Genomic DNA, 141,963 nt, shown 5'->3' on the forward strand with positions numbered 1-141,963 from the left:
CCAAACCCGTACCAGGAGAGGAACTCTACCTTTATCTTTCCGTGACGGAACATGCTGTCAGCAGTGTACTTGTGAAGCAAGTCGACAACACACAGTTTCCAGTATACTACGTCAGCAAGAGCCTGATCGACACGGAAACGAGGTACACGCCCCTGGAGAAGCTAGTCTTGGCCCTCGCCATGACATCGACAAAGCTAAGACACTACTTTGAGACACACAAAATCCGAGTGATGACTAACTTCCCCTTGAGGATGGTGTTGAGCAAACCGGACATGACGGGACGTATGGCAAAGTGGTCAATCCGCCTGAGCACTTACGATATCGTCTATGAACCCCGAACCGCTATAAAATCTCAAGCACTGGCCGATTTTGTGGCTGATTTCAGTCCGAGTCTCATGACACAAGCAGAGGTGGAGTGTCAACAGTTGACGACAACACAGGATCAGGGGCCTTGGATCTTGCACACAGACGGGGCGTCCAACGTGAATGGCACCGGGTTAGGACTCGTCCTCAAATCGCCACAGGGGGACACCATGCCATATGTAATATGCTGTGACTTCAAAGCAACAAACAACGAGGCTGAGTACGAGGCACTAATTATGGGACTGATCATCGCAAAAGACTTAAAGGTTAAACACATCAATATCAACTGTGATTCTCTTCTAATTGTTAATCACGTCAATGGCTCTTACGAAGCTAAAGACACCAAAATGTCATTATACCTTAACACTGTGAAACAACTACAACACTCGTTTGACACGTTCAACATTCAACAGGTGCCTAGAGAACTCAACACGCAAGCTGACGCCTTGGCAGGACTAGGTGCCGTCATGAAAGACAACAACATTCTCAACGTCCCAATTATTCACGTCCTGAAACCAGCCAATGTAAGGACAGAGGACCAGATGGCAGCCCACATAATGGACATAGAAGAAGCATGCTGTGACAAAGACAAATGGATCTAGACATATAAGGACTACCTCCAGCTAGGAGACCAACCCACTGATCGTAATGAAGCCAGAATGCTACGCATGAAGGTCTCAAGGTTCGTCATGATCGATGAAGTCCTATTCAAGAAGTCAGCAACTGGGCTCCTGCAGAGATGTCTTACCAGCAGTGAAGCAGATGTAGTATTACGAGATCTTCACGAAGGAGAATGCGGGAATCACACAGGGGGAAGAAACTTGTCACTCAAAGTGCTAAGAATGGGATACTATTGGCCAACTGTGAGACAAGACGCCATAGACTTTGTCAACAAATGCGATGCCTGTCAACGACATGCACCTGTCATCCACCAGCCGTCAGAGCACCTACACACCTCTGTACCGTCGTGGCCGTTCATGAAATGGGGAATGGACATTGTCGGGAAACTTCCCACTGCACCAGGCCAGAAAGTGTTCATGCTCGCCATGACGGATTACTTCTCCAAATGGATTGAGGCAGAAGCCTACCGACAGGTAACTTCAAAAGAGGTCATCTCCTTCATCAAGAAGAACATATTGTGCAAGTTTGGGGTACCATCTGAAATCATATGTGACAATGGGTCTCAGTTTATAAGCAACAAGACGGAAGCATTTTGCAAGAAATACAACATCACCCTAATCAAGTCAACACCACGTTACCCGCAAGCAAACGGACAAGCTGAGTCGAGCAACAAAATTATCATTAACAATTTGAAGAAAAGGCTGACATCCCACAAAGGACGATGGGCTGAAGAACTACCCTGGGTTCTGTGGTCTGACAGGACAACACCTAAAGCCTCCACTGGACAGACACCCTTCAGCTTGGTATACGGAGCTGAAGCCGTCCTGCCGACAGAAGTCGCATTGCCAACAGCAAGGTATGGATTATCAACTCAAGACACGAACTCCACAGAGCTGGCACATGACTTGGACACCATAGATGAAGTCAGAGAGATGGCCAAGATACGACTGGCCACCTACCAACAACAAGTCGCCCGAAGCTACAACAAACACGTCCACATTCGAGCATTCAAGGTAGGCGACATGGTCCTAAGGAAGACGTTCCAGAACATGACGGATCCAACTGCGGGAAAGTTTGCCGACACCTGGGAAGGCCCATACCTCATTGATGCTATTGTTGGACAAGGGGCTTACCGACTCTCAACACTTGAGGGAGAACAGATTCCCAGAAGTTGGAACGCCTTACACCTCAAGAATTATCACATGTAGTGCTCTTTTATTTCCATTCAACAAATAAGTCGCTAGGACATTACGACAATCGTCGTGAACAATTTAGCTTGCTTAACAAGTCCAGTAGTATGATTTATTTGACGCTGTAATCTTCGAATCTCTTATCAATAAAACACATGTGATTTAACGATTCACTCTTGACATTTTTGCATGACAACTTACGCATCCCACGTGCACATACATGTCTAGAATTCATGAATTTTATTTTCGCATTCATCTAAAACTAGTTTTCATTTGAAAATTCACGATATCGTGTTTAAAAAGAAAAAAAGAAATTATATCATTTATTTTTATACTTGTAAAACCCCTCTTGTCTACTTCGCATATTACACTACAAAACTCACACGAACTTTCGAGCAAGACGTAAACTAACTAACGACAAAGCAAGAAATACTTCGAATCCTACAAATATATGCTTCTCTACTCAAACATTAGCAACGTGACATGACAAGTAAAGATACCATTATCACAAAAGCTTAACAACTGATAAGTGGTATTTATACACACTTATAGGCCTTCATTTCCACTTAAATTGGTTGATTGTACTTAAGTGTGTAGTGTCTTTTGATGTGTTTTTATTGTTTTTCTGTGCAGGTCACGAGTTGAGGTGATGAAGTGATTTTCTATCATTTTAGGTTGGTTTTGGTGCATTCTTTGCGAGAATAGAGAATTGTGGATTCACCGAGACTTGGGATTTTGTGGGTATATCTTCTACAAACCCTCACGAGAACACACTCGTCCACTAGAGCTATCTAGGGGTTTAAAGGGCTTGTTGCATATGCTAAATGCAACCGTGATCACCTACGGAAGTGGTACTAGGAACGAGGAAGGACATGAACGCGAGAACGGGCTGAAAAACAAAGAATCAAGGCTGTCATCACAGACAGTAGCGCGCCCGCGCTAACCTGTAGCGCGCCCGCGCTACAGCCTGCATCACTAGCGCGCCCGCGCTAGTGTAGCGCGGTGGCGCTCCGCAGAAACTCCACGGGCCGATTTTTACAGCTTTTCTGATGGATTTTCGCAGCGGTCGAGGCCCGGTTGACGTAGTCAATGCATTTTTATTTCTCGTGTGTAAAAACCCTAGCCTCATAGTCGTAGTTTGAGTAGAGTTTAATATCGTAATCATAGTTTTAGTTTTATTCGAAGCACATTATCAGTTGTATTGGATCGTTCTTTGCGAGGAAGTGACAGTTTCGAGCAAGATCGTGAACTTCAATCTGTAACGTGTGATCTTTATTAGTAATTCAAGCATTTTTATTCCAATTAATTCTTGTCTTTTCTTTATCATGTTTTCATTAGAACCCATGATGTCGATTAGTTCGATTATGAACTAACCGCCTTCATGGGATTCTAATGGATTTATCGATGTAGTCTAGTAACGATTATAATTACGTGATTTTGTGACATATGTTGATTGCTTTGCATGAGCCGTGCTTATTCTTCTTAGAAGCGTAGCTAACTTCTAAGTTGTGTGTTAATTCTTTCTGAAGCGAGAGTGGATGATTGAATTTAGAACTATGCCATGTAAACATAGGATTATGTGAATGAAACATAATTTGTGGTAGACTTGAACTATTTTTATCACCCTGTGTAATCACGATAGACGACTTGCTATTAAACCTCTCTGCTTACACTACCGCTATAGAGATATAGGGTCTGAGCTTTGTTGGTGTCCATGAGATTTCTATCTTAATTGTGGATTTTGATTGGTATGATATGTGTGCAACGAGAGTTGGCATGTATTACTTCCGTGTTGTCTGATTAGGATCAACAGTCGCATGTTAATCAGTAATTTCAATTCTAGATGAATTCGATAATGAAGTTAGAATCCCATGTGTTTTCCTATTCTGAATTTGATTAGTAATTTTAGTTATTAGTATAAAAGAAACCATCCTTGTTAATTGTCTTAGCAGTGATAATTGATCATACATTGTTGCATAGGTGCGTATTCTCAATTCACCAGTCTCTGTGGGATCGAACTTAATATATTACTTGTGATCGCGTACGCTTGCGTGTAGATTTCACCGAACAAGTTTTTGGCGCCGCTGCCGGGGACTCGGTGTTAATTATTTAGTTTATGTACTTGTCATCAGTGTGCATTAAAATTCACTGACTAAGATTCTATTCTCTTCTCACTTTTCTTCTTTTCTTTATTTCAGGTACTTGGATCGCGTTTTTACTAACGAGTTTTCGAACCCGTAAGAAGCAATGGATTCATCTTTTTCTTCTGATTCTGAAACAATGGATTATGCTAGGACAGCAGTTGGTGAGGCATCCCGTGAATTTTCTCGTTTGAAAATCAATGATAATCAGGCTGACACAATTGAACCAGCAATATCCGCCAGTGGCATTCGTATCAAGCCATCAATCATTCTCAAGCTGCAAGATACCATTCAATTTGGGGGTTCTGTTCTTGAGGACCCAAATCTACATCTAAGGAATTTCGAGAAATTCATTACTGCATTGGACTTCAATATCGGACCTAAGGATCTAGTGAAACTGAGACTCTTTCCATTCACGCTACGTGATGTAGCACGATCGTGGTTTATCTCTCTCTCGGCAAGCACTACTAATAGCTGGAACAAGTTGGAGAAAATATTCTGTACAAGGTTTTATCCTCTAATCAAAGTATCAGCTATCAAAAACACTGAAGGCAAATTCTCTCAATTCTCGGGAGAATATCTTTGCCTAGCTTGGGACCGATTCAAGAAGATTCTCGAAAACCTCAAGGAAGATGACATGCCTCCTGGAATGGCAATTAATTACTTCTACAGGGGTCTTAATAGTCAATGTAGAGCAGAGTTAGACGTAGCAGCTGGAGGAAGTTTGTGGAACAAAAACTTCGATGATGCTTACGAACTGATAGAGAACCTGGCCGCTGCTGAGCACAAAGATCTAAAGTGGAAGATTCCAAAAGAGGAAGAATCGGAGGAGGATGAAGCGGTCGAAGTCACTCAGGAAGTCCAGATGACTAATTGGCACAGAATCAGAGCTCACTCAGACTCAAACTTTAATGCATGTGGAGACACTTGTCCTCTATTCTCTGCCAGTGCGAGTAACCAATCCGCAATTCAATCACCTGCTGATTCAACACTGAATGAAGCACAGTACCGAAGAATAATCAGGCGTATTGACGTGTTGGAGGAACGAATTGGTCGCTTTGCTGATATACTAACGGATTCTCTTGCTGAAGCGTTCTTGGCACTAGACGTCAATGTTACTTGGGATTCGTTTGGTTATGGAACGAGGTATCCTCCACAGGATACTTCATCGGAATCTGATTAATTCTGGACTTCACGTCGAGCTAACGACGTTAAACAAGCGCTTCGTGGGAGGCAACCCACGCATTGGAACCACATTGTACCATTGTAAACCTCAAAAACACAAAAATCGAAAAATTTCAGCCTCCGGTGTCAGACACTAGCGCGCCCGCGCTAGTGTCAGGCGCGACCGCGCTAAGTTGCACGGCGCGCCCGCGCTATACTTAGCGCGGCCGCGCTACTGACTGCCGGACCGGCGGATTTTTCCCCAAAAATAGTTTTTTTTTCGTTTTAAAAAGCCCACAATCCTAATTTTGCATGCCTAGCCCGAAATACACCCTCTAAAACCCTAACTCAGCCCTCCAATCCCTATATAAACACAAACATATCTCCAATTCCCATTATAATTCTCTAAACCCTACCTATATACACATCCATACACACAACCTTCATTCAATCTCTCCAACCCAATACACACAACCCTCTTACAAATCTAAATCTCTACCAATGGCACCCAAAAGAGCAAGAAGATCACAAGGACCGAGCACCCGAGCCGCCGCATCTAGCGATTCTTCCTCGATGGGCGAGGTTGAGTTTACCTCGGATGGTGCGAGAAACGAGTTTCAACGGCTTATGAATAAGTCGTTAGTTAAGGAGAGGGGATTCTTGCCCACGGCGGAAGATGGTGAGCTCTTGAACATGATTCAAGAACGTGGTTGGGAATCTTTTTGCGAGGCTCCGGAGGCGGTTCCCTTGGCTATTGTTCGAGAATTTTATGCTAATGCCAAGGAGAATCGTGATGGATTCACGGTTGTTCGGGGAATCCGGGTGGATTACAGTGCGGATGCAATCCGTAGAGTCATTGGGGGGCGTGCCAGGCGCCCTGATGAAGAAGATTGGGTGGTGGAGAGGATTGGGCGTGCAAAACGCCGATTTGATGATGATCCGGTTGATTTGGAGCGGCTAGTCTATGATATGTGTGTGCCGGATACACGTTGGAAGATGACTGCACCGCCTTTGCCGGCACATGTTTCGTTTCCAGCAGCCGCGTTGAACCGGTATGCAAAGGCGTGGAACGCCTTCATATGTGCCAACATCATGCCATCGTCACATGGGCATGAGGTGATAGTGGAGAGAGCGATTCTGCTTTATGGGATTGTCTTGGGCAAGTATATTGACCTGGGACATGTTATTCATCAGGGGATTCTGAGGTTCTTGCGAGGAGGAACCACTGGTGCCATTCCCCATGGCACAATTGTTACCAAGCTCTGTCGATCGAGTGGTGTTCGTTGGCCATCCAACGAGCAATTACAGTTGCCAGGGACACCTATTGATCATTCGGCGATCAGTCGGATGACGGAGTGGGAAGGAGGAGTTCCCCACCCTCGAGGTCTCGGGTACTTGTATGATGAGATGCCAGGGGGACGTCCCGAGTTTGTTAGGAGGGAGCAGCCTAGAGCTTCTGGAGCTGGTACGTCGCAGACAGAGAGGAGCTCCGAGCCTATGGGAGATGTTCATTATCGCCGATTAGCGAGACGGATGGACGCCATGCATGACATCCACCAGAGGTTTGCTTTTGATTTGACACAGGCTCTAGGCAGTGCTTTTCAGGCACAGGGGGTCACAGTTCAGTGGCCAGTATTCGGAGCGGGGATGCAGTATCCTCCACCTGATTCACCTCCAGCAGAGGAGGGGGAGGACTCGGACTCCGAGTAGGTATGTGGGTGCTCTAGCCTTTTTATCACTTTCAATGGGGACATTGAAAATTTTAAGTTTGGGGGTGGTAATCTAAGGAAGAGCATATTATTAGATAGTTTTTTTTTATTATTGCATGTGTTAGTTAGTTCATGTAGTTCACGTTTATTTTATGTTGATTTGATTATTTCTCACGTTTTTTTTATTTTACTCACGTTTTTTTTTGCATAGTAACTGTCATAGTTAGTATCACGAGCATTTGCATGAATTATGAAGTTAAGCCAAGTTAATTGCCTATGATGAATTATGTGCGTAGTTCTTGATTAGTAGTTTCAATTGCAATGCTAGGTTAGTACTTGGAAATTGCTTGTGTTGGAAATTGTAATTCACATATGTTCTTGAGATAGGATTTAGACGAAATTCCATGAATTCTAGGATTGAATTGAGCACCCTTCAGCTTAGGTCTGTAAATCTTAAGTTTGGGGGAACTGAGGAGTAGATATACCTTTCAATAAAAAAAAAAAAAAAAAAAAAAAAAAAAAAATAGTAGTAATAAATTCACTAGAAAAATAAGTGGTAGAATTAACTAGGTTGAGCTCATTAGTACTCGAGTAATTAAGTCTGAGGGGACTTTGTGCCTAACAACCTAAAGCCCTTCGTGGTTTGGGATTGTTGACCCAACGCTCGCTACATGGGTACTAGTGCATAAATCTTTAGGGATCTCAACCATTGCACGGTTAAATAAACCACTAGAATAAAGTGAATAATTGGTGTGTGAAGTCTTGTGGTGTTCGTGACGCATTTACACTGCGAAGCGCTCTGACCTTAGACCGAGCAATTAATCGCCAATAGAAAAAAATATATATATATATAGTGAATAAAATAGAAGGGTGTGGACATTCTTTGGGACCTTGGCTTTTAGTTGGACTTGAGTGACGGGGTGTTAGTTTAGACTTTTACGATTCTTGATTGGGATTCTGTGGGAGTAGTAGTTTTTGTCTTGTCTCAATAAAAGAGCATGCTTGCACACACGGGCACTCCACACTTGTAAATAGAAGAGTGATTGACTTGGTAGCGAGAGAGATGAAAGTCGAGATCATTAGCACAATCTGAGGTATTAAAAATTGACAAGGCAATGACTTCATAGTTTACTCATTCATCACGTAGTTGCATTCATGCATTGCATTGTATTATTGTATAGTGTCGTTGACGCTTGAGGACAAGCATCAGTTTAAGTTTGGGGGTGTGATAAGTGGTATTTATACACACTTATAGGCCTTCATTTCCACTTAAATTGGTTGATTGTACTTAAGTGTGTAGTGTCTTTTGATGTGTTTTTATTGTTTTTCTGTGCAGGTCACGAGTTGAGGTGATGAAGTGATTTTCTATCATTTTAGGTTGGTTTTGGTGCATTCTTTGCGAGAATAGAGAATTGTGGATTCACCGAGACTTGGGATTTTGTGGGTATATCTTCTACAAACCCTCACGAGAACACACTCGTCCACTAGAGCTATCTAGGGGTTTAAAGGGCTTGTTGCATATGCTAAATGCAACCGTGATCACCTACGGAAGTGGTACTAGGAACGAGGAAGGACATGAACGCGAGAACGGGCTGAAAAACAAAGAATCAAGGCTGTCATCACAGACAGTAGCGCGCCCGCGCTAACCTGTAGCGCGCCCGCGCTACAGCCTGCATCACTAGCGCGCCCGCGCTAGTGTAGCGCGGTGGCGCTCCGCAGAAACTCCACGGGCCGATTTTTACAGCTTTTCTGATGGATTTTCGCAGCGGTCGAGGCCCGGTTGACGTAGTCAATGCATTTTTATTTCTCGTGTGTAAAAACCCTAGCCTCATAGTCGTAGTTTGAGTAGAGTTTAATATCGTAATCATAGTTTTAGTTTTATTCGAAGCACATTATCAGTTGTATTGGATCGTTCTTTGCGAGGAAGTGACAGTTTCGAGCAAGATCGTGAACTTCAATCTGTAACGTGTGATCTTTATTAGTAATTCAAGCATTTTTATTCCAATTAATTCTTGTCTTTTCTTTATCATGTTTTCATTAGAACCCATGATGTCGATTAGTTCGATTATGAACTAACCGCCTTCATGGGATTCTAATGGATTTATCGATGTAGTCTAGTAACGATTATAATTACGTGATTTTGTGACATATGTTGATTGCTTTGCATGAGCCGTGCTTATTCTTCTTAGAAGCGTAGCTAACTTCTAAGTTGTGTGTTAATTCTTTCTGAAGCGAGAGTGGATGATTGAATTTAGAACTATGCCATGTAAACATAGGATTATGTGAATGAAACATAATTTGTGGTAGACTTGAACTATTTTTATCACCCTGTGTAATCACGATAGACGACTTGCTATTAAACCTCTCTGCTTACACTACCGCTATAGAGATATAGGGTCTGAGCTTTGTTGGTGTCCATGAGATTTCTATCTTAATTGTGGATTTTGATTGGTATGATATGTGTGCAACGAGAGTTGGCATGTATTACTTCCGTGTTGTCTGATTAGGATCAACAGTCGCATGTTAATCAGTAATTTCAATTCTAGATGAATTCGATAATGAAGTTAGAATCCCATGTGTTTTCCTATTCTGAATTTGATTAGTAATTTTAGTTATTAGTATAAAAGAAACCATCCTTGTTAATTGTCTTAGCAGTGATAATTGATCATACATTGTTGCATAGGTGCGTATTCTCAATTCACCAGTCTCTGTGGGATCGAACTTAATATATTACTTGTGATCGCGTACGCTTGCGTGTAGATTTCACCGAACAACAACACGCATACTTAGATAAATCAACTGGATTCGCACATCATAAATGTCTAATCTGCCAACCAGGCAGGCAGAAAATCAAAAGTATCCAAACGAAAGCTCAACATGAGCAACCAACGAAGTACTTAGTTCATGAAACCAACAAAAATACGTAATTCAAAACAATCCAAATAGCTTAGAAACTACAGCAAGAAGTGACAATCACTCAGTGGGAGCCTTCTCAGGAACATCACCTTCATCCACGACATCACCTTCGCCGGAAGGCTTGTCCTCTGCAACAACAACATTCCTGACCTCAATGTCAGCAACAGGGAGCTCCACCTCGCTATTCCTTGGGACATGAAGGGGGAAAGCGTCCCCTGGATATGCTTCATTGTAGATTCTCACTGTCTCATTCATGTCCCAAGAAATGTGCTCACCTTTGAAGTACTCCACCATGGTCTCGACTCTGGCACGCATAGCATGTTGCGTAATGAGCTTCTGTGCTTCCTCATGCATCTTTTCCTCGGTAGCCTTCACCTTAACAGTGAACTCATCCAGATCCTGCTGCACTTCCTTCGCAATCTTCAAGTTCTCAGAAGCTGCCACCTGAGATGCCTGCAACTTCCTCATGCATTCCTTGTACTTGTCCTCCAACTCACGCATCTCCAACACAGAAGCTTCGTGAGACATGAGAGATGCCTGCAGAGCCTGCACATGCGAAACAACAGTTAACGAATAAACTCAGCAACAACAAAACAAATAAAACAAGTCAGATGATGACTTACATGAAAAGCGTAACCAGTAGCCTCGAGCGACAGCAGCTTAGGACTTTTACCATTAGATGACTCAATGTACTGTGGGAGCAATAAGTCACCCAAATAGTGGGCAAATTCTGCAGGCCTAGCGTGAGCATTATAACCAAAAAAGATCAATGGAGTGGATGAACCTGACTTGCCGGCAGTATCGGAAGGTGCGGACTTCAGCCTTTTGGCTTCAGGAGTAAGAGTGGGGCTAGCTAACAATGGAGTCTTAGAAGATCCCGTCCCAGCAGATCTTTCATCACGAGCTCTTTTTGCAAACAGTTCCTTAGTAGACATCTCCAGTGGCTTGATAGCAGACGTTTGATATTCTGTCAAGACACAACACGAGAATAGTAAGAAGCATACCACAAGCGCAAGAATTAGACACCAACTCAACAAACTTATGAAGTAACGAATACCTTTGGCAAAGATGCGACCTGAACTTATCTCGAGTCCCTTTTCGGTCTTAGGACTTTCATGGGAATCAGAGGAAAGAGTCTGGGGCGTGGAAGACGCGCGACTAGTAGCGACCACGGCTTTGCTACGGGTCCTATTAGCAACCGTCTTAACAGGAGCCATCTCAGAGGCCTCACCTTCTTCCTTGAATTTACCCTTCCTCATAAACTCCGCAATATTAACTGGACTAGAATTACGAACAGGACGGCCAAGACAATTGGGCCAGATCCTGTCCTCAATGGGCAAAGCCAAAACCTTACTAACTACCTCTTTAACAGCCACGTTATCAGGATCAAATGTCCAGTTCGGATCTAACGACGACAATGCATTACAATAATCAATTACGTTGTATGAATGTCTTACAGGAGTAAAAAAGCAACAATGAATGACTACAACATGCAAAAGAAAATAAGACAAGTCAGGGTCGGGGTTATACCTTTGAAATCCCCTTTGGGATCCCCTTTGGAGTTCCAGCGCTCAAGAAAATAGGCACCACCATCACCCAATGAGTCCTTCCTTGCAAAAAAATAGTCTTTTTTCCAATTCCTATCGTTTGCCGACTCGACATTAAGAATCAACGCCTTCTTAGTAGTAAACCCGAAACGACATCCGAAGTGCCTTTTGAGGGAATAGCAGCATTTTATCACATTCACATTGATGCCCAGCTTGTGCTTGGCTTCGACAGCATCGAGGCAAGTCAATATCCTCCAGGCAAAGGGCATCAGTTGCCCTGGGGAGATTTGCATATCATCAAGTAACTCCTGTACCAGCTTCGAAAACGGAAAGGTCATTCCGATGTCGAAAGGATAGAAATAGAGACACACCCAGCCTGACCGGAGACAATCGGCACGAACGGATGAGGACGGAATCACGGCCTCGATGTTGCCCTCAAAGAATCGCTTAGCCTGTTCAAGCTTCTCTGGTGTCATCAAGCTTTCCTTGCTATCACCGGCGTCAATTAGATCGATTGCGACCCATGGAGATGCAGCTTTGTTAGGAGACTTTGCGACGACCTCACGAGAAGAAGGGGTTTGGTTAGTTTTCTTAGCCATGAGGAATGCAGTTTGAAAAACGATTGGGAGAAGAGAAGACTGAATGAAGAAGTTGATTAGGGTGGATGTACAAATAAAGGGGCTTGGATCAGATAACCACGCATAGGGATATGTACCGGCAAATATGTGCTAGGAGGGAAACGTGTGCGGGAATAACGAAGGGATAGGCCTGAGAAAGAAATGATGATTTTATTCAATAAAGAAATTATTAAACAAAATCAGGGGCTAATTGTTGGTGCGTGACTGAGGCTGACGTAAAGTTGCTTGACGTCATGAGAGGATGACAGGACGAGACGTATGCACATGACGACATGACGGCTGCTTTGAATTGCTGAAGAACGAGTCTGAAGGAAAGGATAAGTATTGAAGAGGTTATGAGCGGATAAACAGGAGGGATAAGGCATAGCTGCACGTGGAGTGATAGTAGGGCTGTTAGTTGTGTTTTAACTTGTATAAATAGTCCTTAAAATCAAAGAGAAGGGGCAAGTAACATCAGCCCATATACATTGTAATATACTTTGAATCATAGTGAAGCATTCTTGGCAGGGTCACAACCCTCCCGCGGTTTTTCCCTCTTACGAGGTTTTCCGCGTCACCAATTCTTGTCCTTTTTACCTTATTGTTTTTAGCTTAATTTCTTTAGCATTTAACCCCGCAAAATCTAGCACGAACAGATACACCTCTCCGGGTTTTTTTGGAGCATCGATATTCTGACTTTCTATTCCTCTTTTCAGTAAAAGTTGACAGACAAAATGTCAACCCTAGAGTTCAATAAACTAATAATTCTACTTTACTGCCTGCACTGATGCGTTGATTTCCCATCTCATTTTAGCACTTTGACAGGAATAACTAGAGGTGGCAATATGGATGCAAAACCATTAAACCAATCCAAACCAAACCAAATTTGTGAATTTGGATCCATTTGAAATCACATTTAGAAAAATGGATTTGGTTTGGTTTCTAGTCTCACATTTTTCACAAAATATGGTTCTAACCACATTTGGTCTCACTTTTAAAATTTCTTATAACTCTCTACACTTTTTCTTTTCTTTCTTTCTTTTTGCTAATTATCACACATGCAAATCTCATGATTCGAACTCATGACCTTACTTGGAGAAGCCAAGAGCTTAAACCACTCCATCAACTCACACACTCACACACACTTTTGTTATATTTAGTATTCATTATATTGTGATTTGAGTGTATTAACTTTTGTTCATTATATAATACTTATTTTTACTTACTAAACTAGTTACCCATAATTCAAACTAAAACCATAACCACATTTATTAATATATGGTTTGAAAATGGTTTTGCTTCATCTATCCAAACCAAATCCATTTTATAAGAACCAAAACCAAACCAAAATCACATTTTGCCACCTCTAGGAATAACCGTCACAGCTTGAGTTCAGACTTAACAGAATACAACTACAGAACAAGAAACGGGGTGTGGGCGCTTACTTCTTCAGAGATTAAAATGACTATTAATAATACCAGTTTGTTAAAGTTGTATATGTATACTTCATCTAGTCTTTATTGGCTGCTCAGTTATCAATAATAAATCTTAACGTCTATCAATATATTTGTAGCTCCTACTAAAACGCAATCAGTTGTACATTTTCCCGTGCGAGTTCTAATGGCAAAAACTTGCTTGTTCTTTGCACTAGTACTTGCAGCACTTATCAGCACTTCTTGCATCCTTTGCTCATCTACTGACCAATCTGCACTTCTTGCCTTCAAATCGTATATTACTGATGACCCGATTCAAATTTTGGCCAAGAACTGGACTAGAGGATCTGATATGTGCAGCTGGATTGGCGTCTCCTGCGACGCCAGTCAAGAACACGTGACTGCCTTAAATCTGTCTATGATGAGTTTTAAGGGCACCATTGCTCCGCATATTGGAAACCTCTCGTTTCTGACCTCATTAGACTTGAAATCCAATCAGATTTCAGGTTCATTACCGATTGTTTTGTTTAACATGCCTGCATTAAGGGTCATTAATTTATCAGACAATGCTCTGTCTGACAATCTACCTGTCAATATGTGCTCCAACCACTCTAGGTTGAAAGCACTTTACCTTTCTTCGAATCAGCTTCATGGTGAAATTCCAGCAAGTTTATATTCATGCAGGGAGCTTCAGTATCTTTCATTAGAAAACAACACATTTGACGGAAGACTAGCTAAAGAAATTGGAAACCTGACGAATCTCAAGCACTTGTATCTCGGTACAAACGTTATCCATGGTATGATCGCTATTCCAATCTTTTCCTTTCAGTCTCTGTTTCATATCCCCAAGTTTTCAACAAATTTTCTATTTATAATGACTAAAAAGTTTCTTCCTACTAGGTGAGATTCCACTGCAGATAGGTAATCTGAGAAGTTTGGAGCATCTTAGAATGGGAAGTAACTTCCTGACAGGGCCTGTGCCATCAACTCTTTTCAACATCTCTTCATTAGAAACCATTAATTTGAGCAGAAATAAACTCTCAGGGGTCCTGTCATCTGATATACAATGGAATCTTCCTCTTCTAAGAGATCTCAATCTACAAACCAATCTATTAACTGGTCAGATTCCATCTGGCTTGTGGGGATGCAAACTACTTCAAATGTTATCGCTGGCAGAAAATAGTTTCACAGGAAGCATTTCCAAACAAATTGGAAATCTTACACTGCTTAAAGGTTTAAACCTCGATACCAACAACTTCACAGGTACCTACAAAATTCAGTGGCTGAGTTCAGATTCTGCTGCCACAATATTTCTGTTTTGAGTTCTTCAAATGTTGTGAAAATAATTTACTACCATGATATTTATGTTTGAGTTCGTCAAATCTTGTGAAAGAACTTATTAAGGTGTTCATATTCTTGCAGGGGTGTTGCCAGCTGAAATTGGCTATCTTAATCTAGAGCTACTTTTTGTTCCCTCAAACAAGCTATCAGGTGAAATACCTTATGAAGTTTTCAACAGTTCAACATTGAGAATCATTACCTTGCAATTCAACCAATTCTATGGCCATCTTCCCAGAGGCATTGGGCTTTGGCTTCCCAATCTTGAGGAATTGTATCTTGGTAACAACAGGCTCAGTGGTTCTATCCCAGTCTCTTTGTCTAATGCTTCTAAGCTTACCATCCTTGAAATGAGCACCAACCAATTTAGTGGCTACATACCCAATACACTTGGCAGTTTAAGATCCCTGAGGCGGCTACATCTTGGAGAAAACAATCTGACACGAGAATCATCTAGTACTGAGTTGAGATTTTTCTATTCATTAACAAACTGCAGATATTTGCAGGTGCTTGAGTTATCAATGAATCAATTTCATGGCTCCCTTCCTGCAGTAGTTGGTAATCTCTCAACTTCTCTCCAAATATTTTCAGCATTTAATAGTAGAATCAAAGGTGAGATCCCAATTGGTATTGGAAACTTGAGCAGTTTGAATATGTTAACTCTAGATAGTAATGAGTTGACAGGCATCATTCCAAGCACAATTGGAAGATTGAAATATATGGAACGCATTTATCTTGAACACAATAAACTGAATGGATCTGTTCCGTATGAAATTTGTTTGTTGGAAAAGCTGGGGGACTTGTATCTGAGTGATAACCAACTTAGTGGATTGATTCCAGCATGCTTGGGAGAGCTACCATCTTTAACAAGACTATACTTGGATTCAAACAAGTTAACTTCCAACGTGCCATCAACCTTGTGGAAATGTGTAGATCTTATTGGACTAAATTTGTCAACAAATTACCTATCTGGATATCTACCGTCAGAGGTTGGAAACTTGAGGGCGATAACTGAAATGGACTTCTCTTGGAATCAGTTCTCAGGCAATATACCTGCCACTATTGGAGGTGCTCAATCTCTGAATTATCTCGTTCTGTCTCATAACAAACTAGAAGGGCCTATTCCTCCATCATTAGGCAACTTGAAAGGCTTAGAAATTTTGGATATGTCTAATAACAATTTGTCAGGAAAAATTCCTAAATCCTTGGAGTCACTCAGGTATCTTCGATATTTTAACATCTCCTTCAATGAACTTGAAGGAGAAATTCCAACGGGAGGTCCATTTCAAAATTTCACTGGTCAGTCATATCTGCAAAATGATGGTATATGTGGTGAACCAAGATTGAAAGTCCGAATGTGCCCAGCGTCAGCTACTCAGAAGGAATCAGGATCAAGAAACATTGCTTTCTTAAAGTATACTTTGCCCCTTATTGTTGCAGCAACACTCTTAGTGGCTGTAGCTTTTTTACTAAAAAGAAGAAGAAATCAAAAGATCATCTTGACACAAGAAGATTCATTGCCTCATTCTTTGAGAAGGTTTACTTATCATGAGCTTTTACAAGCAACAAACGGATTTGGTGAAAGTAACCTACTTGGAGTAGGAAGTGTTGGATCCGTATACAAAGGAGAACTTCTGGATGGAACTGTTGTTGCAGTGAAAGTGTTCAATATGCAGTTTGAAGGAGCTTCAAAAAGTTTTGATGCAGAATGTGAAGTACTGCGTAATGTGAGGCATAGGAATCTTACAAGACTAATTAGCAGTTGCACTCACTTGGACTTTAAAGCCTTGATACTGGAGTGGATGCCTAATGGGAGCCTTGAAATATGGTTGCACTCTGAGAAATACTGCTTGAACTTTTTACAGCGCTTAAACTTAATGATAGATGTTGCATCAGCCTTGGACTATTTACATTGTCGCTGTTCAACACCAATCATACATTGTGATCTGAAACCCAGCAATGTCCTAATTGATAATTATATGATTGCACATGTTTGTGACTTTGGTATTGCCAAACTCTTAGGTGAGCAGGAATTTCTGGCGCAAACTAAGACCTTGGGAACAATCGGATATATGGCACCAGGTGAGTTTCTAAATTTGTACTTACTTTTGTCCGTAGAATATACATTAATTGACTAATTTTCCCTATGGTCTTGTGTCATAAAATAGAATACGGGATGGAAGGAATAGTAACTGCAAGAGGTGATGTTTACAGCTATGGTATCTTATTGTTGGAAACATTCACAAGAAAAAGACCAACTGAAGAGATGTTTTCTGGTGAAATGAGCTTGAAAGATTGGGTAAAAGAATCCTTAAGTAGCTCTGAAGTTTTGGACACCAAGCTGAGAGAAAGAAACGACAAGTACTTGCCTATCAAGAATCTATGTGCATTGTCCATCTTTAATTTGGCAATGGACTGTTTGAGGAATTCACCTGTTCAGCGTATTGATATGGAAGATGTTTTGAACAAACTATACAAAATAAAGACCTTGTTTCTGGAACAATGCCATTTGATTGATAGTGAGGTCAATGACTATGAAGTGTAAGCTAATGTAGCAAGTATGTGAGTATTTTTCTATCACACAAACCTGCCCGAGAACATTATTAGTCAGTCTTGTAGAACAACATACTCTCTCAGTTACAGAGAGGTGAATGTAACTTCAAAAAAAATATGATTGCATGGAGCAGATTTGCAGTTTGTAAGAATGTAAGAGAATAATAACAAACTAGAAGGGCCTATTCCTCCATCATTAGGCAACTTGAAAGGCTTAGAATTTTTGGATATGTCTTATAACAATTTGTCAGGAACAATTCCAAAATCCTTGGAGTCACTTAGGTATCTTCGATATATTAACATCTCCTTCAATAAACTTGTAGGAGAAATTCCAACGGGAGGTCCATTTCAAAATTTCACTGGTCAGTCATATCTGCAAAATGATGGTATATGTGGTGCACCAAGATTGAAAGTCCGGTTGTGCCCAGCATCAGCTACTCAGGAATCAGGATCAGGAAACATTGCATTCTTATGTTGTGTTTGGTTGGGGTGAATGATTCCGGAAGGAATGGAATGAAAAATGAACTATCTTATGGACAATTTTTAAGAAATTTCATTCCTTCCTCCATTCCATTCCTTACATCATGTGCTAGATATCACACCTTCAATTTGAGATGGAATGCTTCATTCTCTCCCATCCTCAATTTCTTCTTGAATCTCATCATAGCAATTTTGCACTTTCTCAAAAAAATTTCAAAACTTTCTTCCTATCTCTATTAATTACAAGTATTTTTACTCATTGCATTCCATTCCATTCCAATCTCCCCAACCAAACACAACAAAAGTATACTTTGCCCCTTATCGTTGCAGCAGCACTCTTGGTGGCTGCAGCTTTTTTGACTGGGAAGCATGGTTGCGGGTGCGGGGATGTGCGGTGCGGGGATACGTCAATTCGGCAAATTTGGATACGTTCGTACGGGTGCGGCGGGATACGGAAAAAATAAAATATTAAAAATATATTTTTTATATATATATTATTAAAAAAATATAATTTATATTTATATATATAATAATTAGTAAAACTAAAATAACAAAATTATAAAAAAGTCAGCAAATAAAAAATAAAGAAATTAAAAGGAGACAACAACCAGATGAGCAGTTATTCGTTCATAATCCACGTAGATAGCCAGGCCCAAGTCCAATACAACAAACAATTACTGCACCAACAAAGATATACAATACAGCTCGCCGGAAAAAGAAGGAGACTAGATCGGGGCTTCAATTACGGCTGTTTAATATGCTGTGAAATTATCGAAATTAAAAGTTCATTTTGACACAAGAAAATTCATTGCCTCATGCTTTGGGAAGGTGAAACGGGTTTAGTGAAAGTAACCTGCTTGGAGTAGGAAGTGTTGGATCCGTATACAAAGGAGCACTTCTGAATGGAACTGTTGTAGCAGTGAGAGTGTTCAATATGCAGTTTGAAGGAGCTTTAAAAAGTTTTGATGCCTGATAGAGTATATAATTACTATAATCTTTTTATGGATAATGATACATCTCTCAAAATCTATCCTCAAAACTTTTTCTCAAGATCCAAATGACGTGATAGACATAAAATTATTTTTAATTAAGTGATTGACATGATTACATGGGTATCATATAAGAGGAACCAATTATACTACATTGCTAATGAGCACGGTTGGATAACTCAGTGGTAAAGAGCTTATCCGATGTCGTCCCGGGTTCGACCCTGGCTCACCCCGAGAGTTTCGTAGAACAGATACTCATTTGTAAGGTTATAAGCCATATTTGTAAAAAAAAAAAAAAATACTACATTGCTAATTGGATTTAGGAACACGTTTTGGGTATTTATTATTTTCTTATTTCGACTCTCGTACTAGTTATGATTTGTATTTAATTGGATGTATATTAATTACAATTTAATATTTTATTGTAGAAGGCAAATAATTCTAAATTGGAAGGGACTTGGAATAAATTCAAAAAAAATTTGGATTTGTTAGTTACCCGCACAAGAATTATTGTTTGTGTCATACCTTTAGTTTTAGAAGTCGGATTTGGGCAATTTAACAACTCACACGAAGATAATTTAATTTTCTATAATTCTAGATGGGTACAAATATCAAAAGTCTGTTGAAACAGCTCATGAAAAGAGTAGACTGTCAACTACGAATTTTAACTTTGGAAACCTATTCAGTTGTGGAATTTTCTTGTGAAATCTTATTAGACTAAAAATACTTATATATTAGATATTATGAGACAAAAGATAGATACCTATTATTGAGGAGAGCCACGGAGAAGAAGAGAAGGGATCCACACATTGTATCGTATTCTAATATTTTCATGATTATTACTTGTTTTATTATATATATGATTGGCTAAATCTCCATTGTTAGAGGGTTGTTTTGAAGCCCTAACCTTTATGAAAATTATGCAATTTTGATTTTTGAAAGTATGTTTTGATTGTGCTTATAAGTAACTAGGGTATGCGATCATCCCGGTGTATGTTATGTGATTGATATTTTTACAAATTAAATTAATCTTTTTATGCGGTCATGATAAATTCTCTATAAATATCTATCAAAACATATCAACGAGATTTAAAGTTGTGTCATGGGTTTAGTAGTGGATCTTGCTGCTTTCCAACACAATCTTCATGCTTTCCAACATATTTTTATACTTGGTTACAAATTTATTTGCTTAATTTAATTATTATTTTGAAATAAATTTAATTCTTAGTTTTTTTTAAACTAATTTAATTCTTAGTTAATCATTAGATTATTAAGAATATTAATTATTATTTTTTGATAAGATAGAAGTTAAGAGGTTTAAATTGAGTTGCATCAAAGAAATGTTGAGTACTGCGTAATGTGCGGCATAGGAATCTTACAAAACTCATTAGCAGTTGCACACTTGCACTAACTTGGTCTTCAAAGCCTTGATACTGTAGTGGATGCCTAATGCCTAATGCCTAATGGGATCCTTGAAATATGGTTGCGCTCTGAGAAATATTGCTTGAACTTTTTACGAACACAATGATGGTCGTACATTTCTAAAACTAAAAACAAGCTAAATTAAAATTACAAACAAGATATGTATGGCTTGCAGTCTGCACAGCTGTAGTCGTCTCTCGTCTGAATAGAATATACAGACAGAATAAAATGCAAATTAATAAGATATATAAATATATATTATATTAATATAAATATATTGGTCTATATAATCAAGACTAATTTTTTTTTAAAAAAAATAATCAGACCAAACTGAAATTTAATTCGATCTTAAGCGAAAAATCAAATAAACCAAATCAATATACTTATATAAAGGAGAATCGAGAGGCGTGTAGGTGGCGCCTCTCACATCGCTCCGTTAATTTTCTGGAAGTTTTGGATGAAAAATATCAAAAATTAGAACTACTTTTTTAAATTTCGGATATATTAGAAGCAAGTTTCAGAATCTGATTTTGTTTCAGATTATTTATGGAATATAGCAGTTTGAAAGTTTAATCTGGTTTTGTTTTAGATTATTTAATTATGAGAAAGAGTAGCACACAAATCTCTCTGCACCTATAAATACCCCTATACCCCTATACGTTGTACTTGTAGGGTTTTGGATCATTTAAACAAAATCTACTCTCTCAATACCACAACTCTACCTCTCTGGTGATGATTCTCTTGCTTAATTTCTAACTCGGTGGTGCTGTTCTTCTGCAACGATAAGTGAATGTTGTTTATACGGTATTAAAAAAAATAAAGATCATTGCAAACAAAGGTAGTTTTAGACCGCTATGTGGGAGTCGATAAATCCAAACACGGAAGAAGAATATAGTCTTGAAATGATATTGATGGATGATATCAATAAATTAACAATTAGTGATGTAGTATTGTTGGTTATTCTTTTATAATATTTGTTTTGTTCATCGGATATGTTTGTTGTTGTTAATTTTTATATGATTTATTTTGTACACAGGATTATTCATGCATTATCTGTTTGCTCCGTTCAAGCAACTTTTAAGTGAAGACTGTTCATACAATATTAAAAAATAAGGATCGTTACAAACAAGAGTAGTTATAGACTGCTATCTTACGGATTTAAGCTAGATATTTTTGTGCACAATCAATCCAAAAAAATTGAGGGAAGGTGACAATGTAAGAACATGATTTCTTTTCAAAAAAAAAAACACAAATAAAATTAAGATTCGTCGTGCTTTAAATTGTTAATTACGTGTAGAAATTTATTTTTTACTTTTTCACCATAAATTATAGTCAAATTTTACAATTTTATATATTAGTATTGGTAATATAATTTTTATAAGCCACCGCAACGCGCAGCTTCTCAACTAGTTATTAAAAAATTAGAATCAAACGGGTTCAAATTTATGCAGTTCAATTTGATTTTTTTTAGTTCTGGTTCGTTGTTATGAAAAACAAGCAAACGAGGCCGTAATAAAAGGCAGGAGACCACATCCTAAATTTCATGGTGTCAACTGTCAAGTTTTGTTCACACATGCACGTCAATGTATTACGGCACATATAAATGATAGTATTGGTCTGCAGCCCAGTTAATCGGTAACCCACTATAACACCTATAGGTGATCCCGTATTGGTATGCTGCCCACTTAATTGGTAACCCACTACAACACCCATAGCTCATCCAAGCATGTGTATCAGTGTATGGTGGGATCTCTTGATATTTTACTACCTCCATCCCAAATTACTCTCTCCGTCCTTTATAATAGTATTATATTTTTATATATGTAGCTTGTGTTAATCGTAGAAGATCTGTTTTTAGTTCGAATATATAAAAATGATAATGTGTTTTAGTTAAAAAGGTAATTACTATGTTTCTCGATATTATTTTAAATGATGGAGTTTTTTTAGTTATAAGAAAATATAAAAAAAGATAACATATTTTAATTAAAAAGAATAATTGATATATAGACAGGCCCGTATTTTAGCCCAAGTACCGACTGATCAAACTTTCAATGTTTCAGTTTTAATATTATAGTATAGTATAGATGTGTATATATTTTTTTAGGTTTGACTTTAATTTTTGGTATAGTCAAATAGGTCTTATATTTGTTTTATATTTTGATCTTATATTTGTTATTACTAATTTTCGAGTTTACATTTACCTAATTTTTGGATAAATTTATTTGAATATATATAAATATTGTGTTTTATTTTATATAGTATAACATAATAAATACCAATTATTAAATTTTATCATTTATTAGTATTTTAGGACTTATATGATAATAAAACATATTTAAAATACAAAAGCTCTTAGAACTTGTGGGGCTACAAACAAGAGAGAGAGTATGGAGATGGAGAGTGGAGACAAGCACAGGTGGTTTGAACACCCACTCACTCTCTTTTCACGCGGGTGCATATCAAATGAGCGCCGGTTTGGTTTATTTAGTGGATCATGGTCGGGGAGTACATTTATCCGAAGTTGCAGGGTCGAACCGTATATTTTCATACTTTGATGGCAAATGTGTATAACAGACCAAATTTGGATGGCAGAAAGGTATTTAAGCTTATTATAAAACACTTGTTAATACAGAAAGGTTTCAGGCTTCTTAGGCCAAGAGTTCTCAGTGCGACGTGACCCTGTAAAAATTCTGATCACATTCAATGACCGAAAAATTTTCTACCCATAATTTTCTGGGACCAGGACCAACTAATAAGTCTAACATAAGGTATTTAGCAAAAAAAAAAAAGTCTAACATAAGGCACAAAAGTCAAGAGTGCACTGCAGAAAAAGTTAGACAAATCAACTTTTGACCTTGATACTGGATGCTCAAAATAAGTCGCTGATCATGGCGCGTTTGACCAAGGGAGCGTTTGACCAAGGGAACGTTTGAGTAAGATTAAAAGAGCTCTTTTACCTCCTTGCAGGTAGGGCTGTAAAATGATCCAGGTGATCCCGGGTACTTTTATGCTCAAGTATCCGATCATATTATTTTTAGCTTGTCCAGATTTGAGTCTGGGATCGTTTTATTCGGATATAAGCCGATCCCGGGTATTTGAGATTCGGATTTGAACCGGATATAATCCAGTATCGTATTTTTTATTTTTTAATCGGGTAGTTTATGATCCATCGAATATGAGCCGGATATGATCCACTAACACTAAATATCATTATTATTTCAGTTGTTCGAATAATTATCATTTAATCTAAGTAAACATAATATTATAAAGTATAATAATTTTAAATTAAAACTTATAGTTATATGTTGGTATATATATCATTTATTAAATATATATGAAGATAATAAGCATGATCATATTTAATAAATCATATTTTATGAAGATATAAACTTAAATAAGATTTAAAATTTTATATAATGATGGCTATTTATTTGCAAATATGATGGTGTTAAAATATAATATGTATATGATTTTGAATCGAATATGAACCGTGGATCATATTCGGTTATTCGGGTAGGATTATATTATGAAAAATTATATGAGACCGAATCTGAGCGGGTATAGGTGTGCACGTATCCGGGATCATATATTATACGGGCTTAATTTTTCCGCCAGATTTGGATCGTTTTCAAAACGGATATGAGACATGTATCATATTTTCGAGCTGGATATGAGCCGAGATACCGGATACTCCGTATCGATTTACAGCCCTACTTGCGGGAGGTCGAGAGTTAAGGGGTCGTTTGGGTTAGCTTAATATAAGTGATTCTTGCTTAAAATAAAAAAGTAGAGTTTATGTATTATATTTTGAGATTATTTTCGAAAACACACAACGATGTAAAAAAATTAAAATAATTTTTAAATATGTATTTATTTTAAAATTTTAAAATAAGTTACATCTTTTATGTAAAAAGAAAAATTCAGATTCTAAATCTAGATACATATTTTAAAAATTATTTTAATTTTTTTTACATTGTTGTGTGTGTTCAGAAATAATTTCATAATATGATACATAATTTTTGAGGGGTCACATGGGGTAAAATAGCCGTTACAAACTAATACACACACTGTTATCTCTCAAACAGTTAAAATTAACGACATATTTGGACGGAATAGTGACTAGGAGTTACAATTTGCACGGGAATATTAAGTGTAGGGTGCATATTGCCACGTTTTAAAATTCAAGTACTAAATTGCGTTTAGAACATACTTAGGGGTTACAAAGTGTAATTAACTCTTTGGATTATTATTTAGTTGAATGTCTCGCAGTTTCATTCTTTCCACCATTCATTCCAATCACCCTTGACTAGAGCCAAACCCTCCATTTTGTGAAAAAAATGCTCCGTTTCTTCTGGTACCTAAATTTTACCCGATTGTAATCATATAAAATTTACATCATTCTTTTTATTTTTTCAAGTACTTCGTTCTACTCTCTGGTATTTCTTTTTTTTTCCGCTCATTCCATCTATTCACCCAACCAAACACGATATTAGATTGTATTTACTTGGATGGAATAGAATGAAAAGAGAATGTAATGAGCGGAGAATGAAATGGAACATTATATAAAAGTTTTTTGGAGAAAGAAAAAATTATGAGATAATTGTGATTAAATATAAATGAGTTTAAATTTTTTGTGATAAATATTGTAATGAAACATGATGTAGAATTTGAATGAGTATTCTTTTCAAAATATGAGAGTTAAAATTTTAATTAAAATCAATATGAATGAAATGGTTGAAGCAATAAAAATTATAAATATTTTTTAATCGACATTATGTTAGAATACAAATTCATTTCATTCTGCTTCAATTCCATTCAGCCAAATGAACACAAACTTAATACTTAGCGAAACCGGTACAAGGCATAAAACCGGTAGAGGTCATGAATTATCACCCTTTGGAATGTGGTTGGCAATTTCAGTGGATCAAAATCCACTTAAAACACCCCCTTGTCAATAGCACTCCCTTTGTTTTTCTTATTTAACGTTTTGAATTTGGACACATTTTTTTAAGTGTTTTGACTAAATAATTAAATTTATTAATTTTTAAATTTTATTTTTTTGAATAAAAATATATTATCAAAATTTTTAATAATAAAAAAATTTTAATTCACAAAAATCAAAAATAATAATTTTTATTATCCGATCAACTCATCTAAATATGTGGGCCAAAAATCAAAACGTCAAATAATAAAAAAGAGAGGAGGATGTCTCAACATTTATTATTATATTTCTAGCTACTCCTAAAACGTAATCACTGGTACATTTTTTTTCTGCAAGGTATAATGGCAACAACTTGCTTGTTCTTTGCACTAGTACTTGCAACACTTATCAGCACTTCTTGTATCTTTTGCTTATCACCCGACCAATCTGCACTTCTTGCCTTGAAATCGTATATTACTGATGACCCGCGTCAAATTTTGGCCAAGAACTGGACTAGAGGATCCGATATGTGCAGCTGGATTGGCGTCTCCTGCGACGCCAGTCAAGAACATGTGACTGCCTTAAATTTGTCTATGATGAGTTTTAAGGGCACCATTGCTCCGCATATTGGAAACCTCTCGTTTCTTACCTCGTTAGACTTGAAATCCAATCAGATTTCAGGTTCATTACCAGATGTTCTATTTAACATGCCTGCATTAAGGGTCATTAATTTATCAGACAATGCTCTGTCTGATAATCTACCTGTCAATATGTGCTCCAACCACTCTAGGTTGAAAGCACTTTACCTTTCCTCGAATCAGCTTCATGGTGAAATTCCAGCAAGTTTATACTCATGCAGGGAGCTTCGATATCTTGCATTAGAAAACAACACATTTGACGGAAGACTGGCTAAAGATATAGGAAACCTGACGAATCTCAAGCATTTGTATCTCGATACAAACATTATCCATGGTATGATCGCTGGTACATTCTTTTCTTCTCCGTGTCTCTTTCACGTTTCCATGTTTTCAACAAATTATCAATTTATAATAACTAATAAGAAGTTTCTTTCTACAGGGCCTGTGCCATCAACTCTTTTCAACATCTCTTCCTTAGAAACTATTGATTTGAGCATAAATAAACTCTCAGGGGTCCTGTCATCTGATATACAATGGAATGTCCCACTTCTAAGATATCTCAATCTACAAACCAATCTCTTAACTGGTCAGATTCCAGCTGGCTTGTGGGGATGCAAACTACTTCAAGTGTTATCCCTGAGAGAGAATAACTTCACAGGAAGCATTTCTAAACAAATTGGAAATCTCACACTGCTCAAAATTTTAGACCTCAATACTAACAACTTCACAGGTACCTCCGAAATTCAGTAGCTGACTTCATATTCTGTTGCCATTATATTTATGTTTTCGAGTTCTTCAAATGTTATGAAAAAAGTTGTTCAGGTGTTTGTATTTTATGTCATATTCTATTACGAGAACAGCTTGCTAGACTTGATCAATTCTCCGTTGAATAAATACACCGGACAGCTTCGTACGTATTGACATTTAGTGCACTGATCTGGTTTACAAACGACTAACACTGAATCTGAGTTTTGTACAATCTTCTGATAGCATTGATCAGTTCATACTCGGTTAGAATTGCTTCATATTCATATTAAGAATATTCAAGAGTGTCGATACTGGAATCCACCGGTACTTGTTATCGAATCGTTAGACTATTTGTTTCCTGGAACGTCTTGAACTTTATTCTTGAGTGAGGCTTAAACATATTAACAAACTTTTTTCAGTGGGTTGGTGATCACTTCAGTTTACTGGATTATCTGATTCTGCACGTATCGGATTTTCAACCTGTTGATTCAAGTATCATACTTATGTATTGTTATTTATCTTTTTACTGTGCTGAGTTATCACTTTACATTCTACGTTACGTTATGCTTTACAAAAACTGATAAGGTGTTCGTATAGCAGGGGTGTTACCAGCTGAGATCGGCCATCTTGACTTAGAGCAACTTTTTGTTCCCGCGAACAAGCTAACAGGTGAAATACCATTTGAAGTTTTCAACATTTCAACATTGAGAATGTTTGCCTTTGATTCCAACCAATTTTATGGCCATCTTCCTGCAAGCTTTGGCCATTGGCTTCCAAATCTCGAGAAATTCTCTCTTAATGACAACAGACTTAGTGGTTCTATCCCAGTCTCTTTGTCTAATGCTTCTAAGCTAACCATCGTTAGTATGATCAACAACCAATTTAGTGGCTACATACCCAATACACTAGGCAGTTTACGATCCCTGAGGCGGCTATATCTTGGAGAAAACAATCTGACACGAGAATCATCTAGTACTGAGTTGAGATTTTTCTATTCATTAACAAACTGCAGATATTTGGACACAATTGAGATATCATTGAATCAATTTCATGGTGCCCTTCCAGCTGTAGTTGGTAATCTCTCAACTTCTCTCCAAATAATTTCAGCATTTAATAGTCGAATCAAAGGTGAGATCCCTATTGGTATTGGAAACTTGAGCAGTTTGAATGTGTTAACTCTAGATAGTAATGAGTTGACAGGCATCATTCCAAGCACAATTGGGAGATTGAAATATATGGAACGCATTTATCTTGAACACAATAAACTGAATGGATCTGTTCCGAATGAAATTTGTTTGTTGGAAAAGTTGGGGGACTTGTATCTGAGTGATAACCAACTTTGGGGATCGATTCCAGCATGCTTGGGAGAGCTACCATATTTAACAAGACTATACTTGGATTCAAACAAGTTAACTTCCAACGTGCCATCAACCTTGTGGAAACGTGTAGATCTTATTGGACTAAATTTGTCAACAAATTACCTATCTGGATATCTACCGTTAGAGGTTGGAAAGTTGAGGGCGATAACTGAAATGGACTTCTCTTGGAATCAGTTCTCAGGCAATATACCTGCCACTATTGGAGGTGCTCAATCTCTGAATTATCTTGTTTTGTCTCATAACAAACTAGAAGGGCCTATTCCTCCATCATTAGGCAGCTTGAAAGGCTTAGAAATTTTGGATATGTCCAATAACAATTTGTCAGGAAAAATTCCAAAATCCTTGGAGTCACTTAGGTATCTTCGATATTTTAACATCTCCTTCAATAAACTTGAAGGAGAAATTCCAACGGGAGGTCCATTTCAAAACTTCACTGGTCAGTCTTATGTGCAAAATGATGGTCTATGTGGTGCACCAAGATTGAAAGTCCGGTTGTGCCCAGCATCAGCTACTCCGGAATCAGGATCAGGAAACATTGCTTTCTTAAAGTATACTTTGCCCCTTATCGTTGCAGCAGTGCTCTTAGTGGCTGTAGCTTTTTTGATAAAGAGAAGAAGAAATCAAAACATCATCTTGACACAAGAAGATTCATCGCCTCATGCTTGGAGAAGGTTTTCTTATCATGAGCTTTTACAAGCAACAAACGGATTTAGTGAAAGTAACCTACTTGGAGTAGGAAGTCTTGGATCCGTATACAAAGGAGAACTTCTGGATGGAACTGTTGTTGCAGTGAAAGTGTTCAATATGCAGTTTGAAGGAGCTTTAAAAAGTTTTGATGCTGAATGTGAAGTCCTCCGTAATGTGAGGCATAGGAATCTTACAAAACTCATTAGCAGTTGCACTAACTTGGACTTTAAAGCCTTGATACTGGAGTGGATGCCTAATGGAAGCCTCGAAACATGGTTGCACTCTGAGGAATATTGCTTGAACTTTTTACAGCGCTTAAACATAATGATAGATGTTGCATCAGCCTTGGACTACCTACATTGTCGCTGTTCAACACCAATCATACATTGTGATCTGAAACCCAGCAATGTCCTAATTGATAATTATATGATTGCACATGTTTGTGACTTTGGTATTGCCAAACTCTTAGGTGAGCAGGAATTTCTGGCGCAAACTAAGACCTTGGGAACAATCGGATATATGGCACCAGGTGAGTTTCTAAATTTGTACTTACTTTTGTCCGTAGAATATACTTTAATTGACTAATTTTCCTATGGTCTTGTGTCATAAAATAGAATACGGGATGGAAGGAATAGTAACTGCAAGAGGTGATGTTTACAGCTATGGTATCTTATTGTTGGAAACATTCACAAGAAAAAGACCAACTGAAGAGATGTTTTCTGGTGAAATGAGCTTGAAAGATTGGGTAAAAGAATCCTTGAGTAGCTCTGAAGTTTTGGACACGAAGCTGAGAGAAAGAAACGACAAGCATTTGCCTTCCAAGAAACAATGTGCATTGTCCATCTTTAATTTGGCCATGGACTGTTTGAGGAATTCACCTGTTGAACGTATTGATATGGAAGATGTTTTGAACAGACTACACAAAATAAAGACCTTGTTTCTGGACAAATGCCATATGATTGATAGTGAGTTCAATGACTATGAAGTGTAAGCTAATGTAGCAAGTATGTGAGTATTTTTCTATCACACAAGCCTGCCTAATGAACATGGTTAGTCAGTCTTGTAGAACAACATACTCTCTCAGTTACAGAGAGGTGTATGGAGCAGATTTGCAGTTTGTAATAATGTAAGAGAATTTGTTTTCAATAAAAATATAAGATAAATAGAGTAAAAGATGACCCAAGAGTTGCTGTAGTATATAAATTTCTAAACAAAATGTTGAATGATTTAGTATACTATTAAATCTGGTGTGACACCAAACTGTTATGGAGATAAATTAGGAGGAACAGAAGGCCTGATTTAAGGACCAGTCATTGGCCAACTTCATCTTTAGCTTTGACTTCAGCTTTAGTGCTCATCTGGAACACCACTCTTATTTTCTCAAGTCGACGCAGGGCTTCTTTCATAGTAATCCTCTCGGTAGCTGAATCAGTTGAACATTCCAAGGCTAGATCCAATATCGATGTCACACATTGCTCATCTGCATATGTATGTATATCAACTCTTTCCAGTAACTTGCTGTCCACAACCTGGAGGAAAGAACCATGTAAAGTTTCAGATATCCAACTTCTTAGATTCATTGTCCCCGAGAATATCTCATCTGTTGGCTTCTTTCTTGTGAATGCTTCCATCAAGATAATGCCAAAACTGTAGACATCCCCTTTTGAAGATATTATTCCCTCACTTCCATATTCTGCGTGATTTTACAATGAAAGTAAATATTATAGCAGTTGTCAGTTTATTACAATTTTACAAGAGAAGAAAAATGCTGAATTGGCTGAAGCAAAACCATTAAGCATATTCACTCAATTAGTAGAATTAAATATTGAAGAACCCTACCTGGTGCCATATAACCGATTGTTCCCAAGGTTTGAGTTTGTGCTCTAAACTCTTCTTCACCCAGCAGCTTAGCAATGCCAAAGTCAGAAACATGTGCGATCATGTCTTCATCAAGCAAGATGTTACTAGGTTTCAAGTCACAATGAATAATTGATGTGGTCTGTCCGGAATGTAGATATTCAATGGCATTTGCAACATCTATCATTATGTTTAACCTTTGCAAAATATCCAAACAAAAATCAGGCAAATGCAACCATTTGTCAAGGCTTCCATTAGGCATGTACTCTAAGACCAAGGCTCTAAAATCCAAGTTGCTGCAACTGCTAATGATCCTTAACAGATTCCTGTGTCGAATTTTAACCAATACCTCACTTTCACAGTCAAAACTCTTCACTGCTTCTTCAGACTGAATATTAAAAACTTTTACAGCACAAGTTGTCCCATCAGAAAGTGTCCCTTTATAGACAGATGCAAAGCCTCCTGTCCCAAGTAAGTTGCTTTCACTAAATGATTCTGTTGCTCTTCTAAGTTCATAATGTGAAAACCTCCTCCAAGAAACATGCGACAACTCATTCTCAATTGGTAAATTGGGATTTTTCTTGTAATGGCTCACCCATATATACACCACAAAACCAATAAATACTATAGATAACAAAGGTGGTAATATATATTTTAGCAAATGCACCAGATCTGACCTTGACTTTTTTATGCTCTGGGGCTTGCAGTGTGTGACATTGAGCCAAAGAGTACCACAAAGGCCATTATTATGAGAAAAGGATTCGGCTGAAAAGTTTGCAAAAGATCCAGCAGTAGGAATTTCTCCTTGCAGCATATTGAATGATAGATTCAGATATTTAAGATATCTGATTGTTGTCAAGGAATGTGGTATCTCTCCAGATAAATTGTTATCTGAAAGATCCAAGAGTTCCAGGCCTTTTAGATAACTGAATGAATCTGGAATTGAACCCTGCAGTTTGTTATGTGCCAAGGACAGAAAATTTAGCTCTTGAGCTTTTCCGACAGTGGCTGGAATAACACCAGATAACTGATTCCTTGATAAGTCTATCTGCGTTGCGATTTTCAAACTTCCAATATCTGGCTTAATATTTCCAGTCAGCAGATTTGATGACAAGTTCAAATGTACAAGCTTCGAAAGGCTCCAAAAATTTGATGGAATTGTATGATTTAATTCGTTAGTGTGTAAATTGAGCTTTTCCAGAGTTATCAGTTCTCCCATACATGTTGGTATAGAGCCACTTAGCCTATTCCGACTTAAATCAAGCTCTGCAATACTTTTCCAATTACAAAGATCACTTGGGATTGATCCGTGTAATCTATTTCCCGAAAGCCTCAAGCGCCCTAACTCTGTCAATTCTCCAATTGTTGTTGGAATAGTTCCTGTCAGCTCATTTCCATACAATTCTAACACTTGCAAGCCACTCAAGTTTCCGATTTCAACTGGAATGCTTCCCTTAATGTTGCTTTCATAAGCCTCAAAGTAATATAAAAAAGTAGATAAATTCCCCACTGAATTTGGAATGAAACCATTAAAATAATTATGTGATATCGTGAGTGTTTCTAGAAGTTTGCAGTTCGTCAAGGAGTTGAAAAAACTCAATTGCGAAGTTCCAGACTCCTTGGTTAATCCATTGCCTGAAAGATGCAAATTCTTCAGGAATTTCAAGTTACCAAGAGTACTAGGTACAGGACCATCAAAATAGTTGTCGTATAACTGTATTAGAAAGATCTTGGAAGCATTGGTAATAGAGCTTGGGATCCATCCATCAAACTTGTTGCTGTTTAAGGACAGCCCTTCAAGATTTGGCAGCCTAATGTCTGATGGAAGATGACCTGAGAAATTGTTGAACTGCATGTCTAGGTATCTCAAAGTTGAGATATTAAAGATACCATATGGAACAGGGCCAGTGAAGTTGTTGATTCCAATGAAAAGAAACTCTGGTTTAAGGTTGCCCATCTCACTTGGCAAAGTCCCTAGAACAACAGAGTAATGTTAAATGTTCATCCACACACCCCCTCTCAGTAGACATCCCCCCTCCCCTTATACGTAAAAAAAAGACGATTTAGTCTACCTCCAGAAAGAAGATAAATTAAGAATATGATAGACCATTATGCACACCACAGCAGAGAGATAGATAATGATAGTTAGTAATGAAGTTTTGAGGTACCTGTCAACTTGTTGAATTTCAGGTGCAAGTAATGCAGTGAAGTAAGATTCCCAATATTCTCTGCTATGTTTCCAGTGAACTCATTGTTGTTCAACAGAATACTTTGAATTCCCTGGCATTCCCACAAGCTAAATGGAATCTTTCCTGTTAAATGATTTTTGGCAAAGGAGAGATTTCGAAGAGCAGGGAGATTGTAAGAAATGTCCTGAGGGAGGCCTCCAGAAAGGCTATTATTTTCCAAATCAAGATTTCTCAAGGAAGACATATTGAAAATAGATGATGGAATTGTTCCTGTTAAAGAGGCACTAGGGATGTCCAGTATCTCTAAATGCACAAGATTCCCAAACTCCCGTGGAATCATTGCTCCTGGACATCCAAGAGATTCATGAATATCAGAAGACTATGTGCGCGCAAAATATAAGGTAAATACTACGAGTTTATACCTCTAAAGCTGTTGAAACCAAGGTATAATTCCCTGAGATCTGTCAGATTTCCAATTTGCCACGGAATGCTTCCACTAAATTGATTATATGACAGTGACAGTGTCTGCAGCTTCATGCACTTGAATAAATTTGCTGGAATTGGTCCATGAAGCCTATTTATAGCAACTGACAACATTTCCAAATTTGGAAGATTATCACATATTTTCTCAGGTAGAGTGCCAGAGAAATCATTGGCCACGAGGCTAAGCACTGTGAGTGAGGAGCTATTAAACACAGAAGATGGTATGAAGCCAGTAAAACTATTGTTAGACAGCACTATTTCTTCAAGATGCTGAAAATTTCCAAGCCAAATTGGCACTTCTCCGGATAAGTTGTTATATTGCAGATGCAACCGTCGTAAACGTCGCAGATTTGCCAGTTCCACTGGGAGAAAGCCATGAAAATTGTTGAACTTGAGGACAAGAGAAGAGAGAAAAGAGAGGTTGCCTAAATGCGGAGAAATGGTGGCTGTGAGGTTCATGTTTGAAAGGTTGAGGGCCGTAACTCTTTCGCGACGAACACTGCAAGAAACACCTTCCCATTTGCATGTCGTGATTTTTTCAGACCAGAGCAGAGACAGTATGTTACTAGGATCAGAACTGGTGATGTGAGCTTTGAAAGCATTAAGAGCATGTCGATCATCTAGAATGGTTTTCTGAGCTGAACATGCTAACAAGAAAACAGTAGTCGACAGAACAAAATTTAAGATCCCCATACCTTTAAAATGAATTCAAATGGCCGTACCACAAATTTAAATGTCTGTATCTATGTAGAGAGAGATCGTTTCCGTGAAAAACCTCGACAAGAATAAGGATTCAACCCCTGATGTCTCAGAGGTCACATATTCCATTGTGGCCGACTTAAGGTACCCCACTCTATGCCGAGAGCGATGTAGCCACTGTCCATGCATTTGGTTTGGTATGTAGAGAATCACAAAATTTCCACAAAGTACAGTAATTGTGTCACGCGGCATGTGAACATCGTAGTATTGTTTTCATGTCAATGATAGTGAGTCGACTATAAATCTATAATCACCTAATTTTCACTCTGCTTTCATGTGACGAGGGTCAATTAGTTATGGCAAGATTTGGGAAAATTAAAAGGAGACGACTTATAAAATAAATATCAGAAAGGCACCGAATAACTTAAGAATGACCGAGAGCATCGCAGCCTTCGCAGGGGGCGATAAGTAAAATTTTGATACGAAGTTATTGACATCTCTCTTCAATACCCACGTGTCCACGTAGTAATTATGAAAACGTTTAAAGTGATAAAAATTAACAATCCGTTTTTTCAACAATGTTTTTTTTAATAAAATTGCAGTAAACTTTGATTAAAAAAATTGCACTAAAACTAGACATTTAGTACCTGGAATATGACGGATATGGGGATAAAGAGATGGGTACAAAATAACATGTATCATATATTTTATGAATTATAAATAAATAATAATTAATAATAAAATCTTGTATACGTATTAATCTTTTCAATTAAATCAGTTTATTACTCCTTCCATCCCAAATTAGATGAGCTTTTTGACTTTGGACACGTAACTTAAGGTGCATTGACCGTCAAGTTCTAAAATTTATTTTTTTTGATTTTTCTTTTGTAAACAAAAATTTCATATTTAAATTTTTATTTGCAAAAATAAAATTTTAAAAATAAATAATATAGTTATGCGGTCAATAGACCTTAAAGTGTGTCCGAAGTCAACGACCTTATTTAATTTGAGATGGAAGGAGTATCATTTTATAACAAAATTTTGTATCAAATTTATTACCAATAACACTACTTTATGGAATCCTAGTTGCATGTAGCTTAATTATTTTGGAATATTCAGTACTTTAACAAGATTTTAAGGACATGAATATTTTAGTTATCTTTGATATAAATATTACAACTATATAAGATAGTATCACGAGTATTACATACTATTAGAGGAAAAGTTTCCCAATAAAATTCTAATAATATATATTACCCAAATATGAAAATATACAATAAAGTGATAGATGGTGATGTAAAATAATATTTGAAGATAAAAAATAAATGATAATTAATGAGAAGAAATAGCATATGTTACAATCAAAGAGAGGTGAGTTAGGTTGAAAATTTCGTGGACTAAAACAAAAACTTAACGATGAGTATATTATCATCATAGCGAAAATTTTATAATATGTATTTTTCGCATATTTCTTTTGAAACTGTCTATCCTTAAAATTATTGGTCATATTTCGCATGTATTACTATATATATGTAAGGACATGAGGATTATTAGAAAATCGTGGAAATTTTGTGTCAATGTGCGCATGGGTTATTTTCGGTTTGCGACTTACAAGCGACTTTATTAGTACAATTTATATAAAAAAAATTGTAAATCAATTTTATGATTTGTAAGTTATTATTAAAATTAGAGGAAAAAACAAGCTTTATATTTTGTATAAAACAAGTAATGAAAATTTAAGTACTTGCAATTTGGTTAGCAAATTATATATTCAGAAAAAACTAAAAAATAACTTTCAACACATGATGCCAATTTCTCACAATATTTTTTTATAAAAGAAGTACCGCAAATATTTAATCTTATAACTTATTGAATTAAATCATATATTCAAAAGTTATAATTGTTTTCAACATTTAAATTCACACCAACATTTCATTGCATTTTTACATTGAGCATACAATAATTTTTCACCTAAAGTAGTGGAACAGTAAGTGATACACTGGGCGGGATCGCATTGTTTGTCAAATATGGCAAGACATCCGCATATTTTGTAACCCGTGGAATGATGATCTGCGGAGGAAAAACAAAAGTATAAACAAAAAAAAAAAACAAATATTTTTAAATGGGTTACAAGTTACTACCTGGCATGTGTTTCAAATGATGTAAATGAAAATCGGGGGGTATATTCTTTTTTTACACATTGTTGTGCTTTATTTCATTTAAGACATTTTCATCAACAAAATCGAAAATAAGTAAATAAACATATTTGAAGAATCAATTAAACTGAAGTTAATAATTGAGTCGTATATGTGTCTGGGACAAATGTAATTGAATTAAATAAATAATACATTTTTTCGATAAGCCAACAATATATATATATTAGAAATCGCGGTGTTCTTATAAGATAGTAAAACTATCACAAAAAGGCTTAAGAACCTACAAACCTGATCACAACCCAAAATAAATAATACTCCCTCCATCCCATTTTAAGTGTCCACTTTGCAAATTTCACACCTCTGAAGAAACAATTAATGTAATGCTTTTATTATTATCTTCACACACCTATTCACCTTGGTTTTTATAAATATTAATTACGTATAGCACTACTCCTAGTGTGTATTTGACCTTTCTTCATATTGGAATTAGTTGGTTGTATTTAATACTATATTGAAACTAGTGAAAAATTGCATGGGTTAAAGAGTATGACACATATTTTGGGAAATTTTTTTTTGGCAAAGTAGACACTTAAAATGGGATGGAGGGAGTACTTACATTTTGAAGGAGTTGTAGGACAAGTGGAAAATTCAGACAGAGCAACATTCACAATCATCAAAATGACTGTTGTATAAATAAATAATTTGCAACTCATTTTGTTTCTTTAAGTACGAGAATTTCTCAAGGAGAAAAAGGAGTACAAGTACAACAGTTGGTTGATTTGTGGCGAGAGTGTCTCGTTTTTATTATTTATATTTATACAGATGATTATAAGATATAAGCGGAAAGTAAATAATAAATTTATAGTATGGATTTAGTAAACGATCAGATGATTTTATGTATAATAAGATAATATAAATATATTGTTAGCAGTAATTTTTCAAGTGAAATTTGTAGGTATTAAAATTAGGGGTGAGCGGGTGCGGGTTCGGTGCGGTTTTTGGATAAAACCGCACCCGGAACCGCATGCCCTCGGTTTTGAAAATCAAAAACCTCAACCGCAACCTCATCGTCGGTTTCGGTTTCGGTTTCAAAATCTCGGATTCGGTTTTTATCGGTTCGGTTTCGGTTAAAAAACCGCATAAAACATAAAAACATAAAAATACACTGCAGAGCCGGCTAAACCATTGCCAAGTGTCTAAATACCAAAAATTTCAAGACCGGATGTAATACAAAAAATTCACTATTCAGTATTATTATAAGCATAAGGTCATATTTACAAGCCACTTAATAAACCAGTGAAGCAGAACTGTAAACTGCATGACATCCTTATTATAACTTGCTACTGGTGCTAGTGTACTGCTAGTGCTGTTGTGCTACTGCAAGCATAAGAAACATAGTAAAAATGTAAAACTTTCAATTCATATAACTAATATCTTGTATACGTAATTTCTTAATTTTAAAATTGAAAACTTATATAAATTATAATTAATAAATATATATATAATATTTATTTTAAAAATCGGATCGGTTCGGTTTCTTTCGGATCGGTTCCTAGTTATAACCAGAACCGAACAATCGGTTTCGGTTTCGGGTTTTAAGTTTTCGGTTTCGGTTTCGGTTCGGTTTTACACGGTTCAGTTTTTAACGGTTTTTACCGGTTTCGGTTTCGGTTTCGGATTTATTCGGTTTTTTGCTCACCCCTAATTAAAATGGTATGATTAGCAATATGTCCGTAAAAGTTAAATAATATATTTTTCAATAGCTAATTTGAAGATTTGTTACTTAATATATTTGATATCGAGATATTCTTCTTACTTTTATATCCAACAGTATTTTGGATTTTAAAATGATTGTTAATATATAAAATATCTATTTTAGAAAATAATATAAATTATTATTAAATAACTATATTTTGGTAGAATAAATGTGGCTTGGAAATTTTCAGCATCTTGAAGAAATATTGCTTTCTAATAACAGTTTAATTTACTGGCTTAATTATACCATCTTCAATTTATATTATCTCCTCACTGCCAGTGCTCAGGCTAGCTCGAAGCTAATGACTTCTCTGGCAGTCTACCTGAGAAAATATGTGATAATTTATCCCCATCTAGAACATTCTCAGTAGTTATAAGTAGGCTTCATGGACAAACTCCAGCAAATTTATACAAGTTCATGAGGCCAGATAGCTATCACTAACTGTTCACTTCACTTGAATGGAATGATTTTGGGCTGAATGGAATGATCATTCCGGGCTGAATGAAGAATTGTGTTGTTTGGTTGTACCACTTGAATGGAATGAGCTATCCTGAGTCCATTCTATTTGGGCCAAATATTAAACAACTCATTCCTTTTAAAACACCCGGGACAGATTCATTCCTTCGAATTGAAACGTCGCCTTCCTCTCTGACCTAGCGATCGGATGCTATCTCTCGGCGAACAGCTCTCCTCTCTCTCCCAATTAGCGCTCCAGCACTCTGTCTCTCTCGATTAGCTCTCTCTCGATTAGCTCTCTCTCTCTCTCCCCTCTCTCCCAATTAGCGCTCCAGCACTCTGTCTCTCTTGATTAGCTCTCTCTCTCCCTCCTCCCCTCCCTCTCTCTCTCTCTCTCTCCCTCTCGCTCCCCCTCCCCCTCCCCCTCCCCCTCCCCCTCCCCCTCCCTCTCCCTATATATGTTGTTGATTAAAGTGTTGGATTGGTTGTGTGCGATGTGTTTGATATTGGAATTTATGTATCACCCTGCTTTTGTGTTGGATTTATTTTTAATTGAAGTTAACATGTGATCGTGTTTACAGCTTTAATTTAATTTGGTCGTGTTCGGAACATGTTCCGACTTTCAGAACATCTTCACTTATTAAAATTTGATATTGTCTTGAGAATAGCAAGTTCCCATCAATTACACATTATCATTTATCTATTGTGAATTACACATCCTGCTGAATTTGACTCCTGTACTCTCCAAAGGTGAACTTCTTGTACACTGCAGGCTCCTTGTAGAGTACATGTGATAAATTAATTAATTTGTTTATTGAAATGCGCAAAACACAGCCTTTGGGATGTTTTTCGACTTGGGTTTGCTCTAAATTAGGTCAGGTATCCAATATCTAACATACGTAAAAGAAAACCATGTTCTAATACTAGTGTTTCAAGCTGATAGTTGATGTGAAACTTGTTGTTCAGGTTTGGCTCATTCATTAGTTCCACATGAAGTGTTAACTTTGTAGTTTTTTAATTATGATCCATGCTCTGAGCAAAATTATGGTTGCTAGTTCGGCTTCAGTTTTTTGTTATCTCAAAGAATGTGCATCATTATCCTGTGTAAATATGCATTGTGTAATTTAGTTCTGGATTTAAAAGTGTACTTTTTAGTTAAGCTTTTTGACTTGGAATTATGTTTTTTTGGTGGCTTTTTATTCTGTGATTGTTAGGCTTATTCAATTTGAGTTTTATCTGCTTTATGAGAATGAATAAAGGGCAATTCTGATGTTTATTGCTTGTTACTTTACATTGCAGATGAATTCTGTTAACATAGATGCTTGCAAACTTATGAGCTTTGTGCTAGCTTGTGTATATAGCTGTATTGTTTTTTTTTTCTGTTTTATAATTAATTTTATGGACTTAGACCCAAGAAAATGTGTATGGATGGTTTTGGTTTTGGTATAAAGGGATAAAATGATTTCAGGGGATGTATTTAAACTGAATGGTGCATTCATTTTGAGATTCGGAAGAAGTGTAGAATTGCAACTTGGTCTGCGTTATAATTTTGTGTAATCTTTTGCTGCTTTGATATATGCTTCTGATGGAACAAGGAACTGTCACCAAATATGTTTTCAAATTAAACAGAGATAGTGAAGGAAAATTTTTGCTGAAAAACAGCCAGATTTCCTGTTTCTCATCTGGCTCTCTTTCCTTTGCATTGTGATTTAATTTCAATGATCAAATCTTAGACTTTTAAGCTTAGTCATATCAATTGTTTTAAAGTTTTGGACAAACAAGAGAAACTGTGTGCGTCTACTCTACTAACCAAGGCGTCAGTAGCTGTATATGAGTGTTTTCTTGGTTTGTAAATGGATCATTGTAAATACCAGTAACTAGATATTTCTTGGGTTTTTTGGTTTTTGACCAGACTTTAGATGCTTCACTTGTCAATTGACCCTTAGCCTTTGTTCCGGTATGTTTTGTAGTGATAATGATCTGTTCTTTGTTCTGGCAATGCAGGGGGTTGCGCGGAATGCACTGCTTAAGTTAATTCATGAAAATTCCTCTTCCATGCGCAGCAATCTGTATGGCAGGAAGATAATTGCATGTCTGGAGAAGACAAAGAATAACGCGTTGTGGACACTGAACTGTTGAAGGAGTCTTCAGATTAGTTGTGCTGTTGAAAAATCTGAAAATAACTTTGATGTTCTGTTGTTTTTAATGGTCAAGTAGCGAAACTTTGGTGTGTAGTTGAAATAGGTGCCTTGTATTAATATCGTAAATTTTGATGGGTGCTTATATGAGACTTGTCAATTTTTATTTTATACTTATTTTGATGAAGTTCAATTTAAAATTTGTATTATGTTACCTCTGGTTAATTGTATTTATTTTGTCGATCGAATTTTTTTTTTTCAAATTAAATTTAACAATCGGGTTTACAATGATTAAATTAAATATGACTTCCATTACAATTAAATTAAAAAATTTGGCTAATTTCATTCCATTCCATCATACATAATTGGACAAGTGAACAAGGGAATGGAATGACCATTCCTTTCCCATTCCATTCCCATTCCATTCCTTCTTCCATTCCGGCACCATTCCATTCATGCGAAGTGAACACAACCTAGAAATCAGAATCATTCAGCCATGTAAAAGGGCTATCATGACACCCCGATTTGTAAATTATATAAGGTGTATCTGTCATTTTAAATTTCAGTAAAAACTTTAATTTAGCTCAATTTTTTTCAACTGAACTGATAATACTTTACAGATAAAACTTGAACAGCCGGCGATTGTTTCATTTGCACCCCTCCAATAGCTATTGTGCCTGTTTGGGCATCACTTCTTTTTCAAACAAACTACTTCTACTTTTCTTGATCCGTTTACGTAAATAAAGCAAAAACACTTTTAAAAAATTAAAAAAATCAGTTTTTTTAACTTTAAAATCATTTAAATAACTCAAACGACCCCATTATTTGACCATTCAATATATGGGAGTTTTTTTGATTTATCGCAAGAAAACAAGTTTTATGTGGAGTTCTTTATATGACATCTTGAATCCTGTTTCTAGATTTTGGAGTTTTGATGCTTATTTTTTTAAATAATTTCAAACTCTTTCTCGTCAACTGCTTTTGATTTTGATAGGTGGTCTTAATTACTCACAGCAGTCTGCATTCGTATACTAATGTTGATAAAATAATTTTCCTTAGTTTCTCCGAAACTATGCAATAAGCATGAATCAGCGGATGAAAGGGAGATAAATAAGTAAACAAACACGAATCGTTGTCATCGGACAAAAACAATACCTTACATGCAGACTAGTAGCCTTACCAGAATGACCCGATCGTCATTTATTCAAAAAAAAAATCAGGAAGTGTGGAAAATTAGATGGACAAATAATTCTAGAAATCACTAATTTGACAGATTAACTATTCTATTGATCGTTATAATACACTATGTCGACTTGATTTTTTAATTCTGATTAGTCATAATAATTTTTAAAATTAATATAAAATAATATATTATTTTAACATATTCGATTAATCTGTGATTTAAATCCATCAACTAATTCTGATTTTTGTTTTTACGACACTTTTATATAAGTGTCATATAAATAGTTTATAGTGATTCTTAAGAGTCAAATGAGATGTAATAAAATACTGATTTTTCAGCTCAACCGGAAATTCAGTATGAATTCTGATTCAGCAAGAGCCCAATAGCTGCATGACGCGAAACAATTCGTTTGTAAAATACAGCATGACACAATCACATTAGTAAGATGTGAGATCAGTCTTCTAAAACTGGACCGCTGTTCCAGGATGGTCGGGTGCCTTCAAAGATTAATCGGTAAATCGAAAGGATTAATTGGAACATTAATCAGATGTATTCAAAAATTATCCTTAAATATTATTTAATTTTAACATTAAAAATATATTTTATACAAGTAAAATAATAATACCCTCATTTTAGTATAAAAACAACGGGTAAATATCCCATTTCATATATTAGCTTCATTTCCTTAAAAAAATTATTAATTTTTACAATTTTATTTTTAGTTTGACTTTTTTAAGTTTTTGACGATTAATCCCGATTTTAACCTCCTAATTTCTGACCGATTAATCCCGATTTTAACTGCTTATATCATTTTTTGCCGATTTTGACCGATTTTATCAAAAATCGTCTAATTTTCCGCCTAGCGTCTAAGCGGCCGTCTAAGCCGATTTTCAGAACACCGAGTAAATTAATGCAGCTCTCTCTATAAATATATCAAAATCTTCTCCTTCCTGCATTCAAATTCAATTGAAAAATCAAAAGTAATGGATATCAGAATCTGTTTTCTCTCCTGCACTATCTTAAATTTTTTTCTGACAAGTACTATCTTCTTGTCATCTTGTTCAGCTCAGAAAACCATTCTAGATGATCGACATGCTCTTACTGCTTTCAAAGCTCACATCACTCATTCTGATCCTAATAACATACTATCTCTGCTCTGGTCTGACAAAATCCCAACATGTAAATTGGAAGGTGTTTCTTGCAGTGTTCGTCGCCAAAGAGTTACCTCCCTGAACCTTTCAAATATGAACCTCACAGCCACTATTTCTCCGCATTTAGGCAACCTCTCTTTTCTTTCTTCTCTTTTCCTCAACTTCAACAATTTTCATGGCTTTCTCCCTATGGAACTGGCAAATTTGCGACGTTTACAACGCTTGCATCTGCAATATAACAACTTATCCGGACAAGTGCCAGTGTGGCTTGGAAATTTTCAGCGTATTGAAGAAATAGTGCTTTCTAACAATAGTTTTACTGGCTTCATACCATCTTCTGTGTTTAATATCTCCTCACTCACAGTGCTTAGCCTCGTGGCCAACGACTTCTCTGGCGCACTCCCTGAGAATATATGTGATGATCTTCCAAATTTGGAAATATTGTCAGTTGCTATAAATAGGCTTCATGGACAAATTCCAGCAAATTTATTCAAGTGCATCAAGCTGCAGAAATTGTCACTGTCATATAATCAATTTAGTGGAAGCATTCCACGGCAAATTGGGAATTTGACAGATCTCAGAGAATTATACCTTGGCTTCAACAACTTTAAAGGTATAAACTCATAGTATTTACCTTATATTTTGCGCATATGCATTTATATACTGTAACTGTATCTTTACAATGTTTCAGAAGCAACGATTCCGCGGGAGATTGGGAATCTTGTGCAGCTGGAGAGACTGGACATCCCTAGTGCCTCTTTAACAGGGAGAATTCCCTCATCTATTTTTAATATGTCTTCTTTGCAAACTCTTAATTTCCAAAATAATAAACTTTTTGGAAGCCTCCCTCAGGACATTATTTATAATCTCCCTGCTCTTGAAAATATATCCTTTTCCATGAATAATCTAAGCGGACGGATTCCATCAAGCTTGTGGGAATGCAAAGGACTTCAAAATTTAATTTTAAAAGAGAATGAGTTCACTGGAAGCATACCAAAGAATATTGGGAATCTTACTTCACTCCAGTTCTTGTACCTTAAATACAACAAGTTGACAGGTATCTAAGAACCCTTAATTACTATCATTGTTATTTATCTCTGTACTGGATTGTGCATGATGGTCGAATATTCAATGAATTTATCTTCTTTTTTTGGAAGTAGGCCAATCATTTTACATATATGTATTGTTGCAGGTACTTTGCCAGATGAGATTGCCAACCTTAATCTAGAGATGATTGTGATTGGAAACAATGGCTTCACAGGCCCTATCCCATCCAAAATCTTTAATATCTCAACTCTGAGACACATCGACTTTCAGTTCAACCATCTGTCTGGACATCTTCCATCAGATATCAGGTTGCCAAATCTTGAACAGCTGTATCTAGATAACAACGAACTCGATGGTTGGATTCCAAGCTCTATTACAAATGCTTCCAAGATCACTCTACTGCAGCTGTATGGCAACTATTTCGATGGACCAATTCCTAATACTCTTGGTAACTTGAAATTCCTGAAAAAACTGCATCTTGCTGATAATAGTTTAATCAAGGAGTCTGGAACTACAGAGTTGAGTTTCTTCAACTCCTTGACAAACTGCAGATTTCTTCAAACACTGACCATATCACAGAATTACTTGAAGGGATTCATTCCAAACTCAGTTGGGAATCTATCTACTTCTCTGTATTACTTTGAGGCATATGAAAGCAACATTAAGGGGAAGATTCCGGCTGAAATTGGAAATTTGAGCGGCATACAAGTCTTAGAGTTGTCTGGCAATGAGCTGAGAGGAACTATTCCCACAACAATGGGAAGATTGACAGAAATGGGACGCTTGAGGCTTTCAGGCAATATATTACAAGGTTCAATCCCAAAAGATCTTTGTAATTTGAAAATAATCGGAGAGCTTGATTTAAGTCACAATAGGCTCGGTGGTTCCATACCGCCATGCATGGGAGAATTGATAACTCTGGAAAAGCTTAACTTAAGCTCCAACGAGCTAACTTTTGATATACCATCAAGTTTTTGGAGTCTTGTTAAGCTCAACCAATTGAACTTGTCATCAAATCTGCTAAATGGCAGTGTCGCACCAGATATTGGAAATTTGAATATCATAACACACATAGACTTATCAAGGAATCAGTTATCAGGTGATATCCCAACCACCATTGGAAAGGCACAGATGCTAAACTTCATATCCTTGGCAGATAACAGATTGCAGGGGTCAATTCCAGAATCATTCAGCAATCTAAAAGGCCTAGAATTCTTGGATCTTTCCACAAATAATCTGTCCGGAGAGATGCCAGGATCTTTGGGCACAATCAGGTACTTGCAATATTTGAATGTATCTTTCAATATGCTACAAGGAGAGATTCCTGCAACTGGATCTTTTGCAAACTTTGGAGCTGAATCTTTTGCTCATAATTTTGGCCTTTGCGGTCCTCCTCTGCCTAATGTTTCACAATGCAAACCCCAGAGGGTAACAAAGTCAAGGTCAGATTTGTTGCATTTGCTAAAATACATATTACCACCTACATTATTAGTAATAGTCATTAGCTTTGTGGTATATATCCGGATGAGCATTTACAAAAGAAATCAAAGTTTACCAATTGAAACAGAGTCATCACTTGTCTCATGGAGAAGGTTTTCACACTGTGATCTTCAACGAGCAACCGAATCATTCAGTGCAAGAAACTTACTTGGAGTAGGCGGATTTGCATCTGTTTATAAAGGGACACTTTCTGATGGGACAACCGCTGCTGTAAAAGTTTTTAACACGCAGTGTGAAAAATCAATGAAGAGTTTTGACTGTGAAAGTGAAGTACTAGTGAAAATCCGCCACAGAAATCTGTTAAAGATCATTAGCAGTTGCAGTAACTTTGAGTTCAGAGCCTTGGTGTTGGAGTACAAGCCTAATGGAAGCCTCGACAAATGGTTGCATGCACATGATTGTTGTTTGGATATTCTGCAAAGGCTAAACATAATGATAGATGTTGCAAATGCCCTGGAATATCTACATTCTGGACAGACCACAACAATTATTCATTGTGACTTAAAGCCTAGTAACGTCTTGCTTGACGAAGACATCGTTGCTTATGTATCTGACTTTGGCATTGCTAAGCTCTTGGGGGAAGAAGAGTTTAGAGCACAAACTCAAACCTTGGGAACAATTGGCTATATGGCACCAGGTAATGTTCTTCGATTTGGATTAGTTAATACTTAATAGTACCATATAAGTGAACGTGCTTTGAGGTTCCGCTTCAATAGTGTTGCATTGCATGCAGGGGCGGATCCAGTCCCCTAAATTTTTTCTGACATGTTTTCACCATTCTAAATTTGAAAAAATTATAGAAGTGCCCCCACAAATTTTGAAAATATACAGGTGTTTTTCGAATATGTGTTTAGTGCCCCCTAAAAAATAATCCTAGATCCGCGTCTCCACAATAGCTGAGTAATATTTATTTTCTTCGAAAATTTTGTACTCTGTAAACTGCATTAACGAGTGTCCAACGTGCAGAATATGGAAGTGAGGGGACAATATCCACTAAAGGGGATGTGTACAGTTACGGGGTTGTCTTGATGGAAACATTCACAGGAAAGAAGCCAACAGATGAGATGTTTTGGGATAAACTGAGCCTAAGAAGTTGGGTGAAGAAAAATTTACATTGTTCTTTACTTAAAGTGGTGGACAGCAAGTTGATGGAAAGAGTTGAAGAACATAAATATGCAGAGGAATGTGTGACAGCCATCTTGGAGTTGGCCTTGGATTGTTCGGTTGATTCAGCTGCTGAGAGGATCACCATGAAAGAGGCTGGGCATCGACTTGGCAAAATCAGATTGATGTTACAGATGACTAGATGACTACTAAAAGCTCAACTTAGCCAATGATGATCACCAAGTCCGAAATCTTGTTCCTTCAAGATATAATTTCTTTATAGTTTAAGAAAAATATATAAATTAGTGCTCGTTTGGTTGATAATGGGGAGTTGTTTTCAATATAATCTGAATTTAATATGAAAATTGTAATACACGGAAAGTTGGTATATAGTTTTTAGAAGTGGAAGTAACCAAGGGGAGGTTTTTTTGTCAAACAAACAATTTTAATTTTACATATATGAGATTTTCAACTTCCTACATGTGAACCAAACGATTTCGTAGTTGGAAATTAAAAAATAAAAATGTAAGTTCTGAAATTTAAATAATCATAAAAAAAAATCGTGTGTAATATTTTGGGGACAATTTTCGATGGGATACTCGTCTTACTGAATTCTACTCTCTCTGTGCCACTCATATGCTTACATGTTTTTTCCGCTACTCGGCACGTATTTAAGATTAAGTATAATTCTATAAAAAAATTTTAAAAAAATTCTTTTATGAATCAAAATTTAAATCTTTTATTTTTAATCAAAAGAAAACAAATAGAATAACTTATAAAACTATATTTAATCAGAGTCTTAAAATATGTATCGAGTCCCCGTTCTAATATAAAAATCTGTTGGGACGGATATAATATATATCTTCTCTTATTGTGAAAAAGTTAGTAAATAACATGAAGTTGACATTCAGCGGTCGAAGCTCGATTCTTGCTAAGTATGGCATATCACTTGAACTGATATGTAGCTTATAAACAGTGGCGGAACCAGGAATGAGATTTAGGTGAGGCTCAAATTTGGAAGCAAGTAAGATTATAAAGTATTGATTAAAATTTGAATACCGAATCTCGATACCACATTCACCAAAGAGAGACGATCATCTCTCTAGGTTGCAGGTATTGATTGGTTAAAAGACCTCAAAGAGAACGTTGTTCAGAGTGCATTAACATATATACACCAATAAGCAGCGGCGTCGAAAAAAAAAGTTGACTTATATATAGAATAACAATTTTTTTACGCCACATAATGATTGCAGACCTCTGAAAAAGCGTAAGCAACCAGTTTCAAGTGACATTGCTATTCGCTATTCCTTTCTAAGATGTCTCCATCTCCATGTGTGGTGTGATAAGATAAGGACCACTAAGGGCCCGGTTTGTCCTTCTTCCCACAAGAACCCCATCGCCAGAAATATTAAGCCTACTAAAGGAAGGCAGTGAGAGTCGAGAGAGCAGGTTGCAGGGCCGTGGGCACTAGGAGCCAGGCTGTGGGAGTGAGAGCTGAGTTAGGGTAGTGTCAAGTGTGTGCGTATGACTTATGAGTGTATCTGTTTAAATGTATTTGTTAATCAGACTCTCTTTAGACTAAGAGCAAGTCCAAAGCACATAGAGAAAGAAAGTATGTAAAAATTTATTATAATATATTGGGTAGAGCAAGGAGAGAGAGGTGCCTTATATATAAGGTTTCAAGACATTGTTCTAATGATATAAGGCCTCGTTAGGACATTATTAAATCAACATTTTTCATCAAATGTCCTAAATTATAATTAGGACATGTTATAAGGCATCTTTTGAACTCGCTCTAAGTATCCTAAATTATATTGACATGAATAATTCAGCGGGGGCTAAAAAAAAAATTAGCCTGTTTTTTCGAGGTTAGGGGGGGCTCTAGCACCCCCCATCCCCCTCTGGTTCCACCACTGCTTATAAATGAACTATACAAATTAAATATAATTTGATACAAGTAATTTTAAAAAATTATATAAAAATATTATTTTTTGTAGTTGTGTACTTGTGGACTCCTTGGCCCAAATTGCAAAGTAAATAGTCATTTTTCCGGTACTGATACAAGAATTTGCAATCAATTTCTTTCAAGCAGTTGAGTTGCCTTAAAAGCTCTCTCAATCAAACCTGAACAACCCCATTAGTTGTTAAGCTTCATTATTCTCCCCCATCCGTATCTCGCCACGTGGCAACCCATGCTTACGCATCAGGTGATGCAAGGCCATAAAACTTTACTAAAAATGCAAAATCCCAGAAATAAAATCTAACCATATAAGCAAAAAGTTACCTCATCTACAAAATCTAGTTAAAGCCTAGAAGCCTATAAACCCACTTAGGATGGAGTGTGAGCTTACTATAAATTCCCAAATCAAATGCTTAGCTTGCCAAACATGCAACTACACAATTTGAAAGATACCCTCTTTTTTGGTGGAGACGGGGGCTATAAAGCTTTTCATACATTCATCTAGTGGGTTAAATGGAATCTTATTAGTGGGCCTTGGCCTTTTTCAACCAAGAAATTGAAACACTTTTTTTTTAAACACCTCTCATTATCAGAGATAATGATATTGTTAGTCAAAAAGAAGAAAGAATAAACATGGGTTTATTTAAGAGTGATACAAATCATTAAGGATTGTATGTGAACTAGGATTTGTGATTATGGTTGCTCTTTTTTGATTACTAGGGTCATCATATCTTCAAATTAGTCCCCTGTATCTTTAGTTGACTCTCATTTCTTTCCTGATTCACTCTAATATCATTAATCAAGCTTTAATGTTGCTGCCACTTTTATAATTTCGTTCAATCATAATCTATAGGTTTTATGATTCTAACTTGATAGATTTTTCCCAGCCATACTGAGTTAACAAAAGAAAACATCCACTAGCGACGTGATGGAAGTAATCGATTATTATGGATATGTAATCATCTGAAGCCCACACTAGATTGAACAACAGTCCTCGTCTTCCCGCTAGCTGCTAGTGAATTCCTTCTTTCGACGTAAAATATTTTCTTTGATCCCGTAATTATAACACTCCGCACATATCTTGTCACACTCGACCTTCCCTAAGGGCTAAGAGAACCGGATAGATAATTTTGCCGAGTTGAGCATATATTCCTACAAGGGATGGAGTAATATATAATGCATGCCTGGAATGTACAGAATGCATGTTCACATAACGTGATACTGCTGGTTGATACGTGAGTTAAAGATTTAACGTGACTTAATATCAAAGGTTCGGAGCTTAAAATGTTCATTTGTGTAATTTTGATAAATTATGAGTTATTAAAAATATAATAATAAAAATAAAAGTGATATGAGTAATTTTTATAGAAAAAATTGCAAAATTAAGGAATAGATAAAAGTAACTCAAACTAATTTGTCAGTTTTCGGCTAATTTTTAATTTTAAATCAACTTACAACTTATTACACAAACAAATATATTTCAATTTTTATGTTAAAGTTAATTTATATTTCATGATCAAGTTCGTATAGGTCTTCAATAATCAATATGGTCTAATAGACGAAAAGATAAGCGCGTAAAACGGTCCCATACAAATTGATATTCAAAATTTTCGACTCACAATTAATAAGGCGAACTACTTGAAAAGACTGGCCAAATTTTATTTGTTTATTTTTATTTTCAGCTTATATCCAGCTTTTTCTTTAAAGATCATAGCTTTAACTACCTTCATATATATCCTTTTCTTTTCATTTATGACGAAGAAAATGTGTCCTACATATCCAATTGTATCCATCTATAAAACATAAAGAAGATGATGAAACATTCTTTGTACAATTATTTCTCTGGAGTATATATGTTACCATTTGTGTGGATTATGTTATGTGTGTGTATAGGAGTAGTATAATGTAAATAATACAATAATTTAGAAAAATAAGAAAAGCCTAAAATTGATGAAAAAGATGGTGGCCGAGCAAGACAAGTACAACGTTTTAAGGAACATAATCGTGCATTCCTCGTACTCATAATAGGAACTATATACGGGTATTGGGTTATTATAAGAAGCGGCAAAATTTTAACTTAGATAATGGTTACTTCTTCCGTTTCGTGGAGTAGTATACAACTATACATATATAGAGAGTGACACAACAACAAAAGAAAATATAACTTAGTGAAGAATAAAAATAAGTGAAGTTCTGGGTTCAACCAATATTTAGCGTATAAAATTGATGTTCGGGTAAAGTTGTGAGATCAGTTAATATATTTAATGTATAAAAGGGATGTAATGAAAGAAAGCAGCAGGTGTAGTTAAATTTTAATTTTACAAAAAATTAAATAAAACTAAAGTATAAATATATTTTTTCCAAAAAAACCCTGCTTCATGAAATTCAAGCGTAAAACATGAGAAGACCAGGGCCGTTCCATACCATATGAGGGCCTAGGGGCGAAAATAAAATTTTGGACCCTCCTAAAAAAATTCTTATAAAATATTTATGATACTGGGAATTCATATTTAATTAAATATGTTAATACATAAATTATACTAATGAAATCAACGTAAAAAACCTGCATACTAGCCTTTCAATTTTTTGAATCTTGAGAAGTGGATTAGCCGATGATGTCATGAGAAACAATATAGTACATAATAACACACAAATTGGTGAGTAATTGGACAAAACCTATATTAAACCTTAATATATACTATAAATGGTTAAAATTTGGGCCCTCTAAAAACCATGGGTCCTGGGCGGTCGCCCTGCTCGCCCTCCCTCTAGGCCGGGCCCGGAGAAGACCGAAAACTCTAATGATAGAATTGGTATATTTTTGACCCAGCTGCAACAGATATCAAATCAGTAACAATAATAAAAGTTGTATTCAACAAGTTTTGTGCTTTTTTACTTTTAACAAGGTTGCAAAGTAATTGGATGAAACTTTGTGAAACATAATTTTTTAAAGAAAAACTTTATGAGATACTATGAATCGAATAAAGACTAGCTAGTGCTACTACATCAGTTAACGATGACATGCACGCTTACTCCTTACTGACGACTGTTTACAGTAAGCAACTAAGCATTCAAGGTATACCTATTATTTCTAATTCTTATGCTAATTTTCTTTTTATCATCACGTAGAGAAATGTTGTGATTCGATATTTTAATTTGAACGTGTGTTACGGCATCTGGGAATATACAGGCAAGTGTCAATTAAGAAAAACTATATAAATTAATAACCCGTTTGTTCTCAATTTTAATTTAAAAAATATATGTCAAAAATTAGTTGAGATAAGTGACTTAAACTTTTTTTAATGAAAATTACCCAAAAATCACTTGGTTGTTGGCCCTGAATATCAGTATATTCATGATTAATGCTCTAAATATCACGATCGAGAAAAATGGCCCCCAACTACCATTTAATGACACCACATCATCTAGCGTTTTGGTTATTTATCAAAAACGCTAGATGATGTAGCGTTCACCACATCATCTAGCGTTTTGGTTATTTATCAAAAACGCTAGATGATGTAGCGTTCTGTTAGATTATTTTACCGTTTTCAAAAATGCTAGATGATGTACAGGCAAATAAAATAGGATGAAGGGGGAAGATTAGGACCCAACCGGTAGGAGTACCAAAGGAAGAGCATGGTGACTCAGGACCCAACCGGTAGGAGTACCAAGGAAGAGCATGGTTTGACTGTTACAGAATGAAATGTTGCCGGTGCGAAAGAAGATGTTACGTTTGGGAATTCTTTCATTTCCAATTTAACTAATGCGTGTTAGGACAAATTTCATATATAATGCTAATAAGTCCTTTGTTAATGCTAATACCACTTTAATTTTGGGATGACCATACCAGTGCTAAGCTAAAATGCCAAGCATGCAGAAGCATTTCCTGTCTGAACTGATTTTGTGTTCACTTTTCAAACTAATCTATTTTGTTAAATTCTTCTCAAATAACTTATTTTTTTAAAACTCTTCCCAAATTAACCTAATTTTTATATTTTATAATATTTAGTTATAATTATAAATTATACAATATTATTAATATATATATACTGAATTAATATTTTAATATTATATTGTCATTAATAAATTAAAATATTAAAATAAAATGATTCATTAATACTTGCTTGAATATAATACATATCATAATTTTTTTTTATTTTGTTTCGCATATTTCTTGTTTGAGCAATTAAAAAAACTTATTTTTGAAAGCATATCGAGGGATTTAAAACATATGGTTTGAAATATATTTCTTTCATTTTTTTCCTTAAGTGTTTAAACATTAACGTTCTACTTTGGAACAAACTAAAAATCTCGAAAAAATATAATATGTAGTTATAGTATTTTAAGATCCGGAAATAACAACAAAATTGACCCCACATTATATTTTTTGAAACAGACCCCACTACATTATATTTAGTAACAAAATTAAGATTTATATAATATGGTTTGAAAATTAGGCTCGATAATACCAATTGAACAATTATTAAAAATAAATTAAAATAAAAATACAAATCAAGTTTTAACAAAATAAAAATAAGATACAAATCAATGATCAAGCTGTTATTAAAAATAGACTTGAAAATATTTGGTTCAACTATAACTAAAAATACGTAAACTTTTGGGTAGATAAAGTTAATTTCGTGCTCAAAAAATCATCAATGAAATATAAATCAAACTCGATTTATATATAAGTTGAACTCACAAATAAAATATAAGCTCGGTAAAAATAAATCCATTCAGCTACATAAACTCGATAAACTCAAATTCAATTCGAACCCCACACATATTACAGTAAGACATTGGTGTTGGAGGCAGTTTTTCATATTTGGCGCAGCATGCTTTACATACGACAAGCCCACTTGTTCCTCAAATTAAAGAAAAATGGGAGAGCGACTCCATAATCAATGTCTTAAAACAATGGACCTTAAAAAACTTGGGTAATTCAGTTTTCAAGGAGATATCAAAAGACCAACATCCCCTCCAAGTGTCCCATTCTTCAAAAACCCACGAGCACCCCCTCTTCCCCCTCCCCCTTGTTTATGCACTTAAAATAAGCATACACATCAACTCCCCATTTCATTTAAGATTTCCTGGTCCCCTCTTCCCCCAACTACTGTGTATATTTATATTATATTCAAACTTTATGTATGTATCTACTACAATTAAGACAGTTGAGTTTAAATTCTGGTCTTAATTCGATATTAGTATATCGAATTGAATTTGTTAAAAAGCTCGGTGGTTAAGAGCTTATCAGTTGTCATGTTCGACCGGGCTTAAGGCTATAAATTATATTTGTCAAAAAAAAATTGTTAATAAAAAATTTTTATTTGAATTTAATAATTATTATTAGGTGATATTTAAATTATTAAATTGTTTTTATTCATATGTTTTTTTGTTGAAATCAAAGATAAGAAAATATTGATTAAAATATTTACACATGTAATGTGTCTATGGAGATCGGAGAGCGTACTTGGGTGGACCTGATTTACAAACAAAAAAAAAAACTTGTTTGATAAATTTTAAATTTTTATATTATTTTTTATCAAGTATTTACAATATGTTTAAGATTCCCTAGGAAAGTTACATATTACTTAAAAACTAAAGGTACGTATTTTTTCTGAAAATAAATAATTTTTTGTGAATCAAACATGACATAATTGGATGGCGTTGTCTGAAAAAATTTGAACACACTATTATTAAAAAAAATAACAAGACTCATGATACATTACTATTATCATCGAGCATGGAGATGATTATAATTTAGATATTCTTATCTTTACTTATATTTTTGATAATCACAATTGTTAAGTTATTTATAATAAAAAAATGAAAATTCATAAAATTTAATAGTTATCTAAAATTATTGTTAAACAGTCTAAAATTTAACTTCTTACCAACATATTATTTAAAATATTGATTATTAATTTTAAAATATAAGTTTTTCAAATGTACAAGTTTTTCAACATCCGACCAATTGGCATGGTCAAACTTCACTTTTAGTGTGCTATCATTTTTTGATAATTCATATCAATCAATTTTTTAAATATATTTTGAATCGAAAAAGAGTAATTTTACAATTTAAATAATATTCGAGCCCTGATTTTTGCAACCATAACAAAGGACCATCTTTACAGAAGGCACCAAAAGTTTTTACACCGTTGAACTGATGAACAGTACGGCACCAGAGCATGCCAACAAAATCTACTGGAAGTTCTCACAGATACAAATGTGATATTGTTTTATTTTAAAAGTTATATTCAATGCCTCGCAACAAAAGTTATATATACTGATAGATATCCACTTAATATATTTTCGTTAATATTCTAAAGATCTTAAATTAAATTTAAAATTTTATCTTATCAATTATATCCTGATTTGACTAAATTTTTCAATTTATCAAAAGATAAATCTTGAATCGATAAATCAATTATTATTAAAAAATATCATGCGTGTTGTATAATATGATTCATACATTAGAAATCAATCTAACATCTCGCATACTTTATCTATTAGGAGAATCTTTGTCTAAAAAATCCAGATACCTTTTCCTTAGCAAGATTGAATATATACCTTACCATGAAAATGATCTTCCTACTTACGAGTCCAGCAAAATAGGCAATGAAAATGATCTTTTCACCTTGAAAATTTTATTAATGATAAAAACAACTAAGAACAGTTGATCAATCAACCAAGGGACCCAAGTGGATGATTTTTGTCCAAGGAACAATGAACAAAGGGTTGGTTATGTGATTTATGTGTTGGTGGTTCTAGTAATATGAGAATAGGGTTGGTAAAAAAATCAAAACTTTGAGCACAAAAAACCAAATAAAAGATGAAGTGATTAAAAGAGATACGTGTAAGTTGAAAACACAAGAAAAAGATTAAGGAGATGTGAATAAAGGTGAAGAAAACAAATGCAAAGAATCCCATCATTTCATATATCACTTTAAGAAACAGGAAATAAATATCAAGAAGTGTAAATTATCTAGGAGAAATAAACCCCACAAATTTCAATAGAAAAGAATGGAAGGAAATGAGGGAATTCAGTTGCTCGAGGAAGAAAAAGAGGAAAGAAGAGGCCAAGGAGCACTCAAATCAAAAGAAGGAACTCATACCCAAATGGAAGAATTCAGTAGAGTATTACTAGGACTCCTAGACTACTAGTAGAAGAAGAAGAATATTTATGAGTATCCCACTTACCCTTTTTCTACTCTTCCATGCCCTCCCCTTAGCCTTTTAGATTATTAAATGTTCGATATGTTTTGAGAGTCGAACTCATAAAATTTAAACTAAATTTTCAGACCAATATTAAAAAGGTCATTCTAGTATGTACTCATGAGTATACATTAACAACTATTTTTCGCTTAGATGAAAGATTTTGATTGATAGAGATTTTTGTACATGCAGGATGTCTGTACATGAGCGCAAACCAGAAAAATCGTATTAAAAATACGAATTTGTGCATGATAGATGATGTGAATAATGTGTAATATTATGTAGGATGTGTATAATAGTGTTTTTAAAAGTGGTGTAGGACAAAGGAAACATGGAAGGGGAAAAAGGGAGAAGTTGGAAGAGAGCTCATGAGGATTTCTTGTCTTTTAGATTTGCCTGTTTTCACTCCTCTCCTCTCTTTCTTTTATGTTGTTGAATAATTTTCTTTTGCTCTCATCTTTTTCATCCTTTCTGCTCTATAAACAATGAATATGGCAGTTTACCAATCATCCTTTCCCCTCCATAGGAAACACCCATCATTGCTCCCAACAATTTAGAAGCCTGTCCTTCTAAGATATTCATTCTCTTCTTCCCACAATTCTTGTATATATATAACCCTCTTTATCATCTTTTCTACATATATTACACTTCCTCAACCAACCCTTTTTTATTCTCTCAATCTTGTTCAACTTTTCACCTTCATATGATCAATGGATCCTTCTTCCACCAACTCTGTCAATGGCTTCTACTCTTTCTTGACTAGAGGGATTGATGATCTTGAAAGGGTCTTTCTTTCTAGCAACTTCATGTCAATACAGTTCCTCCAGAGAGCTCTTTCTCTCCTCAGATCATTTCATTCTCAGTTGATCCTTCTTGTTCAGAAGCTTCACTTGCCTGGTGGTGAGAAATGGCTTGATGAGTACATGGATGAAAGTTCCAAGCTTTGGGAAGTTTGTCATGTACTTAAGTCTGGGATCACCAATATGGAGAATTATTACTCCTCTGGCTTCAATATCACTTCTTCTTTCGATAATCATCACCTTTTTGCCCCTCAATTGTCCCGTCAGGTATGTTAAATGATGAAGATATTTATAGTTATATTATGACTCTCATGTTTATCAATGTGGTATTTTTAAAAAGATTGTTCTTTTATAGTAAATTTAATGAATTTAAGTTCTTTACCGCGAAGTTATTGATGTATATATGTTGATTTTTGGGAGCAGGTGATCCGAGCAATATCTGGATGTAAAAGAGAAGCTGTGGGGTTGGCAGAAGAGAACAGATCACTGATGGAGACAAGAATTGAGCCTCTTTCATTGCGGTTCGATGAAAGAGTGTCAATTGAATCAAAGCTTAATGGATTCAGTGGCTTTAGAGGAGTTCTTTTTGCAATGAGAAATGTTAGTTCAGTTCTGCTGATGATCTTGCTACATGGGCTAGTTTATAGCTGGCCTGGATCGAATTTTCTCCAAGGGGGATATGATGGTTGTTTGTTTTTCGGATCAGCTTTCATGATCTCTACAGGTAGGCTGCAGCAGAGGGTGGTGGCTGAGATCAATCAAATGAACAGCCGGCCGGGGATTCTGTTATACGAGTTTCGGAGATCAAAGATGGCCATGGATGAGCTGAGGGGAGAATTGGACAGGAGGTGTGCACAAGGAGTTGTTGTGGACTGGGAATCTGAAGATGGGATGAGAGAAAGAGTTGAGAATTTCAAGTGTTGTTTTGGGGTTTTGAGATCAGGAGCTGACAACATTATCGGACAGCTTGATGATTTCTTTGATGAAATTGTTGAAGGAAGAAAGCAGCTTTTAGACTTTTGCAGTCACAGGTAGAGATGATCAGAGTTGGACACGTGCTCAGTTCACAAGACTCCCGTCCCTTTAGTACGAAGAAAAAAATCCAACATTATATCAGTGCCCATTAGATGAATTAGTTTCCTTAATTATGTCTATTATGCTATATTTTTACATTATCTTTCGTTCTTCATCCCTCTCCATGTTCATCAATAGTTGGTCTAGACTCAAAAGATGTGAAGACATGAAGCTCTCAAAACCCCAGAGAGGAAAATTTTGAAATGTAACTCTGTTTCTGAGGTGAGGAACTAAGAATCCAATGGTCATGAGTCCCATGAACAGGAAAAGAAAGAATGTAAACTAGTCAGAAGAAATGCAAGAATCAAGAATTTCATCCTAGTATATTTAAATATGAATACATGTGTGTGTATTAGTATATTATTATAGTGTCTTTTTTAAGAAAGATATGGGTAAAAAGAATGGAAGCTTCTTGTTACACTAACCAGGTAAGGTAAGATAACAAGTCAAATCTTGTAATGATATAATATTCTGTTCTGGCTTTAAAAATGTCTAGAGGTAGTGTTGTGAGATGAATGATTCATTTGGGCAAAAAGAAGAAAAGGGTGTTGGCTGGCTGCTGGCTCTGGAGTAAGTAGTTGTTGTTGTAGTAAATGAGTAATGATTCAAGTAGTGAAAAAGGAATGATCAAAGTGGAGGCTTATTGGCAGGACAGTATAATAAGAGTGACTGTTAGATTCCTGCTTTGGCTTTAATGTCAAAAGCAAACACCAGTGTTGTAGTGTCTTTGATATTTACAAGCTTTTGTCTGGTTCAGTTAGCTGTGAAAGCAATGGACTTGATTATGAAAGAAACCCTCTCATTCATTGTGAAAGACACCCTCCTCCTTATTCTCTATCTACTCATGTGTATCCTCTATTAGGCGATTTTTTACGGTGTACATATTACGGGACGTCTGGATGATAGATAGGAATGAGAATTGGGAATGAGAATAAGAAATATGAGAATGAGTATTTCAAAAGGTATAGAAGGAACGATTTGTCCATCAAATGGAATTTAGGTTCTCATTTCATAGCGCCAAAAAAGTTAATCCAAGCACCAATACTGTACATGAGTGTGAGGTCCCGATTTCCAACAACCGGGCTCATAAACCATGAACCAAACATCCCCTATATTTTGAATACAAATATTGTGTCGAGTCATTTTATAATCACTTAAAATGAATTTTTAAAATTTTCACGTCTACTCTATAAATAATCTCGTACTGTAAGAAAGGTTGACAACAATCATAAGTCGGGACCGTATGACATATATAAAAGTAAAAATGAATTGTATGATGAGGTTTATTGTGCAAAGCTAGAACTAGTCCAAAGAATAACATAATGGTAGATAGGAAGAAAAGGAACACTTCCTCCACCTTCTAACCGGATCTCATGCTTTTTGTCCCTTGCCGGATTTTCATGGCTTGCCTCCCTTGAAATAGTCTGTTGAATATAATACTCAAGTAATGTGAGAATAAACAAATACAACACAGTTGGTTAAACAAAGATGATGAATAGGCAACTGCAAACAAAGGCAGTGGTTAGAGAGTTTCTTTTTTCATGTTCCCAACTAACCCGGCTAAGTACCTTTGTTACTCCAACTACCTTTTATTTTGGTTTTGTCTTCTTCTTTTCTCAACCCCCTTAATCTATGGAAATAGACTTCATTCTTACCATTTTAGCAATTTAAGAATCTAGCATAGGCTGGTGCTAACTTAGTAATATCTAGAGCGGCGCACAATTGTTCTTGCATTTATTATCACCTCAATTTCAGGCAGCTTCATCCACATTTCTTGTCAAGTGCCCACTAGCCGTTAGACGGATATCGTAACTAGATTTCTGAAATAATTATGCTTAAATTAGTTGTCACTGAATTTTGGAAATTTACCAGGGTTTCAAATAAAAACTTTTACCGATTTATATTAGAAATCCGGATTTAAATTACATTCAACACGGTTTCAAGTTTCAACCTAGATTAGCCTCTGTTTCCGTCCGGTCACGAGACATAAATGAGTCAAACTATTCAAAATTTCTTAAACTGGGCTAGTAAAATACTTAGTTCGGTCATGGAATGAAGATTTTAAAATTATAATTGGGACTATTTGACCGAATTTTTAGCCAAAGATAAATTTATTCAAGGACAAATAAAATAATACTGCATTGCAAACTATAAATTGTGTAAAACTTGAATCATTAACACGAATCATTATCTGTTAGAGAATTCATCATTGAGATTTGGACAATTCATAACTGACATGCAAATAATCACCACTATTAAGAAAAGAAAAAGGATAAAAAAAGACACATGCTAAACTAGACAATTGAGGCTATTGAGCAATAGTTGTAATTAGTACATAGCTGTTGTCATAAAAGAAAGAAAAGTTTGTATCAACACAAACTTAAATATGTGCATAATAAGCAGCATCTTTATGAATCCACCCTACACCCATGAATACGCAGTAACGCAGACCTATACCTGTATAAGTAATATTCAATAATAAGGTTAAGCCCTCTTTGTTAATATTCTCATCAAGCACATAATATTATCTTTATGCTTTATCGGAATTCATGAGGATATTCCCTGAGATAACGGAATTCTGTACTTGACTAGACGACCTGTAAATAAAATTACAGTGTGTTACTATTTTACAGCTAAGCCTTTTAAATAAATGGAAAATTTGAAAAAATATTCATATTTTTAAATTTTCTCAAAATTACGGTAGAAATTGCATACGAAATTTTTCAATAAGGAAAAAGATTATAGCTATAATAAAATGGCATAATTATCAGAAACAGGATAAATATTTTGGAAAAAAACTGCAATATGAATTCTAAACTAACATCTTACACAGCTGCAGAAAAGGAATTGCCGAATTGGCAACGCTTTTTGCTACAGGAGAGCTCAAAGGTGTTCTGTTCATCTTTAGAAACGATGAAAGATCTATGCTTTCGTATCAATCAAATCCTATTTGTTTAGATTCATGTGAGTGTGTGTGTCTGTTTGTGCCGTGTTCTACTGAAAGGCTTGAAATGTGCAATCATAGCTTTTGCACTGTTCTATTATCTTAAGAACCTGGAAAGAATACAGTAAACCATAGAACATTTCAGCATACCACAGTAATGGATTTTAATAACTGAACTTCAACTCTTGATTACAAGAGAAAAGTAATCTTTTCGGTAAGTACTTGGTCATATTCTATAAATATATTTCCTCTGATGATGGGATGCATTTCATCCAACGAGAACCTAAGAACACTCCAAGATAAAGAATGGAAACGTATAGACTAACAAGCAATACAAGATATAACAAATACAAATCACCAGCGGTTCAGTAGTCCATTACAGACCTTTAAACTCAAGTGCAATGACAACGCAGTGGAACTGAAATCCCGGGCGGTTTTCTCCTGTCCCTTACTATAGCTTCTTTGATAACTGGCAACTTCTGATGAACCTTTTTCCAAATGTTATTTACAGCACCATTAGGAGCAACAGGGCCAATGCCACCTGGATGACCATTATCATACACAAAAAATGATTGAACCTGAGCCATATTTTGACGAAATTTCTCCTTCTGCGGATTAGAATATCCTCTAAGATGTTGGATGAGCCATTTTGGTTGTAGCGCATCAGAAACTGCAATGAACACCGAGAATTCTGAATAGTCAATCATACCTTCGAACGGGAGCACAATGTCATCACTAATAATAACCGGTATACAGAGACTCTGGATGGCATCAAAAATTCTACAGGAAGTGGGGGTATCCCCTGCAGGATGCAGGCAGAACTCAGATGTCCTCATCCCTTTTATTGACTGCTCCTTGCCAGTGGCATTGGGAAAACCTTCTTCCATTATAACTCTATGTTCATTAGCTAATATATCCCACAATTTCTCTCTCACTAATCCACCCTGAAATGACACAAAAATCAACTAAAATTTAAGAATCTTATGGGGAAGTTAAATTGTCAAAAGGTGATTTTACAACGTTGAATGGTTGAAAAAGGGACAACTCTTATTTCAAAACCTCAAAAATAACACCCAAAACCTACATAGTATAAAATATTAATACTCAGCGATTAAAGGCTAAAAGTGAGAAAGGATTTAACTATAAAAACCGACAGGCAACAACAGAAGCTAGCAGATGCATATTACGAACGATGTAAACTAACATTGTCTTAAGGAATCCCTGCCTCAAAGAGTAAATATATATTCCACATGATTTAATTAACTATTTAGTTCCAGATTGCAATATTGCTGCCCATTCACCTAACAAAAATATGCTAGTCCACAGTCTACATCAAAGACTCACAATGAATGTGATACTGCCTCGTATGTTGTACTTGGTCCAGTTCCCTTCAAAGTATCCCCACTATAAAAACTCCTAAAAAATATTGCCACAGGACACAAACCATCGTGCACATTGAATATAACCGAATTTATTCTTTCTTTTTTAATGATTTTCCAGTTCAAAGTTCATAGTAACATTGCATGTTCAAAAATCAATTGGCATATCATATTAATTAAACAAATTTATATGTTAATACATGATTGCGTGAACTTCATAAAGAGCTGGCATCTATGCTCGAAGACAAAAAACCATGTTTACCCCCCCCCCCCCCCCCCCCCCTTTCAAAACAAGTAATTTGGCTTGGTTAAATTGTTATAGCTTTTTATTTTTCTACGCTGTTTGTAAACAAAATGTTCCATGAGTAACCATATATTGGGGAAAAAACTCAGATACGCAGAAAGTTGGATATGAAAATTACAAATAAATTTAAAGATTCCAATGAATACTTACCCGATGCCTATGTTTAGCTCCTTTGAAATATAGAAGAGTATCTCTCTTTTGATTTTCTGATATATCTAATCTAGGAAGTAAATGGGTGTAAGGAACTATCACATCCTTCAGAAGTGAAACTTGAGTATGTTGTACCATGTCCGACGAACTGCCATTAGATGCTTTTGAGTCGAGCTTGTACCACCCACCAAAATCCACCACTAGGAGTATAGCAGGAGCAATCTCAGCTTTGATATGCCACATTGCAACAGGGTCTGCCAAAGAATGCTTCAAGGTTTAACTTAACCTGAGAATCCAGAGACTATTTCATAAGCTGCAACAGCATGCTGTACAGTTCTTTTCATTATGGTTGTAGTTGACACACAAGATACTTATAGTGGCTCCACGTACCAGCTAGCAAAGTACGATAAATTATCTCAAAAACGAGTTTGCACCTAATGTAGATATACATATAAATTTAGATAGACCTTGATTGCCACATAACTACTATTAGCTTAAAATCTACCAGATCCTGATTGTGGCACTCACTAAAAGGAAAAGATAACTGAGCCCAAGTAAACAAATGTAAATAACTAAATGGTCAAAGTAAGTATTTTTATAATGCAACTACAAGAAAAAGTTGCAGTCACAATTCAAGAAACAATCTAATAATGTGCACAAATTTTACAGATTACTAACTAAAAGTCATCGTAAAACAGTCCGACTAGGTAAAAAATTGGTTTTGGTCATATTGGCATCAGTGTTATGTCCCTCTGAAACTTACTGTATCTGATAAATGAATATCCAAGAAAATGGATATAATTCTAACAAACGAGTCATTTCAGGCGTGTTGATCCACTCGTGTTGTCATTTTCAATTTTTGTGTGAGTAGATTTGTATCATGAATAATAAGAGATTCTGTGTTTTCAACATTGTCACCTTCACTTAACACCATTGTATTTAATATGTACATGACATAAACAACATTACCATCTATCAATCATCATATATAGAATTGTGCACTAATCATACTCACCGGTGAGTACAAAAACATGATCTCGCCCCCCAGACCGCTTCCAAGCCTCAGTATTCATCACAAAATCAACCACCTCTCTTTGCCTATCATAGTCCTCATTATCAACCTTCTTCCTAAACACACTCTTCTTCACACCCAACTGCAATTCAGCACTCAGCGTCGCGAAGAACGGCACAAAAACCACATCAGCATCCTTAACATCATAAACCCTCCGAGCAAATGACCCCATTCTCATATTTTCAGGTGTCATCAAATCACCCATGATCCAGTACTCAGCACTGTACTGTTTTATCAATGGACTCTCAGGATATTGAGGAAATCTTGAACTTTTCGGAACAAGGGTCTTTCTAATTTCATTATCTACTTCACTTCCAAGCCTAGAATCAGAAGTTAAAGACCAGTATTTGTCTAAAAGGCCGTAATTGAGGGATCTGGGCAGGTTCAAAATGAAAACTTTGATTGAATCAGCGGGAAAGTTGGGGGTGCTTTGGTAATTAAATGAGGATGGTGATAGTGAAGAGGGTTGAGAAGATTTGGAGAAGATGAAGATGATGAGTGAGAAGATGCAGAGGAGAGAGATGGAGAGAAAAAGATAGGATTTTGATGAGAAAGATTTGTGTTTTGGTGCCATTGATGTGGTGAAGAAGCTTAAACATACATTCAAGTTCTGTGTGTTGTGTGTGAGTGGTGAATGGATTCAGATATGAGATGCAATCATGCCAGTGAGTTCAACGCGTCACTTACAGAGATAACAAAGTGATATGATCTCCAGCTCTCTGCCCGACCCGGATACGAGTACTTGAATTGAAGCCCCGGTGGCATGCCCGGCTAAAATAATACTCCTCCTTTTCGCTAATTTCTTCTTGTGCATATGAGATACAGTTTTATAACTTAGCAAATAAAAAAAAACAGTTTTAGATCTTTTTTTAAAGAAATTCAAATAGAAAAGTTAAATTAAATTATGGGAACGACTATATTTTATTATTAATTTGATTTCTTTTGAAGTTTATACATATATTTTGAATATTTTTAAATTTAATGATTATATTTAAATATCTGATAAGTACATGATAGAAATTGAAATAAAATAATATATATGTGACATTCCTAAAATTCGGGAGTCTGAATTTGGTTTCACTAAAAAAATAATTTAAATCATGTATTTTCGAAAGAAAACAAAAAAACAAATATTTCGACATATGTACTTCTTAAAAAGGATCAAATTGAAAATATTTTGGAACTCTGGAAGCTGGATATAAGATTGTGTATAAATTATAATATTGAAATCAGACATCAAACTATCAATTCTACTCTTCGTTATCAGATAAGTTTTTTGAGAAGAATAATCAATGCCAAATAAATAAATTTATTTCATAAATGAATCAAAACTAAACAATTATAATTACATGTTTTGGCATTTTGTCCTGAGAAGGTGAATTGAAAGAATTCCCATATACACCTCGCTCGATATTCTATCTCATTATCAAGCTGAAACTTAATTCCTAATAACCTCGTCTCGTATTACCATTACACCCAATATAATAAGATGAACCATCTTTGTATCTACTTGAAAAGGTAATAACAAGAGTAAGAAATAATGCTCCGCGAGTATATGAATAGGAAGAACTCGAGATATATATTTATTGAATCAAAATATCTGAAATATATCTCAACAACTATGATCTATGAATAATCAAACGTATATATTACTATGCATAGGATTTACAAGATATATTTGACATAAAATAAATCAAAATGTTTAAATAGAAAATCTTTTAATTAGCCAAGGATCAACAAGTCGGTCCCCGCTGCATCCACCGTCAAATTTTCCACTTAACATAAGAGTACCTCTTCACTAAAAGTTTGACATATCTTTGTTGATTAGTTAAATTCGACATGATTAATTTTAAGTGTGGTAAATATAGTCAAGAACTAAAGATGCCAAATTTCATCCAAACTTAAAGTCCAACCTTTCCGGAAACAAGAGAACAAATTAAATATATCCATGAAAGTAATCAAGTGTTTTAATTTAGAAAAATCACATTGAGCATGAACATACAGACAGAAAGTAATAAAAGACGTGTATAATGAGTTAGGTCAAGCTCCACCAAATAACACTGTCATCTAGCCATTTCGCTCATTGTCCAAGTCAAAACCCCATACCGGTATCTCACTCGCATTGTTTCCAGTAATTTTTTGCTTCATGGACTATATCCAAGAAAGAAACTAGAAAGCCACGCTAAGTTTTGAACCATTGAATCATTCTTAACACGAGAATTTGATAAATATTTATTTTTTATTTAACTTGTCAGTTTAATAGGTAGAATGAATTTTTCCCCATATAAACCCAAATGGACGAGAATTGAATATATCTGCCGAAATTTAATTATATTTGGACCGCAAAAAATATACATCATTTTAGAGAGGAAAATCTAAAACAATATTTATTATTCTTACGAAGTGTACGTTTGACTTATCTTATTTATATATAAGTCCTATAAACAATAAGTAAATATATAACTTTTTTGAAAATAAAAACTCATTTTTATTAAATAACAAATCTAAACTATGTCTTCAATATTTTTTAATAAAATATTATATAAATATAATCTTTTAATAGAAAGTAAATCTTTATTTTGATAATAACTTATTTGGAATCGGCAGCAAAAAAACATAAAGAATATAAGTTTTCGATCAATTTAATTTTGGAGTATTTTTGTACTCGTGGTCGTGTACGTATAAATTTGTACTTTGAAAAGTCAAAGTCTTCCATCTATCTCTCCCTGTCCAAACAGTCTCTGGTCTCAGTCTCTCCACCTCCATTAAAACCTTCAATCAAATGCTTCATCATCAACTAAAAACTCCATCTTAACTTCACATTTCTACAAACCCACCAAAATTATGAGAACCCCATTAACATATCTCCTCCTAGCTTCATTTCTCGCCGGAATTTTCGCCGCCGACATCCTGCCCGGAGACTCCATTTCCGCCGGAGACACCACCAAGACATGGACCTCGCCCAACAACACTTTCACTCTCTCCTTCATAGCTAACAGTGCTTCACCCAACACTTTTTTGGCTGCCATTACTTTCAACAATATTCAAATCTGGTCCGCCGGAGCTGCCGCCGTTGACTCAACTGCTACTTTGACTTTGCTTAGGTCCGGAAATCTGCAGCTGGTCAATGGAAGCTCAAACGGTGTCGTTTGGCAGTCGAATACTTCCCGTCTTGGTGTTTCGAAAGCTAGTGTTGAAGATACAGGTGAACTTGTACTTAAAAATGGAAGTGATAAAGTTGTTTGGAGTAGTTTTGATAATCCTACTGATACTATCATGCCTGGTCAGAATTTTACTGTTAAACATGAATTGAGAAATGGGTTGTATTCATTTAAGCTTCTTGATAATGGGAACTTGACTTTGTTGTGGAATAGGAGTACTATGTATTATAATTCAGGGTTGAATTCTTCGGCTAGTATTAATTTGACATCGCCTAGTTTACGCTTGGAATCTATTGGGATTTTGTCATTGTTTGATCCGAAGATTGTGGGGTCTGTTATTGTGGCTTATAGTAGTGATTACGCTGAGGCGGGTCAACAAAGGTATGTGAAGTTGGATGATGATGGTAATTTGAAGATTTTTAGTGCCGCGGGAGGTACTGCGACACAGAGGTGGGTTGCTGTTAGCGATATTTGTCAGATTTACGGGTATTGTGGGAGATTAGGGATATGTAGTTACAATGGTTCGGAATCTAAACCGGTTTGTGGGTGTCCGTCTAGGAATTTTGATCCGATTGATCCGAAAGATGGGAGGAAAGGTTGTAAGAGGAAAGTGGAAATTAGTGATTGCCCTGGGAATGCGACAATGTTGCAACTGGATCACACGAGATTCTTGACATATACGCCTGAATTGTCTTCGCAAGTTTTTTTTGTGGGGATTTCTGCTTGTAGGTTGAATTGTCTTGTTGGTCCGGCTTGTGGTGCTTCAACATCATTGGCGGATGGTACGGGGTTGTGTTACTTGAAGAATCCGGATTATTATAGTGGGTATCAGTCTCCTGCACTTCCTAGCACGTCATATGTTAAGGTTTGCGGACCTGCTCAACCAAATCCAACACCGGCTTCACTCAGTGACAATAAAGATAAAGAATGGAAGTTGCGTGCTTGGATAGTGGTGGTAGTTGTTTTGGCTACTCTTTTGGTTCTAGTCCTCTTGGAAGGTGGAATCTGGTGGTGCTGCTGTAGAAATAGCCCAAAGTTTGGTGCATTGTCAGCACAGTATGCCCTGCTTGAGTATGCCTCTGGTGCACCTGTTCAATTCTCGTATAAGGATCTTCAACGGGCAGCGAAAGGGTTCAAGGACAAGCTAGGTGAAGGAGGGTTTGGTGCTGTTTATAAAGGAGTTCTTGCTAATAGAACTGTTGTTGCAGTGAAGCAACTCGAAGGAATAGAGCAGGGTGAGAAACAATTTAGAATGGAAGTCGCAACTATAAGTAGCACACACCATTTAAATCTGGTGAGATTAATAGGATTTTGCTCAGAAGGGCGTCACAGGCTTTTGGTGTTCGAGTTTATGAAAAATGGGTCTCTCGATCACTTCCTGTTTACAACAGAAGGACAGTCAAGTAAATTGCTCAGTTGGGAGAATAGGTTTAACATTGCTCTTGGGACAGCAAAGGGGATTACATATCTTCACGAAGAATGTCGAGACTGCATTGTCCACTGTGATATAAAACCAGAAAACATCCTTTTGGATGAGAATTACAATGCAAAAGTATCAGATTTTGGCCTGGCGAAACTTGTCAATCCAAAGGACCACAGGTATCGAACATTGACGAGTGTGAGGGGGACCAGAGGATACTTGGCCCCAGAATGGCTTGCAAATCTTCCAATAACTTCTAAATCTGATATATACAGTTTTGGAATGGTATTGTTAGAGATAGTGAGTGGGAGAAGGAACTTTTATGTCTCCTCCGAAACAAATCAGAAAAAGTTTTCTTTGTGGGCGTATGAGGAGTTTGAGAATGGTAATGTTGAGGCAATTGTGGACAGACGGCTTCTAGGGCATGAGGTGGACATGGAACAGGTGAGGAGAGTTATTCAGATAAGCTTTTGGTGCATTCAAGAACAACCTTCTCAGAGGCCAATGATGGGAAAAGTGGTACAGATGCTAGAAGGGATTATGGAAATTGAAAAGCCGCCAGCTCCCAAGTCCATGACTGAAGGATCAATCAGTGGTACTAGCATTACTGCGAGCAGCAACATTAGTGCTCTCTCCACTTTTGCAGCTTCAGCAGTGGCTCCCTCATCAACATCATCACTCCAAACTGCAGGAGCTACATCTTTTCCTTCAGGAAAGAATGTGGAGAGAGTATCTTCATCACTTCTACGTGAAGAGGCGGATTAAATTCGGTGTCCTAAGTTTAAAATATGCATAGGAGTACAAGGAATTCATTCCAGAATGTGGAAACAATCTCCTGAGGACTGTAAGCTTCGCTCTATACATGACTCAAGTTTGTATGTTCTATTATATTTGTTCTTATTCCCACTGATATATAGGAATGTGAATTATATGTACGCTCTAAACGGAGACTTGACCTCTTTAAGAGTGATTTTACCTAGTATATATATAGCAAGTAAATATGGTTATTAGTAATTTACCAAACTCTTTTATGATAATTGATAGAGATATTTCCAATAATACTCCTTCCATTTCCTTATTAAAAGCTGTTTCTTGGGTAAATATTGCTAGTTGGTTTTATCTATTTTGTCTCAAATCTACTGATTTGGTTTAGTTGGACTGTAGCTTAGTTGGGCTGTAGTATGAAGGATTAGTGAGAATCTGAGAAAGGTAAATCATAATAGTCCAGATCTTTTGGTAGTGCGGCGTGGATGCTGCAGAGCATTTGTAACGTAATTTGGTTTGGGAAAAGTTAATCGCAAAAATGTAAATACTTACTGTCCGGTGCTTCTGACACCCGAATTATCTCCCCTGTAGGCCGGAGAAGGCCAAAATTCAGGGGGTCATGACATAACATAAAATTGTGTTTGGGGTAAATTTTGTCTAAAAGAGCCAGCTCAATGATTATCAGTTTGTGTTAAATGTGTGCAGCTTGAACGTCCTTGTCATCACCTGCCTACTCCTTAAGTCTCTACTATCATCAGGCTTACTGTAATTAACTCTGTTGTGGACCGAGATATAAGTCGGAGTAATATGCATGTGTAATGTCACCATCAAAGGCTACATCAACAAGGAGTTGCCATTATTAAAAAGATGACAATAAGGTCCGAAAATGATGAGTATCTAGTATTTTCCATTTTACATTAATTAAATAATGCTGAGAGGACTCGAATGAAAATTATTTCTGAATTAGAACAAACACATTATTCCTTACTGTTGTCTAGCACTAGTGCACTAGTTCGAGTGGAGTCTTCTGTTCTTCTATTCGCTTGTTGATGATGTAAGTAGCTGTCAGACAGATTTAATCAGATCGTATTTTATAGCGTTAAATGTAATTCCTTTTTGCTATTCGAGCATCATCTTCTTTCAGATTTATCTGAAATTTATTATTTCATTTTACACATACTGCTTTGATCCACCAGTCATCTGGGGTGTCCTTACATAATATCACTCTGAATGAATGTTTACAACCTGACTTTTTTGCATGAGACAGAGCTTATGATCCTTGGTCTATTGTAGCTGATACGAAGAATCGAAGATATGGAGGTCCACAAAAACTAGGTAGATTTAAAATACTCTGCGACGAGAAGCCTGGTGAGTTTCAGTACTCGCCGCACCTGGCTCATCTGCATAACTCTACACTTGTGGTGAGTGGTGACTCGTCTTTGCTGCTTGTTCCTAACAAGACATTGCCGTCGATTACCTGGAAGCAGAGGATGCTTCTTCGGTTGTATATACTACTCTTTGTTACTTGACATTAAACAACATTACTGTGAGGGAAAAAGTAAATAACAACAGATGGAACATGATTGGGTGCGGTGCGAACCAAGAGTTTAACAAGTTATTTTGATTTTTGACCAGTCACTATATTTTGACTGAAATTTATATGTATTATATAATTGTAAAAAATAATAAAAATTATATCAAAATTTTAATATATAATTTTCAGATTTTAAAAATAATAAATAAATAATTTATAATATTTAGTGAAAAATTAGTCAATTTAATTTCTCGAAAATCAAAATAACACGAGCGGTAATATTTTTCGATCCGACGATACTCTGTCGGTATACACTTAATCCCAATCCGAACGTGGAAATCTATGCTCGGTTACAGGCTTACAGCTAGGGGTGTACACGGTTCGGTAAAACCGACCAAACCAACCCGAACCGATCACTTTTCGACCGAACCAACCCGAATTTTTTTAACCCGATATGTATTTGGTTTAAAAAAATATAAACCCGACTTAATTGGGTTGGTTACGGGTTTGAATATTTTTAGGCCGAACCAAACCAACCCGAATAAAAAATAAAATATTTTAAATATTATATATATATATGCATAGCCCAGCACCTCGAATATATTTTAAATATATCATGTTGTCTAAATTAGTGATTAGTGTTACAAGTATATGATTATTGTTCACAAAATGGTATATCTTCTGCAATGTTTCCGAAGGTAAAGTTTCTTAATCTACCTCAGAAAATTTATTATAAAATATTTAAGTTACATGTTTCAGTTTTACCGAGTAGTCTGATGTGATTATATTGGTATGCATAGGGGAGTAAAGAGTTGAGCAACAGTTTGTAAAATTTATTAACTCAACCGAACCAATCCAAACCGAACCAAACCGAAGTACTACAAATTGGTTTGGGTTACAAATTTATACGGTTCGGGTTGGGTTGAAATTTTGAAAACCCGACTTAATTGGATTGGGTCAATAAATTTCATCAACCCGCCCAACCCGAACCGTGTACACCCCTACTTACAGCATACTCCATGCTTCTTGGTTCGAGAATGCGTGTAATGTGTGAATCTTTACATGAACCAAATAAAGCAAAAACTAGAAAAAGGATCCTAACGTGGGATGAGAATCTTTCCTCTTTCTCGTACACTCTGCTTTTCAGTTCATCTGGTCTTCCCTTCCTCTTTTATCGGAGGCCGTGACATACACATTTTCACACACCCGTCACTCCTCAATTCCAATGTTTTATGGGGGCACGTTACGTTCTTCTATTCTCGGACACCTACTTAAAACATATCACACACACATACTATATTAACATCTCTTTCTTTTTTACACACAAACAAAAAATGTCTGCATCTGTGGGAGATCAAGGTGGAGGAGGTGCAACTGTTGATAACATGGACAAGGATAATGTTAATAATAATAATAATATTGCAAATAATACAAATAAGCCTCCTCTAAGAGCTAAGAGCTTTTCATTCAGGGCTCCACAGGAAAATTTCACCATTAAAGATTTTGAATTGGGCAAGATCTATGGTGTTGGGTCTTATTCTAAGGTTTTGTTCTTGTAAACTTGTTATGATCTTTTTATTATTGAATTTATGATTGTTGGATTTATTTGTTTTTTTATTGTGTTTGTGTGAATTGTTTGGAATGCATGTGTTTTTGCTTTTAATTGGTATGCCTTGCTTGCTGCATGTCCCTCTATAAATTTTTTAGTGGTTCTTTGTATGGGCTTTGAGAATATAGTTTGAGTGATATGATCATATGGTAATGTGGTGGTTGCAACTTTTCTCCCTGTAATTTGGTTGTACCAGTGTTGTACTCTTCATTTCGCCGAAGCGACAGCACACTGGGATGATGTGAATTTGTTTATTTTAGTTGGTGTGAGAGTGTGGCCCTGTGGGATGGAGGGTAGGGAGGTTGATTAAAGATTCTCTCAGAATCGAACCGTTCCTGCAATTTTTTCCAGTCTACATTTTTCTTGTGCGATAGCAATTTTGTTATGTCTTAACTTTAGTGAGAAAACTTAATTTGGATCGACTTAGTGTTAGGATAAGAAGCTGCTAATTGCCAGCCTGTGGAGTTGGCTACATAAAGGGTTATTTGTTTTGTACTTTTGAGCATATTATGATCATCTCGAAATAGTGGTAAAAATGCTATTACATCAGAATCTGTTAGTGAGATGCAATCAGTAATAATTTTGTCCAGTTTCTGCAACACCTACAGGCTACAATAGAGGTTCTTATGAGGTTACTATATTAGTAGGGAAAATTTACTCTCATCTATCCTTCTCTTGCACTAGATATAATTGGTGTTGAAATAAAAGGAAGATTATGTGGCTAGCTGTATAATTTCTAGCAAGTCTTCCCACAACCTGATGCTTAAGCCGGATTCCTTGCTCTGGGTCCGAACCGATATTCCTCATAATTCAACTGTCCTAAATTGTCAGTGTAGGAGTCTTCTATTGCTTTTTGACCTTGCTAAAGCGATATTTGTGATAGATTTACTGGCTTTAGGCTTCTTGGCAATTGTCCTGGGAGCAGGCTGCTACAGTGGGACTCCTAATCACTCGCACAAGCAACCTCTATAAAGCCTATAATAGAGGCTTAAAGACACTGCAGGATATCTGTGTCGTGCATGTTAGTCTAAATAGAGAAGAACTTACTTGTGTTGGGGATATGGATGTAGATACAGATAATTTCTATCTTGGGCAGGACCGGAGGAGGTTATAGTTGATCTGAATCCAAAATTATTGATATTTTAGGTGTTTCTAGGACCTATGTCTTGCTAGTTTGTAATATCAAGCTTCTAAGCAAAAGCCACGTACTAGTTCATAGTTTTCAGGGTGAATGACAAGCTACCTGCAGATTCATAATAACTAAAATCCATAAATGTATAGCTTACGATGTTCTGGTTTGCATAGTGCAGTGCAGGGATACCTAAAGTTGAAGTCACTTTGTTCTTATTAAAGCATCTGATCGTTTTGTTCTTTCTTGTTTGATTCCTTATAAACTCCAATGATGTCACCAGGTTGTCAGAGCAAAAAAGAAAGACACAGGAATGGTTTATGCATTGAAGATCATGGATAAAAAGTTCATTACTAAGGAAAATAAAACGGCATATGTGAAACTAGAGCGGATAGTACTCGATCAACTGGATCATCCTGGCATTGTGCGCTTGTTCTTTACATTTCAAGATGCTACTTCCTTATGTAGGTACTCTTGGCTGAATCTAGTTGGTATTGAGTTCCAGATCTAGTTATGTGCTTGTATTTAAATTTTTTTATACTGACTTGGTTCATGTGACGGTACTATGAAGACATGGCACTAGAATCTTGTGAAGGTGGAGAACTTTTTGATCAAATTACCAGGGTGAGTTAAATATAAATTTGTTTCCAATTACGTCCTCATTAAAGAAAATTTGTCAAAAAAAAAAAATTGTGTTTTTCTGCTACGTTGTGGCCCATTCATCTTCATATTCATTGTGCATAGTTCATCGGCATTCCTCCATATATTATTACAAGAAGTACCACTTTAGTCAAGGCATACTGCTGCTGTATATTACATTATAATTGCACTATAAAATGTTTGTTGCATGATATCAAATTTTGGATATCATAGTTCAGCTATGATTAAATCCTAGTTTCAAATATACCATCATTGCTTAGTTTTACAATTTCAAGTGTCCAATATCGATTGAATTTGTGTCAGTGTAGAAAGGTCGATTATCAGAAGATGAAACCCGTTTCTATGCTGCGGAAGTTGTAGACGCGCTCGAGTACATACATAAATTGGGACTGTTACATCGAGATATTAAGGTGCTTCACTGAATATTTTTATGTGTCCTTGGCATAAGAAAAATGCTGACAGGTTGTTCGATGGCAGCCAGAGAATCTATTACTTAGTTCCGATGGGCATATAAAAATTGCTGATTTTGGTAGCGTAAAGCCTATGCAAGATAGCTCAATAACTCTCCTTCCAAATGCAGCATCAGGTGATATATTGAACTACGTACAAATATATTATATTAGACTACTAAAATTGTTTTAAGAAAAATAATGTCTAGCCCATTTACTTCTGAACAACACTCTATACCAATTAAACCAGAGTTCAATATTATTCTGGAAATAGTATAAAGATATTAAAATATAGTAACGTTTCTTTACAGATGATAAAGCTTGCACCTTTGTTGGAACTGCGGCTTATGTACCTCCAGAAGTGCTAAATTCATCTCCTGCTACAGTTGGGTGAGAAACTCTTCTCGGAATAACTTTGGTACTGGCATAGATGTAAATCAACTAATATATGTTGCAACTGTGGAATTTCCGGCTGAAACTTTGATGCTTCTAATACTAGCCTTTTCATATCATTTTTGACTCATGTTCATCTTTTTATTTTTAGGATGGCTTACTACTTTTTGGTGTGTGTTCATGCTTGTTTTAACAGAAACGACCTATGGGCACTTGGCTGTACCTTGTATCAAATGCTTGCTGGAAGTTCTCCCTTTAAGGATGCTAGCGAATGGCTGACATTTCAAAGAATTATTGCCAGAGACCTCAGATTCCCAGATTACTTTTCAGAGGAAGCCAAAGATCTGATTGATCGATTACTGGTAAGTTGTAATTGGTTATACACAGATTATAATCATCAACTCAGCTACTTATAAGATGCATATATATATATTTCCTCTCTTTCTATTTCCATTGTTCAATCATATTGTTTCCATCTGAAGAAAATGTGTTCCACAAACTTCACTTCTATCTTAAAAACATCACTATTTCACAATTGTATACCACTATGGCAATGATATTTATGTTTTGAGCAATTAGTCTAAATAATGTCATTTTGAAGGAACCATTTGTCGCATTTTTGACCCTGGTATTTATATATCATGTAGTACAATGCGGAAACATCCAGAGTGTTGGTAAACCGAACACTGATCACTCATTCAGCATCTGTAATTATTTATACAGACTATCAGTACCGGCTGTTCAAATTTTCAAAACATTTATTTGTCATGCGGATTAGAGATTCACCAATAGCAGCAACCTCATTTCTTAACCATGTACATATTAATCTTTTATTTGTAGTGTTTTCTTATGTATTAAAACTGTAAAACAACTTAGATATGTATGTTTGTAGATATTTTACCTTGTAATCTACAAGACAAGTACTTGCTAGTGTGTAAGATTTCCCGCAGAACGTATCTTCAGCGTACTTATGTTCTAATCGACTTTTGTTGTCAATGCGACAAACATGACCATTTGTCCCTAGATGCTTTAAGTAGATATGAAGAGTCGATATAATAACACACACAGTTGAGTGCATATATGATACAACGCCCATACACGTACATACAGATCCCTACACCGCAAAGAGTACGACACACACAATTTAACAATTCTGGTCATTTCTATTCTTGTATTACTTCTTAGAATGCCACAAAAAAGAAAAAAAGGAAGCATATTCGCCTATGTGCTGTCAATAATTTTAGCAATGACACTCTTCTTTTAGATTTTTGCTACTAAACCTGTTTGAAAGTTCAAATTTGCATAGAGAATGTTACTCTCTTTTCTAGATTTTTAAGGTACAAGTTACTTGCAACAACTTTTACGTGTTGCAGGTTCCTCCAGAAACTTATTTCTCACTCAAGGCACTAGTTAATCAGTACAAAGTAGACTAATTAATGGTTGATATAGTATATGAGGGTATGTTAATTTAAGGTCATAGAGAGAGATATGGTACATTGAGTTAGAACTGAAGAGAGACTTGTCAAGTTCATTGACCTAAACTTAAGTAAATTAATTTATTTTTCGACTCTTCACTCAGTATAAATAAACAATAGAAGTCCTCATACTTCTCCTCTTAAAGCTTTTCCACTGTGACTTGACGTGAACAATGCTGCAGGATGTTAATCCTAGCAACCGACCAGGTGCAGGGCCTGATGGCTATGCTTCTTTAAAGAATCATCCTTTCTTTAACGGAATTAACTGGGATGATTTAAAAGCATTGAAGCCTCCTGTACTTGCTTTGCCGCGAAAGGTATGACATAATTTGTGTTTTGAATGACTTGTTTAGAATTTACTGGGTTTGTGAGGTTGTTTTCACATGAAAGATGCAACATTGTTCCTCTTAATGTATAAACATACATTCTAACTTGGCTTTGGCTCAATTAAGTGGGATTGATGATGTTCAGGATCTTTCACGGAACCTTTCACGAAACCTATCATGTGCCAAGGATGGTTCAGAAAAACAGGCCAGTGATGATGGTGAAAATGCATCTTCTATTACTAGACTTGCTTCTATCGAATCCTTTGACTCAAAATGGTAATTCTTCATCTTCTTTGTTGCTCCAACACACATTAATACCTTTCAGCTGCAACTAAAACAAGAAGATGCATTGAATCTTATAATTACATAACCTCGTGAATATACTGTGAATAATTAGTGTTATTACCTGAAGATTTTATGATCAAACTCATCAATAAGTTACCTTTTGAACTATTATCATGATGTGTGAAAGTTCTGTTCCATTCATGTATAAGAATTTCAAAATGTCTTGGTATGGTCAAATTGGCTTTCTTCTGTTGCTAAAAGCTACCCAAGGCATACTTATGAGTAATTTTGCTCTTAACAGGCAACAATTTTTGGAGCCTAATGAATCCATTATTATGATATCCATGGTCAAGAAACATCAAAAACTTACAAGCAAGAAGGTGCAGCTTATCCTCACCAACAAGCCAAAGATAATTTATGTGAACCCATCAAAGCTAGAACCTAAAGAGAGCATAGTCTGGTCAGATAACCCTAATGAACTTAGTGTTCAAGTTGCCAGTCCTACAAATTTCAAAATTTGTACTGTAAGTCCTTCCTATGCGGTATTCTTGCAAACGTTTAATCTCCGAATTGAGGATTGTCCTGTGGCTTCTTTCATTCTTTGGTTATAACATTTCCTCATGTTCATAAATGATATTTGCAGCCCAAAAAGATACTGTCATTTGAAGATGCAAAACAAAGAGCACTTCATTGGAAAAAGGCTATTGAGGCTCTTCAAGGCCATTGAACTGTTTTTATGCTTTCTGTCGACCAATTCATTGCTGTATCATTATCATCAAGAAACTAGAGAATCCTCGAATAGGCTGATGCTCCCTGAGAAATTATTGTTTCGACGAGAGACTACTTAAAAAGTTCATTTCCAACAGGGTAAAAACATTGAGATACTTCAGTTGTACATTGACATGGACGAAACAAGTTCATGGCTTGCGTGTATTATCAACATATATGCAGAACTATGTGAAATATCAACATATATGCAGAAAGAATTATGTGATTTTTTTGCTTTATCGCATACAAATGTATGAAGACGAGAAATGCTAGAGAACCCAAAGTTTGTTCCAGAACTTTTCCTAAATGCTAATGTGTTGTGTGTAAATTGGTAGCTTTCCAAATAATGTGATGGAGATATGATGAACACTGTATACACATTTGTGCCTAGAAATTAATTTCTGTTGTGCCGCATTATTGAATTTTTGAGAAATATTGTTGGTTCCCTAGCAAGAGCTAAACTCTACGAAGATAAAATGTGCTGATCCAGGGGAATTATATTCTGTCTGCCACAATTTGCTTTTCTTGGCACTGACTTGTGCACATCAAAATCTGGTTTTGCCGTTATGAAACTTATCAAATAAATTAAGCATACATGTATACCGTACTGAGACTTCTATATAAAGATAAAAGCATACTCTGCTAGATAAAATTAAATATCTTTACTAGTATTATGTGTTGCTGTCATGACAAAGGTAGAACAGAATATACATCAGACTGAAGGCTACATGGATTCAGTTAATGATTTCATTAAGAATAAAAAATATCAGGCCCCTCAAAATTTCATTCCAACTCTCAAGGTTAGGATGAGTCTAAAGTAAACAGGCCGCTTGTGGTTAGTTACATCATTGGCGCCAGTTACCAGTTCTGCAGTTGAGAGGTGATACTTTTCACCACAGGATGGTATTGTGTGTGCAAGTGCTTCTTAGCTTGTTCTGATCCAGGTTGCTGCAGCCACTCGTCATACAATCTTTTGGCGAGGGGATTGTCGAAAGGATCACTAATCAAAATCTACAAAGAAAAAAATAGTAAAGGTTAATAATTAGAAGCAAATACCTTGGAAAATTATTTTCATGAAATGGGGCCCCACAATGTGCGTGTGCCGTGTGCTCCAGAACTACGTGTAGGTAACTGCAGCCCCACTAGTATCTTGGTGTAAATATTACTGAATACATGTTTAACCTCAGGCCACCCAGAGCAGAAAAATCTTTAAAAAAGATAATTGGCATTCGCATACACCCAAACCAATACAAACACACAATCCAACAACTAGCCGAAACTTACACTTTCTATATATTTGGCCTCTAGTGACTGAATCAAGTCTTTGCCAGACTGACCAGGCTTTGGCTTTATTTGACCTCCGCCATTGAGACAACCTGCGAAACACGGAATAGATATATCAAGTTCAGGGCTTCAAGCATGATAAGAAGTACCATGATTGTTCCAAAAGTTGCACATGTTAAGCATAATTATTGCAATGCTAGATTTAAATGATGAAAGATGAATAGTACCAGAAGGGCATGCCATAACCTCCAGAAACTGGTAGTCACATTTTCCTATTTTAATTTTTCTGACAATGTTCTGCAGATTCCTGAATCCGTAACACAGTGCAAACTTCAATACAGTTTCACCCTCTACCTGCATCAAACAATAATGGCAGATACTTGAATTATTCCAGAGATAATGAAGGTGGAGATTTAAAACTTTAATAGAAAAGCCTATAATAATTTAACAGCATTTGCTAAAATTGCACGGCCGCAGCTGTCATACATTTAAAGGTCGTTTGGTTGACATGTAAATACCCAGGAAGCAGGAAGTTCAAATTCCCAGGAAATATATAAAATTAAGATTGTTTGTTTGACAAAAAGAAAGGAAGTGTAAATACCCATGGAAGTGTGAATACCCACTAAACATGGGAAGTTATATCCACCTCCCCCTTGGTTACTTGCACTTCCCTTAATTTAACTTCCTATATATTCAAGCAAATAATTTTTTCTAATTCCTAATAAGAACTTAATATACCAAGGAAGTATAACTTCCTATAGGAAGCAAATACCTATATGTAACCAAACGACCACTTAGGCAAAAAAGTTGTAAACCTGAATATATATATATATATATATATAAATCTTCAAAGAGCCAAGCCCCAACCACACCCTGAATCAACTTTGCAGTTCATTTTCCTCTTTTTCCATAAAACAACCCAAAATTCCCCTCACACGTGTGAACAAGACTTTCAATAATAAAGCTCAAACACAGTTGCAACTTCCAAGGAAGTAAAAAACTTACTAAAATTGAACAATCCATGGTACTAAAAATTCTCAGATTGCACTAACCAAAAAGTGTTACGTCAAATAACAATTAGAATATAACAGCCTAACGGGTCTAGGAGCAACAGATAGTTAACTAGGTGTTACATACGGGGTAACTAAAATAAAGCTGTCTTTCTAAGTATACAGCAAAAAAAAGATTCCTCAAATAAGAAAGACTAGATTTTTTAAGGTTCACTGTTCTAAGAGATTACCAAAGGGTGTCATAGAGGCATCCTTTGGTGGATCCTAAGGAAGGAGAAAGCACTTGGCTCCTACACAAACTCCAATAGTTGAAGATGTAACTGTATATGCATATCGTCAAAGAGTTGAGCACTTGAGCCCTAAGCAAACACCAAACCTCCTCAAAATTCTCCTCTTATATCCTTAAGCAAAAACCCAAAGTTCACCTCACACTTGTGAACAAAACTTCCAAGACTAGAGCTCAAACACAGAGAGTAGCAACTTGCAAGGAAAAATACATATCAAACATAGTATCAATAATTTTAAGGTTGCACCGACCAGAAAGTGTTGTGCCAGAAAACAATTGGGATAACTAATCAAGACATACACACAGAGTTTCTAAATTAAGATCTTTTTTTAAATATACAGCACATATTAGTTTCAAAAAATGAAGGAAGACCTAGAATGACCAAAAATCTATGAGATGGCATATGAAAAGCTTTTGGAGAGGCTCCATTTGGTGAATCTGATAGGAGAAACACTTCAAAACTATGCATGCAAAAATGCAATTACCTTGGAATATAAAGGCATGTGAGGTTTAGTTGAATATTTAAGTTAAACAAGTACGACCAGGAATGACTGTGCACTAATTGAACTAGCTGAACTAAATAGGAGAGAGCATATAATTTGTTTTTACTCATTTTTGTTTTTCTGTTCCAGATTCCATTTTTCACTAGCAGCTTTAAATGCCGAATGTTCTCATATAGGCAATTTTCACTTCACTGTAAATAATGAAGAAATCTAGGATAACAAGAAACAGAAGCCCGCCCAGCCTTGTAAAATTTAATGGAACTCTTACCAGCAGATTCTAACCGGCCCATTGGACACAGGACTTAAGTCCCACTTTTGGTACTTGTCCAATTATGTGAAGCAGGGGCAAAGCCTCTTAATTGCCTTGCCCAGAGCTATCCCTAGACTCCTCTGATTAGCTACTTTCCGATACAGACAGACAACTTCACAGTTAAGCTATCATCATAATTTTATTTCAAGTTTCCTTTCTAATTTTGAGGTTATCTTAGTCGCAACTAAACCAACAACACAGTGAACTTAATAAGCCTAGCAGCTAGTGAAAGCGGTTGTTGGACTGGATGTTTAAAAATAACTACTAATTCCAAATATTCAGAAACAAAAAAAAAAAGGATATAGAAGCACTATTTTATTGCCTAATTTTGCATAAACTAGAGTTTCTTTATTTTGGATTTTTCATCTACCGGAAATATTTTGCAGGGGACAGCTCCCAAAGCTAGACTGCGCAAGTACCTTATTAAAGATTAGCTCATCCACTTATCACCTACTCATTAGTCATTGCTATAGCCTTTTCAGTTTGCATTAATTTATGGTGTATTGTCACAATAACAAAATTGTAGCCAACCTATCTACCAGTCCATGGGACCTTGTATGTTGTGTGGCCATGTATGCATGCCAACATATGTGTGCTTCTTCTTATATGTTGTGCAAGGTAGTGTCCACCTACAGACTAACTTAGATATTACTCCTTCGTAACCTTCTATTTCATATCACATAAAAGCCATTAACAATTCTTTATAATTTATGCGAGGGTCCTTCAAACATAGGATATAAGAAAGAAAAGGAAAAGGCTACTCAAACAGTAGAACACAAGTCCCCTACCTCTAGACTCACTTCACGGAAATCTGAATTCCTTAATGTCTTAAAGACCAGTGGCTCTTTAATATCTTGACCATAAAGAGTTTTAGCAGCATTTCTGAATATTGTCTCTGCATATCCTCCAGAACTTCCACTAACACCATAGAGCTGCCCTTCTTCATCAACGTTTGTTAGACTGCAGATTTGAGATTATAGTAATCATCAAAACCTGCTTGGGAAATTTAATAAATAAATACAGATATCCCAAAAAAAACGAAGTGCTCACAGTTGGTCGAGTGGAGACTCTTCCAATGCTTTAAAATCCACTCCTTTTGACTGCAAAAGTTCATAATAAAGGATAAGATCATTAAGTGTCCACTTTTATTCTTTGAAAAACAATGAGATTTGTGCAATAGTACTTCCATTCTCTCCCCCCTTGATTGCTTGATTTGAGGTTAAAACCAGCTTCTATCAGATGATTGTGCAAACAAGAAATGGAAGTAATTGGGGGACAACAAGAGTGAATAAAAACTCATAACTTAACCTTTTTGTCATACCTGTATTAGTTCTAAAACTTCTCCAGATGTCAACACCGAATCTACCTCTGTTATGTTGAGAACAGTCCCATCACTCTGAGATTCAACACCAAAGACAAAGTCATCCCTTGAAGCCTCAAGCTTTTTGTCATAACATGGCATCACAGTCACGTGGTAGATATCTTCAGGCCTGCTACCCAAGTGTTCAATAATCAAACAAATGCATCCCCAACTGTTATACTCTACATGCATGTAGTGATGAGCTTCGACACCGTGAAGTATAATTTACTGTTGCTTAAATGCGTATAAAGACCAGTTCCAAAATCGGCAATCACAAATTCCGTGAAGTATAAAGTGTTGCTTGAATGCATAGAAAGGACAGTTCCGAAATCGGCAATTACAAATTCTATACATTTACCTCATATACACACAATACCACAGGAGAAAAACAGCCTATGCACAACACATAAGAATCGGATAAAGCTGGGAATTTCACAATCACTGCATTTATTTCAGAAGCATGGTCACATGTGAGTTGTGCCCCTTTCTCTCCTTCAAAAAGCCTAATTTTAAGCATATAAGGACAGCATTCTACTGATAAGCTTTTTTCTGCATGAGACTTCCTTTGCTACATTCGGAAAAAAATTGGATGAAGTGAAATCATGTTTCCATGACAAGTGCACATTCTAATACTAGATGACTGGATGATAGGAAAACCCGGGTAGCCCATAACTCTCGTGTTGACATTATTTTTAAGTCAGGAAGTACAATTTATTTTCCAATTATTGATGACTGTATTTTGAATCATTTAAACTTGTCAACACAGGCTTATACTTTCAGAACATAATCTTGATACTAAATGTATTAAATTACCATTCAGTATAAAATAAGTGCTAAAACAGAAAAAATCACCTAATAGACATCTTCTGGCTCAAGTGTTGTTTAACAATCGTTCCTATAGTTTGTTGAGGGCTCTTGACTGAAGAAATATAAGGCAGAATATAGGATCCTAATGTTTTCTCGGCATAGCATATCCAACCTGTTACAGTAAGAGGAATATAAAATACATTGAATCCAGTTACCAATGTCATAAATGAAACATTAATTAACGCTCCAATAGACAACATCTGCATGATGAGATCCTGTAACTTGGTCACAAACAGAATTATAAAGATGGATACCTGGACACGCAGAGGATATCATGGGTAACAATGATTTACTTTTATCATCACCAGATGAATGACTTTGCTTATACCGTGTAATAAACTCATTACAAGATTCCATGAGTACCAAGTCTCTGCTGCAGCAGGTGTCAAATAAGGTCTTCACTCCTAGAGACTTAAAGAATGTAGTTAGTTTTTTGAACACCTGAAAGTTGAAGAGAAGTCAAACTATCAGAAAATTACATCTGCGATACGCACCACTTATGTTTTAGTTATTTTAATTTATAAGAGTGAATGCAAAATATCTGCAGGCAGTACAACACTAACATTATACTCATGCCAAACTTGATTGCATAACCTGGATACAAATATGAAAAATTAATAAATTGTAAAATTACATATTTCACACCTGTAGGGAAGAAAGCCCAAAGTACTCTGCAAGGGAAGCCCTAGATTGGGGAGACAAAGAGACAATTACAATCTTCCCTTTATCGATACTTGAAAGGAACTCATCTAAACTCTGCTTCTCAAGCATAACTGTCTCGGCAGAAGTGATGCATCCACTACGACCACAAAAAAAGAATTCAATTTCAGCATATTCCAGAAGGTACAAAAAATATACAACTCGAAACAATACAACAAACACCTAGACCCATCACTCTCATGTTGAGATGATTGTAGTTCATAACCTTAAGATAGTTTACTTATCGTAACCTAAATTGTCAATATCTAGTAACCCAAAAGGTAATACTTCTTTCACAATAAAATATATTCCCCTTAGCCCACAACAACTAACCAATTTCATTGCAAATAACTAAAATTCATCAAAAACTAAAAAACAGCACTCCAAGAATTGCATATTTAAACTTCAGAGAGTAAGTACCTGCACGCTAAACAATCCTTGAGTGAAATCTTTACCGGCTCCACTTGCATTTCTTTAGGAGCATTCACAACCTTCGGACCATTCTTTTTTAAGTTCTAAACAAAAGATATTCAGAGCAACTACTATTAGAGTCATCCAAAAATTCAAAACTTGCCCAATTTTTATTTACTCCAGCCAGAACAATATATTTAAAAATAAATAAAAAATTTGCCCACTTTTCATCCTAATATATTCCAAGGAACAATCCCAAAGTTGTCATAACAAGCAAATAATCACTATCTTCACATGAAAATCAAAACTTTAAATTACTAGTAATCAATTTATTGACCTAATAACACATAAATCAGTTTCAGTAATAATAATAACAACAAAATAATCGAATCTTTAAAAAAAAAAAGGGGAAAAGGAGAAAGAAAAATTACCCCCAATCTATCAGTGGGTTTAGAATTCAAAGAAACAACACAGCCCTGTGAAGGTGCTATATAATCATTCAGGTCTCCAATCCTTAGCGTTGCTGAGAATTTCTCTGACATATCTTCTTTTATCTATCTCTTTCTTCAACTCAAATAACAGAGTGTTTATCAAGTACTTGTGTAATTGTATGTGTAGTTAGATGGACACAACAACAGAAAGTAAACAAGATGTATAAATATGTATCTGCCCTATGTCGGTAAATTGTATTCTTGTATCTATTGTCGCCGTTGTGATATTTCTGTATTGACTGCAAAAAACTCTGCAGCCCAGAAATTTTATGTATTCAGATTATTTTTCTTTCGCTAAATATATTCGCATTCGCATTTTTTTTATTAACGGGTTTCATTTGAACAAATAATAACGGAGATGCTATAAAAAATTGTGGAACGACTTTTATTTTTTTTATTTATATAATGGTGTTGTTTGATTAAACCTATTTTTTAGGAATAAGAGCTTATTTCTTTACAAAAATACAAATAAAACTCTACTTTTTAAAAATAAATATGTATGGACAAATAATCAGTCCAAATAGTCAAATTTTAAATTAATATGAAATTGTTTTCTTCTTTCAAAAATCAGAATAAAAAGCAAATGAGCTGATCAACGACCGAACTCTAATAATAAAAGAGTGCAAAATGCTAATGCAAAGTAGAGTTGGTAGAATGATTCTGTTTGCTAGGAAGCATACAAACAGAGTAGGTCATAGATCGGCTAGAATTGCCGGTACGTTAAATGGCTTCGTAGATATTTCGTCTACTCCATCATTTTTGTTGGAGACATTATTGTCGGACATGTTGATAAATTAATGAATATTTTCGGATATGTTGATAAATTAATGAATAGTTGCTTTTTTTTAAAAAAAATGACGGAACTCTAATTAGTTGACATTTTAAAATTTAAATCTAGAACTTGAAAATAAAAATCGACTAATCAACAACCAAACTACAATCTCATGACATTTTAAAAAGAAAATCTAGAACCAAAGAGCATATATTTCTGTAAATACAGCGATGTTGGGTGGTGAACTTTTTATTAATTTATAACAAGTGTATGTTTGGTTCAAGTAGTGCAATGTTAGATAGACAACGATGAATGTTCGGTACAGATCATTACATTAATGTATAAATCATAATCATTGTCATAAACAAAAGTATTTAATTAATCTGAAGCCTGAGCATAAAGAAAAATTGCAAGTTGAACATTGGTTTGCCACTGTTTAAAGGCCAAGACTACTTGATATGATCATATAACTACCCTACTACAGACAATCTTATTCCTTGCCGGAAATCGGAAATGTCGTTCGCCGCGGAGTCCAAATCCGTCAAGACCACCACCGGGAAGTCATCTACAAGTATGGCAGCAGTGAATACATTGGACAATGATGTGAAACTGAGTTTATTACCTCGTCAGATTAAGTACTGTTCAGAAGCTCTCAAGTTTCTCAAGAACAAGAGAGTATACCAGAGTGAATTACTGGATGCTGAGTTTGCTTCTTTGCCGCAACGGGTCAAAGTTATTGTAATGTCTCTTTCTTTTGGCTTCTTGATTATTGGTTTCTATTCATGCGTTGTTATTGATTATTGGTTACAAGTTATTAGCCTTTCTGTGTGGATATCATAGATAGAACCCAAGTTCTTCGTTTTCTATTAGTTTGAAATTAGTACTTTTAGACCATTTAGCAACTAAAATCAATTTTCTAAAAGTGCATGTTAGAAAAGTACTGTTGTATTCACTGCCATATTTGTGAGTCTTTTCTCTCTTGTTCCTATAACTAGTGGAAGTGGCTTTGCGAGAAAGAGTACCTTACTCTTCATGTGGTCACTGATCCTTGTATTCTCATTCTCAGGTGAATGGTTTAGAAATGCTGGAAGCACCGCATAGGTTTTCGGTGGCTTACAGCGAAAAGAATTTGAACAAGAACCGTTATACAGATGTTGTACCATGTATGCTTTTATATTTTTATCTTTATAGAAGTTATTATAGCTCTGTCTTTCTTGTCGCTCTTTTAGTATATATTAATTTTGTCAAAAATATATATAAATTGCTTAACAGTTGACACAAACTTGGTCCGCTTGAATCCGTGCAAGGATTATCGACCATCAGCTACAGGATATATCAATGCAAGCTTTCTCATGGTAGATTTATATGTTATTGAATTACTGGATTTTATTATTATTATCGGTAGCTCTTTCATAACAGTATAACTCTGAGAATCTGCATTTAGGCTTCTCCATCTGAGAATGTTTCACAGTTCATAGCCGCACAAGGTCCATTGCCCGTACACAGTCCACATGCCACACAAGGTACCATATTGCCCTCACAAGGTCAGATACCAGACACCTACGAAGATTTTTGGGAGATGGTACTCCAGCATCGTTGCCCTGTAATTGTGATGCTTACTCCATTTGCTGATGATAAAAAGGTATTCAATGTTGTAGAATTCAGATAATCTCTCTGATTCTCATAATTAAGCATTTAAACAGTAAATTTTGTTACTGAAATTTCTCTAATTTGTTGTTCAAGATCAGAGAATAAGAAAACGATGAACTGTATAGTTATCACCCATTCCATCTAATAAGTTTAAAGACATGAATTTTAAACTTTATTTATCGATGCCAAGAGAAGAGAACTGGGAGTCCCTTAAGTGAGGGTTAGCCTTCTAATAACACATATGTCAGGACTTTAAATTTATAGTGCTACGAAGTTTGATCAAACTGTCTGCTCAGACACATGATGCCTTTCAGTCTGTAGTAGTATGAGATATACCTTAACAAGTAAAATATACTGATTTAGCACTGTAGCTGATAACAAGAGGTATGCACTCTGTGTTTGTCTAAGGCCCCCGGCAAACCTTAATACCTTCAAACACCAGATTTACATGAAGAACCTGTCACTAAATTCCAAGATTTGATGTCATATATATTTTAGTTTATGAGTCACAACTTTAAAACTAGTTGCAGTTGATTGAGGAAGACTTGGAGATTGACTCTGTTGGTGCATTAATCAGCAGAAGTAGTATGAGACCAAATATTATTTATAGTATTCAGTGCTTATCAGATCAAATAATTGCATATTTTGACCTTTTCTTTTGTGCCATAAAATTCATATTATAAACTGCTAGTGGGGATGGAGATAACCACCATCTTTATTGTTTTCATGTCAATTGCTGATAAATTTTTTGATTCTGAGACAAATACTAGTGGTATATTAACTTTTATGAGAACAAAATATTTATACACATCTTCTTTGTTTTTTCCATTTGTTGTAGCTCTTAATTCCTTCTTCTACTGAGTTTTCTTTTGCAGAAGAAAAAATGTGGAGACTATTTTCAGACAGATGATGGTCCAAGAGAATTTGGCAATATATGTGTCACTACTATATCAACAGAGACGACCCCAGATTCCTTGGTCCTGCGTAATCTGGAGGTGAAGTACAAAGAGGTAAGATCGTGATTGGATAAAATAAAGGGATGCAGAAGTATTTTTGAGCTAAATAGTTTCTCCACCAAAATACTGAACAAGCATGTTAAAATTTTCATGCCTAGGTTCTAGTCTCTATTGTCTGGTACTAAAAAAGACGAAGGCAGTGTTTGTCAGTTACTACCATGATACTTACTTCCTAGTGAGCGAGCTGCTTAATTTGAAATAAATTGCACTGTGATCAAATAGATAACTAGTACACATTGAATTATTTGTCTTGTGTTGCGGAATATATCTTGTTCATTCTTGTAAAGACGCTGTTCCTTATGACAGAAGATGGATTGACTGTTTCATCTGTACTTTCTGTGTTTTAGTCAGAAGAGCCCCCACTGTCGGTTTTGCATATTCTATATCTTGATTGGCCTGATGACGGAGTTCCCAAAGGCACCCTTACTCTTCGTAAGATTTGGAGAAGATTAAGTACTGTGCTGCCTATCAAAGGACCTATCGTGGTGCACTGCAGGTTGGCTCTGCAGTCTAATTAAATATCCCCTCTATTTGGGAAGACATTAATTTATCTATGTACATCTTAGGCAATTTCTACTACTTTACAGTGCAGGTATAGGTAGAACTGGAGCTTATTGCACTGTCCACAATACTATGCAGAGGATTCTGATCGGGGATATGTCCGCTTGGAATATTGGTGAAACTGTAAAGACATTCAGGTCACAGCGAATAGGAATGATTCAGACAAAGGTATGTAGTGCTGGTCTTGCGGTTCAGTGTCCTAGTGCAAAAATCAAATTATGAACGCTATCCAGTAATGAATATTCAAACAATTGCCTGAATTTTTGTAAAGAAATAACAATGAATGGTAATATATAGTCTGGGAATATTCTGATTCATCTGATATCTAAAGATAATGTCCGAGGATAAATTAATACTCTTACGATCATCATGAAAAGCTTTAGATTTCATTAATTCTGCATGCACGGCGTGTTTTACTTTAATTCTTAGGTTAATTACATATTATGATGATTATTGTTCAGGAACAATATGATTACTGCTATGATGCTGTCATCGAAGAACTAGAAGACATTGTCTCAGAACACTGTGGTCACACGAGTTGTTGATGGTGTCCTCATTACTTCCGGGGTTTTGGTTTATGCTTGGTTTGCTTTTTGAATGTATTTGAAGGGCAAATCACATGGCATTCCCTTGATAAATCTGCACTCTGCAAACCTTGAATATTTGTTTGGACATTTACCCTGATCTTTGAAGCTTCCTATTATATAATGAGTTTGTTAATTTGGTTTGTGGTATGTTGTTTTTTAATCTTGTTTCGAATCTTTGATCCTTACTTTTTTTTTTTTTTTTGAATGAATCTTTGATCCTTACTTAAACTTGGTTTAGTGGTTTACTCTCATACTGACCGGTCTAAGCAGATGGCTGTAAATTAGAGTATCATTTCTTTTAAGCCCATCTTTTGCTAACTGATCCGCGGAGTCATTGAGGGAACGATCTATGCGAGCCAGATTAATTTGATGTATCAGACCCATTTACTGGGCCTGTGAGTATTGCAGAATATCGTGCAAAATATTGGGCCGGCTTCATAAAGTCCGGTGAGCTGGGATTTGCCTGGGTGACTTATATTATATATGATAGACGGAGTAGACGCACCTCAAATGACTTTGCGGTAAGAAGCGCGTTTGCATGTGCTAAGTTAATTTCGATTTTTTAAGTCAAAAATTATATATTTATTTAATAAGCTGGAAGTCGATTTAGAGTCATTTAAAATTAGAGGCTGATTGAATATATTTTTTAATTAATTTATTATTTTATATTTTTCTGATGAAAATTAACTTCAATACTAAAATAAATTAGCAAATTTATTATTATATTTTTATTATATATAACTCATAAAGCATTTACAATATGTTTATAATTTAACGAAGACTCCCAGTTACTGTCATCTCCCCGCCACGTTTCAAGAGGACAGCGATCTGCAAGGCTGCAATAAATAGAATTATATGCATGAAAGTTACTACCGATGACTCGATGAGTCGGTGACACTTGACATGCAGAGCAGAAGTACTTATATCATGTACTTTTACTTGCCGTAAATGGGAAATTATTTGAAACAAAGATGTACACAAAAATAACGTACTACTAAAAAGGTAAATCTGACCTCAAATAGTGAAGTGAAGTTTAATACTCCCTCCGTCCCACCATGTTCTTTACGTTACTTTTCGGCACGCATTTTAAGGCTCCTATAAAATATACCTACATTATATATATATTTTTAAAATAAATCTTGAAAAAAAGTTTGATGTCTAAACTTTTATTCAGAAAAAAAATAAGAAAAAAATAATTTTAAAAATATTATTGACCTATTCTTTATAAGAGCCTCAAAATGCGTGCAAACAGTGAACGTAAACTACATGGTGGGACGGAGGGAGTACAGTACTTCCATCGTATCTACCCTTCTTCTGGGGACAGATTTATTTCTACTCCCTCCGTCCCAATCAATAGTATACATTGGGGGACGGGGGCGCGGCACGGACTTTAATGCTTCAATATAATATAGTTTTATAAATTATTTTTAAGATTTTCTTTTTCTGTATAAAAGTATAACATTTATACTTTTATACAAAAAAATAAAATCTTAAAAATAAGTTGTAGAACTATGTTTTATAAGCGCCTTAAAAAGCGTGTCGAGCAGTGAAAAAGAAACGTATACAATTGAATGGGACAGAGGGAGTAACAAATTAGCTCAACTTATTAATGATGTTTGAATTTGCTTTTTATAGTACTGTTCATGAAACACCTACTTTTCTTCCATTATTGCATCCTCCGAGATCCGACAACAGGATCAAGTGATACACAAAGTCCGAACCAATTATTGATTTTGGTAGTCCTCTGAATGCCATAAATTTAACTGAAAGCTCTTCGTCATCTTCCACAATCGCCTTCGCCACCCTTCAAATTACGTATTTATGCTATAGTGTCTATCGTCGATATTATAACTGATATATGGGTCTCTTCATTTTATAATACATTTCAAGAAGCTTTCTAATATTGATTAAAATATATCTCACAACCTATCCTTTATCATAAATATTTTGACAAACTTATTTTTATGAAACTTACTAACATAATTCAATAAAATTACACTAATCCAAACACACAATTTAAATAAAGAAATCTATATCATCAAATATAAATCAAAACAAAAATATTGCAAGTCACGGGATCTAGGTTGACTTGTTGAGGGACTTTTTGACCTGAAATATATATACATATATATAAATACATATGATTACACTTGAGAATCATTGTTATGATGAAATTCAACTCTAAAAATTCATTTTAGATCTTATATTAATCTTTCACTACTATTGATTTTTAATATTTTATGATTATCTTTATCCTAATCTCATCATCTGTCATCTCCAACAACCACCGAATTCCATTTTCTGTCACCACCGTCTTTGGCGCCGGCGACCATCTGAAAATCACTACCAATAGCAAATATAAAAAATCGAAACTATCCCATAAACAAAATACAGGTTGTGATTAAATCTAAGAATAAAAAGTGTGGTTGAGGTATGATCTCATATCTTTTATTAATATGGGATCTCATTTAAAGAATAAGAGGCGAGATCTCATATTTTATCTTGCTTAATATGGATGCTCACTTAAGCATAATCTTTTTTTGAAAAAATTTGAAATAATAAGATTTTTTTTTATTATAATCAATTATTATACCATTCTTTAAACAATATTTCAAATATCTGCTCAACAACATATTTCGGACGAATGAGCCCCTTAATCATGTATTGTACAACATATTTGTCCAATTTTAATTATATTTTTAAATCTCACATGGCTCTTATTTAATAAATTATTGAAATTCTAAAAACGGTCTAAATATTTTGTGTGATGGCATTTCATGTTAATATATTTTATGATACATGCATTAATTTATAAAGCTTATTTGAAATATGTTCATTTTATGTACATTTAAATTCGTCGCACACATTTACAAATTGTATAATTTTATAGTTAAACTTAAACGAACTGTATATAAAATGAAGAGAGTATATTCCCGTTTTGCCGACTAGTTAGTAGTTAAGACAACAAAATAATTAGAGAGGATTCTGCCAAAAAACAAATAAATTAGAGACGATCTTATATCCTAACAAACATTCAAACTCTCTTAAAAATTTAGTAAAAATTTTCATCTACCATTCTCCGAAAATATACCACAAAAAATCCCAAGATTCCATCTACCCCATCGTTTCAAAATAGATTCTTCTAAATATCCAACTACCCGCCATTATTACCTCCCCTCAATTATAAAACCCCCATCTTTCTGCTTCCTCCAAAAATCGGATCTTTAACTCAAATTCGGATCCATTTCAAGATCCGAAAATGGGTTCTCTCTCTTCTTACTCAGACCTCTCAATTCAGCAAACCCAATTCAATGTAGATCCCAATAATCTCACCAATCTCTTCAAATCCCAGCAAAAGTATTTGAATTATTTTTTTCAAAATCTTGATCTTTCTCAAACCCTAGTTTTTACACAAACCCTTTTGAATTCCAATGGCACTATATTCTTTTCTGGCATTGGCAAGTCGGGTTTTGTGGCCCAGAAGATTTCTCAGACGCTTGTTTCTCTCGGCATTCGAGCCGGGTTTTTGTCCCCTGTTGATGCTCTTCATGGGGACATTGGAATCTTGAATGGGAATGATATTTTGGTTATGTTTAGTAAGAGTGGGAATACGGAGGAGTTGTTGAAATTGGTGCCTTGTGTTAAGGCTAAAGGGGTTTATTTGATTTCTGTTACTTCTCTTCAGACTAATGCATTGATGAATGTTTCTGATCTTAATGTGTTTTTGCCTCTGGAGAGGGAGTTGTGCCCTTTTGATCTGGCTCCGGTTACGTCCACAGCCATTCAGATGGTGTTTGGGGATACCGTGGCCATTGCAATGATGAGTGCTAGAAATTTGAGTAAGAATGAGTATGCTTCGAATCATCCGGCTGGGAGGATTGGGAAAAGTTTGATATTTAAGGTTGGTGAGGGTTCATTATATATATAGTACATTTTTGTTTTGATTGAGTTGATATTTATCTATTGTAGAGGTTGTGAATTTAATTATGTCATTGTCATGTCGTTTGTTGCGGGAAAGATATTTACTTTTTTGTTTTAGATCTGGAGGATCCGTATGCTATGTTTGTTCTATGATTTCTGCATTTAAGGCTAATATTTGCATATATTTTGCTGGTCAAAACCATTTCAAACTTGAAATGTGACACTAGAAAATGTGTCAACTGAAATTTAAACATTTACTGTAAAGCGTGGTCATGTCATTTTAAGCAATATATAAACAAAAGAGGAAATTTGGAAGAATCATACATGCATTTTAGATTAATCTTGTATGAGTTTGCAGCACACTTGTACTCCTGACATCATAGTAAATAGTTTGGTTGTAAGTATTAATTTTGTATAGTTTGGTTGTAAGTATTAATTTTGTGCACTTTGTGTATGGAAATCATGGTTCTTGACAGTAGATTGCTAGTCAGATTATAATGTATGGTGAATATATAATTGAGCTTAAATGTTTGTATTAGCTGGTTGTCGTACTTAATGCCCGCAACATATCAAGTTATTTTTTTAATTAAGATTATATATTTGCAGTGGCTTGACTGGATTCTTTATGTTTCAGGTGAAAGATGTTATGAAAAAGCATGGTGAACTTCCGATCTGCAAGGAAGGTGACTTAATAATGGATCAGCTAGTAGAGCTAACTAGCAAAGGATGTGGGTGCCTTCTTATCATCTCTGATAAAAACCAGCTGATCGGCACATTCACTGATGGTGATTTGAGGCGGACTCTAAAAGCCAGTGGGGAGGGAATTTTTAAAATGACAGTGGGTGAGATGTGCAATAGGTAATACTGCTCTTTCCTTTTCTTTCAAGAGAATTATCTTCTGAGCACAATATATCTGTTGATAAATTCTGTGGTTCGAATTCTAAGCACGTGCTTTTTAGTCGATTTGAGTAACATCACAAGTATGTTTACTTGAATCGCCAATCACAATGATGCTTTACTTCTTATCACCCAATATTTCCTTATATATCAGGGGAAATATCACAAATTCTTCTCATATCAATATTGCTTGACTTATATTATAGACACATATAATTGAAATAATTTGTGTATTCGTACAGTGCTATTTAGGATTCTTAGTCTAAATGTGTATTGAGGAAACTTCCTTTCATAACTTTGCAGGCACCCTAGGACGATTGGGCCTGATTTTATGGCAGTTGAGGCAATGCAGAAGATGGAGGCTCCGCCTTCTCCAGTTCAATTCTTGCCAGTCATTAATCAGAATAACATCCTTATTGGTATAGTTACACTACATGGTTTGGTCTCAGCTGGCTTGTAAATGTTGTATGCTGTCTTCTGTGTACCATTTTATTGTTGATCAGGGTTGTAAGTTTACCATATTGTAATGTTGTGTATCTATTCTTTTATATAAACTGTAAAGTAGTTGAGGGTTCAGGTTTATGCTTGAAAACTTGTCCTTGCAGTGACACTATGTTCAGAACTGCAGATGTATTGCATTTTTTGATCAATAAAAGTCTGAAGACTACTTTTCGATCATAAGTTGTATACTCATATCAAATCCTAAGTCCCCCCGTCCCCCAACCACACACACAAACTCCTCTCCTTCATAATTGTCTCGCTTCCTGGATATCAATGAAAACTAGATGGTTCTGTAATATGTCTTTTATATTCTATTATCAATAACCAGTGTAGCAAGTTTATAATAAGTAGAACACGTAATAAGACTCTGGAACACTCATTTTCTGTCCAGGACAGAAGTAAATCATACTAATTACGGTTTTACAGGTCTACTGTACACCAATATATAAAGGCTGAACATTTACAAAGTGTATTGTCTAATTCTTCATTGTAAGTATTTGCTCCATAATGTTCTGGGATGGTTCTGTCTCCTTGAAGTTTCCCTTTGTTAATTTTCTTCTTGTCGCTTGTAAGATTATACATTTACGTTGTAACAAACACTGCCTGTATATATCAATTCCCACTTTGATAGCAAGTCAATCAGATTTTAATCCGAGACTGTATGTGCATTTGTCTGGAAGATTGAGGTTGTAAAACATTTGTACTGTTAGTTTTTTAGGGACAGAATGCAGATTACAGGGCACTACATAGCCTATATTTGCTTTCCCGGTCTTTGCTGTTTTTAATACATTATTTTTTATCGGAATTGAGTTTATATAATCGTGTATGTGTACTTGTTCTAGAGCAGGATCTATAAAATCTGGAACATTTGACTTGGATACATAGAATGTTATTGTGAAATGATCATCTATGACTAGGCAATCTACAAATAGCTGCAAAGAATTGCATTTCTGGGGAGATATTTGCATTCTATTCCTCATATCAGATGAGGGGTCTAGCTGATGGCTGATTCTACCAGATAACAGCAGAACATCGGCCACCTCACTCAGCAATGTTATAAGCAAAATGCTTAAGGTATGTACTCAGTCTGACGCTTGATGCTATTCTTTATCAAAAATGTGCTCTAGAGTGGGTGAAAGTCCTTGCTTTAATGCTGGGGGTTTAACCGAAACAGCTTCTGTTCTTCTTGGGGTTGGGGTAAGGTATCCGTATATATGACCCTCTAAAGATCCTACTTCTGAATGGCACATATATTTGTTATATTCGGTTTGGTTTGGTTTAAACATCATTCTTAATTCAATCAACTGTATGCATTACTCTCCGTGCCTGTGGATAAGACCATCCGCTATAAACTTCCCTCAAAACAAACATGGCTTATATATATTAACCAGTTTTGTCAGATATTGTGGCGTCATAGTCCAGTAGCACAAAAGTGACTCAAGCTTGATTAGGAAAAACACTCTATAAACTCCATCTCCTTTTCCCCCGCCAATTCATAATCTATTGAAAATGTGACAAGGCACCTCAATTGCTTCTTTTTTCTTCTCCTTCAAGTAGAAAAAATAAAGGTGTAGAAAACAGAAGAAAAGAAAACGTAGACATACGTACATTCAGTTTCACACACACATGTCAGATATACTAATACATAGAGTCATAGAGTAACTGATAACCTGAAGAAGCTGAGCACTGCAAAATTTAAGTCCACTTTGGCTCCTCCAAATACATATACAATACATAAAGTACCAGCACCAGTGGCCTACACAAACATGGAAAAAACACATGCCATATTTTCTGCTACATATTATATCCAAGAATTAACGTGGAGAACCAACACCAAAGCACCTTTAACCACTTTAATCTATGCATAAAGGGCCACTAAATATATCAATGCAGATAACTGAGCCTTAAATTCTACCATATAGTCAAGTCTGCCTCTACTAGGAACTAAAATAGCTTATCTTTGTTATATTAAATGATCCAATGATCTCGAAGAGTCGGTTGCTTGACATTTTGACAGGTTAAGTATCATTTTGACAGGTTACGTATGGTAAGGAGGAGTTCCCGGATCAACACCATATTTTGCAGGAAATATCAGATTTTGTAGGTACCCAGTTTTATTGTTTGTGCATTATTTGATATAGAACGTTAAGGAAAGGATGTGTTAGATATTAAATTTTTGACTACTTTACAAGAATTATATTAATTGTGACAAGAAAACAAAAGATTGGTATGTCACCCATATGAAACTGTTTAGAAAACATTTGACATCAAAGTAAATAGAATGACGCATGTAACAAATCTGGTTTGACTGAGAACTCATGTGCTAGATTGCTTAGATCATGGTCTGAACCAACAGGGACATTAATGTTCTCAAAGACTTTTGAGCTGTAAATTTATTGTTATTGTGCTAAAAATAAACCTTTAGTAGTTGATGACAAAGTTGACTAGATTTATGGATATAATGTGTGTTTTTTCCACTTAATAGCTAGTACCAGTGTTTAATCACTTTGATCCAATCACAAAACTCAGATTATCTCTAAACTGCAATTGGAAGCATCACTTACTGAAACTTACTCTGTTAGATCCCATTTCATAAAAGCTAGAATTACTGTTAGTGTTAGTTGAGATGGTTAATAATTGGAGCATTACTTATTGAAAGTTGATTATAATGAATGCATCTCTATGTAGAATCTTTTAAATTGATTCTCTGTATATTATAGAGCGGGTCTCAACTAAAGTCCCACATCGTTAAGATAACGAAAATTACATAAGTAGCCAAATAATCCCATCAGTACGAGGCTTTTGAGTGGAAATGACTCCCGCGTAAGGAAATCAGTCTGAAGGCTCTTTTCTCCGTCCGAAAATTCGTTTCCGAGGAGGACCCCTTAGGTGTTGCCTATAATTGTTTATATAAGTTGTTCAAATTATATTTGAACTTCACCACCTACCTAACATTCCCTCAGAAATTGACAGACCAGTCTATATGTATGCACTGAGTTGCTGTTATTCCACGGAGTCGGTGACCTGCCTGATCCCGTGATTCTTTTGAGTTTCTAATAACACACCTACGTTACTTTCTTTGTTTTACTCCTTGACTCTTTGCACCAGTTTTATTTTGGCGATTTATGCGAATACGATGGTTCACTTGTTATATTTTCGGTATTGCCAGATGCTAACACCAAATATACTGGCTACTTTGAGGTCCCAACAAAAATCATCTACACAAAAACAAAGGTGCCTAATATTCAAATATTTATCTTTAATTTATATTCAATGGAATCTATTCCAAAACTCCTTAGTTGTGACTTGTAAGAGTGGTATATACGTTAGATTAGCTTTTCTTGAATTCAGTAGGTGCTATTAGGGACAAATTTAGGTCCTTGGCTAATTTTTTTAAACGTAAAAATAAGATATAACATAATTGTGTATATTACGGAAATAAAACCTCTTTTTATTTGAGAAATTTATGGAAATATAACTTGAAATATTTGATGTTGGACGAAATTGGTAATAATTTTGAAGCCCGAAAACAATAAATAAATATGGTACTAAAGAAACTAATTTAACAATTTATTCTTTGTTCGATTTATTTAGAGTTTATGGATATTCTCCGCTGACTAATATATGAAAAAAGTTGTATTATCTTACATGATTAGGGGAATAGAAGGTCCTGCACGAAGAAGCTCTCTTCTCGGGCCATCCTAATCCGGGCATCATTACAGAATAAAGATGGGATTCTCCGAACAGAGAATGTGCTGAATAATACACATTATTATATTCACAAATTATTTTGGTATATCTTTTTTACTGTGGGGTCGGGACAGCACATAACGCAGACGCACCACCCACCTTCCACGTCTCTCCGTTGGGTTTTTAATCGGAAAATTTAAGCGTGATTAGCCAGGCTAAGTGTCCGGTTTATATCGTATGAAGAATGACTCAGGTAATTGGAGCTCAAATCAGTCATGCAATAGATGCTGGCAAATTATTACAAATTATATTCATACATTCTTCTGGTTCCGAAAAATTCCGTGTTATTTTTGTACTGTATAAATGGTGATTTTATCGTGAAATTCACATTGTGTTGAAATTGTTTATATGAAAGCGCTGAGATATTGAAGCAAATTTAAAAAAAATTTGTGTTAATTATGGTCAGGATAACTCATCAGAAGAATTAAATGTACCTGATTAAGATAATTATTATAAATCTAGAATCTACTAAAAGTAGTTTTAATGATAACTAAAAATAAAATATATGTTACTCTCTCCATTTTACCACTAATTTTAATACATTTTTCTTAATTGTTTGCACACATTTAAGATTTTTATAAAGTGTAATTTTACAAGTGTTTATTTATGTTGAATAATTATTAAAATATTATTATTATCAGGTGAAACAATTAAACTAAAATTATATAATCTTATAAAATTTTAAAATTACAGATTTTTATTTTATTTTAAAATATCAACATGGAGGGAGTAATATTATTCGTTTTGGATCATGATAAGTCAGCACACATTTGTTTTTGAACTTTTCATGAAAGACATTATATTAATAAATTTTTTTGATTATTTATACTCAAGACAATTTTTTTTTCTCGATATAATATCGAGGTTAACACTGATCATTGATCAATATATTCTCTGAAAAAATCAAGTCTAAAATTGAATTGAAACTCAACTCAACAACAAGCCTCAATCATTGTTAAACGCAACCAAAACCGAACATCAAATGAGTCAAAAACAAGTAGAATTCACACCACATATCTCCTCACACTTGAACACATGCATTGCACAAGTCAACAAACCACTCAAAAGAGTAAAGACTATCAAAATATAAAAATAGCAAGCTCCACTACCACATAAGTTACCCATCACATTTCCCAACACTAATATCATCCCACACCACCCCAATCGGTCATATCTTACCTCATGATTCATCAAGGAGGAAGATGAGAGAGTTATGGTCATGCATTCAAAAGTCAATGCTACTTCCTCCTTTATTTATTAATTATAATATGATTTCGAAACCTCTGTCAATCTCGGTTGTAATATTAATGGTGCTGCAAGTGCAGGCTGCAGACATGCAAGTCTTTGGATTGCGGAAGATTGTACATTATCACACAAGGATAATGTCAATCCTGAAGATCAACCACGTAGCACTTGATCACTTTTTTACATGTACTCTCTGGTGTAGTTAGATAGCGTATCTACTTTTCAACTTAGTTTCGAGTTGGGGAATAATCATGGTTCGGATGTGGTCCTTTTTGGGTTACCTGTACAACTTCTACAGGTATGGTCGCGCGCACCGGAACTACTTTCACACACTCAGAGCAAGTTCAACAGTGTCCTAGTTGAAGCCCTAAATATAATATAAAAAATTATGTCCTAGTAGTTTAGGACATATTCAACCAACTTCAACTCCAACAATGTGCCTTATTTTCTCTATTTGTTTAATATTTTATTATTGAAAGTTCACTTTTTTCATTAAAACATAATAGAAAGTAGAGAGAGAAAGAGGGTGTAGATAGATATTTATTATAAAATATGAGATAGGGCAAGGAGAGAGAGTGCCTCAAAAATAAGGCTTGATAGAGTTGTCCTAGTGATATAAGGCATCACTCAGACATTGTTGGAGCAGTTTTTTTTATCAAATGCCCTAAATTTTAACTTAGGACAACAATTTGAGGCACTCTTGGACTTGCTCTCAGACCTGGATTCTTGTTGCTTTAATTTGTGTGAGCTTTGTGTGTAAATATTCTTTGACAAGGATGATTGTGGACTTGATCCGCGACTTCACATGCTCGTATACATGCACGTATGTGTAATTAATCGTAATCGCGCCTACTACCTATATTCGACCAACATTCGTTGATTTGAGTGATGGTTCGCTAATTCCAGTGATGGGTCATGGTATTAAACAAAGAGTATATGTGTTGAGAATAAAAATTTAAATAAGCAAACATCAGGAGATCTAAGCGGTGTTTTTCAAGTCGGGGTTCCGAGAGTTTAGCCGTATTGTTTGTGTAAAATATTTACAAGTCAACTTTTGGTTTATAAATCAGAGTTTGAAAATTTAAGAATCCTAAATTTTTGAGTTATTTATTTTTATTATTGAAATTTAATTTTCAAAATTTATATAACTATTTTAAAAGATAAATTATAATATCTTATTATTATTAACAATTTTTATATTTAATAGTTTGTAAATATCAAATTGAGACGTATAAAACAAAAACTAATTTTTACTTATAAACATTTGTAAGTATTAATTACTTATTTTAAGTTAAGTCCGATGCCTCTCAGTAAAACAGGTAAAATCAGCCACGAGGGATCATCGGATGTACTCCCTCCGTTTTCTTTTTCTTTTGGTGTCGGTACTGTTCATGACATGAGACAAATTACTAATTAACATCTAATCTATCAAACTAAATATAGTCATGAGTGATTTTGTTGGATTTGTATTTACGAGTACTTTAGTACGGTGAAGTTTTTATATTTAATGCTAATACGAAACTGAAAATATTAACGATAAAAAATGTGTGTTGACAAACGTGAAAAACATAAACAAGAAAAGTATTTAGAGATAGAAGGAGTAACTGCTTAGGACTGGTAAAAGAACATGTTACGTAGTGGGTGTTTGGCAACATGAGCTTATGGCTTATTTACAAAAGAAGTGGGCTTCAACTTTTCCTGGAGTGTTTGGCTAGCAATTAGAAGCACTTAAAAAGGTGCTTGAGAAGCCAGAAAAATAAGCTAGAAAAGTTAGCTTTTTTTTTTTGATTTCAAGCTTCTTTGTAACTTATAAGTTACGGGTATCCAAACACTTTTTGAAACTTATAAGTCTAAACCAACTTTTCATTTATAATCCATTTCTTTACTTTAAGCAATAAGTCACTTCTTTTAACTACAGCCAAACGGCCCCGTAGTTTTTTCTAGGAATATGTTAAACAACTCAAATTTTCAAAGCCAACACAGATTTTATAGTTTATATATTGGGATTTTTTTAAAAAAATTTGCTTTTAGTTTCCAAAAAAAAAAGAGTAATGCTGGGCGTACAGAAAAGAATACAGAAATTGATACAGAATGACGTGGATTCCACTCACGTATGTATTCTGGTGTTCTTTTTCTTTTAACTTTGTACTCCTAATCCACTCACGTATGTATTCTGGTGTTCTTTTTCTTTTAACTTTGTACTCCGCTAGGTTGTGCTTGTTTTAATTTTGAGTTTTAAATGCACTGTTACTTTTTGCTATACACATAATTATATATTTAATCATTTTTTATTCTTTTATCTTAAAATATATTTCTCTTTTATTTTTACTTTCCGATATATTTATTATATGTGTATTATTATTTTTATAATTTGACATTTTTTTCTTCTATTTAAATTTTTTAAAATATAGAATAAACAAGTTCCGTATAATATATATTAAATATATTTGTTAATTAAAAGAAATACAATATATCGTATACAAAATTTACAAATATATACATTCCAATCAAAATTTATTCAAATTAATATCTTTAAAAATGATTAAATATTTAAAAGTGATGTATAAAAAAAACTGTTGACCAAATATAAAATTCACAAAAGAATTGACAAATTTTAATTTAAAAATATTTATATTTATATTTATTTTGTATTTGATAAAAATTAAAATAGTACGAAAAATTTCATGTATCCCACATACTTCCTCCATGTATTTATTTGCACATATTTCGAGACTCATATATAGTATAACTTCACGATATAATTTTAAAATAAATATTTAAAATATGTTAAATATAAAAGAAACTAGTCCGGTACAAAAGTATATTAAATAAAAATCTAACTTTAAGAGATAATAGTATATACATAATAAATGTATCGGATAATAGAAATTAGAAAGATGGATATCAAAGCTATAATACAATATGTTTTTCTATTTAAAAAAAGGTTAATAAGTAATTAAATATATAACTGTGTGTATAACAAAAAGTGACAATAGATTTAAAACTCAAAGTTAAAAAGAGCACAGCTGAGTACAAAGTTAAAAGAAAAGAACAGAAAAGAACCGTAAGTGGAATCCACGTCATTCTGTACCAATTTCTGTATCGCTTTCTGTGGACCTAGCATTACTCAAAAAAAAAAATTTGCTTTTAGTATTAACCGAGATAAATCTATAATCATACGAGGAAGATTAAAGTAAAACAACATATACAGTAACATGGGACGGAAGTATAATTTCCAAAAGAAAAGAAAGGAAATATGGAAGCTGAAACTAGTACTGAATGAAGCAGTGCGTCAGCATTATTATATTAATAAGTACTCACAACATAGAAAAATATATACTCCAATTCGTGTGAAATAAGAAAGAATAAATGAGGACCTGCCACGGGAAAACATTATCAAATGATTAAATGACGCGTATGTTTGAAGTTGGAGGTACTGTTGGTTTTTATTCTCCATTATATTTGTTTTGCATCTTATAGATAGATATAGAGATATGAGATGAGATGCGATTTGTTTTGTTTTTTATTTAATTGAAGCATAAGTATTTCTTTCTTTTTCCGCTTTTTCTTTTTGTTTAGGGGAATAAAAACATCTTTCAATTCCAATAAAAAGATGGGAGATCGGACAAAAACTCCTTCCAATTTAACAAATTAATAATATTTTAAATGATAATTAACATTTTTCTTATAACTTCAGTTGAGTTACAGTTGATCCACATTGTAGCATGCGCCATTTAAATAACAAAAACATAATGCATGGGAATGGCATATATCATTTTTTTACTTTCATTATGTATTAGCAATTACTGAATTTATTTTGCCAATCAAAATGAAAAATCGTATTACTATATTTACTTCTCAAAAAGTCCCACTATATTTATAAAATGATCGAGTAAATTTAAAATGATCATATCGCTCGTCTATCGCTTGTCGTTATAAAGAGTCGTTGAAACGATATATTGAAAACATGTACTCTGTTTTATCACATTCCATTTTGCAGCATCATTTGATACAATCTCGTAAAATTTTCTATCACTAAATCAAAACCAACACTTCCCGAAAGAGAAAACAGACACTTTCTCGTCAAGAATAGCAAACAAATTGAACTTGTAAATTGAAATTTCAAATAAAATTTAGATTTAAAAATGCAATGACCGCTTATGAAATTTAAAAGCAACTCCAATGGTGTTACCTATTTTGAACCCCTAAAATATATATATTAATGGTTACTTAAAATATAGGTAATCAAAATGTTGTTTTACTTCAACGGTATTCCCTATAATCATCCTTATATTTGAAAAAAATAATATTTTATTAGAACTTCTACAATGATGGGGAGATAAAAAAAGGGAGGGAAAATGAAAAATGAAAGAAAATGAGAGAGGGAGATGAGGTGGAAGAAATAGGGGCTTAATTTTCTATCTCCTTGTTTTCTCTCACCTAAAAGTTTTAGGTAAGGAAAGGAGGGTTGGAGTGAACAATTTTTACTTAAATCTCTATTCTTGTCCACATAAGCTCATTAGAGATAAGAGAGATAATCCCTTGGAGTGCTCTAAGAAGCTCCACTCGAATTAAAGAAAAACCAGAAGTTCTAATGATCTGATTAGAAAAAGTGAAACAAACAAGTAATATAGGAAGAAATGCTTACGACCACTTCACAAGATAAATTTATAATATTTTATATTATATTAATAAATTTTTATTCAATAATTATAAATATCAAAAAATTATCCGAATACAGAAAATTTAAAAATTAATTTTTATTTATAAAATTTTCTTTCTTATAAATAATAAACATTTTTTAAGTTAAGGCAAACAACCTCTTAATCTTGCGTTAGTCATCAAGTGAAACTTATACCCCCTCGTGTTGTTTTCCTTATTTTCTGTTAGGTCGTTACTCGTTTGTAATAATAAAAAATTGTTTTTACAATTACTTTTATAAATTATAATAATTATTATATACTGCTTTCAAGAAAACAAATTTAGAATAAGTACTTTTTATTACATAGTTAAAATATTTTAAAATATATGTTAAAAAGTTAAATAATTTATAAGACAACACTTCCGGTTATTTAAGTTCACTGTTTGCACGTATTTTGAGAAACCTATAAAATATGTTAAAGCGAATTTTGAATAGTTTGATAAATTATTTTCCGAAGATTTACCAATTGAAGATTACGATTATCTTTTATAACGATAATACTAACAATGACATTGCTCTTTTTGTCCTTTTTTTTTTATGTCTATTGGATTTTTTACATGAGATTTTTAATGTAATGAACACATTATTTTGATTATTTTTAATAAAATTTTCTTTTTAAATTAGTATATGTAATATCTATTTTATTAATTAAAAATAAATTCAAAAAACAATAATCAAAATTATCTATTTTATGCATCTCAGATTTTCTTAACAAATAAAGAATATGCGGAAAGAAACGACAAACTAATAAACATGATTTGAGAGTAAGTATAGGAGATACATTATATATGTCCTAATTTATAGTTTTTGAGATTTCATAGAAAAAAAATTCTAATGATATTTTAGTGATATTTTATTATTAGGACGAACTTTTCAAGTCTTATCTTAAGTCAGTTTTCTCTTTGTCATATTTTATATTTTATTATATAAAATTCTCTCTCTCTATTATATATTGTCTTTTTATGATGAGGAAAGTATTCCCTCCTTCTCATTTAATTGTACGCACTTTAATGTTTCTATAAAATATAGTTCCATGACTTATTTTTAAGATTTTCTATAATTTTCTAAGTAAAAATTTGAAAATCAGATTTTTTAATATAAAAACAAGTTATTTTGGAGGAGCATTGAATGAGTGCCGCTCCCCGGCTTATACAACTTAGGGGGACAGAGGTAGTTTTAATAATTAAATATTAATTATATATTGAGGATAAGACACGTCACTGAAGTTGAAATTAGTTTAATATAATTTAAAAGTATAATTTTATATTATGTTTAAAATTGTTCTATCCATTATATTTATTGTAATATCTGCACTTTTGTAATTCTCTGTATCCGAGGCACAAGTTGTGTTGACAATTACGGGAAACTCCACTATATCTCTTTTATATATTAAAAATCAATGAGTCTCGGCTCTTCAATCATTTTTCTTTTCCACTGCTTTATACACATTTTTTAACCTCATTGCTCAAATCCAATGTAAAAAATTAGATGGGACGGAGGGAGTATCTTAGTGGATGTGTGAATTCAGATCTTCTCATCCCTTATTTTTAGCTTCTATTCTCTTCTTCTAACTATTATTTTATAATATGTATTAGAAAAAAACGCTTTCTCTTCACTTATGTTGTTGGAGATGAGAATAGATATTGATGTCTTAAGTTATTGGGATCTAATATTTTACATTTAATTTGAGTAATGAATTAAGATGTTGTGGAGCTGCTTTCAGAACAACTCCAATTATTTAGTTACTTGGAGTCTTATACTAATAATATAAGGAATGTAAGGAAAAAACCACATTTCAACCGTATCTTTGTGATTTTCTAAATCATTAAGATCTTATTCTCATTTATTATTTTTAACTAATCTTTCTTCACCTAACTCTTAATTCATAATAATTATTAAAAACAAAGTTTTTCTTTATGTTCATTTTTATGATAATGATATTTTTTTAATGATAAAATGTTATTTGAATAATGAATATAAAGAATGTATTGGAAATGAGAATGTCTAATAAGATCATCTCTAATAGTCTCATATTCAACTCCTAAATATAATGTAAAATATTAAACTTGAGGTTAGCATACTATTAAGAGTGTGAACTCCAACTATTCTTTTTATATTCACTCCTCACATTGTATTTTATTATAATTTGAATTTAACTTTAACAAAAATTAAATTGGATGAAAGTGAATATGTATTATAAAAAATAAGTTAATAGCATGTCGTGACTCTTTGGTAGAGTGACTTAGAATCTATTGGAGTGTTTCTCATCCTCCCAATTTCGATTTGAAAATTTTATTTAAGAGATTATTGAAGATGTTGTGATGTCTTATATTATTATGATACAATATTTTATATTACTCCCTCCGTTTCAAAAAGTATGACGTTTTGACTTTTTACACACATTTCAAAGTGTTTTGACCAAGCACCTAAAATCATCATTTTTTTAAAAAAAAATTATACTTTAAAATTTTGACTATATACTTTTATTTAAAAAAATAAAATTTAAAAAATAGTAAATATAAGTACGTGGTCAAAGGACTTTAAACTACGTGCAAAAAGTCAAAACGTCATACATTTTGAAACGGAGGGAGTAAAATTTAGTAATGAATTAAGATACAGATCGGAGATACTTTAATAAAACAAAAGTAAGAAAGGGGTAATGTACGTTACCAAAGACAAGTGGGATATAACGGATAACATTTTTACTGTACTGAGTTTCCCAATACAATGCCGCCAAAATCCTTATAAATACCTCACATCTCTCCTTCTGTTTCCTCACTCTCACACCTAACTATCCTCCCTCCCTCCCCCTCACTCTCTCTATCTCTCTCCCATCACCCTCACCACAAAACACACACAAACAAAACCATAAACAGATAAAATCAAATTAAATAATCATGGAGAACGGTACGAAGGAATTAAACAAGCCGCAACCACCGTCCTCCGCTGCCATGCAGCTCCAAACGCCAGTCCAAAAAATCCCAACCGCCACGTGGAAACTCGTCCTCGTCGCTGCCATCGCCGCCGGGGTCCAGTTCGGGTGGGCCCTCCAGCTCTCCTTACTCACCCCTTACGTCCAACTCCTCGGCATCCCTCACAAATGGGCCGCCTACATCTGGCTCTGCGGCCCAATCTCCGGCATGCTAGTCCAGCCCATCGTCGGCTACTACAGTGACCACTGCCAATCCTCCTTCGGCCGGAGACGCCCCTTCATCGCCTCCGGCGCCGGATGCGTCGCCATCTCCGTCATCCTCATCGGCTTCGCCGCCGACATAGGCTACAAAGCCGGCGACGACATGTCCAAAACGCTCAAGCCTCGCGCAGTCACCGTCTTCGTCATCGGATTCTGGATCCTCGACGTCGCCAACAACATGCTGCAAGGCCCATGCAGAGCCCTCCTCGCCGACTTATGCTCCGGCGACACCAGAAGAATGCGCTCCGCCAACGCATTCTACTCCTTCTTCATGGCCGTCGGTAACATCCTCGGCTACGCCGCCGGGTCCTACAACAATCTCTACAAGCTCTTCCCCTTCTCCAAAACCCATGCATGCGATTTATACTGCGCGAATCTAAAAAGCTGCTTCATCATCTCCATCGCCTTACTCATAATCATCACCGTCGTAGCCCTCAGCGTCGTCAGAGAAAAGCAGTGGTCCCCTGACGACGCGGACGCCGCCGATGAGCCGCCGTCCTCCGGGAAAATCCCGGTGTTCGGCGAACTACTCGGGGCCCTCAAGGACTTACCGCGACCCATGTTACTATTACTAATCGTCACGTGTCTTAATTGGATTGCATGGTTCCCGTTTATTTTATTCGATACCGATTGGATGGGCCGGGAGATTTACGGAGGGACAGCTGGGAAGGGGAAGCTATATGACCAAGGTGTTCGGGCCGGGTCATTGGGATTGCTGCTCAACTCGGTGGTTCTAGGGCTGACGTCAATTGCCGTCGAGTATCTTGTCCGGGGAGTCGGTGGTGTGAAGATTCTATGGGGAGTTGTCAACTTTATATTGGCGATAGGGTTGGTCATGACGGTGGTGGTGTCCAAAGTGGCGCAGCATCAACGGGAGCATAGTGCGAATGGGCAGCTTCTGCCGCCGTCCGCCGGAGTTAAGGCCGGAGCTTTGTCGTTGTTCTCCATATTGGGTATCCCCCTATCGGTAAGTATCTCAACTGAAAAAATTTATTAATACTCTTTATTACTCTAAATCGAAGAGATGATGATGATACTTTTTGCTTAGCTAAAAAAAAATTACACTTTTCATTTGAGTCAAAAGCTGTAATTATGATGTTTAAATCGAAACGTGGGGAGTTTAGGTAGTGGGAAATATGATTGCTTGAATGCGATGATCTGTTTTAAAAGACATTAATTTATTTAACCATGCTTATCTCCAAATTAATTAGAAGATGATTTTCGGGTTGTTTAAAATAAAGTATTGAATGGATGTTCGTAATATATGCAACAAAATATATCCGTAGTCTGACAAAAGTCTCGCAGAAGAAATAAATGTGCTTACACTTGGATTTTGCAATCACGTAATATCATTAATTTCTTATCTGCAGCTGTTACTGTACATTGCATGCCACTGCATTTCTAAGATTTGACGCAATTGAATACGAATTTATCCCCTCCCGAATAAAACATCTCATCACTAATAAATGCCATGATAAATTATTCATGTATTTCGCCAGCAGCTTATGGATATGGACCATATTGAATTGAGACACTTTTTTTTCAAAAGAAAAGAAAAAGAAACGAGCTTGGATTTTATGTAAAAGCCGCACACAATTATATTATATGTTGGTACAGTCATATTTAATATTTTTCCTCTAATTTTTCATTTTTCATTTATGCAGATAACGTATAGTATTCCTTTCGCTCTGGCATCTATATATTCCAGCGGTTCTGGTGCAGGACAAGGTCATTTAATTCCCCATTATTTTAACATGAATCATATTTTTTGTTTTAATTACTGTATATTGATTTTTATTATTATGTACAGGTCTCTCTCTTGGAGTTCTTAACCTCGCAATTGTTGTGCCACAGGTAATCAGCCAATAATTTATATATTATTTTAAATTATTTGTTGATTTTATGATGTTTCTTTTTCAAGGTGAATTGAAATTTTGGACTCCAGTAGTCATTATTGGTGTGAATTACTGCTCTATTATTGACCTATAAGTGAACAACAACAAAATATTACAAGACCCGGGGTCCTACCTATTCTTTTCTGAATCTATTCGAGAAAATAGGTAGAAGAATAAAAATAAGATAGGGGAGAAAAAGATGGATGTGCCCGTGACAACTAATTAAATTTTTTATTGTTTTTTGGAATATTCTGGTTCTGGTTCATCAACTTTCAGCTTTCAAGTTTGAAGCATGTTACATTACTTTCTATTATCATTGAAAAAAGCCAAATCTTGGTTGTTCTTCAGTGACTACAGCATGGGTTCTTTTTTCTTATCATGTTCACATCCCGAAAGGCCCATCTATAAATTAATCATGCAATATGGGCTCTTGGAATACTTGATTTTGTTTGATCACATAAGATTGCTGGAATCGGCATGCTTTTTATTTTTGTTCTGACCGTGATTTTTGACAGATGATTGTTTCGGTTCTGGCCGGGCCATTCGACTCCTTATTCGGTGGAGGAAACTTACCGGCTTTCGTCGTGGGAGCGATCTCCGCGGCGATCAGCGGTGTGTTGGCTATCGTTCTGCTGCCAAAGCCTTCTAAAGATGCGGCGTCCAAATTGTCGCTCTCCGGTACTTACCATTAAAATGGTTCAATTTGTACTGTGAAGTGGTTAGGAAGCGGCCATTTTAGATTGCTAAGCATATCGAGTGGCTTTTTAAGATTTCCTAATGTGGAAACTACCAGCTCTTTTACTGTAAATTTTAATTTGGCTAGCGTACTTGGAGTTCGAGAAATTTGTGTAACTTCCTGTGGGGGAGTGTTTGTTTTAATATAATGTAAGGTTTGTCATGATCTTATCTAGAATAAATTTCTGTGTTTTATCATTTCAATCACTCGAAACATTATTCGAATAATAAACAGAAAAAGACTTATAGTGGAACATATTTATAAGATATGTTTCACTGGTCACAAAAATTTTGACGGACTGATGTGGTTCGGAGAAGTACAGGGATCCATCAAAATTTATTCTCCAAAGATGGAATTTATTCTTGAAGTGATTGAGGTTGGTTACGGGGAGGAGTTTGGGTGAATTTGCCCCAAAAAGTTAAAGCAGGACAAACATGGTGGTGAGATGAAAAAGATTTAACCAAGGCTGCCTCTTATAAAGCACGTTGTTGTGGGCAACATCTGATAAATAGAGTTAGGCTAGGAAACACAATCAAAAGTATCAACTTCGGAAAGCCTGTGATCTAGCTCTAAAATTAACGGATATTATTCCCTTTGGATGTACGTGATTAAGTTAGCTTCTAATTGTAGCAGTGGTGATCTTATTTTAAGTACTTTGAGTTCCCTCCCCCCTCGGTCTCTACCTCAGAGTGTATGAATATATCTTTCGACGTCTCCACCTTAACTCTGTCGAAGTCTTTATCTTTATTCTCTCGAGATCTCAACCTCCGGTTACTCGATAGCTATTCATTCTCCGACCTTTTCATGTCAATCTCAAACGACTTCGATGAAGGCTTATACGGTCCAATAAATCTAAGACCTGATATACTAGATAAAATTTAGCCCATCCACATTATTTGTTTCCAAAAAATTGTGCGATAGCTTGAATCCTTATAAATAAGATACGTGGACTCTTTTATCATTAAGTCGAATCTTATTAAAAAATGCTAGAGAATATTTACACTCAAGGATCAAATACAAGATCAACTAGATTTTTCATCGATCACTCACAGTCCTGTATTCTTCGCAAAATCTTTCTTATTTGAAACAAGTTTTCACATTTATTATTAACCACTTTCTCTTTTTAACACACATATACTAATTTCAGACAAAATTTTTAATATCTGACGATGGATCTGTCACCTCAATTATATATGTGCCGATGGATCATGTCTTATATGGAAAAGATTCATGTCACTATGTTCTACATGGTGGATACTGTTTAATATTATTGATCTTTCTTGACGAAGAAGGTGAGATCAACATGACTAAAATCTGTTTCAGCTTCATATGCTATTCAGATGACATTGAACCTTTTTTTACCAAACCAACTAATTTTTTCTAAACTATGGTGATATTTCTTATAATTCTTATTGAGGGTCTATGTATCTAAAATCTTTAAATGTTAAGCAAGATCATGAATGAATTTTATGTTATATTTTATTACTGTCACTAATTTAAAATCCCATTTCAGGTTAAAGAGTCGAGATTATGGACACCTATTTTTTAAAATAATTAATGTCTTTATGTTCATATTATATTATAAGAATATTGGAGATGATGAAGAGTCGAACTTGAAGCTTCTGTCAAATATGATTTCTAATATCATGTTTCTAACCGATACATATAAATTCATAAGATGTCAGAAAAAGTGTTCAAATAGCTAGATCTCACACTATATATCTTACGAAGAATATGAAGTTAGGAAATTCTCACGAATCTCATGTTAGGAAATTCACTTATTCGTGCTCTTTTATTCATTAATCTCATTATAAATAAGCCGTGACAATGGTCCTCATATATTGTTAAATTTCATCAGGAAAAAGAATGTTCTTAACCAAACCAAGCATACATCTCTTACAAAACAGTGCCCAATCACCTTCGGTTCTAAAACTTCCATTATCTTATTGATAAGAGTAGTACCTAATTAGTCTCCACAAAATGATTATCAATTGGAGTGCAAAGAGTAGTTGTGACTTGTGTACATATACCTCGTAATCATTACAGTACAATTTTGCCAATAAAAATAAAAAAGCCATCGACAGCTTCTAGAATATCCGGTGGCCGGCGAACTCTTTGGTTATATTATCTCCAACTCATTCAAAGGCACTGGTTGTAGTTAAGGCTCCTTCAATTTACTAACCACCCTGAACGAATTCTTTACAAAACTAACCACCTTTTTTTTCACTTTACAAAACTAACCACCCTAATTCATATACACCAGGGGCGAACACCACAGAAGAAGGGATACATGTTCGCCCTTGCCAAGGGCGAACACCACAGAAGAATGCATAAATGTTCGCCCCCCAGAAGGGCGAACATAGTGGTTTGGCAGAGAGTGTATTAATTTTGGTGTCGTGCTGCAAGAGTAAAGCAGAAGAAAGGCACCTCATTGTCATGCATGTGCTTTGGTTCAGTACTCTCCTTCCTCAGTTGTGGCCGCAAAATAAAATTTATTTTTATTTATTATTTTTATCATTTTTTATATAATTACATGCACGTAATGTAAAATTAATAAGAATATTAATTAAATTAGTTAAACTTACTGACTCAATATTATATTGTATTAAACATATTAGTCTAATACAATATCACATATATATATTGTTTTATCTTCCGACTATTAAATTAGTTAAAATTACTGACTCAATATTATATTGTATTAAACATATTATTCTAATACAATATCACATATATATATGGTTTTATCTTCCGACTAATAATCTTTGTCATATTGGATTAAATATTTTTAAGTCAATCTTTTTCAAAAATATTTAATCATTTCTAAAAATATATAAATATCAATATTATCGCTGATTCTAATGTAAAATTTGTCAAATTCTAATAAAAATGAATGTCCACAAACTCTCAATATTCTAATTAATAAAATATTCGATAAATGTAAATATTATAATAATTTTATTGACGACAAATTTTAAATTTTAAATATTGCGGCAATTTGCACTCTCAGCCGGATTTGGGCCACAATTGAGGAAGGAGAGTACTGAACCAAAGCACATGCATGACAATGAGATGCCTTTCTTCTGCTTTACTCTTGCTGCACGACACCAAAATTAATACACTCTCTGCCAAACCACTATGTTCGCCCTTCTGGGGGGCGAACATTTATGCATTCTTCTGTGGTGTTCGCCTTTGGCAAGGGCGAACATGTATCCCTTCTTCTGTGGTGTTCGCCCCTGGTGTATATGAATTAGGGTGGTTAGTTTTGTAAAGTGAAAAAAAGGTGGTTAGTTTTGTAAAGAATTCGTTCAGGGTGGTTAGTAAATTGAAGGAGCCTGTAGTTAAGTTATAAATCAAAAGCAATTGCACACTAATTTAGGAGTTTAAATAAGCGCTTTTGAAGATGTTAAGTACTTTTTCCACAAGAGACCTTTAAAGCTCGTGTAGTCGTGACCTGCAGACGTTCCCGGTCATTTCCGGATAATAATGATAATTAAACTAAAACACTTTTTTGATTCGAAGATTATGTCATGATTGTTGTTATTTTACAAACTTATCCGCAACTAGCCGTCCAAAAAATGAGATTTACATGAGCCGAAAGAATGAGCTAGCGTGCTAATTAATTCCATCACAAATTCTGGAATAAATTAATACACATTTTGTGACCGCTTCACTTTTTCTGAGATTTTATTAGCATTGTCAGTTGTCACCTGGTTATATGCATCAAACAATCGAACCCCAGGTAGTATATAATTACTCCATTTTTGTGCCACGAATCAAACAAGAGTCACTTTCAATACGAAATTATAAATCAAATCGATTTGCTGGACACTAACATTAAATTGTGTTCGGTTGGTGAGATGACCAAATACTAGGTCAGTTAGAAAGAAGTTCGTAGTCACTCAATTTACCGACATCCCCATTTAATCAGTTCTTATATCATACTACGGATTATCACTTTTGATTTTGTCTAGAAATGCGCTTCGTCAACACGGAAATATATCATATGTTGTCGATAAACTGTTTGTCCATTTTTATGATGAAAAAAGAAAACTCTAGAATGAATGTGTAAATCTCGAAAAAATACGTAATTCCGCATTCATATAAAAATTGGTACTATGATTCATCGACAATACAGCAACAAAAATATCACAAAAACCGATTATCAAGACGCAAGCGCTTCTATCATATACTCTGGTCAATAATATGATATATTACCTGCATAACATAGCCATTAATTCATTAATTCTCTTAAGAGTGTAACTTAAATATAAAATATTTTAAATAAAATATATAATTAAGAGTGTAATAAAATCTCACAAGTTTGGGATAATTTGGAATGCTTAATTCCAGTTTGATCAATATTAAATAACGTTGAAATTTAAATTTGAAAATGTATTATGATTTCATGCATACCGTTCGCATAAGTCGTTAACATTAAATGAAGTAATGACACCTTTATTATCGTCTAGATGATGTAATTAGGGCTGTAAATGAGTTGATACGCTCGATAACCGCTCGGTGTTCGGTTCGAAAAAGCTCGGTCCGACTTCGGTTCGACTCATAAACGAGTCGAACATGAGCACAATTTTAAGGTTCGTTTGATAAACGAGCTGAACTTGAGCACAGTAGAGTTCGACTCGATAGTTCACGAATAAGTTCGAATTATGAGTTCGTGAACATGGTTCGTGAAGCTGGCGAACATGGCTCGTGGATGTGGGAGTTTTATTAATGGATGATTTATTATGAATTTATGATTCGTTAGAGCATAAATTAAAATATTGTTAAAATTTTTATTTTTTTAATTAAATTAAATAACAAACAAGCTCGTAAATAAATTTATGAGCATAAGCTAACTCATTAGCAAAGTTTATTAAACAAGCTCGTGAACAAAATTAATGAGCGGTTGGTGAGCAAAAATTTGTGAGACACGTTCGTGAGTGTATGTTAATGAGCGGTTCGTGAGCAAAAGCTCGTGAGATAGCTCGTGAGACATGTTCGTGAGCGGTTCGCGAGCCGTTCGTGAACAAAGTTATTCCTTAACGAGTCGACACTCAAACAGTATTTTTGGCTCGATTCAAGATCGAGTTCGAGTTCGCTAATTTTTTAACAAACTATACACGACCACTTTAGAGTTCGGCTCGGCTCGACTCATTTACACCGTAGATGTAATGAATTATTTAACTTTAATCATCTTCTAACTGAAGAGAGTGTCAAAGAATGTAACATCAAACATGGGCTGTCTCTATCTACGCATCTATCATGAAGAACTAAGATTGTAGTGGAGACATGCACCATCGTAACTGTTATTCCCACCTCATGGAGTCATTGTCTGAAGCCTAAGCTTTCTGGAGTTTACAAGTGATGAATCTGTAGACAAGGCCACCTTCTCTTCTTTATGAATACTCATTATACTGCGAGAATTGATTTCACTGTCAACTGTTTGATATGGAATAAAGTGGGAAAATACAAAGCCCAAAGTGGAAGAATGTGAGAAAAGAAAATTCCATTTTCACCATCATTTCCATTATTCAAGGAGAAAGAAAGTCGTGCAATTTTGTGTTTCTCAATTATTATTTTAAATAGACCACCGAAATGTGACTGTTTGATCATTGATGCATGTAATTAGTTAAAAGTTCTAATAAAACATTAGAATGATTAATGTATATATTTAATATACTCGCTCAGTTCTATTCTTTATCTTGGAGACGGGGTGTAACACGAATTTTAAAAATATCTATACTATACTATTCGAAACATTAAAAGTTTGGTCGGTCGGTATTGGGCGGTCTTTCTATATAACCAATTATCCTTTTTAATATTAAAAGTTTTGCCGGCAGATCGGTAGTGGACTTAAGTACGAGCCTATCTATATAACCAATTATCCCTTTTAATTAAAATATATTATCTTTTTATATTTTCAAATTAAAAAAACTCAATCTTCTAAAATAACATCAACCAACATATTAATTCCCTTTTTGGACTAAATCACATTATTTTTTTCAGATTTTCTAACTAAAAAAACCTATCTTCAACGATTAACACATGCGACATATATATAAAAATATAATATTATTATATATAATTATTGATAAATAACCGGTGATATTTTTCAACAAAAATACATTAACATTATTTTTCTATATTCTAATAGTTTTACTTTAAAAATAATATTATGTATATCTATACTATCTATATTATACTATAATAAGCCAATCTCTTTCTATAACTACAATTCTACAAGGTCTATTACACTTTCCTTATCAAACAGTTTCAAATATTAAAAATACTCAATATGTATTTTATCATTACCTTTTTAAATATAATTTTTAATTAGTTGAAAAAAACGAAACTACTATTAGTTTTAATTTAAATAAATATAAACAATTAGATACATACATCATTTTTTAATTATAACGTCTTCTACTCGAAAACAGACAGCACATGGACCTTTACGCAACTCTTTCTAACTGTAACGTGTAACACGACAAATATCTTTTTTCCATACATATAAAGACATACGAAATGTGAAAATTATGATTTGGAATTAATTGAATAATAAATTATCACATAGTAATAAAGAAAAATATTTATAAATAGATAATAAACTATAAAAGCTAGATTTTCAAGAGAAAATATAATCAGTAAATTAATATAATTTAATTAAAATTCAATTTTTTAATACCCGCACGTGCTTCGCACGGGTTTTAGGCTATACTATTAAAACCGAAACATTAAAAGTTTAGTTGGTCGGCCCTTGGACCGAAATACGGGCCAATATATATAATTAATTATTATTTTTAGTTAAAATATATTATCATTATATATTTTCTCACAAAAAAACTCAAACTTCTAAAATAACATCGAGTGACATAGTAATTACCTTTTTAACTAAAACAAATTATCTTTTTTGGATTTTCTAACCAAAAAATCGGATCTTCTAAAATTAACACGGGCGACATATATAAAAATATAATATTATTATATATAATTATTAATAAATAAGTGGTGATATTTTTCAACCAAAATACATTAATATTATTTTTTAATACTCTAATGGTCCCACTTTAAAACCAATATTTTAAATCTATACTAATATATATATATATATATATATATATATATATATATATAGAGTCAAGTTCTATGGAGTACAAAAAATATTGGAGTATTGGAGTACAAGATTCATACAATATAATCTAGTCATCCAAAATCTTCATTTTTTGTGTTCTACAATATTTATAAACATCCGACAACTTGCAGATTATGTTCTACAACATAAACATTGTAATCAAAAGATAGAACAATTACTTTTATAAATCGTAGGACATTATGTTCAGCAATATAACTTATAAGCAGAACAACAATCTTAATGCTTGTTAAAGTTGAAAGATATTAATGATTAATTGATAATTATGTTTAATACTACTTATAAATGATAAATTATATATAAATTTGGATAATCAGAGATATTATTTATGATTAAACTAAAAAATTATAATTTGTACTCCAATACTCCAATGTTTATATGTACTCCATAGAACTTAACTCTATATATATATATATATATATATATATATATATATATATATATATATATTATTGTATTATTAAATCAATAAAGCTGAAACATCAAAAATTAGTTGGTCGGTCGGTCAGTTAAGTTTGGTGAGCCGGTTAGTATTCGATCCACAAACCTCACATGTTATAATATATTTTTTAGCTATTTATTAAACTAAAATATTATAAATTAGGTTAGTATGATGGGTTGATATTTGGGTTTACGCATTCTTTTAACTTATAATATGTTGAATATCATATTATTAATTATTAAGAACGAAATATTAAAAGGTTGATTGATTTGTTTATATCTGAGTTTATTTTAAATTATAACATGTAAAAAACATATTTTAATATTCTCATTAAAATATATATGTTCGACTTAATTGTTTTATTTTCACAATAAAAATAGTTAAATTTAAACTATATACCATAAATAACAAATATTATAATTGCCCGTGCATTGCACGGGTTATAAGCTAGTATTTTTAAAGAATAAAATTGTAAAAAAATTATAGGGATGGAGAGAATATATATGTATTCATGATTTGATCCAAGTTTTTTATTGGACAAGTAATTTTTTCAATAAAATATATTAGAGGGACAAATTTATTGCAATAAAAATTAATTTACTATGACAATGTCTTTCTTAATAATATAAGACGTCCACATTTTAAAATCAAGAAACACACATGGATTAAGGACAGGCACTGACTGGAAAGTCAATTTTGTGAACAGCTGGAACGTTAATTTTGTGACCGAACCTCAGATTTATTGTCAACAGACCAAAAGCTGATACACGCACATGAACATGTAGTTGGTACATATTATTCATCCTCTCCGAACTCTGACGTTATTGTAAACTTCAACTTGACGTGCAAGCTAAATAAATCCCTTTTTAGTCGTCTGAAGTTGGACACTTTGAGAGTTTGAGTAGTTCTCTACCAAGACGTCCAGTACACAGAAACTACGAGGAGGTATTCTGCCGACCATTTTTATATTTTCTTTTTGACTTTTTATGGATGTATAAATGATTATCTTTGAATTTTCAATGAATGAATAAAGATCAATAGTTTTACTCATCAAATACATCTTTTTTATACACATTTTAATTATATTATGCATAAAAGTCAAAAGGAAGGATGCAGTAAGATATAATTTTTTATAATTGACAAAAAAGGTTAGATATTAATATTTCAAATATAAAACTTTTATTTATAAAAAAAAGTTTAGAAAAATAAATTACTAAACTTGATCGATACACCTCAACCCAAAATCAACTCATCTAACTTGTCTATGGGGAAAGAGTATAATCCTAAATTTATAATTACTTTTATAACATATGTAATTTTATATCTTTTGTTCATTGAATTCTATACATTATCTTTTTTGACATGTATTTAAGAATTATTTAAGATACAGTTTTATATTTATTTAATTTTCCTTTTTCTGAATAAAAATTTGATATTTGACTTATTATTTAAAAAATAAAATTTTAGAAAAACATTATAAAATCATATTTTATAAAAGTCTTCAAACATGTGCAAATATATATATTTTCCGCGGAGAGAATAATAGTTATCATAAGAATATTTAGTACTATCATCCAATCAATCAGCCTGGATTAAATAAAAAGCAGGAGAAAAAGGGAAAATAGAAGAATCTCACGGATGCTGAACGGACGAGTATACAATTAAATCATGATATCATATCAGCGGAAGAGACAAACACCAACTTGCTTATGTCTGCGCCATTTTGTAAATCTTCAAAGGGCTAGATTTGATTGTACCAAAAGTTGGATTCCTTTTCTTGTTGATCACATTTAATAATCTATGTTATCTACTTTTCGTGCATTAATCCCTTGGAAAAATGGGGTGCAATGCAGTACTGAAGCTGGAATATTTTGAGACTTCATGAGTAAGTAAAGTGCGAGACAAAATGCATCGGATTTAATGGGAACAGCCTTGGACATTCTATTATTTTGATGGTGCAGAATAGAGAATAATGTAAAACAAATTATTATCTCATACCGAATGTTACAAGCATCTTATCCATCTCGTGCTAAATATCAGCAACAGCAAACAAGTAAATCATAGTGGTTCGTTCAGATAAAGGTGCTGCTGGTTCGATAATGTGCTCGTGGGCACAATGCAATACGTCAATAGCGATATTGTCAATATTGTAAAATTACGCTTACTGACTCCGTTAATCCCCGTCTCTAAACTCAACGGACCGGTCCTTTTTAGAAATTGTACTACTCTTTCGTTATGCCAGGAGTCCTATCTGGAATCAGATCAGCAACTACCTTGCATCTATTCTGTTTTTCCCCGTATGTGGCCGTAAATTCTCAAAAGTTCGCAACAATCTTTATAAATTCAGTTATAAATTACCAATTTAATGTAATAGTGATATTTTTATAAATTAGAGAATAATTATCTATCATAGTTTCAATGCTAGATAGATAAATATTAATGAAGTTAAATAATTGGATGGTTTGAATCTGAGTTCCCTCCGAAATTGAGTTCTGCTTCATAAAATTAAGAAGGTTTCGAGATTTTATGAGAAGAAGTTTATCAAGATTATTATATTCTGACATTTCTTTTTACTCCAAAATCCATCTAAAAACTGTTATCTCTCACAACACAAAAGTTAAGTGGGGAATCATCATGATCAAATATTTTAAAAAATATTTAGTTAGAAATTGATCAATTTAACTTACTAAAAATCGGAAGAGACTTTAATAAAACGGTTTATTAATATGTAATATTTGACAGAATTGAAACGTAAACAACTCTCGACACTGGCCAAAACCAATTCCTTCAACCAGATTTATATCTTTGAATATTTTTGGGCTACAGGCCTACTACAGCTGCAGTTTGATATGCGACAAGTTTGCTTGCAAAATGCAATAATATAGGCCTTGAAGATACGATTACCAAGGCCCACGTAACATCTCACCGCAATCCTTAACTAATGGTCAGCAGTCCAAATGACAAGCCCAACGGTTGATCCCTTTCGCTTTCTTGTTTATACTGGACTCTGGGTAGTGTTTTCTCTGTGAACAAATTTTCAGATATTTTTAAATTTTACAAATTATAATCTCAAAATTATATTTTTAAACCCAAAAAGGGCGTAATCTTGGTCAAAAGTTGCGTACTGTAAAGCATACAACACTTACAAACAACCCGATCAGTGGAAAAAATAAAAGAAATTAAAGAGTCGAAATTTAAAAAACGGTTACTATCACTCTAAACTGGCGTTCTGCAAAACAGACCAAACAAACATCGTCTTAAAACACCCACACAACACATCATCTTCATCTGGGTTAGCTTCAATGGAGGTCTGTTCCCAAATTAATGGCTACAAACTCCTTCTTAAGGCGCTTATTATGATACCCATCTCGCATTATGTTGTGGGGCTGTTGTGTGTATTGATTATTTTCTTGTACAATTTCTTGGAGTTTCATTTTCTTGATCATCTTTTTAATGGAGGGTGTTGGGTTAAACTCACTTATCTTCCGGGTTCGGAGCTCCATCAAGCTGTTATCTCCAAGTGCAAACTTCTTCATGGCAGGTAACCATTTATTAATGAATTATGTATTGAACTGTTTTTTTCTTTTTTGTTGCCATGCTTATAAGTATCAATGTTATTATGTAGCGTACAACACGAGTGAAGTGACCATTTTTTTATTTAATAGAAATTTTTTATATGTGTGAGGTTCTTGATATAAGGTGTTTGCAGCTCAGTTTGTTTACTGTGATTTTGTGTTGTTATTTTTTTAAAATTGTCTCGATGTATAAATGTGTTAGGCTTAGCTGGAGAACAGGAAGAACACAATTCTTGTTACTTAAAATTGGCGGCATTTATTGGGAAAAATTAACGTCTTTCTGTGAAAGAGAGACTGTTAGAAAATATTAGCAACAAATATTACATATAATAACAGACTTATTAGTAACAACATTGATCCTCATTCAAACTCAAGCCTATATGGCTATCGACGTTATCCATGAAAAGAGGCTGTGACTAACCCTCTACTCCTTGCAACAGGGTTTGGGTTTCTCAGATAGGATGTGCTTCATTTGGTTTAGTTATTTTAGTTAATTATACTCTTTTTATTAGAATTTTTTTCCAGAGGTATAATATAACAAATGTTGACTTATTTGTGTATTGAGACACTATTGTTTTAAATTTGTTCGCCCAGAATCAAAATTTTCAAGAACTACCTGTAGGCTGCGCATTTGCTATAAGTCATTGTTGTATCATCAGTTGCTATATCTGAGTAGTTATTGTATAAGCTTGAATTAATTTTTTTGTATATGACTGAATATATAATTGAATCTATCTGTTGTTGTTTCTAAACTTAATATTTCAGTACTTTTTTTAGTCTATAACAATGACTTCTTGGAGTATAGAGGATGTACAATTGTGAATATATTAAATACTTCTTATTTCTTATACACAAACCATTTATTATAAATGACACCAGAGCAACTTAGTTGACCACAGGAGTCATGTTAGGATCTAAGTCGCATTACATAATTGTTTATAATATGATAGGAACAATCAAGTTGGGAAACAATAAACAAAGGTAATAGTCTAATAGATTCTGAAGTGAACTTCAGAAATTTTGAGCAATGTGTAAGATAGTAACTCTCACTATTTTGCACAGAAGTGTAAATATGTGAATAGGCTTATTCAACTGATTGCGTTTATTTTGCTACATTGGTTCTTCATTTGAACAGGTACTCTGCAACACCTTGGCTAGCTAGTCCACACTTGCAAACAATACTTTTGCCTTATGCATGTAAACCTCCTGCCTTCACCTACAGAAGGTACTCCATGCCATAAACTTCTAAGTATACATTACAAGAGCAAGAAGTAAAATTATTTTGATTGTTATTATACATCTGCCAGTTTAATATTAACTAGATGTAAAATTTATTAGGATTTTCTAATTTGTTGAAAATAAATTTATGGAGAGACACCAGTAGTCGTCACTGTTAATGTTAAGATAAAGATAAACTTCACGTTTTCCTTTGTGCTAAAATCCTTCTGTATTTTATTACAGAGAAATATTTCACTCATCTGATGGTGGAAGTTTTGCTCTAGATTGGCTACTGAGTTCAGATGGTATGACATAAATTCTGGTGTCCTCAACATAAAGTACCATTTGTCATACGCATGCTCACAGTTATTTGCGTGAAAATTTGGTGGTTACATTATAAGCAAATGCATCTATTTATCATTCCAAACTATTTATAAGTATGTCCTTGCATTGCATATTAGTCTGTCATTTGTCATCTTTCCTGTATATAAACCTTCTTCCTGGGTAATGTTACGCATCTATCCACAAACAGATATATATATATATATATTCAGTGTAAAGATGCAAAAAGATATGATGAAAAATATCATTGAAACAACATCATTTGTATTTAACCAAGCTTATCTTTGGTGTCTGATGTGTGTGTGCAAAAGAAAGTAAAAGGATTACTTACTCTCATATTTATTGAATATGGCATGCTTTAGGAAATAGTATTACTATGGAAAGTTCATATAAATTTACTATATATTTGACATAAGATGTCCAACAAAGATTGTCTGAGTGCACAAAGAAAGATGTTTAAACATAGTTCTTCTTGGCTACTAGAGGTAGTATTGATTGGTAATCCATTGGATAAGTAGGTGAGCACCCAAAAATAAGAATTTATATACAAATTGCTGACACTGAGACAACGCTAGTTATAATACAAAGAAACACTGATGTTGGTTGAAATACAGAAAACATTACTTGTGAGTTGTATATGGAAAACAAATTTTAGTGGCACTACTTCTTTTTGTTTTGCTATACTTTTCCTTAGTGAACACCTGTCATTACAAGCTGAAGCAAAGTCCAAGACTCACACTTCTCCCTACAGACTATCTTTTCTGCTCTTGACAAGCAGCATCCATGAAATGTTTATTACTCTTTTCCTTATCTTATAATTTTATGTATAGATGTATACATATTATGGTACACACACTTGGGGGGCGGGGGGTTGATGGACCCTGCAGAACCCACTGGATCCATCTCTGAATGCAAGTCTCACAAATGCCCATCCTAATATATTCTCTGTATCGGCGTACTTTTGGTCAGACGAATTTTCTCTGAACAAATGAGAAACTCCTGTGCTATCTATCTGTCATTCTTTATCTGGATACTGATTCTTACGGCTTTCCTCAAAGTAACTGCTTTTGATGGCTAAGAGTAATATTGACCACTAGAAAACAGATTTATAAAGCGACACAGGAAATGGTAAGTTAGGTGCATAATTAAGTCCCTTAATTTCGAATAGTTAAAAATTTAGAATATCTACATTAGTGTAATCAAACCTGTAGTAGAATTAAGGTATCCTCGTACATCTGATCTTAAAAATAATTAGGACCAAAATTTGTGGAAATCTGATGTAGAGATAGTGTAGCAGAGAGTTTGTCCCAATATTTTTTTTTTTAAAAAGTAGATTTTCAAGATAATTATATCCGAATTGTCACGCGAATCCTTTCCAATGACAAAGTCTGAAACCTGATTTCTCGAAACTTCTCATTGTATCCCCCCAACCCCAACCCAAGTAGACCGTAAAAAAAAAGGGACAAACTTTATTGGATGATGTTGATACAGTTATACCTAGTTTGAGCAAGAGAATAGACGATAAAGATTCTGGATCTAAGAAATCAGTGTTTTGAGTTTATACATATTGTCTTTTTTCTTCATGAATGTATTTATGCATAACCAGAGACTTGAGAAGAAAGTGAGAGTCTAGCGGTGTGAAAAAAGATCTAGCCATCAAAAACCTGAGCAGAGCTATTGTATTAGGAAACCGACATTAGACAATATCACCCAAGAGATTTAAGGGTATGAACTATAAAGCACAAAAAAGTGAACAATCTGGACATTGAAATCTGATATTAAATATAAACGCCAATATTAACGAGTAGAGTGAATGTAATATGATTTTCTACTCCATGAGATTGTACAGTTAAAGATAAGTCAATTGCAAGTGTGTTATACTCATTCTGTCATTCACGATAAAGGTCTATAAAGGAAAAGCAAAGAAAATATCATATATATATATGTAGGCAAGTGCTCAGATACAAACTCCTTACAGTACAAACGTACAAACAATCACTAAATGTGTTGAACAGAATCACTAAATGTTAAAAAAAGAATCACTAAATTTTTACTTCCCTTGCACTTCACAATTTCAGACTTTTATACAGACTTTCTGACAACTATTGTCAAGAAAAAGATTTTGAGTTCCTATAACTTATCATGGGTCTTTTCTCAGGATATGTATACTAAGAAATTTGTCACCATAACTGGTGTACCTTATGAAATTTTCTTTTTGTTTGCAGTTCTAGGAAGTTCAGCAAACAAGAATGCTGATATTTCAAAGAACAGTACCACCCCGATTGTGGTAGTGGTTCCGGGACTAACAAGTGATTCCTCTGCTCCAGTAAGTCTATAGACAAGTAATATTGGATAAATTATTGCTTTTTGAAATTATTATGATATAGGTTTATACTTGGCATGCAAATGTTAAACTTGGTCTCACTACTTCATAGAATATTTAGAATTTTAGCCTGCCTTTCTAATCTGCTCAAAGAATCCAATTTCAACATAACTTATAGAATCCGTCAACACTTTCAAATAATTTATATGTATACACATATATTTGTAAGGCTAGTCCAAAATTTAGTTTTCATTTGGTAAATGAATTTGGAGAGTTATAAAGTCGCAGGAATTTTGTAATGTTTACATTTCTGCTGTGGACAAAGCTAATCTGAACATGGTTTTGATGTGAATGTTTGCAGTATGTAAGGTCTCTTTCACTCGATTCAGCTAAACAAGGATGGAATGTTGTGGTTTGTAATCACCGAGGAATGTGTGGTATCTCATTTACTGTAAGTGGTGCACATTCTTTCAACAAATATCAATTGGTTCTTAATTCAAGATACAAAGATTCACTGTGATTTACTTGGAAACATCGAGAATTCAAAGCCACCAAGTTGAGAGGGAGGGACCTTGTTTCTCAATCTTCCAATACAGAAATTCGTTTAAGAAAGATTATACAGCTTTACTGGAAGTCTCTTCTTCATAATACACATTACAATTGAATAACATCATACAATGATTACATAAATATGAGTAAAATTTTGTTCATGATAAGTGTGGCATGTTTGTGACATGATAATTGTCTCTAGCAAGAGCATTTTCATGACTTCATTTTTCATATTCTCAATCAAAACGAAATTGCTTAACATCAGCATGCTTGATATCATACACAAATTATAGTGACCTATGTTTATTGCAGTCTAGTTACTTCTACAATGCTGGAAAGACTAAGGATTTAAGAGACGTCCTCAACTATCTAGTTGGCAGTTACCCCATGGCTCCAATATTTCTCGTTGGAACTAGTATTGGTGCCAACATTGTGGTATATTGACTGATCTACAGAATTTGTTTTCAGTTGGCATTTTAATATGAATTTTGTGCACACAAGCTCTCACCATTATTTTCAGTTTGTCACACAGTAATAAATTTATCACAAAAGCTCACTACTTAACATCCTTCCTCTTTATCAAGCAAGTAACTAACAATTACAGCTCAGCTATTAAATGTATCTGTGTTTTACTTTGTTATGAGTGGTAATTAGAGCTCCAACCTTGTAAAACAAGCAATTTAGTGCAATAGTCTATTACCGTCTGTGTAATTCTTATTGGTCTTTGCAAGTCATTCAAGTGTAATACATTGACATACATGTATGTATTCAAATTCTTACCATCAGGGAAAATATCTTGGAGAAGATGGGGATAAATGCCCAGTTGCTGGTGCTGCTGTTATATGCGGTCCATGGGACCTTTTGGTTAGTTATTTATCTGAGATGGATCTTGGAGCAATGTTCAACTTTCAAGTGTAATTATATAAAGGACGTCTACCTAAGACATGTTAAATAATGTAGAAAGAATTCAAAGAATCCGTACTAATATATATCTTTGTTATAGTCATATTTGCCGTTGGTCTATAAAATCAGAACCTTTACAAGCATCTGATTCTAATGTGTAGCAAATGTACATTTCTCGCTTCAGTTATCACTTCCATATTATGCTTATAGTAAGTACAACTTCTACTTCTTTCCCAGATTTGCTCCAGATTCTTAGGACGGGGACTTGTCCAAAGGGTTTATGACAGAGCTCTTGCTATTGGACTCAAGAGTTATGCACAATTGTATGTATTCAGAACCTACCTAAATATTTGCAACAATATAATTTTTTTAGTGTGACATTTTAGATATTTGAACTTTATTTCCAAAGCTGAGCTCCAATTTTACTCTTAAGTGTTTCAATTACGTGGAGTTCATGCAATATATAGCTGGCGGTAGTTTACTAAATCAAAAAAATTGTCCACTTACCGCAGAAATAAGGCCAACTACGTCAAATATGCTGATTGGGAAGGCATCTTAAAGGTTGGCTCATATCATAACCTATAATTTTGAATATATGTAGTTTGTTCAACAGAGGTTGTAGAGTTAATTAGTCACTTTCCATTAACAATATCAACTGTAGGTGCTATAAAAGAAAATATGAACTGTAATCATATCCTCTTGATGAACAGTTATTTGGAACTGAAAAAACATAATGATTCCACAAATTGATTTTGTTATGATCGGATTATATAGAGAATTTCTTTCATATTGTGCTTGATTCTACATCATTGTTGTTTTAATTATTTAATATACAAATTTTATTGTATGCAAGTCATGTTGCTTTGGACCTTAAGTTTTTTGTTGACTTTACCTTATAGTACTTTTGCGCTTCAAGTCACTACTGCAATGGTCTTCCTTCTTAAACTTTGAGAGGCCTGTTGAATTTGTTAGGTTTTGTCCTAGTGACCTCTTTTAATATCTTCAACAGACATTCTGATGACAGTTTCCGTAGTATTGACATCTAGTTTCCTAAATACAAAATGTCATCATTAGAAACTCTCTTTTTATGGAAAGAGATATCTCGGTATCTAAATTTGATATCTAAAATCTAGATAAATCTTAGATGACTTGCACAACTGTCGTTTGAAGCTTAATTGTAGGTGGCACGGCTTTTAGAGACTTCCAGTTTTCCATTCTGACTAAATTTTGTGTTCATTCAATCCCTGTGCTTGTCCAGTCGCGTATTCTTCGGGAATTTGATACGAGTGCAACCTGCGCTGTTGACAAAATTGAGGTAGTAAGCTCCATTCCTTCATTTTCTGCTGAAATAGGCACAGACACACACAGTAACGTTCTATTTCATGCTCCCATGATAACATATTATCTTTTTAAGACTGCGGACACTTACTACAGGTGGTCTAGCTGTGCTTCTTATGTGAAAGGTGTATCAGTCCCTCTACTCTCTATAAGTTCTATGGATGATCCAGTTTGTACTGCAGAAGCTATACCTTGGGATGAGTGCAGGTAAAGCTGCTGCACTTTAATTTTCTGACTGCTCAGTTCCATTACTTCATTACAATCCAGTAACTGACCTAGTACTGATCTACCACCTTCGCAGAGCAAATAAAAACGTTGTTCTTGCTACCACAAAACATGGTGGGCATCTTGGATATTTTGAAGGATTAACAGCATCCAGCCTGTGGTAAGTAATAATTCCTTAACCTTCTACTTTATTTCTGGCAATCTTTAAAGAAACTTTTCACAGCTCTGGAAATCACTAATCTTCATTTAGTTATAAGGCTTCGTTTGTGTAATTATCATAATATGAGGTGTATTTAGAGTCTCACAGCATGTCTACATATTAACTTTAGGTTATGCTTTAAGTTACGTAGGGTTAATAAAAATGTTTTTCTTGCTATCACAAAACATGGTAGGCATCTTGGATAATTTGAAGGAGTAACAGCATCCAGCCTGTGGTATAATATTTTCCTTAGCCTTCCATTCTGTATCTGGCAATCTTTTTTTTGTATAGATCCCCTTTCTTTGATTCCCTAAACTACTTGAGAAATACCAAGCAAAAGAAATATGTGTCTGGGTCCTTGACAATTGATGCAACCATCTTTGAGCGGGTTTTTTCCGCCACAAGCTTTAACCCTAAATATTTTATGTGAATACAGGGCTTATGAGCGCTTTAATTACGCTTTCTAGGGTTTTTGTGTTTTAGCAGAAAAATATATGGTTGTCAGTACCAGCTTTACTCACTCTGTTCCTAAATTGTTTTGATTTTTTATACTCAAGTTTGGGAAGAAAACATAGTCAGTTTTCATATAAAATTTAAAAAATTATATGAAATAAAAGTTTAGAATTTAGAATGTTATTTATATTATATATGAATATGATTTTTTTTGCCCCTCCAAGTAGGTGGAAAAAAGCTAAAGCTGACTAATATTTAGGAGCGGAGAGAGAGTCGCGGTACTTCAATGTTGATATAGAAGAAAATTGTTTAGATTGTTTAAGATATACTGTAACTAGGACCTTGGTAGCTCACCAGTATAATTTATATTTCCAACCATATGCATTATGCTGGCGTAAGTTATGTTCGGAAACTTTTACTTGTTGAAATATATGTAATGGGCATGGCTAAATAGGTAGTCTTGCTGTTTCTTCTTCAGGTGGGTGAGGACAGTCAATGAATTCTTTGGTGTTCTTCATTCTAGTCCTCTTGTCCATAAACAAAAGGTATCGGGTTCAAACTGTTCTCTTTAGGAATACATTTGATAATAGAAGTATTATATCAATGTCATGTTTATTGTAAAAGTAACAAAATTTAGTAACTGATAGGCCTAGCTCTTAGAAACATCATGTACTGCCAATTCCAGTTCAGTCAATTTAAGCCTGGTTCTGAAAGATGTACCTTACTCTCAGAAAAATGTATAATTTTGTAGATCACTAAATTTCTCATGTTATATATTGTCATTCCTACTCTGTGCAGGTACAATCACATGAAGAGTGTACCTCCGAGAATTCAAAATCTAGTGACAGTACATAGGAGAATACAAAAGACGAGTGGAAAAATATGACTTGCAGAACGACTTGAAGTTCCAAGTGAAGAGACGCTGAAAGATAACGTAGTAGATATGTGACATTAATGTTCTATAATCTTTGTCAGAGGAAGCTGGCATGCTGGAAATTGTCTTCCTAGTGTCGCTCCACCGTGATAAATTGACAGTTATTATTGCTCAACTGGTACAGAGGTGAAAGCCTCTCTTTATATTAATAAACAGCAGTATAGTGCTCAACTTATATTGGAGGATTATGATATGTACGCACTGCATGTGTTGTATATAATTCTCTTTAAGAATTGTCAGTTTTTTCACCCACCATTCATGCACTGACTTGATTATTCATAATGGTATGGTCTCTATATTTTCGCTATAACAAGGCCTTAGTGTTGAATTTCATGAGACAAAATATATGAGAAAATCTGGCGGAGGTCTATAGTTCAACTGTTCAGGCCGGCTACGTAATACAATAACCGCAAACATTTTAGCGAAATTTGTTAAATAATTTTTTGAAAAGCTCTGAGAAAAACAGTGTCTGCATTCTGAAAAGAGGGAGCAATGTGGTGGGTGAGCCTGACTTCGACTCTCACTCTCACTTATACCGAGATTTGTTAGAACACATACTAATTTGCAAGAACGAGATTATTCGCAATTGCGGCTTATTAGTTGCGCCTAAACCAGAATCTACTTGGGTTCTTTAAGTAGGTCCTCCTGTGAGCTTGAGACTTGTGTCTTTCTAGTCCACCAAGCTCAGCGCCCGCCAGGCCGTCGCTATGAGCAGCTCGCCACACTTGACTCTCCTCCTATTTCTCATTTCTATAATGCGTAATGCATTGTCTGTCTCCGCATCAAATATATAAAAAATATTCAACTTTCCCACGTGTTTAATGTAAGTGATCATCATTTTGGCTGTCTTGTTGCACTACCACTGTCAGTATATAAAACTCCATCAACACATCCTCTACTTACTTTCTTTTCCTACTTCAGCAACAACCCAATTTTTTTTTCATATTTTTCTATCTGGTTCTTCTTCAATGGATGTTTGCGCGGCATCCATTGAAGTTTCGCCTTTTAATGGCTACAAGCTGCTGTTTAAGGCCATCGGGATGATACCAGTATCGCATTATGTCTTGGGATCCTTGTGCATATTGATTGTTTTCCTGTACAATTTCCTGGAGTTCCATTTTCTTGAGGATTTTTTGTATGGAGGGAGTCCTGTAAAACTTACTTACCATTCGGGTTCCGAGCTTTATCAGGCTGTTGTCTCCAAATGCAGGCTTCTCCACGGAAGGTACAACGCACTTGTATTCATGTCGAAATTAGCTCAGCTTAAGAACAACAAATTATATCATAGGTTTGCTGATTCTTGATTGTGCAGGTACTCTTCGACACCATGGCTTGCGAGTCCGCACTTGCAAACAGTTCTTTTGGAGTATATTGGAAGCCCTCCTGCTTTCACCTACACCAGGTTCTTCATCTTCTACATTTGGCTTCCATCAATATATCTCTGGACTCTGATATTGTTTTAACATCCATCGTTCTTAATGTTTCGGCTTTGTCTTATTACTAACAACATGTGTTTCATATTGCAGAGAAATATTTCATTCATCTGAAGGGGGGACTTTTGCTCTCGATTGGCTAAGGAGTTCAGACTGTAGGCATACACATTAGTTTTGTCTTGCTTATTTCGCATTGCTACTCCTATAGGACTGATTTGAGTTATTGAAGAGGTGAATGTGATGTATTGATGCGTGGTTTCTTTTTGTATGCAGTAACAGGAAGTTCTGAGGATACTAATACTGCAAATTTGAAGAATGATTCGACTCCGATTGTGGTTGTGGTTCCTGGACTAACAAGTGATTCTTCTGCTGCTGTAAGTTCTGCAACTCATATTAACATGTATAGCTGCTAATGCCTTATGATGTAATGGTCAATCGTCTGTTCTGCAGAAGGATAATATGATGTTGGTTTTTTGGTGAAATGTGTTGCAGTACGTAAAATCTGTGTCATACAATACAGCCAAGTGTGGAAAGAATGTTGTGGTCTGCAATCACCGAGGAATGGGTGGCGTCCCCTTTACTGTAAGTGCTTCTCATTTCTTACTTGCAAATTGCAAAGTTTTGTTTGTCAATCATCTGGAGATAAAGAAAAAAGTTAAAACCAATAAGAAGGAAGACATCGATATGCTCTGTTTCGCTTGCAGTCTAGTTACTGCTATAACGCTGGAAAGACGAAGGATGTGAGAGACGTCGTGAACTATCTAGTCAACAAATATCCCATGGCTCCGGTGTTTCTTGTTGGAACTAGCATAGGCGCCAACATTGTGGTATGTTGAGGAATTTACTTGCATTTTTCAGCTTATGCATATATGGTATTTGATAACTTTCGTAGATCAGCAAGTTCGAAATGTTGATACCTTATTTTTGTCTTCAGGGGAAGTATCTAGGAGAAGAAGGGGCTAATTGTCCGGTTGCTGGCGCTGCTGTTATATGCGCTCCATGGGACCTTCTGGTTAGTTTCTTCCAGTGTAGCTGCTCATTCATCATATCCCAAATGTACTTCTATTCCAGAGAAGTTGCATCCTGAGGTTTACTGAATTTCACTTTCACCTTCTCAGATTGGTGCCAGATTCTTAAGACGGAAACTTGTGCAGAGGGTGTACGACAGCGTTCTTTGTATTGGTCTCAAGGGTTACGCCCGATTGTATGTTTGCATCACCTTGATACATAGTAGATATAACATCTCGGGATTCTCTCTGTTCTGTTAATAATCTCCATATCACTAAACACTGGTTTCTTGCTGCAGACATGAGTCTCACTTCACTAAACATGCTAACTGGGAAGGCATCATGCAGGTTGACATCTTCCCTGCAACATAGTTCTTATACTTTCTCTCCTTCTCTGGTTTCTTCTCATCTTAAGTCCATACTATGATGCTCCTCCCTCTAACTTGTGTCCTTGCTCAATCCCTTTTGCTCTTACAGTCGCGTATTATCCGTCAATTTGACACGCACGCCACCTGCGCCGTCGACAATATTGAGGTACTAAGCTTCTCTGTCTTTCTTATACATTGACAATATTGATGTTTGAATAACATTTTCTCTCCTGAAGACCGCGGACACTTACTACAGATGGTCTAGCTGTGCATCTAATGTGAAAGATATATCAATCCCACTACTCTGTATAAGTTCTTTGGATGATCCCGTTTGCACAGCAGAGGCCATACCTTGGGACGAATGCAGGTAAAGCAGCTCAACCAAAATTCTATATACATATTATTTCATCAAAATTCAGTAGCTAATCTCATACCAATTTACCTATCTTCACAGAGCAAATAAAAATGTTGTTCTAGCTACGACGAAACATGGGGGACATCTGGGTTACTTCGAAGGAGTAACAGCATCCAGCTTGTGGTACTCCCCAATAATTCCCTTATTCTTCCACTCAGCATCTTTTCTTTGTTCCTGCATCTTTAGAACTCAGCATTTGGTCATTTACAGTACATTAATGAAACGTTATTAGTGCCACAACTTCATTAGGTTCTCACATCCTGTTTCTTCTCAGGTGGGTGAGGGCTGTTAATGAATTCCTCGTCGTTCTCCAGTCTAGTCCTCTTATGCAAAATCCAAAGGTACCCTATTAAGAACTTTATGTTGGTCCTTCAAGTTATAAAATGACTCTAGGACCTCGTATAGCTTGAGAAAAAGCCTCACAAATCACTATTCTAAGACAAATGGGACTCAATATCATTTTCTGAAAAAATAACCCCAACCGCCACTTCAAAATGCAACTTCGTGTTGCGTTTTAATTTTCTGAGGAAAATACCGATTTGAAGTTGCATTTTCAGCTGAAAACCACAACTTCAAGTTACTTTTTCAACTGAAACCAAAACTTAAAGTTGTGTTTTTGTCCGACCATTGTAAACACGACATGAAGTTGCGTTTTGAAGTGGTATTTTGGGTCATTTTTTCCAAAAAAATTCACAGAGGTCTATTTCTACTCAACAGTAATATTTGGGGCCAACACCCGTGTAGTTCTGCCTACAACTCTGTTGAAGATGAACTAACCTAACTAAAGTCCTGTAAAATCACCAAAAACATAATGTTCCCTCATGTTGTAAGAACCAGAATTATGTCATTAAAGTACACTCGATTCGCAGGCACAACAAGAACAATATCCCCCACAGAAAACCCAAGTAAATCAGGGATCAAATGTAAGTGTCACAAACAGAATGATGGCTATGAATTTGGTACAAGAACCATCAAAAGCGAGAACAACTCAACATGGAAAAATGCAAGAACTGGTTTTAGTTTCAGAACAGCTTCAGTTTCCAGGTCAAAATTAGACCCCCCACCAAATCCGAAGCTGCAAGCTGGTCTAGCAGATAAGATTTATTGTATTTGAGCTTTCATTTGTAATCCTAATCTTGTTGTTGTTTCTTAGTGCAACTCCAGCTTTATGTTACTTACATGATAAATAAATAAACAATACACTTACAAATAACCGAGCCAAGACACAGAAATAGACACCCTTTTCAACATATTGTACAACAGCAAAAAACCAAACAGGCAACATGGAAAGCACGAATATTCATGCAACTAAACATGTGAACTGACCAAAACCTCGTATTCATGAGATGAAAGAAGGGCCTTGTTTGAAACGCGAGCAGTGTGGCACCACGAGAGAGATTCAAGAAAATCAGTCCATGGTGCCAGACTGCGTGCGTCTCAACAACCTCTTCATAGTTGTTCAGCCATCTGCAGCGGTGCATCTTTAATTTCTCTGTATATATTCTGATAAGTATGAGTGTCTTGCTAATATAGTGGGTGTTTGGGTGGGGCTTATAAGCTCCACTTCTAAGTTTTAAATTAAAAATACTTATTCGTATGTTTGTTTAAAAAGTCGAGAAGCACTTATAAAAAATTAGGAATCCTAGTTTTTGTTTCATGATTTCTACATTTTTCTCTAAACACTTTAATCACATCTTAACTAACTTCTACTTCACTTTTTTTTTATACTCACCCAAACGACCCCATAATCAGGCAGGTTGGTCTACTAAATACTTTTTCTGCTTCGTAGCAAGATCACAAGTGTCCAGGTCTCGCTACTGCTACGTGTGTAGCAATATTTATAATTTTTAATTCACAATTATCGAAATGATAAGTATGACTCGGAATTTATAATATGGCGGTGGCCTGTTAACCGCCACAAGAAAATACACCCGACTTGTAAATCGCAAGGGTGCAGATGATGTGAACAGAGCTTTTCTTAACTTATATGCTTTAAGTTTTTTCTGCAACTTGTAAGTTCCTTTTAACTTGCATGTCAGATTAATCATTTTCTTTCATATCCTACTCATTTATCGGGTTAATTATCAAGTTAGTCACTGAAGTGAGTTTAATGTATCAAGTTGGTCACTGAACTCAAAACAGTATCAAGATGGTCACTAAAGTCACCGTAAAATATCAAACAAGTACTTTGAAATATGAGTTCAAGTAGTAAAAATATTATTTATAAAGTTTTACATATTATTTTTAAATGTTACCACAACCAACTAAAAGGTTATGACTTCTAGTATTTAAAATAATATATTTATATTTTATCAAGTTTATTTATAATTTATATTTTATTATATAGTTATTGTCTTTGTTTTAATTAAAAATAAATAATAAATAAACTTGATAATATTTAAATATATTATCATAAATAAATATTAGAAGTCATAACTTTTTACTTGGTTTTGGTAACACTCAAAAATAATGTGTAGAACTTTATAAATAATATTTTTACTGCTTGAACTTATATTTCAAGGTACCTGTTTGATATTTATGGCCACTTCAGTGACCATCTTGATACCGTTTTGAGTTCAGTGACCAATTTGATACATTGAGCCCACTTTAGTGACCAACTTGATAATTAACCCCTCATTTATTTATAGGATTTATTATGAGTTGACTTATGATCTCTAAAATTAAATTTGAGAAATTGAAAATTTCAATTTTTTATTAGTAATTTATTTATTTTAATTTTTGAAAATTCGATTTTAGAAAATATATATAATTATTTTTAAAAATAATTTATAATTCGTATAATTTATTATATTATAATACAATCATTATTGCCGGAGTGTTTTTCGTTCAAGAAAATTTATCAACTAGATTCAAAAATACAAAGATGACTGATAACAGTTTGAACTTGTGCTCTGTCTTGTTCATATCAGATACCCTAGAACTATCTATCTCCTGGGTGGCAATCGTTTCGTTTCGTATACTTTTATTTCGTGTATTTTTCTTTAAATTTTATTAAATGTGAATGATATATTTATACTTGTATACAATTCTCTATAAATTTGTTAATGTATCTACAATATATATCCACACATACATATAAATATATACTTTTTACACAATTATATATTTAATATATCATAACATATATATAATAAATATTATGTACAAATATTTCATGTACTTTCGTGTATTTCGTGTACCCCAAATGAAAACCCATATCCGACACGAAATTTATCGCGTAATTTCGTGTTCGTGTACTTTCGTGTATCGAAAATCAAAACTCATACCTATTTTTTTCGTGTTGTTTCGTTTCGTGTTAGCGTGTTACGTGTCAAATTGCCGGACCAACTCCTACTAAGTGTATCAGAAGACGACGAAGTATGTTTACCAAATTTCCCCAGCTGCTAGACGCTAGCCTCCATACGGATGATGTTGCTGTTGGTTGATCATGTGTTGCTAGTCTTGCAACTTACAGAGTTACAGTCATCTGGTTTTTAAACAAAGTCCGTAATTTTAGCATAATTACAAGCCAAATACTAGCAGTAGTATTTGAGCATTGAAACATAAGTAATTTAGTACAAAAAATTCATAATTTGTCTAATTTGGTTCGCACATTGAAGAGAAATAAGTAGATTTTTTTCATTAGATTATGGTAGGAGGTCAATGTATCTGATTTGTATTACTTATTAGGCCTTTGTGATAATCTTAAGATAATGTATAAATAATAAATAAATTTGATAAAATTAAAATATATTATTATAAATATTAGAATTCATAACATTGTATAACATTGTACTTAGTTGTTGTGATAAAATTTAAGAATAATGTGTAAATCTCTGTAAATAATATTTTACTGCTTCAACTCATATTTAAAGATACGTATACTTAAGTGATCAATTTGATACGATTTTGAGTCAAGTTCAGTGACCAATTTGATATATCGAATCCACTCTGATGACTCACTTGATTATTAACCTTTTCATGTATGTACTTGCTTGAGCTCTTTCTGATTCAACAGAAGCAAAGCAGACACATTACTATCATCTTAACTCAGGGGCTGAACCCCGGGGCGAAGAGGGCTGGAGCTCCGGCTAGGAAAAAAAATACTAGTAAAAGTTTTTTTTTTCTGCTCTGGATGTTCTCTAAAAGTGATAAATCTCTGAGTAAATTTCAAAAATCTTTGTATTAATTGATATTTTTCTTTCAATCAAATGTTGTTAAATATTTGAGTTGCGGGTGAGTTGGTCTCCTGGTTTGGCCGCTGTCTTGAATGCATCCCAGATGACATTGAAAAAAATATGGTCAAACTATATTGTTATCGTTCTTTTTTTATCTAATTTTTAACTCAGAAATATTATTAAAACATGCTCGTGACTCACGTCGGCTATAATGCTAGTGAGAATTTATGCTACTACATGTAATTTTTTTCCTCCGGTGATTATCTCAACTAATTTTAATGCATTTCAAATCAATATTAATAAGGATAATTTACAAAAATATTTAAGTTTACAATTTCTTTTAAAAAATATGGTCAACATTGTATACAAAGTCGTAACGTTCTTACATTTTTTACGGATTACAATTATTACAAGGGAGGTTGCATTTTAAACGTATTGTTGATATACTTTTTTCCAGCTTGAGTATCTTTAAAAAATGCTTATTAATAATTGCAGCGATTGTTGTTTATAAATATTAAATTATCTTTCGATTCGGAATTGCTATTATCATGTTATATGTTGGTGTGTGAGTTGTAATAATCGATATTCGATAGAATTTATAAGTTGCGAAATCTACGATGACAGATTATATACTTATATATAATAAGCGTAAGGGAGATAATTTGGTCGCATGGTCACGTGTAGGGATGGCAATCGGGTCGGTCGAAACGGGTTTGGCAAAAACCAAACCCGAACCCGATTTTTTTTGCCAAACCCGAACCCGAACCCGGAAAAACCCGAATCACCAAATCCGAACCCGAACCCATCGGGTTTATTCGGGTTCGGTTCGGGTTCGGGTTTGTGGATTTTTACCAAATTACACCTTGATTTTTACAAATTCAGGTGAGACATCTGATTCGGGTCAAAGGGCTCGTGGGTCTGACGATGTTGAAATTATTATGATTGAATTAGAGGTCAGATAGGACAATGGATCATTCTTCTAAGCATGAAATTGTTGATGAAGTAAGGCCATTGAAAAGCAACACCAGCTCAAAACAACCGGAATGGAGGAATTTAATGATAAGAATTACCGGAGAGTTGAAAAGGGGTTGCATATTAGAATGAGATGGCTAGTCGTCTTTGATGATTTGAAACCACATGTATCCGTGTTGCTAATCTCATTCAAAATCTTGGCATATAGTATACTTATTTCGAACCCTACTGGTGAAAATATGTTTAATAATAATAGTTTAGTAATGTTAGACTTTAATGCAATAGTTTGTACTAGTATTAGTAATATAATATGTTATATGTTACACAATATTACTTTAAATTACGGGACAATACATGTATATATAAAAATATTATTTTTATATTCCAACGGGTTTCGGTTCGGGTTCGGGTCGGAACAAAACGGGTTTCGGGTTTTCGGGTCGGGTTCGAAACGGTATGGCATAAACCCGAACCCGACCCGAAAATAGTTCGGGTTTAAAAATCAAACCCAAACCCGAAATATTCGGGTTCGGTAAGACCCAATCGGGTCGGTACGGATCGGGTATCCATCGGTTCGGTACAAATTGCCATCCCTAGTCACGTGGTCCAAAAACTTATCATCCGTTGGATCGTATATTGAACAAATAAGCACTGTTAGATTATAACAAAATTAACTTCTAATTCTATAAGGCAACTGATATCTAATTGCATGTTTATAATTTCTTTTCTGAATCCAAAACAAATTCTGTCTTTCACATGTTAATGATTTTTTTTAATCCAAAATAAATATTTCCTACCAGCTTTAATTGTGGAATCGTATAAATTGCAGCATCACAAATTTATTTTTATCTAATCATATTATAATAATTCTAATATAAAATACATTTATAAATATAATCTAATGGAAGTTGACGTCACATATTCTACTCAATATATATATTAAAATTTGATAGAAAAAATTTAATACTTTGACATGATACATAAGAAAAAAGGAATGGCTTGATTACAATTGTTTATTTGAAGACATTAATGACTGTGACGGTGTATTTTATACTTTATCGCCACTGTCGAATGATCCAACATGCGTGATCATTTTTTTTAACAGAAACATGTCTGAAAAGTAGAACCTATATATTTTTAACAAATCATAATTTTAAATTTTATTTAATTAAAAATTTTAATTTATTATTCATTATTAAATTCTTTCACACCATTTAAATATATTTAAAAAGTTTATAAATAACAAAAAAGCTCCCGTGCCTTGCACGTAGGGATGGGCATCAGGTCACTTCGGGTCGGGGATCGCTATAACCGGCCCCGATCCCCGAATCCTAACCCAATCCCCATCCCCGGCCCGACCCCATCGGGGATTATTTTTCGATCCCCATCCCCGACCCGATCGGGATTCGGGGATACCCGCGGGGATTCGGGGATTTTTAATTTAAATCAAAATTTCTAATTAAATACTTAAATTCATAATCATGATTAGTTTTTAATATGTCTTACCTCATTATTTTAATTTATCTTCAATGATTTAATTATGACCTTTTTAATTTTAAGACTTATTTTAATAAAATTAAATATTAACATTTATTTCAATAAATTTGATTATATTAAATATATAATTATAATATATATAATATATAAACAAGTGATGACTAAAGTTGCACCTAAAGAGGTATATAAACATATTAATAAATAATTATAATATATATATATATATGTATATCATATAATATAATATAATATAATAATCGGGCCGACAATCGGGGAAAATCGGGTCGGGGATCGGGGATCGGGCTGGGGGAATGTGAAAAACCGTACCCGACCCGATCACCGATATTTTTTTAAAGTCGTCCCCGTTCCCCGGCTTGTACCCGAAAAAATCCCCGAATCCCCGCATCATTCGGTGCGGGGATCGGGCGGGTCGGGATTAATGCCCATCTCTACTTGCACGGGCTATAAGCTAGTATGATTAATTACACTATAACTAATTTTTAAATGTCTATTTAAAACCTATAAGGGGTCGTTTGGTTCAAATAGTGGTAGTGAGGAATCGGGTTAAGTTGGTATGGGGTTGAGGTATCATTTCTAAAACCTATAAGGGGTCGTTTGGTTCAAATAGTGGTAGTGAGGAATCGGGTTAAGTTGGTATGGGGTTGAGGTATCATTTCTGATATCATGTGTTTGGTTGAGTGCTGGAATGTATATGTTTGATTTAAAATATTTTTACATTATTAATTTTAATAATTTTATAATATTAAGTTTATTATCAATTTAATATATTTTTAGTTCAATGAATTATATTTGTATTAAATTTCACATTAAATTGTTAAAATCGAAATGAAAATAGTGTAAACAAAGTTCATTCCTCATACCGCTCCCTCATACCCAACTCCCCTCTTGGGTATGAGAAACCTATACCTTGGGGGTTTGAGGAATGAGTTTGAAATTATTTTTTTCCCAACCAAACACAGGGTATGGGGTTGGAATGATCTAAACCCATTCCTTATCTCAGAATTGCTCGAAACAAACAACCCCTAAAAGGTTTGATATTTGTTTTCCTACCATAATTCATAGTAGATCTATTTGGTAAAAAAACTCAATTTTTCATCTCATCACAAAATAATAAAATAAATCATTTGATAATACTCCCTCCCTCCTAATTTATCTGTCTTGTTTGACTTTTTGTAGTCAAATTGATCACACTTTGGCCAATAATTAATAATTATTTTTATATAATTTTAAAAATCGAAAACAATACATTTTAAAGTAGAATAAACATAGATTCTAGTAATATGTTTTTTTATAACTTTTTAAAATTGTTTAATATATGTAAATTACGGTCAAAATCTGATCAATTTGATCACAAAAAATCAGACTAGACAAACAATTACAAAGGGAGTAATATAATTACGGGTGTATTTAGGGCTGTAAATGAGTTGATCCGCTCGGTGTTCGGTTCGGAAAAAGCTCGGTTCGTGCTCGGTTCGATGCATAAACGAGTCGATCTTGAGCACAATTTTAAGGTTCGTTTTATAAACGAGTTGAACTTGAGCGCAGCAGAGTTCGACTCGATAGTTCGCGAACAAGTTCGAATTATGAGTTCGTGAACATGGTTTGTGAACTTGGCTCGTGTGCGTAGTTCGTGAACTCGGCCCGTGAACATGGTTTGTGAACTTGGCTCGTTAGCGTGCCTCATGAACATGTCTCGCGAGCGTAGTTATTATGAATTTATGATTCCTTAGAGCATAAATCAAAATATTGTTAGAATTTAAATTTATATTTTTAATTAAATTAAATAACAAACAAGCTCGTAAATAAATTTATGAGCATAAGCTAGCTCGTTAGCAAAGTTTATTAAACAAGCCTCGTGAACAAAATTAATGAGGGGTTGGTGAACAAAAATTCGTGAGACATGTTCGTGAGTGTAAGTTAATAAGCGGTTCGTGAACAAAAGCTCGTGAGACATGTTCGTGAGCAGTTCGTTAGTCGTTTGTGAACTGAGTTATTCCTTAATGAGTCGATCCTCAAACAATATTTTTGGCTCGATCTAAGCTCGAGCTCGAGTTAACTAATTTTTTAACAAACGATACACGAGCACTCTAGAGTTCGGCTCGGATCGGCTCATTTACACCGTAGGTGTATTCGATCAGAATATCATATATAACCTAAATCATCTATATCAACAAGAGTCGAGACCAAACACAACTTTTTATCGTAAAGTCTGAACTCTCTGTTTGTCCGAGAAATCTTTTGGTTCTGTAGTAAGTCCGTTTATCATATGTTATACGATTTGTCCATGTATCTGATTGATTGATATTTAAATAAATAATTAGGGTTATG

At 34.7% G+C, this 141,963-nt stretch overlaps 15 protein-coding genes and 1 long non-coding RNA gene across 23 annotated transcripts in view; 13 read left to right on the plus strand and 3 right to left on the minus strand.

The window, feature by feature from the left end:
• The first annotated feature begins 13,807 nt into the window (after positions 1-13,807).
• Positions 13,808-17,744, plus strand: LOC108216631 (probable LRR receptor-like serine/threonine-protein kinase At3g47570). The gene is made up of 4 exons (XM_017389448.2): positions 13,808-14,498; positions 14,602-14,964; positions 15,124-17,121; positions 17,208-17,744. Exons 1-4 carry the CDS (start codon positions 13,889-13,891, stop codon positions 17,582-17,584), a joined length of 3,348 nt encoding a protein of 1,115 aa, XP_017244937.1. The 5' UTR covers positions 13,808-13,888; the 3' UTR covers positions 17,585-17,744.
• Positions 17,745-25,723: 7,979 nt separating this feature from the next.
• On the plus strand, positions 25,724-30,030 carry LOC108216681 (probable LRR receptor-like serine/threonine-protein kinase At3g47570). Its single transcript, XM_017389509.2, has 4 exons — positions 25,724-26,376; positions 26,482-26,772; positions 27,390-29,384; positions 29,470-30,030. The coding sequence occupies exons 1-4, from the start codon at positions 25,767-25,769 to the stop codon at positions 29,844-29,846; spliced, it is 3,273 nt and encodes a 1,090-aa protein (XP_017244998.1). The 5' UTR covers positions 25,724-25,766; the 3' UTR covers positions 29,847-30,030.
• On the minus strand, positions 29,969-34,236 carry LOC108216680 (putative receptor-like protein kinase At3g47110). The gene is made up of 4 exons (XM_017389508.2): positions 33,324-34,236; positions 32,881-33,246; positions 30,695-32,686; positions 29,969-30,548 (listed from the first exon to the last, which is right to left on the minus strand). Exons 1-4 carry the CDS (start codon positions 34,075-34,077, stop codon positions 30,166-30,168), a joined length of 3,495 nt encoding a protein of 1,164 aa, XP_017244997.1. The 5' UTR covers positions 34,078-34,236; the 3' UTR covers positions 29,969-30,165.
• A 4,007-nt stretch (positions 34,237-38,243) lies between these two features.
• On the plus strand, positions 38,244-40,760 carry LOC108216138 (uncharacterized). The gene is made up of 2 exons (XR_001806044.2): positions 38,244-38,792; positions 40,456-40,760. It is a non-coding gene; the product is annotated as an uncharacterized LOC108216138 (long non-coding RNA).
• Positions 40,761-42,746: 1,986 nt separating this feature from the next.
• Positions 42,747-46,946, plus strand: LOC108217359 (receptor kinase-like protein Xa21). The gene is made up of 4 exons (XM_017390194.2): positions 42,747-43,536; positions 43,615-43,980; positions 44,116-46,107; positions 46,437-46,946. The coding sequence occupies exons 1-4, from the start codon at positions 42,756-42,758 to the stop codon at positions 46,778-46,780; spliced, it is 3,483 nt and encodes a 1,160-aa protein (XP_017245683.1). The 5' UTR covers positions 42,747-42,755; the 3' UTR covers positions 46,781-46,946.
• Positions 46,947-56,061: 9,115 nt separating this feature from the next.
• Positions 56,062-57,738, plus strand: LOC108216456 (uncharacterized). Its single transcript, XM_017389221.2, has 2 exons — positions 56,062-56,816; positions 56,973-57,738. The coding sequence occupies exons 1-2, from the start codon at positions 56,460-56,462 to the stop codon at positions 57,582-57,584; spliced, it is 969 nt and encodes a 322-aa protein (XP_017244710.1). The 5' UTR covers positions 56,062-56,459; the 3' UTR covers positions 57,585-57,738.
• A 3,129-nt stretch (positions 57,739-60,867) lies between these two features.
• On the minus strand, positions 60,868-64,245 carry LOC108215751 (probable arabinosyltransferase ARAD1). Its single transcript, XM_017388312.2, has 3 exons — positions 63,416-64,245; positions 62,401-62,654; positions 60,868-61,511 (listed from the first exon to the last, which is right to left on the minus strand). Exons 1-3 carry the CDS (start codon positions 64,044-64,046, stop codon positions 60,960-60,962), a joined length of 1,437 nt encoding a protein of 478 aa, XP_017243801.1. The 5' UTR covers positions 64,047-64,245; the 3' UTR covers positions 60,868-60,959.
• Positions 64,246-66,170: 1,925 nt separating this feature from the next.
• LOC108218654 (G-type lectin S-receptor-like serine/threonine-protein kinase At1g34300) lies at positions 66,171-71,898 on the plus strand. 4 transcript variants are annotated; one of them, XM_064091687.1, is made up of 3 exons: positions 66,171-68,897; positions 70,086-70,186; positions 71,824-71,898. In XM_064091687.1, exon 1 carries the CDS (start codon positions 66,317-66,319, stop codon positions 68,816-68,818), a length of 2,502 nt encoding a protein of 833 aa, XP_063947757.1. In that variant the 5' UTR covers positions 66,171-66,316; the 3' UTR covers positions 68,819-68,897; positions 70,086-70,186; positions 71,824-71,898. The 4 variants fall into 4 exon arrangements, with proteins under 4 accessions (XP_063947757.1, XP_017247180.1, XP_063947758.1 ...); XM_017391691.2 differs by lacking the exon at positions 71,824-71,898 and having other exon boundaries at positions 70,086-70,534; XM_064091688.1 differs by lacking the exon at positions 71,824-71,898 and having other exon boundaries at positions 70,112-70,534.
• LOC108218655 (3-phosphoinositide-dependent protein kinase 2) lies at positions 71,363-77,868 on the plus strand. Of its 2 annotated transcripts, XM_017391693.2 has the most exons (11): positions 71,363-71,896; positions 73,374-73,554; positions 73,662-73,714; positions 74,059-74,160; positions 74,228-74,336; positions 74,511-74,589; positions 74,789-74,954; positions 76,250-76,384; positions 76,539-76,669; positions 76,980-77,202; positions 77,322-77,868. In XM_017391693.2, exons 1-11 carry the CDS (start codon positions 71,585-71,587, stop codon positions 77,403-77,405), a joined length of 1,575 nt encoding a protein of 524 aa, XP_017247182.1. In that variant the 5' UTR covers positions 71,363-71,584; the 3' UTR covers positions 77,406-77,868. The 2 variants fall into 2 exon arrangements, with proteins under 2 accessions (XP_017247182.1, XP_063947759.1); XM_064091689.1 differs by lacking the exons at positions 76,250-76,384; positions 76,539-76,669; positions 76,980-77,202; positions 77,322-77,868 and adding an exon at positions 75,240-76,229.
• A 218-nt stretch (positions 77,869-78,086) lies between these two features.
• LOC108215769 (protein NAR1) lies at positions 78,087-84,941 on the minus strand. Its single transcript, XM_017388336.2, has 11 exons — positions 84,608-84,941; positions 84,186-84,280; positions 83,712-83,865; positions 83,321-83,507; positions 83,052-83,178; positions 82,161-82,329; positions 81,890-81,939; positions 81,628-81,799; positions 78,958-79,084; positions 78,731-78,822; positions 78,087-78,457 (listed from the first exon to the last, which is right to left on the minus strand). The coding sequence occupies exons 1-11, from the start codon at positions 84,716-84,718 to the stop codon at positions 78,305-78,307; spliced, it is 1,437 nt and encodes a 478-aa protein (XP_017243825.1). The 5' UTR covers positions 84,719-84,941; the 3' UTR covers positions 78,087-78,304.
• An 880-nt stretch (positions 84,942-85,821) lies between these two features.
• Positions 85,822-89,413, plus strand: LOC108217933 (protein-tyrosine-phosphatase PTP1). 3 transcript variants are annotated; one of them, XM_017390844.2, is made up of 8 exons: positions 85,823-86,177; positions 86,506-86,602; positions 86,712-86,794; positions 86,911-87,081; positions 87,965-88,099; positions 88,453-88,601; positions 88,693-88,834; positions 89,128-89,413. In XM_017390844.2, exons 1-8 carry the CDS (start codon positions 85,953-85,955, stop codon positions 89,209-89,211), a joined length of 1,086 nt encoding a protein of 361 aa, XP_017246333.1. In that variant the 5' UTR covers positions 85,823-85,952; the 3' UTR covers positions 89,212-89,413. The 3 variants fall into 3 exon arrangements, with proteins under 3 accessions (XP_017246334.1, XP_017246333.1, XP_017246332.1); XM_017390843.2 differs by having other exon boundaries at positions 85,825-86,177; positions 86,884-87,081; XM_017390845.2 differs by lacking the exon at positions 89,128-89,413 and having other exon boundaries at positions 85,822-86,177; positions 86,884-87,081; positions 88,698-88,833.
• Positions 89,414-92,427: 3,014 nt separating this feature from the next.
• LOC108216647 (probable arabinose 5-phosphate isomerase) lies at positions 92,428-94,752 on the plus strand. The gene is made up of 3 exons (XM_017389473.2): positions 92,428-93,154; positions 93,809-94,032; positions 94,375-94,752. The coding sequence occupies exons 1-3, from the start codon at positions 92,513-92,515 to the stop codon at positions 94,529-94,531; spliced, it is 1,023 nt and encodes a 340-aa protein (XP_017244962.1). The 5' UTR covers positions 92,428-92,512; the 3' UTR covers positions 94,532-94,752.
• A 12,272-nt stretch (positions 94,753-107,024) lies between these two features.
• Positions 107,025-110,255, plus strand: LOC108218897 (sucrose transport protein). The gene is made up of 4 exons (XM_017392055.2): positions 107,025-108,429; positions 109,127-109,190; positions 109,273-109,316; positions 109,873-110,255. The coding sequence occupies exons 1-4, from the start codon at positions 107,167-107,169 to the stop codon at positions 110,047-110,049; spliced, it is 1,548 nt and encodes a 515-aa protein (XP_017247544.1). The 5' UTR covers positions 107,025-107,166; the 3' UTR covers positions 110,050-110,255.
• A 10,599-nt stretch (positions 110,256-120,854) lies between these two features.
• LOC108216628 (uncharacterized) lies at positions 120,855-129,994 on the plus strand. 2 transcript variants are annotated; one of them, XM_017389443.2, is made up of 14 exons: positions 120,858-121,226; positions 122,396-122,485; positions 122,722-122,783; positions 125,046-125,146; positions 125,505-125,594; positions 126,005-126,127; positions 126,479-126,556; positions 126,833-126,918; positions 127,108-127,156; positions 127,854-127,910; positions 128,010-128,140; positions 128,235-128,318; positions 129,289-129,355; positions 129,609-129,994. In XM_017389443.2, the coding sequence occupies exons 1-14, from the start codon at positions 120,988-120,990 to the stop codon at positions 129,663-129,665; spliced, it is 1,314 nt and encodes a 437-aa protein (XP_017244932.1). In that variant the 5' UTR covers positions 120,858-120,987; the 3' UTR covers positions 129,666-129,994. The 2 variants fall into 2 exon arrangements, with proteins under 2 accessions (XP_017244933.1, XP_017244932.1); XM_017389444.2 differs by lacking the exon at positions 127,108-127,156 and having other exon boundaries at positions 120,855-121,226; positions 128,030-128,140; positions 129,609-129,799.
• A 605-nt stretch (positions 129,995-130,599) lies between these two features.
• On the plus strand, positions 130,600-134,141 carry LOC108216287 (uncharacterized). The gene is made up of 14 exons (XM_017389000.2): positions 130,600-130,969; positions 131,057-131,146; positions 131,271-131,332; positions 131,451-131,551; positions 131,670-131,759; positions 131,882-132,004; positions 132,112-132,189; positions 132,296-132,381; positions 132,484-132,532; positions 132,662-132,718; positions 132,789-132,919; positions 133,007-133,090; positions 133,242-133,308; positions 133,837-134,141. Exons 1-14 carry the CDS (start codon positions 130,713-130,715, stop codon positions 134,020-134,022), a joined length of 1,461 nt encoding a protein of 486 aa, XP_017244489.1. The 5' UTR covers positions 130,600-130,712; the 3' UTR covers positions 134,023-134,141.
• Positions 134,142-141,745: 7,604 nt separating this feature from the next.
• LOC108216121 (DNA-directed RNA polymerase II subunit 4) overlaps positions 141,746-141,963 on the plus strand; it is a 3,805-nt gene continuing 3,587 nt past the window's right edge. Inside the window, exon 1 of the mRNA XM_017388801.2 lies at positions 141,746-141,884. The gene's annotated coding sequence lies outside the window, so the exon portion shown is untranslated. The remainder of the gene's footprint in view (positions 141,885-141,963) is intronic.

Source organism: Daucus carota, chromosome 4 (genome assembly GCF_001625215.2).
Source record: "Daucus carota subsp. sativus chromosome 4, DH1 v3.0, whole genome shotgun sequence".
In the NCBI taxonomy this organism is placed as follows: Eukaryota; Viridiplantae; Streptophyta; class Magnoliopsida; order Apiales; family Apiaceae; genus Daucus; species Daucus carota.

Excerpts from the sequence above, each read along its gene's own strand:
- LOC108216631 (XM_017389448.2), top strand. The coding sequence starts at position 13,889 with ATGGCAAAAACTTGCTTGTTCTTTGCACTAGTACTTGCAGCACTTATC. Across the intron at positions 14,499-14,601 it reads CGGTACAAACGTTATCCATG|GTGAGATTCCACTGCAGATA; the intron begins GTATGATCGCTA and ends TCTTCCTACTAG. Across the intron at positions 14,965-15,123 it reads CGATACCAACAACTTCACAG|GGGTGTTGCCAGCTGAAATT; the intron begins GTACCTACAAAA and ends ATATTCTTGCAG.
- LOC108216681 (XM_017389509.2), top strand. The coding sequence starts at position 25,767 with ATGGCAACAACTTGCTTGTTCTTTGCACTAGTACTTGCAACACTTATC. Across the intron at positions 26,773-27,389 it reads CAATACTAACAACTTCACAG|GGGTGTTACCAGCTGAGATC; the intron begins GTACCTCCGAAA and ends TTCGTATAGCAG. Across the intron at positions 29,385-29,469 it reads AATCGGATATATGGCACCAG|AATACGGGATGGAAGGAATA; the intron begins GTGAGTTTCTAA and ends GTCATAAAATAG.
- LOC108216680 (XM_017389508.2), bottom strand. The coding sequence starts at position 34,077 with ATGGGGATCTTAAATTTTGTTCTGTCGACTACTGTTTTCTTGTTAGCA. Across the intron at positions 33,247-33,323 it reads TGGTTTCAACAGCTTTAGAG|GAGCAATGATTCCACGGGAG; the intron begins GTATAAACTCGT and ends TTGGATGTCCAG. Across the intron at positions 30,549-30,694 it reads AATCGGTTATATGGCACCAG|AATATGGAAGTGAGGGAATA; the intron begins GTAGGGTTCTTC and ends AAAATCACGCAG.
- LOC108217359 (XM_017390194.2), top strand. The coding sequence starts at position 42,756 with ATGGATATCAGAATCTGTTTTCTCTCCTGCACTATCTTAAATTTTTTT. Across the intron at positions 43,537-43,614 it reads TGGCTTCAACAACTTTAAAG|AAGCAACGATTCCGCGGGAG; the intron begins GTATAAACTCAT and ends ACAATGTTTCAG. Across the intron at positions 46,108-46,436 it reads AATTGGCTATATGGCACCAG|AATATGGAAGTGAGGGGACA; the intron begins GTAATGTTCTTC and ends TCCAACGTGCAG.
- LOC108216456 (XM_017389221.2), top strand. The coding sequence starts at position 56,460 with ATGGATCCTTCTTCCACCAACTCTGTCAATGGCTTCTACTCTTTCTTG. Across the intron at positions 56,817-56,972 it reads CCCCTCAATTGTCCCGTCAG|GTGATCCGAGCAATATCTGG; the intron begins GTATGTTAAATG and ends TTTTGGGAGCAG.
- LOC108215751 (XM_017388312.2), bottom strand. The coding sequence starts at position 64,046 with ATGGCACCAAAACACAAATCTTTCTCATCAAAATCCTATCTTTTTCTC. Across the intron at positions 62,655-63,415 it reads TCATGTTTTTGTACTCACCG|ACCCTGTTGCAATGTGGCAT; the intron begins GTGAGTATGATT and ends ATTCTTTGGCAG. Across the intron at positions 61,512-62,400 it reads GAGCTAAACATAGGCATCGG|GGTGGATTAGTGAGAGAGAA; the intron begins GTAAGTATTCAT and ends GTGTCATTTCAG.
- LOC108218654 (XM_064091687.1), top strand. The coding sequence starts at position 66,317 with ATGAGAACCCCATTAACATATCTCCTCCTAGCTTCATTTCTCGCCGGA.
- LOC108218655 (XM_017391693.2), top strand. The coding sequence starts at position 71,585 with ATGGGGGCACGTTACGTTCTTCTATTCTCGGACACCTACTTAAAACAT. Across the intron at positions 71,897-73,373 it reads GTGTTGGGTCTTATTCTAAG|GTTGTCAGAGCAAAAAAGAA; the intron begins GTTTTGTTCTTG and ends TGATGTCACCAG. Across the intron at positions 74,337-74,510 it reads CCTTCCAAATGCAGCATCAG|ATGATAAAGCTTGCACCTTT; the intron begins GTGATATATTGA and ends GTTTCTTTACAG.
- LOC108215769 (XM_017388336.2), bottom strand. The coding sequence starts at position 84,718 with ATGTCAGAGAAATTCTCAGCAACGCTAAGGATTGGAGACCTGAATGAT. Across the intron at positions 83,508-83,711 it reads TTGGGCTTTCTTCCCTACAG|GTGTTCAAAAAACTAACTAC; the intron begins GTGTGAAATATG and ends TTCAACTTTCAG. Across the intron at positions 83,179-83,320 it reads GATATCCTCTGCGTGTCCAG|GTTGGATATGCTATGCCGAG; the intron begins GTATCCATCTTT and ends TTACTGTAACAG.
- LOC108217933 (XM_017390843.2), top strand. The coding sequence starts at position 85,953 with ATGTCGTTCGCCGCGGAGTCCAAATCCGTCAAGACCACCACCGGGAAG. Across the intron at positions 86,178-86,505 it reads CGCAACGGGTCAAAGTTATT|GTGAATGGTTTAGAAATGCT; the intron begins GTAATGTCTCTT and ends TCTCATTCTCAG. Across the intron at positions 88,602-88,692 it reads CCTATCGTGGTGCACTGCAG|TGCAGGTATAGGTAGAACTG; the intron begins GTTGGCTCTGCA and ends ACTACTTTACAG.
- LOC108216647 (XM_017389473.2), top strand. The coding sequence starts at position 92,513 with ATGGGTTCTCTCTCTTCTTACTCAGACCTCTCAATTCAGCAAACCCAA. Across the intron at positions 93,155-93,808 it reads GGAAAAGTTTGATATTTAAG|GTGAAAGATGTTATGAAAAA; the intron begins GTTGGTGAGGGT and ends TTTATGTTTCAG. Across the intron at positions 94,033-94,374 it reads GTGGGTGAGATGTGCAATAG|GCACCCTAGGACGATTGGGC; the intron begins GTAATACTGCTC and ends ATAACTTTGCAG.
- LOC108218897 (XM_017392055.2), top strand. The coding sequence starts at position 107,167 with ATGGAGAACGGTACGAAGGAATTAAACAAGCCGCAACCACCGTCCTCC. Across the intron at positions 109,191-109,272 it reads CGGTTCTGGTGCAGGACAAG|GTCTCTCTCTTGGAGTTCTT; the intron begins GTCATTTAATTC and ends TATTATGTACAG. Across the intron at positions 109,317-109,872 it reads TCGCAATTGTTGTGCCACAG|ATGATTGTTTCGGTTCTGGC; the intron begins GTAATCAGCCAA and ends GATTTTTGACAG.
- LOC108216628 (XM_017389443.2), top strand. The coding sequence starts at position 120,988 with ATGGAGGTCTGTTCCCAAATTAATGGCTACAAACTCCTTCTTAAGGCG. Across the intron at positions 126,919-127,107 it reads CTCAAGAGTTATGCACAATT|AAATAAGGCCAACTACGTCA; the intron begins GTATGTATTCAG and ends CACTTACCGCAG. Across the intron at positions 127,157-127,853 it reads ATTGGGAAGGCATCTTAAAG|TCGCGTATTCTTCGGGAATT; the intron begins GTTGGCTCATAT and ends GTGCTTGTCCAG.
- LOC108216287 (XM_017389000.2), top strand. The coding sequence starts at position 130,713 with ATGGATGTTTGCGCGGCATCCATTGAAGTTTCGCCTTTTAATGGCTAC. Across the intron at positions 132,005-132,111 it reads GCATAGGCGCCAACATTGTG|GGGAAGTATCTAGGAGAAGA; the intron begins GTATGTTGAGGA and ends TTTTGTCTTCAG. Across the intron at positions 132,533-132,661 it reads ACTGGGAAGGCATCATGCAG|TCGCGTATTATCCGTCAATT; the intron begins GTTGACATCTTC and ends TTGCTCTTACAG.